The following is a 142,205-nucleotide window of genomic DNA, read 5'->3' on the forward strand; positions in this document are numbered from 1 at the left end:
ACAATGTCGTTCGTCGCGCAAAGTGATACGGTTTTTAAAATGAAAATAACTCATCTACCATTTTCTCAATGTCTTTCTCTACTCTTTCCTCTCCTCTCTCTTTCCCTCTCCCCAAATCCCACCATTTCTCTCACACTCACTCCTCTCACTTAATCTCTCATCATCTTTCTCTTCACTATCTCTCACTCTCACTCACTCTCTCATCTCTCTTTTCACTATCTCTCTCTCTCTCTCTCTCACTCACTCTCTCATCTCTCTATCACTATCTTCTCTAATTCTCTCACACTCATTTCTCTCTCTCATTCTTACTCACTCTCAATCTTACCAAAAGGTAGATTCTCTCCAAATTTTAATTTTTTTTCATTAATATGTGTTTTTGGAGTTAGTTTTGAGTTTGTGTGGGGTTTGTGGTTGAGTAAAGGGGAGGGATTGGAATTTGGGTTGGATTTGTGGTATAACAATTTTAGGGGAGATTATCCATTTTTTTTTATTGTACTTTGTTAATTTATGTGTACATTTTGAATATCGTATATATATATATTTATTGGATAATTTGATCACTATTTTTCATATGTAATTTTATTTTGAATATGTCAATTTAAATTAAAGTAATTAAATTAAATTTAAAAAGTAAACATTTGAATAAATTAATATAATTAAATTAATATCAATTTAAATTAAAGTAACGAAAAAAATCATACAATTAAATTAAATTTAAAAATTAAAAATTCGAAATAATTAATATAATTAAATTAATATTAAAGAAATAATAAAACAAAAAGTCAAAAAGTTTCGTCGCGCAAATATTTGCGCGACATTAATATTCGTCGCGCAAAACTCTAAAAATTTGGGCGGGTACCAAAAATGGAACGCGGGAATTTTTCTTTTAAATAAATTTTTCGTCCCGCAAAGTTTTGCGCGACCAATATTTTTCGTCGCAAAGTCGCTTATGCGACCAATATGTTTCGCGCAAAGTCACTTTGCGCGACCAATATGTTTCGTCGCGCAAAGTCACTTTGAGCGACCAATATTACAAATCGTCGCAAAGTCTTTCTCCACGATCTTTGCGCGACGGAATCTAACGCGACGGTTTCGCGCTAAAATTTGTGCGACTATAATGTATTTTGCGCGACTAAATTCTCTTCACGCAAAGTGAAAATGTAGTAGTGTATGTGTATTTGTGTATTTGAGATACACAAACGCACATACACATTAACATCCAAAAATTGCATCTGAAATTTGACGGCGACCTCAGATTTGCAATCGAGAGACAATTTGAAGTGAATGATGCGTGTGCGTTTGTGTATCTACACAAACGCACACACACATTCACATCCAAACAATTACCTCCTAAAACTTCACGACGGCAGCCACAGATTTGCAATCAGCGAGACAATTTATTGAAAATTGGTGATTTGCAATCAGATTTGCAATCAGCCACAGATAACCAACATTCAAACAATTGCCTCCCAAGAGATGAGGTGAGACAGAGAAAGGGGCAAGAAGAAGTTGAAACCCTAATCGAATACTAAAACTGAAAGAACCCGTGGAAAAAAACCCTATTTATAATTAAAAAACCAAATCCACGTCGGTTATATTACACATAACGACGTTTAACAAAAATAATCCTCGTCGGTAACAAATACATTACGCGTTTCTTCTTACTTAAGATTTACAAGAAACAACGACGGTATAACAAAAACAGTCGTTGTTTTATATTTTTATTTGATTTAAATCAGTCACCTAGAAAAGAAACTTTATATATTCTAGAACATTAATTTCCTCGGGAAAAAAAACTATATGTATAAGGCACTGTTTTTGAAAAATAAACTATAAGAGAAAGGAGAAAAAAATTATATTTATAATAAAAAAATAAAATCCACGTCGGTTATATTACACATAACGACGTGTAAAAACGAATCCACGTCGTGAAAAAAATAATACGTCGTTTTAGTTTAGTGTTATCCACGTCCGGTATATTACAATAAAACGACGTATATTATAAAAATAAACGTCGTAAATTTAAAACAACCGTCGTGTTAAATATTTCTACCATGACGCGAGATATTGAGTTATCGACTTTTATTTAGGAGTTTACTACGGCGGTACCTACAACACTACTGTCGTATTATGTACCACGTCATAAGTTCAAATTAACGTCGTAGTTTGTCTATTAATACGTCGTCGTTATATGTAAACCGCCGTCTTATTACTATGAAACGGTTTGTATACATATACAACTTTTCGTCTACCTGACTTACACATGCACTGTTTCCAAACCCGAGAAAAATTTCAATCTCCCAGAAAACTTTTCGTCTTTTTCCTTGTCGAGCACTCAGAGTATCTCATCGCCTTCCTCTTGTCTTCGTCGTCGCCTCTGAACTTAAACACCAAAATCCGAGAGAAAGCTTTCATTGCACGCAAAAGGTAAGCTTTCATTTCTCACTATTTTTGTTGCTATTTTGCATGCTCATACTGTTTTTGTTTTGAAAATCTTTTTACCTTTTTTCTGGCGAAAATCATTTTTACTCTTTCAAGTTTGATAAAATACACAGAAAGAGAGGGAAAGTTTCAACTTTGAACACAACTAATTCAACTAAATAAGACGACGGTAGCTTTGTATTTGCATGGTTAAATATGTAGACCACGACGGTTCGTCAGTCGTCCTAGCGTCGTCTTAAAATTGATCTAAGTTGTTTTTAAACAGACGGTCAAATTTTTATTTGCTTGTTTAGTTGCAGGTTTGATTTCTCTGAACCATGGTTTTCGTTTTTCCTAATTTGATAAAATACAGAGAGAAAGAAAGTAGGGTTTGGTATCTTATATAGACGACGGTATCTTATTATTGACGCCGTGTGAATGTTCATACCACGACGTTGTTTTAAGATACCGTCGTCTATAAAAAGATGCCAAAGCTTTTTTTCTTTGTATTTTATCAAATTAGGAAAAACAAAAACCATGTTTCAGAGAAATTAAACCTGCAATCAAACATTCACAGAGAAAGAAAAATGTTTTTGGTTTCTTATAAATACGACGGTAGCTTATTATTCACGTCGTGTGAATATCCATAACACGACGGTATATTAATATTTACGTCGTGTTAATATGAATATCACGACGTCGTGTAAATATCGCCGTAATAAGTTCTTATTACGTCTTATTTAATATTGTTTCGTCGTTGTTTAAACATTTGTATTGTTTCTTCTTTAAACATTTATTACGTCTGATGTTATGTTATTACGTCGTGTAAAATCTTATCATACGTCGTAGTTTATAAATAACCGTCGTTTGTGTTCTAATTTTTTCTCGAAATATTTTCACTTGCAGGTTTGTTTATTCTGTAACCATGGTTTCTCAAGACCAAAGTAAGTACTCTGGCTCCAAAAAAAATGGAGGTAAGGAGCTTGGAATGGTAACTCCTCAAGACAAGCCCTTGAAGAAGATGAAGTTTGTTTCATCCAGACAGAACCAAGCAGCCCGACAACAATTTCGAGGATTCAAAGTCAGGTCGAGGTATGAGCACAATGCCTCGTGTTGTGAAGAGAAAATTGCAGAAAATCAAGCCAGTTGTTGAGTACAATAAAAGGGGGAAAGGATGTGGCCCTGCACATACTGAGATGCAGTCCTACATTGGTGTGTTGGCACGCTCCAGAGTCCCACTTGTGGACAAGAAATGGGCTGAAATCCCCAATGATATAAAGGAGCAGATTTGGGAAGCCGTTGACATGACTTTTGTGGTAGGTCAAGGGGGCAAGAGCTCGGTGTTATCTTCTGCTGCCAAGAAATGGAAGGATTTCAAGTCTACACTGACGAGGCATTATATCCTTCAATACATCAAGGAGAGGGAGAAATTAAGCCAACCCCCTGAAGTATATAAATTCATAGAGAAAGCGAATGGGATGCCTTTGTAGCTTCAAGGTTATCCAAAGAATTTGAGTCCAGGTGCATTCTCAACATTCAGATTAGGGAGAAACTTGAGTACAATCATCGATTGTCTCGAAAAGGATATGCTGGTTTGGAGGATCAATTGGAGGAAACCATGCCTGGGGTAGAAATTGATCGATCTACCTTATGGAAGAAAGCTAGACAGACAAACATGGTAACATCCTGCATCCAAAGGTGGCAGAGAAAGCAAAATTAATTGTAAGCCTACACACTGCTTTTAAAATTTTATTAAACTGTATATATAATTCTTATTACGTCTAATGTTATATTTTTTCGTCGTGTCAATGATTTTACTACGTCGAAATATTTTAAAAAACGCCGTGAAAGATCTAAAACTGGAATCACAACTCGTTTTCTGTAAGTATAGATAAGACGTCGGTGGTTAATTTTTTCGTCATTTTAATGTTATTACTACGTCGAAATGTTTTCAAAACGCCGTGAAAGATCTAAATCTGAATCACAACTCTGTTTCGTAATTACGAAAAAGACGCGGTGGTTTATTTATTGCGTCGTTTTAAACATCTAACCACGTCGGTTTTAATTAACGTCGTTATAAATATATTATAACGTCGAGTTCTATTTTGGTGCGTCGTGTGAAATTATATACTGCGCGTTTGTTTATAAATAACCGTCGTGTGTTTTCTTGTGCTGACTTTTTTGTATGTCTTTGTTTTAGGATGAATTGCAAAAACAAGTGGTGAAGGCAGAGTGTAATCGCAGAATGATGTCTTGACCTTGGCTTTGGGTCCCGAGCATCCAGGGAGAGTAAGAGGGGTAGGTGCTGGGATTTCCCCTAGGCAATTCTTCAATTTACCTAGACCACAGAGGGTAAAGTTTGCTGATCAATTGAAGGAAAGTGTAAGACTTGTCCTTCAAGAGGAGACTAAGAAGATGGAAGCTAGAACCAAACAATTAGTAGAGGCTGAGAGGGAACATTTACTAAGTCAGCTTTCCCACCTCATCCCCAATTTTGATCCAAGCATGCTTAAACCGAAAACTAGCCCCTCTCAAAACCAAGGTCTACAAAGCAAAGTCCCATAAATCCAATGTCCGATAAAGCAAGCTTTCTGGGGCTGAAGGGAGATCCCAACATTTAGAGGATGATATTGCCAAAAATGGGGAGCAGCAGGAAGAAACGGTAACATAACTGAACTTTGAATTCTCTGTTTTTTTTTTACATTAGACGTCGTTATTATGAATAAACCCGCTGCGTTTTAAAACCATACCACGACGATTTTATAAATAACCCGTCGTGTTTATTTAAATATCACGTCGTATTTAGTTTACTTGTTTTACACGCCACTAGACGTCGTACTTTGTGGTTTTAGACGACGGTTTTAGTCCTTAACGACGTAATATACAATTACCACGACGTTTATTATTTACCATCGTTTAATAATTTTAAGACGCCCATAATTCTTACATACCGTCCTTAGGTTATGCCTTACCACGACGTTTTGGTTTAATTTTTTACTCTCTGTACAATCTGTCTTATATATATATATATTTCTTTATTATTTAAAACAGAAATCTGGGGCTTTAGATAATCAAGATGAAGAGAAGAAAGGAGAAAACAAAGATGAAGGGAAGAAGGAAGAAAAAAAGAGAAAAAGATGAAGGACAAAAGGAAGAAACAAATGATGAAGAGAAGAAAGAAGAAAAACAAGAAGAAGAAAAGCATGACGAGGAGGTATATTCTCATAACTTTGCCTTTTAATTTGTTTTTCACATTTCAGACGTCGATATTTTTCTTTAAACCGTCGTTTGTTTTCACATTAGACGTCGGAATTTATTTTCTACGACGTCGATAGTTATATAAAACGACGGTATTTAATTATCGTCGTTTAAATTATAATAAGACGACGTTTTTTAATTTAAACCGTCGTTTTTAATGAATTACCACGTCATTTTATTTTGCTTTATTTCTTTAAATGAAGTAGTTAATTATTCGAATGTGGAGGTGCCATCTTCCTTACAGTCCCTTTGTCGTTATGTGGAAACGACACTAAAGCCTCAGGAGAAGATCATGACCTTCAACATTGAGAAGGAGGTGTTTGGTGCAGATCGAAGTACCTTCGTCTTGCATGAAGATATTACACAGTTTGCAGGCATGGAAGAAATTGGGGCTACTGTGGTTGCAGTATATATGAGGTTTGTCCTAATCAAATATCAAACATTATATCATAAGACGTCGGTTGTTTAATTATTACGTCGTTTTAAACCACTAACCACGTCGTTCTTTTTCTACCGTCGTGATAAATTAGTTATCACGCTCGTTTCTATCTCATTTCGTCGTGAAATTGTATAATACGTCGTTTGTGTATAAATAACCGTCGTTTGTTTTATATATTTAGGTGCTTATATGATATTTAGGTGCTTTATCGACCCTGCTCAAGTTAGTGCCAACGCTGGGTCACTAATCGATGATCACGAATTGTAGCCGACTTCAAAAAACAGATGGTGAACAGATTTTCATGATGCCTTACAATCCAGGGTTAGTCTCCTTAAAAGGATTTTGTTTGTATGATTTTCACTAATTGACCACTTATAAAACTGTTTAACTAATTGTGTCGTTTGAAACATCTAACCACGTCGGTTATTTATTTATTGAGTCGCTTGAAACAACTAACCACGTCGGTAGTTAATTATCGTCGTGATAAATTTATAATGACGTCCGATGATTAAGTTATTACGCCGTGTGAAACTATATAATACGTCCGGTTTTTATATTAACCGTTTTATTTTATTTTTGTGCAGCCGTCATTGGGTCTTGCGATTGTGAGGGCAAAGAGGGAAACCGTCTATTTTCTGGATCCTCTGCTGGAAATCGTGTGGTTGATGAGGAGGGCAAAAACATCGTGAACAGTGCTTTAAAAATTTATAATTCCTACATAGGCGACCAGTGCCGTAAAGCACCAATCTGGAAAACTCTGCCAGGGCACACCAAAGCAACCCAGCAGATGTCGAATGCGGGTATTATGTGATGCGCTTCATGAGGGACATCATCATGGATCCTTCCTTGGAGTTTGAGAAGAAGGTAAGAATAAAATTTTCAGAAACATTTTTTGTGGTTTTTTGTATTATCAACGACGGTCATTTAAAATTACCGTCGTTGAATCGATATACTACGTCGGTTATGAAAAAATGTCTGTGTCTGAATTTCTTTTTATTTTGTAAAGCTTAATAATCATTGTTTATGGATTGCAGTTTGCCAAGGGAAAAGATCAAGCGCCATACCCCCAAGCAGCCATTGATGAAGTCAGGAAAGAATGGGCAGAGTTTGTTTGCCTTCATATGGATTAGATGATTGTTGGAACACTTGATATTTTTATATAATATATAATTTTTTCTATAATATATAATGTCCAAATTTTGTTTATAATATACATCCTTTTTTTCCCTGAAAATTTGTTGAGGTTTTCATAATATAAAAGAAAAAACAAATTGCGTAACCGACGTGTAATAACTTTCCAACGACATAATTATGTAAAAACCGACGTAAAATGATATTTAGACGTGATGGGGCGTACATAAGACGTCGTTTTGATGACAATTTCGCCATGGTTTCGCTTTTAAACGACGTGCTTTTGAACAAGTAAGTCGTTTATTAGGGTTTAGGTTAATACCTTATAACGACGGTGATTAGGTCGTTGAATATGTATTTTACGTCTGATGGTGAAACATCCGCCATGGTTTCTCTTTTCAACGACGTCCTTTTTACATGTGAGTCGTTTATTATTATTTACAACGTCGTGGTTTGTTGTTGATATAAGAATATTTTATTATTTTTAATTCAAAATTTTAAAAATAAATTTAAAATAAATTCAAAAAATTCAACTTCAACTCCTATGAAGTCATTGATATATTTTCTTCCCCTAAAACCCAAAAAATGCAGTTTGTGTAATAAAAGATTAAAATGTCCAACCTAAATAAAATTGTTTTGATGAGTCATAGCATCATTTACATAGTTTGATGGTTTAGGTCTAGGGTTTGGGGATTAGGTTGTTATTTATTAGGCTTATGGTTAAAGTATAATTTTTGGGGTTTAGGTTTATGTTTGTTATTTCTTAGGATGTAAAACCATAAACAATTTTATAAAATTAAATTTTACAAATATATAATTTAGGGTTTTAAAGTTTAGGTATTACTTTTAACGACGGTGATTGAGTCGTGGAATATGGAGTTTACGTCCGTATGGTGAAAAATCCGACGTCGTTTCTCTTTTAAACGACGCTTTTGTTTACACGTGATTCGTTTATTATTGTTTACAACGTCGGTAGTTAATTAACCCGCCGTGGTTTGTTGTTGACATAAGAATATTTTATTATTTTTAATTCAAAATTTTAAAACAAATTTAAAATAAATTCAAAATTCAACTTCAACTCCTATGAAGTCATTGATATATTTTCTTCCCCCTAAAACCCAAAAAAATGCAGTTTGTGTAATAAAAGATTAAAATGTCCAACCTAAATAAAATTGTTTTGATGAGTCATAGCATCACTTACATAGTTTGATGGTTTAGGGTCTAGGTTTGGGGATTAGGTTGTTATTTATTAGGTTTATGGTTAAAGTATAATTTTTGGGGTTTAGGGTTTATGTTTGTTATTTCTCTAGGATTTAAAACCATAAACAATTTTATAAAATTAAATTTTACAAATATATAATTTAGGGTTTTAAAGTTTAGGGTATTACTTTTAACGACGGTGATTGAGTCGTGGAATATGGAGTTTACGTCGTATGGTGAAAAATCCGACGTCGTTTCTCTTTTAAACGACGTTTTGTTTACACGTGAGTCGTTTATTATTGTTTACAACGTCGGTAGTTAATTAACCCCGCCGTGGTTTTTCATAGTTTTAACGCCTTTTTTGATTTTGCGTGGTACATAGTTTTACCACGACGTCCTTAATGTAATTAGCGTCATGTTTAATGTTAAATTTTAACGACGCGTGTTTTTTCGGTCGATGTTTTAAAAAGCGCGCTTTCTTAAAATATTCATGGGACCTAAAATTTTCAGATTTGGCTCTTATTTTTATACTTCTAACCCCAACCCTAAAATTGTCAGATTTCGCGCAACATAACATTTCGCTCTCTCACTTCATCTCTAATTCAAAGTTGGGCCAGGTGTGTCAAATCCAATTTGGTCATAATCATGAGCTCTGCCAACACTGTAAGTACATACCCTCTCTCCCTTGTAAATTCATTGAATGATATATTACGTTGTTTTGTTAAAGGGTTTTAGGTATATGTTTTATACATCTGTTAATAATGTTGTTAAAGGGTTCATGGATTTTCTATTTAATGTTTTCTTGATCACTCTCTGTTATGTTGAATTAGGGAATGGATTTCATTTTGTCGGATCTTTTAATCACTCTGTTATGTTGAATTGAGAATGGATTTATTGTTTTCATGCTTAGTATATGTTGGTTTCACGTATATGTTAGTTTCTTGCTTGGTTTCATGTCTATGTTGTGTTCTTAATAGGGTTTTCGGATCTTGAAAATAAACTGGATATCGGCGCGTTTAGATAATGACGGTTTTTACTTTAAACCGTCGTTTTTATTACTTATACACGAGCGGTGTTATGTAACTACCGTCGTGTTATAATTAGACGACGTAAAATCAAGTAAATCTATATATATCAAATACGCTGTTTTTGTTTAAAAACCGTCTATGTTGTATATTATTTGCTATTAGACTTTATATAATCTGCTATAGTGATGGTCATTGCTTTCCTTTTCACTTTATTATATATAATAGGGTATAGTGTCCGGAGATGGATAAGTCATGGATGCACTCGGATAGAAGATCGAAGGCATATGAGTTAGGGTGGAAGCATTTTGAACTTTTCAGAAAATGTTCTAACTACCACACATATCCGTTGTCCATGTGTTAAATGTGTTAATTTGAAATTGTTTGGGGTTGGAATTATAAGGGATCACTTATACTTTAATGGAGTTGACCAAAGCTATAAGAATTGGACATTTCACTGAGAACCTTGGGAAGCAGGAAGCGACTACTAATGCTAGTAGAAATGTTGAAGAAGATGATGACCATAGTAGGTACAGTTTTGTATGCGAAGAAATAGAGATAGATGATAATGATTTTGGTGATTTTGGATCTGAGTCCTTATGAGTTTGCCAATGTGATTGGGATGGAGATCAACCATTGTACCGGTTGTAGAAAGTACACGAAGTTATCGGCATTAGTGAAGTTATATAATTTGAAGGTAAAATATGGGATGAGTGATGGCTGTTTACAGAATTATTGATACTTCAAGGCGATTTGCTTCCAGAAGGAAATACAATACCGGCCTCTATGTATGAGGCAAAAAAGACTTTGTGTGCATTGGGGCTGAGTTATGAGAAAATGCACGCATGCCCCAATGATTGCATATTGTATAGGAAGGAGTATGAGGATTTAACTCATTGTCCTAATTGTGGTATCTCAAGGTGGAAGGAATGCAAAGATTCAATCTTGAAAGAGGGTGTGCCAGTGAAGGTGGTGTGGTATTTTCCTCCAATTCCAAGGTTTAAAAGGATGTTTCGATCACATGAGACTGCTAAGAGTTTGACTTGGCATGCTGCTAGAAAATCAATTGTGGTTATATGTCTCATCCAGTGGATTCCCGTCTTGGAAACTTCTTGATGATAAATGGCGAGTTTGGTAATGAGTAGAAACTTGAGATTGACTCACATCCGATGGATTCAATCCCACGATTCTCTAAGTAGCGATATAGTTGGCGATTATCTTAGTTACATATAATCTCCCTCCATGGCTGTGCATGAAACGAAAGTTCATGATGTTGACCTTATTGATTTCGGTCCTAAACAGCCCGGAAATGATATAAACGTCTACTTGGAGCCTTTGATTGATGATTTAAAATCTTTGTGGGATGGGATTGGAGGTGTATGATGCACATAATGGAGAATACTTTACACTCAGAGCTGCATTAATGTGGACAATTAATGATTTCCCACCTATGGAAACTTATCAGTTGTGTTGTTAAAGGATATAAAGCTTGTCAATATGCGGCGATGATACACCTAGTCACAGGTTGAAAAATGGCCACAAAATTTGTTACATTGGGCATAGAAAATGGTTACCGATCAATCATCCATATAGGAGGCAGCGTGCAGCTTTTAATGGGAAACTGAATATGGCATGCCTCTGAGCCATTAACCGGAGAAGAAGTGCTGCATATGGTTGAAGATGGTGACAGAGTTTGTTGGAAGAAGAAATCAATATTCTTTGATCTCAGTATTGGAAATACCTTCCTGTGAGGCATGTCCTAGATGTTATGCACATTGAGAAGAATGTTTGCGATAGTATCATTGGTACATTCTGGAGATCCTGGAAAAAATAAAGATGGGATTGTCGCTCGATTAGATTTATTGAACATGGGGGTCAAAACTGATTTGCAACCCAAGTATGGAGAAAGACGTACTCGTTTGCCTCCCGGGCCTTGGAATTTGTCAAGAGCAGAGAAGAGAGAGGTTTGCAATTCTTTCTATGGTATGAAGGTCCCTGAAGGTTATTCTTCAAATATAAAAAATCTTGTATCTTTACAAGATTCAAGACTTCTTGGCCTTAAATCACATGATTGTCATACCTTAATGCAACAATTGCTCCCTGTGGCAATTCGTTCTTTTGGAGAAGCACTGCAAGGTATGCAATAACTTCGTTTGTGCTTCTTCTTCAATGCTATATGTGCAAAGATTTGATGTTTCCAAGCTAGATAAGTTGGAAGAAGATGTAGTAGTTACTTTGTGTTTGCTTGAGAAGTACTTTCCCCCTTCATTCTTTGATATCATGGTTCATCTAGTAGTACATATTGTCGGAGAAGTTAAATGCATGTGGGCGTATATTTTAGATGGATGTATCCGTTTGAAAGATATATGAAAGTGCTAAAGGGGTATGTTCGAAATCGTATCGTCCCGAAGGTTGCATTGCTGAGCGGTATATAGTGAAGAAGTGTAGAGTTTTGTACCGAGCATTTATCGATGTTAGTACAGTTGGAGTGCCTTCAAGCCAAAAGATGGGAGTTTCAAAGCCATTATCAGGTTACAAAGTGAGCGTAGTTGATCGGGACTGTTGAACCAAGCACATCTATATGTCTTGGAGAATACGGAGGAAGTCCTACCTTATATCGAGTACGTATGAGTTTTATTCTTTAAGTTTCCATTTTAAATTATTTCTTATGTTTATCTTATATGTTTGGGACCGTAATACTTGAATTTTGTGTGTCATGTAGGCAACATATGATTCACATCCAGACCACTTATCCAAAATTTAGAAAGAGAACAAAGTGGCTGCAGGATAAGCACAATAGCACTTTCATTCAATGGCTACGCTTCAAGGTATATGTTATTGAATAACATATTGGACTTTTAATTTTCTTCTTTCTATGTTAGATTGAATGAAGTTATATGATTAATTTGCAGGTTCAAAGTGAACTTAATGAGGAAGACAATCATGGCGTATCAGAAAATTTAAGGTGGCTAGCAGCTGGTCCAAACATGGCAGTGCCATTATATAGGAGCTATCTCATTAAAGGTATTAAATTCAACATCAAGGCACAAGATGATGTGCGGACAACTCAAAATAGTGGAGTTTATTTACTTGCACATACTATGCAAGTTGCTAGTGCCAAGGATAAAAACCCAATTCTCTCAAATATGGGTTTCTATGGTGTCATTCAAAAAATTTGGGACCTTGACTACCAAAAGTTTACAATCCCAGTCTTTAGGTGTGATTGGATTGATAATACTTCTGGTCTTGTAGTGGACGAACTTGGATTTACCCTTGTAGATTTGAGTAAAATTGGACATAGGAATGACCAATTTGTTTTGGCTTCTCAAGTCAAACAAGTATTTTTTGTTGACGACCCGATGCATCGTGGTTGGTCGGTAGTGTTATCAATGCCTAATAGAGAATATAATGATGTTATTGGTGATGATGTCTTAGGTGATGTGAGAATTGAGTGTGAGCCATTTACTAGGGGGATGCCAAATGTTGACACATTTGATGAAGTGGTGGTTGAGTTAGGGAGTCAAAATATTCGAGATGGGTGTGAAGATATATGGGTTGAATGATGCTTTTAATTGGCAGTGTATGACATTAATTTTGTAATATATTGTAATGTGATTTCTTCACTTTCATTATACAGGTTTTGGCCACAAAACAATCAGAACAAAAATTACTGGTTCCAGATTACAAAACACGGCGGTTTTGATAAAAATGTAATAAAACGACGTCTGTTCTAATAAATAACGACGTTTTGGAGCATTCAACGACCGCAATATATTTACCGACGTCTTAAAGCAAAGTAACAATGAAGAACCACGACGCTATTGTGAAACAGTAATCCAGGATAACACGTCGGAACAAGCATAAAGAACCGCCATGTAATTCAAAATAACACGACTCAATCCCATAATACCGGCGTCTAAAGATGAGAATTTTAACCTGAACGTTACAAAAGACGACGTCGTCATGAATTTACCACGTCGTAAGTTCTTTAATAAACGAAGTGGAAAAGGATGAATTCACGACGGTATTTGAAGTCCATTAAATTCGTCGACGTTAAGATGAATTAGACGGCGTTAATTTTTTAATGAAGGCGTATAAATTATTAAACACGACGGTCTTTTCATGGTACCGACGTTGTATATAGACGACAACGTCGTCCTTATAAATCTTGTCGTAATTAATGACCCCATCATTTTTCCACGTCGTTTATTTTCAAAATATGACGTATAAATTCTGTAATACGGCTCTCATTTATTTGCAACCGACGTTGTTTATTCATTTCAACGTCGTCTAAGTAAATACATACGTCGTAATTAATGAACCTGACATCTATTTCCACGTCATAATTCATAAAAAATCGTAGTGGAAAATTTATTTTACGACGGTTGTGGGAAATGTTGTGACGTAGTAGGTGTCAATAACGTCGTCTATTATGATTGTAAAGACGTCGTATTTATATTTGTCATATGTTTCCTTTTTAACGACGTGTTTTTTGTTGGAGTTGGTCGTCTATTCTCATCCTCATTTTTTATGTCTTTTTGCAGCACAAAGCGTTGGTTTTATTTTTGATGACGCGTTTTTGTTTTAACAACGACGGTTATTCACCGTCGTGGTTTTGTTATGGAAAAGATGTCGGTGGATTCCACGACGATTTGAAAGCAGAATCTGCGACGTGAATTCCCGTCGTGGTTTTCCTTTTTTGTAGTAGTGATAACAACTTTGGTTTTGTTTTCTTTCCCTATGCACTGATCAAACGATTGTGTGATGATAAATTCTTAGAATATATAGTGTGAAGTTATCATCACAAAATATAAGTTATAACAAAAAAAATGAAAAAGGTGCACGCGACAAGCTCAGCACGCGACAAAGAGCTTGTAGCTCAAAATATCACTTGTATAAAACAAAAAATAATGTACATGATTCACTTCGAGGTTTTGTGGGCTTCATAAAAGAAAAATTGGGAGAATTCTAATTTAATTTGGATAATATATCTGTATAATCCTTGTTGGTTTGTTTTTTTGCAATCTGCAAGCTCCTCGTTCATTAAGAAGTAATTTGGTTAATTTCTACGTCGTTTTTTTGCACTTTGTTCCTCAATTCATTACTACAAAAAGTCCTATGCTAGTTGCAACTTGTCGTGTGAAATTATTCTCAACCCAAGTTCGATCAGACTTGCATCACGTCTAAATATATAAAATATTAAATCATTGGAAAATTTAGTGCGTTGTGTCGTAAATACCTTTCAACCCAGGTTGGGGAGGATAAGCCATCTTGGTTGGATCAGTTGGTCAAGGCATTGGAGGTAAAAATCTCACCGTCTCACACTTCAACCCAGAAAAGCCAACCCATTTATTTTTATATCTTTTGGAACTAGTTAGTAAATTCGTGTATTATACACATATATATGTATCTTTAAAAAATACTATTATCTCACATATACTTCAAAAAAATATTATGAAAAATATATATTTTTGGATGCGAATATTATATATACACATATTTTTCATGAATATTACATATTTTTTAAAGAATATTATTGAAAAAAGAATGCAAATAACATAATTAAATGAATACATTTTAATTTTTCTATAATGACGGTCATACAATTTTTTAAAAAGAAAATTGACAAATACATGTACGTATTTTAGAACGTATTATGTACGTTCCTTGTGCATTTTTGTACTCGATTTTACTGCAACATCCACTCAAGGACAAAGCCAAACCCCAAATAAACCCAGCATTGACAACACGCTTGCAGAGAAGCCGCAAAATGGGGAAGAAGGAGGAGCAGCTAGCAGAGTTACTGGGAACCCTAGGAGACTTTACAAGCAAAGAGAATTGGGACAAGTTCTTCACCATCCGAGGCACCGACGACGCCTTCGAGTGGTACGCCGAGTGGTCTGAGCTCAGAAACCCTTTGCTCTCCCACCTCCCTCCGCAACCCCAAATTCTCGTTCCCGGCTGCGGCAGCTCCCGCCTCTCCGAGCACCTATACGACGCCGGTTTCAATTCCATCACCAACATTGACTTCTCCAAGGTCGCCATTTCCGACTGCCTCCGCCGCAATGTTCGCCATAGGCCCGATATGCGCTGGCGCGTCATGGACATGACCGCCATGCAGGTACACTTCCCACGATTTTAACTCTTTAACTGAACAATCATAAAATGTTTTTATAAAAAGAAATTTTGTCTCGTGTTTACGAAATTTACAGTTTGAGGACGAGGCATTTGATGTTGTTGTTGATAAAGGTGGATTGGATGCTTTGATGGAGCCAGAGCTTGGCCCTAAGCTTGGGACTCAGTATTTATCAGAGGTGTTCTTTTTTTTTTTTTTTTTTGCCTCAAAAAACATGTTGTGAATAATTATGTTTCGGTGGTAATGGAATGTGGGAATTGTTTGTTCAGTGGAATTGTATTTGAATTTTTCAGGTGAGAAGAGTTTTGAAGTCTGCGGGAAAATTTATTTGCCTTACATTGGCAGAGTCACATGTTCTTGGTACTGTTTTTACTTGCTATTGCTTGCTGTTCAGCTTTAGTTCCATTTAAGAAAAATATTAACTCTTAATTATCTTGGTTATTGTAATTCCAGCTTTGATTTTCTCTAAGTTTCGGTTTGGGTGGAAAATGGGTATTCATGCCATACCTCAGAAACCGTCTAGGAAGCCAAGCCTTCAAGCATTTATGGTGGTTGCTGAGAAACAGGTTTCCAGTGTGTTGCAGGAGATCACATCATCCTTCAATGATTCTTCCCTTGCTTTAAAGGGAAGTCAGGTGAGATATCTGGAGGGCATGTCTTTGTTGAAGCAAAATGCCTTCTTTCAGCAATAATATATTTTATTTACTTAGAGTTCTTCCACAATAAAAGGTTACAGTTGAATAACTAGTTGTGGAGGAATAGTGTTTAGTGTTTAGCCTTTCAACCATATGGGAAGTAGGAAGTGCATGTTGAAGAATGTAAAAAAACCACATAGGGAAATTGAAAAAATAATGTGCAATATATATTTGAGTGGTTCCATTACTAAGAACACTGAAGTCTTTTGTGATAAAACCCCACACCTTCTGCGCTATGCATGTGGTTAGGTTGGGGACTCTATCGGTGTTAGTAGTAGTAGGCTGCTGGTTTGTGTCTCTGCGATATTATCAGTGCATACTTTTTACAACCTTTCTTGTATGATGTAAGCTCGGTTATGTAGACCTTGGGAAACTAGTTTCTCAAAAGATTGACTGAAGCTACTGGTTGTGGATTTAGGCTTGTGGACTTCTTGAAGCGGTTGAAAAGGAGAATCAAATTCGTAGAGATTACTCCACTGGTTCAGATGTATTATACTCTCTTGAAGAATTGCAACTTGGAGCCAGAGGGGATTTGACTAAGCTTTGCCCAGGTCATCGTTTTCAGCTTACTTTGGGTGGTGATTCCCGTTTCAGTTACAGAGCTGTAGTTCTTGATGCCCAGGAATCATCTGGTCCATTTGCATATCATTGTGGGGTTTTTATTGTGCCTAAGGTTTGTCTTAGTGAACTTCTCTGATCAATGCACTGCATGGTACCGTAAGTGTGCACACACATAAAGCTAATGGAAATTTTGATCCAAAGTAGAGTTATTTTGACTATGTTTTACCTCTCTTCTGCATCCATGTTGATTGAAATTGAAAAATTGAAGCATTTCTTATAACTGGTCAAATTATATCCTACCAAAGAAAAGAAGAAAAGAAATTGGCTGACTTTTATGAAATTGGTTCATCTCATAAAACCATAGTTGATACTAATGCTTACAGTTGTATGCTTCTTATTCTGGAAATGCATCATGCTTTCAATTGGCTGTAGCATCTTGCCATTCAACATCAGGTTCAACCTAGTTTGATCTTTTATCTTGCCAACATCAGCAATATCCTCCATGGAAAACATCTATCTATCTCTCTCTCTCTCTCTCTCTCTCTAAATATTGTAGGATATTACATTATGTGCATATATGGTTGTATAATGTAGGATATTACATTATGTGCATATATGGTTGTTTGTACATTGGGATTTCTATATGGAGTTTCACCATATTTTGCGCAAATGTGTAGTGCTACGGTTGAAACACGCTTTTACTTATAGGTGACATGGTTGTCTTATGGAAGAAAGTGAAAAAGAAAAAGAAAAAAGAGGAGTTGTCAACAAACCAAATTATTATTATTTTCTTACTTTATTTCTTCTGCTCCTTTGGTTTTTTATTTATATGCATGGAGGGCTCAAATGTATGAGAAAATCATAACATTTTATGATTGTATTTTTCCTGATGCATCTGTCATAAACTATTTTCTCTGTATTCCCAACTTGTCCATTAGTTCTTGTTAATAAGTAAATAAATTTTTTATTTCAGACTCGGGCTTATGAATGGCTCTTCTCCTCAGAAGAAGGACAATGGATGGTAGTAGAAAGCTCGAAGGCAGCTCGTCTAGTAATGGTACCTTTCAATTACAATCTTAAGATCTCTGTGATCCTTATTTTCAGGGGTTATTCTTTTTGTTGGTTTCCTAAATGAAATCGTATGTGCTAAATTAAGGTATTATTAGATGCCAGCCATGTTAGTGCCAGCATGGATGATATTCAGGTAATGTTTCTTTGTCCTAATCATTTTATGAGGAATTCTCAGTTATGACAATTTAACCCTATTAATTTTGGTTATTTAATATCTTTTCTTGGTCTTCTCTTCAGAAGGATTTATCCCCCTTGGTTAAACAATTGGCACCTGGGAAAGATGACAGTGGTGCTCAGATTCCGTATGTACTTGCATCACTTTTCGTTTTGTACTCCAGCACATCCTGCTGTGATTTTGTCCTCTGCATGTCTATCAATCAATACCCTCCAAATTAGTTTTTGAAGCAATGGGCGTAAGGCAAAAGTCTAACGGTGCTAATACTATACTTTGAAGCACGTTATGGAACTTTCTTGGTTCCTTGATGTTTTCCAAGAATTAATGATACAAAACTCATTTCCAGTTGGACATAATTTCTTAGATTATTATATATATATATATATATGTGGGTCACAACTGCATAAGTACTTAAGTTTTTGGTTCTAAACTGCAATGCTTAAAATTTGCAATTGTATGGAGCCAATTAATATGCAACTTATTTGGCTCGTTGACTTTATCATAGTGTACCATGCTTATACAAGATCATTATTAGCCCCATGCCATAATTATGTTTTGAATATTTTGATTAGGCACAAAACTAAGAAGACAATTGGTCAAGCCTGTATGAACTCAATGTCTACAAGTAGTGTTGACAGTTGCTTGTCTGATACACCTTTCAAGTTTATATAACTAATTTCTTTTATGTTTTCAATGCCCTCTTGTGGTATTGCAATACAAAAGTTTAAGAAAATATATTTTTTATTCCATGACGCTTTTTTAATTACTCTATATGGCTCAAAGCATTTATCTTATACGTTTATATTGGCTGGTTGCTTTTGCAGGTTCATGATGGCAAGTGATGGGATCAAGCAAAGAAACATTGTTCACCAGGTTCTTTTTCTTTTCCTTTTTAAATGTTATAGCATTTTCATTGTGTGTATGAGTACTTTGTATGAACTATTAGGACATTGATTTTACTTGTTTACAATTGGAAAGAGGTCGTGGAAATTATTAAGCAAATTCCATTACTTTTACGTCTGTTCTCAATGCAAATGGAATGAATAAATGATATGTGGATACCATTTGAAGTGTTTCTAAATTTAATATCTAAGTAAAGGTTAACAGAATTTGACATATTTTCAGTAGTTATTATTAGCATTTAATCATTTCACGAGCTCATCAATAACCTACACCTAACAAGGTCATTTGTAAAGCACCTTTAGCCTTAGTGGTGGTGACTGTTCCCCAGATAGCAAGCTAGCTATTCATGTATATGTTGTAGCTTTGGACTCTGAAGTAAATGAAAACATGCTCTGCATTTTTATTGTCCTCTCTTGCATGCATATGCAGGTCACATCTACAATAACTGGACCAGTTATAGTTGAGGATGTGATTTATGAAAATGTTGATGGTGATATCAGTCGCATTCTACCATCCAGAGATTTGACATTTCGTCGCCTTGTTTTCCAAAGAAGTGAGGGTCTGGTTCAGTCTGAAGCTCTCCTATCTGAGGAAGGATCCAACAATAAAGTTGGTGAGACTGAGAGGAAAAAGACAAACTCATCTTCTAAATCTAAAAGAAGAGGAATCCAGAGAAGAAGTGGTGGTATTGATCTCTGTCTTTGCCATTATAGTTTAAATTGTGTTTCTTTCCTTCTCGATAGTTTTGTTCCATGCATGATATAATTTTAATGTCTTGTCAGTTGTCTATTGACGGAACATGAAAATCTCTTTAGATCAAAACATCTCCACCTTCTCTAAATTTTTTTTCAATTTCTGTTAAAATAAATTTGTAGCTCTTGAGATTTGAGCCCGTGGACTTGCAGTTGACAATTTGAGGCTGTTACCATTATACATACAATGGTAAAACTATATATGTAAAAAGTACTTATTGCGATCATGAGTATAATGAAATAAAGTACTGTGGGGTGCGAAAGCAAATTTCAAAAGATAAGAAATAGTTTTTCCCTTATCCCATTTATGCAAAAATTGGCAAGTCCGAGAAGTGGGTGGTAAGGCAATTCACTTCACTAATACCCCGGTATTCATATTTGAAATCTTTGATGTAATCAAATTTATGCAGCGTAAACAAACTCTTCTGAAAAATGCTTCTGGAATTTTCCTTTTCAGTTCATACTAAAAGTTCAAACTAATATAGCACAGTGAATATACATGCATTTTGAGAACCTTTAAATTTTCATTGAACCTGGTGTACTGGTGTACTTGATTTTGAGTAGTAAATGTATCTTTATGTGTAGCAGTACAGATTTTGGCTTCTCGCATGAGGTGGATGCTGTCACGGTCAGAATGAAAAGAATTTATGATGGCATAACTTGAACACTCCCAACAGTAATACTATTCACTTATGGTCAAAATTTAAGGTCTTGTGAAAACCAAATACAAATTCTTAAATGAACATTTTAGTGCTAAACACTGTCCTGATATACTTGTAATTTTCTGTTTTCTATTTTTATTGTTTACTTCGCTGTAGATTTGTAACTCTTTATCATGTTCCATCAGTGTAGTAGAAGAATATCATTGTTTAAAATTTGGGTTAAGTTGATCCTTTGTGTTATTGCGTTGATTCTTATTTTTTGTGTTATTTTTTATTTTATAGAAACGAGCCACCAGCTGAAGGTCTATCATGGGTATTTGGCTAGTTCTTATCATACAGGGATTCTTTCTGGGTTAATGTTGATTTCATCTTATTTGGAAAGCATGGCGTCAACTCAAAAATCGGTAAGCACTATAAATTCTGACTAGCATTCAGCCAAGGCCTTGCTTGGTGGTAAAAGGAATGGATCAGCTTCTAGTAGCTTTATGCTCCAAATTTGAATAAAATGAAACAAGAACTAAACTTTTAGTTTCAATTGTAGTTTCCTCCTTAGCTCTTTCTTACTTCTAAGAATTAAACATTTAGAAGAAATCTAAAAATAGGGGGGAACTCATAGAGTTTGCTAGTTTGTTGTATCGGATTACGAATACTTCTGAATGTTCCATGCGGTCTGCCAAAAGAGTTAGTCTAGTCATGCCACATGATCCTGTTTTTGTTTCTTATAATAAAATTTTTAGGATTGTTGTACCTATTTAAGTTCAAATTCTCACTAGTGGCTTGTGGTAAAATGAATCAAAAGGTCCTATATTCCTTTTCTCCTAGTTGGTGCGCACAGTTAATGTTTAGGGTAGATTGGCTTAGAAAATTATTTTACACTGTTCATCTCATTTGTGAGTGGACAATTGCTTGTTTTTTATGTGGAGTGGGTTGCTCCAAGAAAGTGCTATTTCTTGTTGTGTGAGGTCTTCCTAGGCGTTAGAACAAGAGGTTACCCGTTTGCAATTGTGCAGTTTTGGCTTCTATTTGGACCCTGTAGAATTCTTGTCTAATCTGTTTAGGGGATTTCTTTTTGTTCTTCTTCTTCTTGTTATTGTGTTTGTAGTTGGCCTGAATAAAAAATATCAATCATGTTCTGACTGTAAAAATGTTTATATACGGTGTTGGGCTTTATTTATGAGGGGAACTTTTTATGTGGGAAAAATTGACCTGTCCAAGCTCAGCTGTCCAATTTCCCTGTTCATCTATTAATGGCTGCATATTCATTTGTCTGCACTAATGTAAAATATTTGAATTTTCTTGTCATTCCTTTTGTGACATTGATGGTTCTTTTGTTTCACACGGCTAATGCTTCCTCAGGTCAAAGCAGTTGTAATTGGTCTTGGAGCAGGTTTACTCCCTATGTTCCTTCATAGATGTATGCCCTTTATGCACACTGAGGTAATTTTAGGCTTAAGCCATCTCCCAGAAAAAAGAAAAGAAATAAAAGAAGATGAGTTTTCTTAATAAAATCATTTAGTGGAATGTGGTACTTAATCATTATATTTACAGGTGGTGGAGTTGGATCCTGTAGTCCTCAAACTTGCAAAAGAATACTTCAGTTTTGTTGAAGATGATCACTTGCAGGTAGTTCACTATACTTCATGTTTGCTTCTTTTCATACTATAAAATTATGTAAACAGAAATTCCAAGTTCTTCATTCCTACATAGCAAACTAGTGGCACCTCTAGCAAGAAACGTAATTTATCCCTTTGATTGCAGTAGGGCTGAGTGGAGTTGAGTATGGTTCTTTGGCTACAATTATAATCTCTTAAGAAAAAGAACACATGCAACTCTGTGTTCCAAGTTGCCAAAAAACTTGAGTAAAGAAGCACAAAGTGTCTTAGTATACTCAGTTATTATGTGTCAGTGTCTATTGATGTGGTATGATTTTTTCTTTGTCCCTTGTCTCTGCCTGGTTAATGTGCTTTAGTCTACTAGTTGGCAGTTGGCATTGCAATTTTCATGTTAACCTCATATACCAAATCCTTCATTTCTTCCACTTGCATTTTCTAGTTATATGCAAATATCTTCTCACTCTGTAGCCCTAAGATACCACCTTTAAATTAGGGGCTACAATGGCATTGCGAAAAATGATATTTTACTTTCCCGTCTTTGTTAGGTTGAAGGATAACTTTATAAAGTTTTGATCTGATAATTTACTAGAGTGGTTTACTTTCCTTCGTTGGTCATGGAAACAGAGGCTGAATTTAGTGGTTTTTGTTTGTTTGTTTTGGAGTGCACGTTGAAAAGGACCTTAGATGTAAACAAAGCTCCTGGATATAAACATAAGCTATAAATGAGATTGTACTTACCTTGAGATCCTTCTCATCCTGAAGTTGTAATGTATTCAATATTTATCACATTTTAGATTTGTTTTGGTGTATCAGGTGCACATTGCTGATGGTATTCAGTTTGTTAGAAATGTTGCAAATTCTGCTGCAGCTGATGAAATTTCTGCAGTTCAAGAGAAGGAAGGTGCTCACTGCTATACAGAGCCCACTTCTTCCAATAGGAGCTGCTTAGAATCACATGTTGAAGGCAAGGTGCCTTCGAAGGTTGACATAGTTATTATTGATGTGGATTCTGCAGACTCAAGGTGAATGCAGACTGCACCTAGTTTACAAGTATATTGATCAATATAAGAAGCAATACAGATTTTAAAGACTGGGCCCTCATATTCTAATAAGTTATTTGTTTATTTTTGTATACAGCTCTGGGATGACCTGTCCTGCAGCAGATTTTGTGCAGGAGACATTTCTTCAGACTGTAAAGGATGCACTTTCTGGGAAAGGTCTATTTATTATTAATTTGGTGTCACGGTCACAAGCCATTAAAGACACTGTTATTTCAAGGATGAAAGTGGTGAGAATAGGAAATTAATGTTCATTATTGTTCATATATAAATTCTGTTATATGTTATCTCCAGGATATTTGTCTAACAGACCCATCTATGCTTTAAATCTCCTTTTTACAGTCACTTGAATGAAAAATGTGCAGTATGTGGGATTAGGATGGTGGTAAAAAGGATGGGTGCTGTTGTTAGTCTTGAGTAGGTTTTTTTTGGTCATTAGTCATATGTTGCTAAGCTGCACTTTGTTTACCTTTCAGTGACTGGTATTCAAATACCATATTGGCAAGTCCATTCACACAATTGCAGCAATATATAAATGCACATGTACTCACACATGTGCATACAATTTGGAAATAAAATCGAGACTTTGCTTTCACAATTATCAGTTTAGAATTGTCTACTAGAGTGTGACAAGTTAATGCAGCGTGTGAAGACATGTAATATTCTCATATGTCCTCTGCTAAAAAATTTGGTTGGAATGCTCTGTTAGTAAATTTTGTTTTTCCTTCTGTCCTGTTAGATTGTTTGCATAGTATTGTGCTTGGTACTCTTGCACACCCGTATGGAAAATCATATGGCAGTAGTTCTGATTTGCAATTTAATCTCTCTTCAGGTGTTTAGCCATCTTTTCTGCCTACAGCTTGAAGAAGACGTCAATGAAGTTATTTTTGGTCTTTGTTCAGCTTCTTGTATCAAGGAGGATAGCTTCCTGAAGCCGCTCTTCAACTTGAGAAACTGTTAAAATTGGAACACCCAGAGATAAGCCAAAGCATTATAAATACGACAAAGAAGTTGAGACAGTTGAAGTGACTCCGGTTGATTGAAGTAGTGTCCCTTTGAAATCTTTTTTGAGAGGTGATGCCCTATTTATCTGTGAGAGCAGCCTTCAGATACAATCATACAAGTGATGGGCACATGCAACACAACCACTTTTCAGAAAGGTGCTCAAGTGCATATTTGCTAGAATGTCATCTGGATCTGTGGATAGTTTCTCTTCTTCAGCTATTTGAATGCTTGTTCGGGTTACTTTGCCCTCAAGATCTTACCGAGAAGGCCGTGTATGCCTTTATGAAAGTTGCAAACCTATATAGAAAATCTGGTTATAAAGACACGACTGGTTCAATGAAATCTGCCCTATACTTATCTCGAACTACTCGATTTGTAACATGTAGGATTAGTTTTAATGAGTCCTAAAGATCGCACCATTGTGGCTACATATTTGTTTTTATTCCCTTAATTTAAAGCCTGTATACAGTGTAATCTTATTTTTGATACATCCTATAACAGATTTGGAGAAATAGTCTTCATTCTTGTGGTCTCAAGTTTCTTTACATACAAACTTTGATCTCTTCTCATACCCCTGCACTTTTTGTTATGCCCCTCTTAGGCACAATCAATTTCCATACTGTGAAAGAACTTCAATTTCTTAACTGACTAATACCAATATACAAAATTGTAAAGTGATTCTTAGGTGGTGGACAAGGAATAACTAAATTGGCACTTTCCCATTAATAAACTATTCTTTTGAAAATAGAAAACCAACATGAAATAGCTAGCTAGAAGTTTGAGACATACTTTGACAGCTAGTTGTTATCGTGAAAAACTTTTGTGTTTCTTACCCAGTTTTAAAGCATGCAGTTAAAGTATAATTAAGAAAAATAAAGAAGTGTGTTTTGTCGATGCCAGCGTCAACATGTTTTGTTCTCCGAGGATTTGATAGGACAAAAGAATGACTTGAGGGAGAAGAAAAATAGGTTAAATTAACCAGAATGGCGATGGAGTAGTAATCCAGTACAGTGCTTGATCCGCTACACTTTCCAAGATTGTGAAGCTTTCTTGTATTTTCTTTGACTATTCTTTTCTAGTGACAACGTAAATAAAGGGCAAAGAATTGAAGACGAAATAAGTATCTTAAGCAAATTTTGATTTGGTATTTATCCTTTTTTATTTATTTATTACACTTTATATATAGCAGTATATATATGCTGCCTAACTAGAGAAGAGAGAGCGCCCAACCATGGCTTCATATGAGGAAGTAGATAGCTTGTTCGAAAATGCCATGAAAGGCCAGTGGGGAAAGGTGGTGGAGGCCTACAGAAATTGTTCCAAGGCTCGAGAGGCCAACATAACCAAATCAAAAGAGACTGCCCTACACATAGCAATTGCAGATGGCCAAACAGAAACCGCACTGGACTTGTTGAACATCATTGCCAATGGAGAAAATGCCATTAACATAATGAAAATAAGAAATGAGAAAGGCAACACAGCTCTCCATCTAGCTGCTAGGCTTGGCTATGCCCAAGTGTGTCAAAGCATGGTTACCAAAGATGGCAGCCTTGTCTCCCTTCGCAACGTCGACGGTGAGACCCCTCTCTTCTTGGCAGCTCGTAATGGCCAGACTAAGGCTTTCCTTTGCCTTCACTCTCACTGCCAAGAAAAGTACCATTCCTTTAGAGACAATCATGGTGATACCATTCTCCATGCTGCTATCTCTGGTGAATACTTCAGTAAGTGCAGGCTATCTATCTTCTTCTTCTTCTTTTTTATTTTTTATTTTTTTGGTTTTAATTTCCCCACGTAATTAGTACATAATTTTAGATTAATGAAAATAATGCCACTTTTAATTCCTTATTTTTATTTTGGTTAGGTTTGGCATTTCAGATTATTCGGTTGTACCCGGAACTTGTTAACTCTATGAATGAAAATGGTTTCTCTCCCCTGCATATTCTGGCCAGTAAGTCTAGTGCATTCAAAAGCAGTAGTCGCCTTGGACTGACTGGTCATATTATATACCATTGTAAGAATTTCTACCTCACCAATTTGATTTTATACTCAATTCAAATGTCTACATGTTCAACTGATGATTCAACACATGCATTTGCAGTTTCATGTTCACAAATAACTAAAGAACACATAAAAGTGTAGCCATCATATTTATATGTTGCATTTTTACTATTACTAGGTATTATAAGAAGAAATTACTCCATCTTTTTTGTTCATCATTTTCAATTCTCAGATTTAACAAGAACTTTTCAATTTTGTTTTGTCAGGTTTGATTGTTGAAGAGCTCAAAGAGGAATCATATGAATACGAAGCTTGTCTGCACAACGAAGGAGCACAAAACAATTCTAAATATCCAGAAAACTATGAAACGTGCATGAGCTTCGCTCGAGTTCTGAGGAGTTTCATTCAAGTGTTAAGTAAGTGAATCTTGTGAAATTTATATGTTGTATTTTCTTCCCCAAACCTTTGTACCACAAGTCTAATTTAGTTTCTTGATTTCCAGCAAACACACGGGGAAACCAGAATTGGAAGCTTTGCTCACTCCTTCGAGCTAATGGAGGAAATAAAACTGGCAAAAATGCTGCTGATGACGAAGAGAATCCCCAACAACGGAGCAGCTCAGTGATAAGTAATCCTCATAACCTTTTATGGGAAATATTTAGTTGAAATATCACTTATCAGATTCCATTGTGGAAGACACAATTTTTTATGCAGGTGATAAATTAATCACTGAGTCTTGCCTTGGCGACGTTCCCTAAAAAAAAATAAGTAAATTAATTTTTAACATGAAAGAAAGAAAAACCAACCTGATGATGAAGTTGAACAGTTTGTACATTATAGTTGAAGTTTGAAGATGATTAAGTTAAAGATTCAGTTCATTAAATAGCCCAACTATTGCAGAGGCCAGTCCAGAAGCATCCTCTTCTGCAATGAGATTACAATCAAAAGAAGTATCAGACGCAAAGAGTTCAAGATCAACTGATGGTAAAATTCCCTACAATTAAAAGAAGTCAAAAAAGAAAAAGAAAAAGAAAAAAGATAGATAGATAAATAACCTTCATGACAAAGACTAACATTAACCTTACTAAATGTAAAAGACCTGTTTGTTTGGATTTAAAACTCAAGTCAAATGTGATATATTTCTGACTGGAGCTACTGCAGCAGGAGGCACTTCAGGATTATCTTCGTCAGTGAAGAAGTCGGAATCAAAAGGTGCCATGTAAATTTTTTTATTTCCAAACATTACGGCGAATTAATCTCTGAAATTGTATTATTTTGGGCAGAACAAATATTCCTTAATGAAGAAACATGGTCACTGTTAACTTGTTGAGGTAGTCAATATGTTTTAAGAATTTGTTGCTTCATAACTCCATGACATTTTCTTCTAGGACAATAAATCAAGAAAAAAAGGTCTTGCTAGTTCTGAACTTCTAGAGTTATGAATATAGGGGATTACTGTTCTTTTGTTTTTTGGTTTTTTAATTATTTTTATTATTATTATTATTTTATTTTTTATAATTTCATCATCTGATGACATTTTAGGCATCTCAATTGTTCTGAGTAGATTTTACTTTAGCATTATTTTTTTCTGCCTCTTTGCAGGTACAAACCAACCACATGAACAGGGGGGAAGAAATTATTCGTATCCGCCCAATTACGCCTCACTAATTCTATTGTTCAAGCTTATGATGAAGGCCATGCTAATTATTCTGGGAATTGGTCAGTACCAAACTTAATTCATAGCCCCCGATCAATAACTAGTACAGCTTGCGTCATCTAGCTAGACACGCAAGCTTGTTTAAAACCACATCACTTCCCCTTCCAAGAACCCTTCTAAGCGAAAAAATTTAATCTCTTGGACAACAGTTGCCTCATCTCCTAATGTTCTTCTGTTGAATGACATGTAGGCATTTGGAAGATAAAGAAAATCCAAGAAAGGAAAGAGCGACATATATGGGCTAATCAGGTCATGAATGAACTGGTTCAGCATACTTCTTTATACAAGTATCAAAATACTGGACAAAATCCCCATCAACCAAACAAAGATAAAGAAGAATGTGATGTTCCTAATCCTATCTTGTTAGACCAAGCCCCGTCTTCAACAGCCGATCATGTACCATCTAAAGGTGGAAATAAAAATGTTGAAACAAATCTGTCGTCCTCAAACCAAAACAAGTATCAGATAGAGAGTGATCAGAATCAACCAGGTAAACAAATTACACCTCTCTTTTATTTTGGCCTGGTAGTTACTCATCTTCTGTGTACTGCATGCTTCATTGACATTAACAAAAGTGGGAAGGTTAAAGGGAAGAAATCAGGTATTCCTAAATACCATTGAAGTCATTTATTTTAACCGAGAAGTTTGTGCTGTATTGAAAAACAGAACAGAAATTTATTGGAGATGGACAGTAGCCTACTTGTAGGCAACTGGGATGGGTAATTAGTATGAAAATAACTATGAAATATTGTGTTATCTTTTACAAGTTTTTCACCTTCAAACATGGCTTCGAAAACCTACAGCACATGATTACAAACTTGGACTCAAAAACGGTAAAGAGAGGAAGGACAACAAACCCTTGGGAGATAAGAAGAATGGAAATTGTGAAGCAGATAAAAAGCAGACACCAATATTAATTGCAGCAAAGATGGGAGTGACAGAAATGGTAGAAACAATCCTAGACAAGTTCCCAGTGGCCATCCAGGATGTGGACTCTGATAACAAGAATGTTGTACTGTTAGCAGTTGAGAACAGGCAACCCCATGTTTACAATCTCCTGCGGAAGAGAAAGATACTAAAAGAGAGCTTGTTACGTCAGTTGGACAACCAAGGTAACAGCGCTTTACATCTTGCCGCTAGATGTGGACAGTACCGGCCTTGGCTTATTCCAGGTGCTGCATTGCAAATGCAATGGGAAATCAAGTGGTATAAGGTATGAACTATTGTTGATCTCACACTATATCAGTTTCAGCTGCACTCTTCATGTTAGTCTTCAGCTTACAAACCTCTGGCTTTACCATTACTGGCCTTTTATTTATCTTTTCGAGTTAAATTTTGAAATCAAGGTTTTGAAGTGTTTGAACATAATCTTCTAAGAGTTACTGTTATGTTGACTGGATGCGCAGTTTGTCAAAAGCTCAATGCCACATGGTTTCTTTGTTCGCTACAACAAAAAAGGCCAGACCCCAAAGGAGATCTTCATAACTTCTCACCAAAATCTTATAAAAGAAGGCAGCAAATGGCTAACTAAAACCTCGGAGTCGTGCTCTGTGGTTGCAGCTCTCATTGCAACGGTTGCATTTGCAACATCAGCAACTGTCCCAGGTGGACTTAATCAGAATACAGGTGAACCAATTCTTAAAGACGAGTCAGCATTCGGTGCCTTCACCATCTCATCACTGACTGCTCTCTGCTTCTCAGTAACTTCCCTGGTCTTCTTTCTTTCAATTCTCACTTCTAGATACGAAGAAAGAGATTTTTCAATGGAGTTGCCTCGGAAACTTTTGCTGGGTCTAACATCACTCTTCGCATCAATAGCTTCCATGTTAGTCTCATTCTGCACAGGGCATATCTTTGTCCTCAAACATCAACTGAGATATGTGGCATATCCATTGTACGCAGCGACTTGCTTGCCGGTCACCTTTTTCGCTCTTGCACAGCTGCCCCTCTACTTTGATCTCATGAGGGCCATCATCAGAAAGGTACCACAGCGGAGCTATAAGGTCTCTCCACACTAGTTCTTCATCTGTTATGGTAACTAGGTCTAATGGGTTATGCAGTTGAAGTGATCACTTGAGTGTTAAAATTTGCTTTGTTATGTTTTGTTTTGCTTTGAGAGTGAGGTTTAATCATGTGGAATTTATTGTATGTGATCGTTGTCAGTGCGACATTAGTCTTAAGGACCCTTGAATAATGCCTTGTGACAAGGAAGTTAACTTCAATCAGAATCATAACTTGGTTAGAATTTAAATGTGAGTAACTCAAAAGCACGGGAAATTAAACTAGAATTCCAAAAACAACAGAAAGTAACTTTGAAAATGAAATCAAGCAGAGCCTAAACAATGCATCGAAACAGAAAGCAAGATGGTTGCAGAATGATTCTGCTCTGACCTTCCACAATGCAACTTGGTGAGGGTTGTAGGTGAAAATGTCAAGTCTCATACCCCTTTGGGATATTAGCTCTAACACGGAGAGCGCTTCCTCAATCCGTCTCTCCTTGCAAAAAGCTTCTATTACAGTGTTATAGGTTACAACATCTGGTGCAATTCCTTCATCCAGCATTCTATTGCACAATCTTGTGGCCTCTTTCCATTGCGCAGAATGGCAGTGTCTATTAATTAAGGAGTTGTAGGTGACGAGATCAGGCTTTACACCTCTTAAGGAGCATTTTTTCCACAAGTTTAAGTGTCTCCGCTGTTTTCCCATCTTTGCATAAAGCATCCAACACAGAATTGAATGTAACAATATTAGGCAAGGCTCCACAATCAATCAAGTTTCTAAATAGCCGCACAGTTTCTTCCCATTTTCCAGACTTGCATGCGGCAGAAATTAAGGAAGTAAAAGTGACAACATCAGGATTTATGCCATTCTCATTCATTATTTCAAACAGAGCAAGTGCTCGATTCCAAAGACCCATGTTGCTCCATAAATTAATGAATTGTAACTGACGATATCTGGCACAACACTTCTATTGATCATATCTCAAAATAGGATCACGGCCTGGTCTACGGGTCTTTCTTTGCATAATTTGTCAATGATTGGATTATAGCATTGATTTGAGGATTGGGCTTAAGCCTCCCATCTTCATAGATGTGCTCGAGTATCTCAAGTGCAATATGTTGATGCTCTTTTTCGGAGAGGGTCAACTTAGAGATAGGGGGTTGTCCTTAGCAAGAGAAGGGCCTGGGCCTTCGGTAGAGGGCTAGCCTGCAAAAGACAGAGATAGGAAAAGCAATCGTTAAGCTTCGGACACTGGTGTGGTGCCGGCCGAAGGCTCTCCGATGCCTGAGTCAGCTAGGGGTGGTGACTATTGCAAAGTAGCAGTAATAGTGAGAGAGAGAAGTTACCCTTTTTCTTGGTTACTGTTCCCCATTTATAGGGAAGTAAAAGTAGGAGGTTTGCACAAAGTTCCGATGTGGGACTTTGTGCAAGTTGCTGTGATGATGACACGTGTCTCCTGTGTTTTAGGTTTGGCAGTTCGAGCTCGGCAGGTGGTTGTCCCTTCGGAAGAGCATCTCCCTTTGGCAGGGAGGAAGACATGTCTACCTTGGTGTTCAATCACGCTTGGTTAATTATGGTGTAAACAGTAGTCCCCCAAGTTGTCAATCAAGAAGTGGCTTCTGGTTTGGGAACTTGTGAAGAGGTTGTGTATTTCAACCAAGCGTGTCAGCGTGGCGGGTGCCGAAGGTAGTCCCCTAGTCCCCAAGTTTGAAAACTAGAAGACACCTCTTCTCTTTTTTTTTTTTTTTTTTTACGCATAGGGTGCCAAGGTGGCTGCCAAGATAGCCTTCGAGGTAAGGTATGACGCGTCACGGTACCTTCCGGAAGGTGTGGCGTCATCATGCCTTCGAAGGGAAGGTGTGACGTCATCGCGTGTCGCGAGGTGTCCTTCAAGCCGGAAGGGCCTTCGGAAGGTGTGACGTCATCATGCCTTCCGAAGGAAGGTGTGACGTCACCTCAAGGTCTCCTTCCAAGCTTCGGAAGGAGTCTTCCGAAGGAAGGTGTGACGTCATCATGCCTTCCGAAGGGAAGGTGTGACGCCATCGCGTGTCGCGAGGTGTCCTTCCAAGCTTCGGAAGGCTAAGGGAGCCTTCCGAAGGAAGGTGTGACATCATCATGCCTTCCGGGGAAGGTGACGTCACCTCAAGGTCTCCTTCCAAGCTTCGGAAGGGAGCCTTCCGAAGGGAAGGTGTGACGTCATCATACCTTCCGAAGGGAAGGTGTGACGTCATCGCGTGTCGCGAGGTGTCCTTCCAAGCGGAAGGAGCCTTCGAAGGGAAGGTGTGACGTCATCATGCCTTCCGAGGGAAGGTGTGACGTCACCTCAAGGTCTCCTTCCAAGCTTGGAAGGAGCCTTCCAAAGGAAGGTGTGACGTCATCATGCCTTCGAAGGAAGGTGTGACGTCACCTCAAGGTCTCCTTCCAAGCTTCGGAAGGAGCCTTCGAAGGGAAGGTGTGACGTCACCGCGAGGTCTTCTTCCAAGCCGGAAGGAGCCTTAGAAGGGAAGGTGTGACAGTGGTATAGAAACGTTTGAGCGTGGAAATCGAGGCGTCCCAACGGTATGATGAGTTATTGCTTGGAGCAAGAATCGAAGGGTCCCTCGTATGCCTTTAAAAGGTTGTGGAAGGCTGAAGGAATGAGCACTTGAGTTTTTCGAAAGATTTTAGTAGACGAGCAAGGGCGATTTCCGAGAGATTTCAAGGACGGAGGAGCGATTTCCGGCGAGGCTTGAGAAGGTACCCTCGTGAGCCAAGGCGATTTCCGGCAACCGTGGACGGTGGAGATAACAAGGTATGCCTTGTGCGCATTCTCTCCTTCTGGATTGAAATGCCTCTTTTGTTTGAGTTTTGCATGAATGTGATATGAACGTAGATGAACTGTCATGAACATATCAAGAACATGCCTAGGCTCCTGTTTTCAATCCTCGCATGCCCCTTAGTTTCCCTTTTTGTGTTTGTAGATGTCTGATCATTCTGAAAGAGAAAGTCAAAGCTCCCGAAGTCCCCATGCCTTGGTGGGAAGAGTTTGAGAGTGGTAGCCTTAATGAAGACTTGGAGTGCGATGGGGAAAGTACTGAGTCTGAACGTGTGGTGGAAGGGCTGATAGTGGAGGGAAATAGGGTTGGGGAGAAGAGCAGTCAAGGAGTTCTGGGGGGGAAGCTTATAGGGAGATGCAAAGGAACTATGTGGCCCTAGAAGCTTGTGCAAACCGGGTGTTGGGGATAACCCAGGCACCAGAGGCTAGTGGAAGTGGCGGGCTGGGCCGTCGGGGTGTGGTACGGTGGTAGTAGCATCTGCTGATGTGGGTGTCCCAATAGGGGTGCCACTACCGAAGAAAAATATGATGAGTTTGTATGATCTAGAGTCAGAAGGCAGACTATGCGATACCTGATTGTGTGGGGCTGAGGTTGCCCATACCTACTGAAGCGGCTAGGTACCCTCCCGAGGGTTGCGTTATGGTGTTCTCAGCTATGTACAAATATGGGTTGAGGTTACCATTGCATCCTTGGGTGCAAATGATGCTTTCAGATTGGGCTGCCCCTGGCGATATAATCCCAACCGGTGTATCTTGCACGGGTGTACATAGCATGGTGGTTGGCGAAACGAGGAGCCCACCTTGAGCGATTCATGCATCACACTCAGTGTCCAGCAACAGGGCAATTTTGGCTGGGTGCAGGTCAACTGCCGAAAGGCGAAGGAGAGAGGATACTTTATAGGGCAACCACCATCGTCGCAGAAGACGTGGCGAAATCGATGGTTCTTTGCCTTTGGTGATTGGGAGTGCTGGCCTGGGACGACTGTCAGCAAACATGTGCCTACCCATTTTCAATCTATAGGTCTTTGGTCATCACTCATGTCTTTGTGTTTGAATGTGTTGGTATGAATATGTATTGTTGTCTGAGGCTTGTGAGAACTAACGCCCTTTGTCCATGTGCAGGTTCTGTGAAGTGTAGGCCAGTGTCTAGGGAGGAGGAGGAAGAGATAGAGCTGGTGAGGAGACAGGTGCCCGGAGGCGCGTGAGTGAAGAATATTGTGACCCCAACCCTTCTTCTACAGATCGGGGTTGCTTCAAGGAAGTAAGTATTAGCCCATTCCTCCTTGTTATGTGTATGTTGTTGTATAGCTTCTCACCTTTGCTTCGGTGTAACTGACGATATCTGGCACAAAACTTCTATTGATCATATCTCAAAATAGGATCACGGCCTGGTCTACGGGTCTTTCTTTGCATAATCTGTCAATGATTGGATTATAGCATTGATTTGAGGATTGGGCTTAAGCCTCCCATCTTCATAGATGTGCTCGAGTATCTCAAGTGCAATACATGTTTTCCCAGCTCTGGCATAACAAATTAATTATATGAGCATAAGTGACTTCACTGCATGCTAATCCTTTCTCCTATATTTTCCGGAACAACTGCATTGCCTCAGAGATCGACCTATACTTGCAAACTCCATGAAGCAAAGCAGTCAAAGTTTAAGCATTGTGCTGAAGACCATGTTTAAGGGTAGTTGCTAAAGCAGAGAAACCCAAGTCCACTTGACATCGGCGTGTAAGCCAATACAACCCAGCATCTGTTTATACATAGAAACTACAGCGGAACACTGATTCATCTTGGAGAGCGCCCCAAACAAATGATTAATAGCCTAAATAGAGGGAATGGGTTTCATTTGAATTATGGATTTGAAGTGACCCATTGCTTCATCTAACCCAAGATTACCAGATTTACAACGAATTTCTACCAATTTCTCCAAATCAATGGTTTCCTTAGGGTTAGGATCCTATAATTGTTTGAAACCACTTCTATTCACTAATATTGCTTGGTCATACAAGTTTAGAATGCAATGACATAATTAGCAGTTAACGATTTAACAGGAATGTAACTAGTTCTAGCGGTCTCATGGGGAGCTATTCTGCAGATACAACATGCCTTTTAGGACGCAAACCTCTCAAAGCTTTTAGGGTTTCCACATCAGGCGTCACTCCTTCTTCGATCATTTCCTCAACAAGCCTCAAAGCTTCACCTATCCTTTTAGCTTGCATATAACCGTTGACCAAGGCTTTAAGAAGCAATATCAGGGACATGATGTTTTATCACCATTAAATCAATTACCTTCTTTGCCTTATTGATTTTGCCACGAAAACAATAACCATCAATTAGCATACTGCAAGTTATTTTGCTCAGCTCCATACCATATTTAACTCTGGTCTCAAGTACTTTATGAGCCTCTTCTGGCATCCTGCCTTGGAAGAGAGCATCCAAAAGTATTCTCAAAGTAATGATATCGGGTAAGACTCCCTGACCTACCATTTCGTCAAACAACCTTGTGGTTTCATCCCATTGATCTGTAAGGCACATGCCATAAATTAGAGAGTTGTAAGTGACAATGCCAAGCCTCATACCTCTGTGGGACATTAGCTCCAACACAGAGAGCGCTTCCTTGGTCCGTCTCTCCTTGCAAAGAGCATCTATTACAGTGTTAAAGGTTACAACATCTGGTGCAATTCCTTCATCCAGCATTCTATTGCACAACCTTGTGGCTTCTTTCCATTGCACGGAATGGCAGAGGCTATTAATTAAGGAGTTGTAGGTGACGAGATCAGGCTTTACACCTCTAAGGAACATTTCTTCCACAAGGTTTAAGTGCTTCTTCCCACTTACCAGACTTGCATGCTGCAGAAATTAAGGAAGTAAAAGTGACAACATCAGGCTTTATGCCTTTCTAATTCATATCTTGAAATAAGGTCCTGGCCTCATCTATTCGTCTTTCTTTGCATAAGCTGTCAATGATTGGACTATAGCATTGAAGGTCGGGCTTAAACCTTCCATCTTCATACATGTGCTCGAGTATCTCAAGTGCAATACATGTTTTCCCAGCTTTGCATAACCCATTAATTATAGTAGCGTAAGTGATTTCAGAGCATGCTAATCCTTTCTCTTCTATTTTACGGAACAACTGCATTGCCTCAGAGATCGACCTATACTTGCAAACCCATTAAGCGAAGCATTTAGAGCATAAGCATTTGCCTGAAGACCATGTTCAAGGGTAGTTGCTAAAACAGAGAAACCCAAGTCCACCCGATTCATACGGCACAAGCAATTGATAACAATATTCAGTGTACCGACTTCGGGGTGTAAGCCAACACAAGCCAGCATCTGTTTACACATAGAAACCACAGCGGAACACTGATTCATCTTGGAGAGTGTCCCAAACAAATGATTGATAGCCCAAATCGAGGGAATGGGTTTCATTTGAATTACGGAATTGAAGTGACCCAGTGCTTCATCTAACCCAAGATTACCAGATTTACAACGCATTTCTACCAATTTCTCCAAATCAATGTTTTCCTTAGGGTTAGGACCAATAACACTAACAACAGTATGACAACGATGGATAGCCAAAGAGCAAAACTGGGTTCTGACAATGACGAGCCCAAACAGAGACTAATAGAGAGAAGATGGCTTACCCTTGTGGAGAATTATCAGAGCTGGAGCTCTCTTAGCGATCTTCATCGTCGTCCAACTCAAGGCTGCAATTCAAATACCGTCTTCTCAGAAACTAAGCCTATTGCTTGGCGGGCAAAATAAAAAATTTTACCTTATGGAGTAATGAAATGAGTACGGAGACCACGTCTAAAATCATACTATCTATTTCGCAAGCATTTCCACAAATTTTCCATGACAAACGTGAATAGTGCTAGTTTTTTTTTTTTTTTTTTTTGGGACGAAGAATAGTGCTAGTCTTTGCAAAATGTAAGTTGTGTTTCCACCTTTAGTAATGGATAATTACTATTCATTTTAATTAGGCTTTATCACAACGCTTGGTTTGCAAAAATATCGCATTTCGTCCTAACATTTTTGTGACTAATGGTCCTGGGTTCCTTGCACACATTAAAATGGTCGCCGTTGCTTACGTCAAATTTTCTGCTAAGTAGCTGACGTGGCACGTGTGTGGAGCCCACACATCCAATAGTATTCATCCACGTGGTTCTAAATAAAATATATTATATTTTAAACATTTTAAAACTTCAAATCCAAAAAAAAAAAAACCTATACCATCTGCGTTCTCCCTCTGCCAGCTCCTCCAACCCTCGCAGACCCACTCTTTGCCTCTCTCTCCCTCCTCTTCCTCCCTCCTCTCTCCCTCTCTCCCTCATCTTCCTTGGTTGTGGGTTCATTGATTTGTAGGTTTTGGTCAAACAAAAAAGGACCCAAGTGTGCTGCAACTATGCCAAGCCCGCTGCAGAGACAGGTTCTGGGTAAAAACGAGTGCATAAATTCAACAAAAATGATTAGCTTTTATTTTAAAAACCGAAGCAAATGATCTTCCTTGGTTGTGGGTTTCATTGATTTGCAGGTTTTGGTCAAACAAAAAGGACCCAAGCGTTTATTTCATCAGGCTATGGCAGACGCAAAAACTTCCTAATGCAGAAACTACATCAAGTTATAGTAGATCAGCTTGTAAAAATCAAGGAAGATGAGAGAGAGAGAGAAAGAGAAGGGAGGAAAAGGAGGGAGAGAAAGGCAGAGTGGGTCTGCGAGGGTGGGTAGGAGGCGCCGGCAGAGGAAGATACTGGTTTTTTTTTTTTTTTTGTTTTTGTTTGGATTTTAAGTTTTAAAATATTTAAAATATAATATAATTTATTTAAAGCCACGTGGATGTATACTATTGGATGTGTGGGCTCCACACACGTGCCACGTCAGCTATATAACAGAAAATTTGATGGAAGCTAATAGCAGGGACTATTTTGATGTGTGAAGGGTAACTTTAGAACCATTCGTGTCACAAAAAAGTTAGGACGAAATGTGATAATTTTGCAAACCTATGGGACCATTTGTGATAAAAAGCCTTTAAATTATTTTCTAAAATACTTAAAAGATAACTATAAAGAAACCCATTTCTAGTTATAGAATCATAGAAATACCCTACATGAAATTGACTTCATAAATACACCTTAACTCACATTAAATAGATTTTATAAACACACCCTACTATTGCCAATTGTTTCTTTTTTTTTTAAAGTTTACTTAATATACAGATTTCCTGATTTACCCTTAGTGTGAAATTCATATAAAAAAAACTCAAAACTGGATTAGTACTCACCTGATTTACCCTTTAGTGTGTTTAAGACCCTGGACCTTCATGTCCGGGTTCAAATCTCTAGGGTTCGTACGGATTTACAAGGTTTTGTATATACAGGCACCTAGTGCATATTATGCAGCTTAGATTCTCAGCTTTTTAAATTGTATAATATAATCACTGGCTGGTTGAAGATTAGATCAAATTGATAAGAGCAGAAAATCACACTCCATGTTCTGTCAATATCTTAAGCATCGGGTGTATATATATATATATATATATATCTCTCTCTCACCGGTTATTACTCAATTGCAGCCAGATATGGAGAAACCAAATGTATAATCCACGCCAACGTAGTGAAAGAGAAGAAGCCTCACGAAGCACTCTGGTGCAGACGCAGACATATTTCATTGAAAAGCACAAAGCAACACAGCGCCAGAAATAGCAGCCTCGATTTGATGAGTTGTTGCAGATGACAATGGATTTCTCGATAAAAATTAAAATGGGTGAATTTTCATTTCCGATTGTTTATGCTTAATTTTTTTATTTTCCTATGAATTATTAATCGTATTTTATTTTTGTAAATTTTTGAGGTTGAGCAGAGATCGAGTTCTTTATCATTGGGCGAGTGGATTTGTGTGGCATTTATATTGTTTGGTTAAAAGGATTGGTTATTGACGAGATATAAATCTGTTGAGCTTCTTAAAGGCTCTCTTTTCGTTTATATAATTATGTGATTGTAAATTTGATAATAGATCAATGAAGGTCTTTCTTCTTCATGCAGATTGTTGATTCTTTCTCTTTCTCTTTCTTTTTTCCCTGCAACAATCACAGTGCATTTTCCCTCTCGTAAGATCTCTGTCTGTACCATTTGCCAGTTATCCTTCTCATAAGATCTCTCTCTGTAGTTGTGTAAGTTTGGATGTTGTTTTACTGGGTTGTAATCAGAGCTTGTGGAGAATTTAGTACTCACGACATCTTTATGACGTAGTATTAACAGTGTGCTTCTATGACATAATATCAACAGTGTACATAGAGGTATTTCCTTTTGCCTTTGCGATTGTATGTGGTGAAACTATGGATAATTGGAGGTGGTTTCTGCAAAAGATATCTGATGTCTTGCTGGGCTTTTTTGGCTATTTTAAAATTTTTTGTACGAAATAGTATTAACAATGTACTTCTATGACATGGTATTAATAGTGTATTTCTATGAAATGATATTAACAATGTACTTCTTTGACATGGTATTAACAGTGTACGGAGGTTCGGTGGAGAAGGGTCGTAAGGACAACTCCTTGATTTTTTTTATTATATTTTTTTTAAGTTTGGGTTTTTAAAAAAAAAAATTGGGCTAGGCTTGTTTTGGGTCTTTTTTGAGTTTTTTGTGTTGGGCTTGTTTTAAGTTAATCAATGGTAGATATGTAATTTATAGGAACTTCAACACTCATTTCTTATGTATTAAATAGTTTTTGGGTATATTTCTAAAGTGCATTCCATGCATGTTTTTTTATTTAAAATTTCAGTCCCTATTTTGGGTATATTACTAAAGCTCCCAAAGATTAATTTGGATAAAATTTTCGAATAAGATTTTCGGTTGCCACCTATCAATATTTATTATAAAATTCATATCTCATATTTCAGATAAAATTTTCAAATAAGATTTTTGGTTGCCACGTGTTCATATTCATAATAAAATTCAAAATTCAGATAAAATTTTCAAATAAGATTTTCGGTTGTCACATGTCGATATTTATTATAAAATAAAAATCTCGATTTCATATAAGATTTTCACCCTCTAAAATTGCGTCACGTGTCATCTCTATCTTCTAAATCCCTCTATAAAACCATAGCCTTAGCTCAGACCTCTCACACCATATCCTCTCAATCCTTTCATTTCTCAAATTTTAGAAAACACGTTCGTTGCTCTCAATGTCTTACATGAGGAGGTTGTTGGAATGGCAAGAGCGAGAAAAGGAAGAAAGAAGGCACAAACGAGCAGAAGAAGAAAGGGAGGAGGAAAAATATGATGATCAAGTTGCCATGATAGTGGGTATGCTCCATTAATCAAGCCAAGGCCACAGCGGTTCACACAAATGAAATTTGAAATGTGAAGAAAATTTGGAAATTTGGAAAGTGAAGAAAATTTGGTGTGGAAAGTGAATAATATTGGAAGGAGAAGAAAATGTATGAAGATTTGATGTGAAAAGTGAATAATATTGGTAGGTATTTATAAATAAATAAAATTCAGAATTTTTTCGGTTTTTCAATTTTTTTTAACACAAAAATTGATAGCCATTGGATTGGAAGAAAAATTAAGATCGGAGACACCAGAACTCGACACGTGGCTTGTAGCCGTTGTTGGAAAGTAGGGCTGACGCTAGGATGGGGTCAGCGCACGGGATTTTGAATCGCTGGCACCGACGCCACCTAGAGTCAATGTTGACGTCACCAACCCTCGGGCACAAGTTCAGGCTCGATCGCCTTTGGGCTTGCCCAGTTTTATGGCCCCGCAATAAAAACAAAGAGGCAAAGTAGAACAGCAATCGAAACAAACACAAGGAGGAGACATTTGTATCTCCCAATTCTCACTTCCCCTCAACATTAGTTCAAAACCTAAGTAAATTTCTATGTAAATCAAATTCCAAGTGAAAAAGCATCCATGGAATTTCAGAAAACCCAGTATTGCTCTGCAAAGGCATCAAAAGACCCACACCATAAATTGAATTTCCAATTTTTCATATATTTTTAACGTTCACAGTAAAGATGTTGAAGCTTTTCTCTTTCTTATCATGCCTCCATGCCCGAGTCAACATGGGACCTCCACGCTCTCCTTGGAATTTCTCCTAGTTCTTAGTTTGGGTTCGTCGGTAATTCTGCCCACACATTCAATTATGAAAAATGGTTGAACCAAATTCCAAGTGGAAAAAGCATCCATGAATTTGAGATGTAATTTGAATTTTTGGGATTTTCAACTAGTGTTGAGTATTAGAGATTCTTGGTAGTTAGTGGCGGACTCATGTATTTTTCAGTAGATGTGCAAGTTTTAAAGGATTAAGCTTAAAAAAATAGATAGGCAACTAAATATCATTATAATTTAAACAATTCTAATGTCATTCATAATTCATTGAAAAAATAAGATTACAATTAACTTACAATTGTGACCGATGAGGTTTCATATCATGAAAACGTGGTATTTTTAATTACTAATAGAAGGAAAAACATCGTTCTCAATGTAAACAACGAAGCTATCACTCAACTATTAATTCTCCATTTTGTTACGCAATGGTGTTTTCCTAATATTCATAGATAAAATTACCAACATAACCGATGAGTTTGTAATACTAATTGAAACCTAGGTTCCTATTAGATAAAAGTGTAATTTTTTACTAATTAAGTTATATTAATTCACTACATATTCAAATGATATTTCTTCAAGACTGATATTAAAGAAAGAAAAAAAACAATAGAGGGAGAGAGAGAGAGAGAGAGAGAGAGAGAGAGAGAGAGAGATTCATCTAAATGATGAAGTCATTGTCTTTATTAATTAAGAGTTCAATTTTCCTGTGCCTCCCTATTACCTTTCTAATTGTTGAGGCCTAAAAATCCAAGAGGCTAAGCCCAAATTAACCCTTAGCCAAATATGAGTGATTGGATGCAAAATAAGCTCAATCGGGATAAAAGAAAATTTATAAGAGCCGCCAACACAAGCTACAAGCAACAAATCGTGCTAAACAAGCACGTGCAAAAGGAGCCAAGGACATACCGATATTACTAAATCACGCTCACATGCTCATTCGGCGCTACTTGGCCCGACTATAGCCTATCATGGCATAATAAAACCCCAAGCACAAGCATAGAAATCATGCGCATTCTAATACCAAGCTACGTCACAAGCTTAAGTGGGCCCAAGCCACAAAATTAACCGGGGCTTCTTGAGAAGGTTGTGGTATGGAGGGAAACAAGCAATCACGGGGCCCATTGAGGGTTCAAGGAACGTAGGTTTCAAAGCCACTTGGGGGCTTTGGAACTCAAGCCCGTTCCTAGAACCCAAGCATATGGGTTAGCATGAGAGAGAGGAGAAAAAATTGACCCATGCTCTAGGAAGACACCAAAGAACCTACCAAGATATTTAGCCCAGCCCACATCAATAGAATTAGAGGGAAAGCCTTTCCAGCAGCTTGACAAAAGCCTGTCAAACGATAGAAGCAACGGCCAGAGGACCCAATACCATATGTACAAGCCCAAGCCCAGCAACTTGCAAAAATCTGGCGTCGAGCCCTATTCCCGTTTGAATTCCAAACAATGGTCATAAGGGAGCCACGGCAAGAGCAGAGGAAATCCATGGGGGTGAGAGAAGTGTCCATCGGACAAAAGGCTCCATCTCTCCCTTTTCCTCTGTAAGCTCTACTGGGAGAAAACATAAGGAAAGTAGGTGGCGCCTTCCCCTCTATGGGAAAGCCCAGCTGCGTCAAACCATTGGAACCATGAAGGGTTCCTTACCCATGCCCCTTGGATGGAGAAATTCATCACAATAGGGCTAAGTAGGAGCTGCCAAGGAAAAAGGAAGAGGAAAACCAGACGAAATTAGAGCTCCTAACGCCTATAAAAGGAGACTTTTGCTACCCAGAAAAGACATCCACAACTCAACGACCCAGAGCTTGACCAAGCTTTGTCAAGCAATCTGGAATTTACTCAAGCCACCCAATCCCCTTTCTCCGTTGTTTTCTTCTTCCCCTGAGATAAAACCTTGCTAAGTTTTCCTTCGTTCTCAGTTTAGATTTGATCCTCTATAAGAAATTCATGCTTTTCTCTCTCTCTCTCAAACTGCTAAACTCATGAAAGCTTAGCTCTCATGCCACATACTCCTCAGTCTGAGCCATTTCGAAATCCTCATGCTTATTTGGGTGTTAGTGAAGTGATCCTGAGAGTGTTCTTTTAAAATCTCATTAGATTTTCTAAAAACTCTCTTGGGAGCTTGTTTTTCGAACTCAAGCATTTGGGGGATTTTGCTCGTTGTCTTCCTACAGAGCCTGTGCCTATTCACAGCTGGAACAAAACCCCTACATAAATTGGCGACTCTGGGGAACAAGTTGCCATTTTACTGATGCCTCCAAGAAAGAAAACCATGAGCAATACCATGGCCTCCCAAGATGGGCCCGACCATGGTGATTCTGAATCAAGGCAAAATGCTTCCTCTAGAGGACAAGAACATGCAAGTGAGGAAGCCTTCACCCTCACTGATCTCATCACAGCTATGCAGGCCATGGGGAAAACCCAGAAGGAGATGATGGACACTATCAAAGAATTAAAAAATGCTGCTTCCAAGCCAAGCGAAGAGGATAGACGTCCGCAAGAAGAATCTGCCGCTGGAAAGGGTCTCGAACAAAGGGACCGCTTTTGTCACACAGGAGGATGTCGTTGCATGTCTTTGAAAGGAGCTTAGTCAAGTCGGGAGGATTGAAGTACATTCCTCAGCCACCGTACCCAGCAAGTTTACTCCAGCAGCCCTATCCCAAAGGTTACGAAACACCAACCTTTGTTCTCTTCGATGGGAGGAAAGGAAGCCCGAAGGAACATGTCAACCGATTCCTTGATGCTTTGGGGCCACACGCTGGTGATTATAATCTGCGACTCCGAGAATTCTCAAAGAGCCTCACCGATCGGGCTTATACATGGTACACCACATTGGCACCAGGCTCTATGCGTTCTTGGGACGATTTGACAAGCAGGTTTTGTAAAAAATATTTTCAGCACGAGGAGAGGGTCACCACCACGCAGCTCAACAACACTCGCCGAAGCAAGGGGAGGATCCCGTGGACTTCGTGAGAAGATTCCGGGACTTGGCTCTCGATTGCTATGACGAAAAAGATGAGGAGGCACTTGTTGAGATTTGCATCAGCAACATTGTGGCGGACTATAGAGTATACTTGGAAAATATCGGCATCAGCCAATTTTCCTGGCTGGAAGCGGTAAGAAAGACAAGCATGTCTGTCAAACCGACTGGACAAAGGGGCTGGAGGAGTGAGAAGAAGGAATCACATCAGGTGTTAGCCACGGATGAGAAGCCATCTAACGACTACAGCTCACGCAAACGAAAAGATAGGGAGACGTACCCGCCATTGCCTTGCAAAGATGAAGAGTTTCATGCCATCCTCGACACAATGATTGCTGACGGCGCGATCAAACCTCTCAGGCCCTACAAGGTCCCCACCAGGGAAGAAAAAAGTGATCCCAGATACTGTCGCTACCACCAGTTTGTAGGACATCCGACCACCGCTTGTCAGAGTTTAAGGAGGATCTTACATGGCAAAATACATGAGGGAGTTCTTGAGCTTCCCTCTAGGAAGCAGGCTATTGATGAGGACCCTTTGCCAAAACGGAGGGGGAAAGAAATGGCTGCTGTTATTACGTGTTCAGATGATTTGCTCGACGATGACGAATTGTGCCACCCATGGAGGAATGATCCAAAGCCACCAGAGGCTATTTGGGAGCCTTGTGGAAACATGGATAAAGCTTACTGGTGCAAATACTCGAAACCGTCAAGCTACGACACGCCATGGCCACTCGCTGATAGATGGGATGGCTGTGCAGACAATGGGGTGTTCATGTTGGACATGCCGAAAGAACAACGCCATAGAGCTCGTCCGACAGCAGAAGCGTCTGTGACATTTCACACCCTTACAGGTGAGGCAACTGTAATGGAGCAATATCTAGGCTCGAAGCAAGGACCCACAGCTTCACAAGTCCTCCAGAGAAATCCTAGAGTTAAGTCACTCTTCGACCAACTTGGTTTCGGGCCCTCAAGCGAGGGAAGTAGCTGCTGTAGCCCTCATGAATATTTCTGCAGGAACCAACCCCCATTGCTTCACTGCTCAACCTCAAAGGTCATTCTTGGAAAATGACAATGCTATTGTTTTCACAGACGAGGACATGGAAGTTCCATACCCGGATCATAGGAGGCCGCTTTACCTGGAGGGACAAATCAATGATGTGTTCATACGGAGGGCTCTGGTAGACACGGGTTCTTCTGTTAACATCTTGCCTCTGTCTGTACTTACAGCAGCTGGTATTCCACTATCCAAGATTGTGCAGTCCCAAACGAGCATTAGCGGTTTTGGGAATCAAAGTGAGGTTACGGTTGGATATATGCAAGTAAATTTGAAGGTAGGGCCCGTCCGGTCACTTACCAAGTTCTATGTGGTGGACGTAGATGTGGCTTATCATGCTTTGTTGGGAAGGCCATGGCTTAACAAATATAAACTTGTGGTCTCTACGTACCATCAATGTGTAAAAGGAAGAATTGGGCTAAGACCACTCCGCATACCAGGAAATCAAGCGCCGTTCAATCAAAGCGAAGCACACTACTCCGAGGCAGAATTCTACACCGAGTGCACAGCGCCGGAAGCAACCCATCCAAGAATTCAGGGACTTACCGCCATCGTGGACCGAGATTCGGGATCCGAGCAACGAGGAGCTCATAACCATCGTTGATCGAAAGAAAAAGGCACTCGGAGGCCAACAACCATGCCTACGATCATCCTCAATGCTCAAAGGTTACGCGGATGGGCGTATATCGCTTATGACGGATTGGGGCTTGACCGTATCCTACGGGAAAGCCCCAGTATGGTGGAGAAGCTATGTAAGCGCATAGCCGCGGAGTCTAAATGGCAAGGCACCCTTTGCCTTGTCCTTTCCAAGAACCAATGACAGCGCCCAAGCACATGCAAGATGGCTCAACGGCAAAGTAGCCGAGCGGTTGAAACAATTAATTTAAGTGATGACCCTCTGTCCCAAGACCCATCTCTCAGTGTTCATTTAACGGGGGAAGAAAGGGAAGCTTTGGTGTCGTTATTGAAAGAATTTCGAGATGTGTTTGCTTGGAGTTATGAAGAGATGCCCGGCCTTAATCCAAACTTGGTAAGTCATACGCTGAATATTGAGCTCGGTGCAAAACCTGTTGTACAACCACGAAGGAATTTTCATCCTGAAATTGAGAAGCAAATCAAGGTGGAAGTTGAAAAGCTGCTAGCCGCTGGATTCATCAAGCCAATCAAACACCCGACATGGCTAGCAAATATTGTACCCGTGAAGAAGAAAACTGGGGTAATCAGAATATGCACAGACTACCGTGATCTCAATCGAGCTTGCCCAAAAGATGAATTCCCGCTGCCCAACATGGATATCTTGATTGATTCAACCTCGGGTCAAGGCATGCTATCCTTCATGGACGGATTTAGTGGCTATAATCAAATCAAGATGTCTCCCAAGGATGCCGAAAAAACAGCTTTCCGAACACCCTATGGAAATTTCTACTACACGGTCATGCCATTTGGTCTTAAGAATGCCGGTGCTACCTACCAACGGGCCATGACGGCAGTGTTTCATGATATGATGGGAAAAGAGGTGGAAGACTATGTGGATGACCTCGTAGTAAAATCCAAAACCAGAGAAAGTCATCAGGGAGTTCTGAGGCGGGTGCTGGAAAGGTGCCGGCTGTATAGGTTAAAAATGAACCCAAAGAAATGCGCATTCGGAGTCTCATCTAGCAAGTTCCTGGGCTTTCAGGTACACCAGCGTGGTATAGATGTGGATTCTGAGAAAACCAAAGCCATATGCTCTCTTGCACCGCCTAAGAATCCAAAGGAGTTGAAAAGTTTTATGGGAAGATTGTCATACATTCGGCGTTTTATTCCAGGCCTTGCTGCAATGATGAGTGTTTTCACTCCTCTCCTTAAGAAAGGGAAGCCATATATATGGAGCCAGGGATGCCAAGAAGCTTACCAGCGGGTACAACAATTGATCACAAAGCTGCCCACGATGAGGGCACCTATTCCAGGACTTCCACTTAAGCTTTACTTGGCTGCGACAAGTGCTGCGGTTGGAGCTTTGCTTGCGCGAGGATGGCCGTGGGGAGGAAAGGTACCAAAAACGGCTTTATTATGTAAGCCGACAAGCGAGAGGAGCTGAGGCAAGGTACCCAAAAACGGAACTCTTATGCCTTGCTCTCGTCTATGCTGCACAGCGCTTGCGACACTACTTCCTTGCTCACAAGTTACAACTCATAGTAAAGTCCGATCCCGTAAGATATCTGCTCACAAGGCCGGTATTATCCGGTCGTCTCGCACGTTGGTTATTGCAGCTTTCCGAATTTGATATCATATGCACAACTCCTAAGGCCATCAAGGGACAAGCCGTGATTGACATGCTAGCTCTGTTTCGGCAGAAGGATCAACCCTTTCCAAGGAAGTCCTCGGGAGAGCTGCCGGAAATGGTTGCTACTGTTACAGAGGAGGAACCATGGACCCTCTACTTTGATGGGTCTTCCACATCGAAAGGTGGAGGGGCAGGTGTCATGCTCATTAATCCCAATGGGCAAGCTACGGCTCTCTCATTCAAGCTAGACTTTCCATGCACGAATAACGTGGCGGAATACGAAGCTTTTATTGTAGGATTGTCCACAGCAAGAGAAATGGGCGCAGAAAAGGTGAAGATCATCGGCGATTCGAACCTAGTACTAAGTCAATTGCAAGGAAGCTTTGCGGTGAAGGAAGCAACCTTGGCACCATATCGGACAGCTGCTGAAAGGCTCATTAATTCCTTCAAGCAAATCGTGATGAAGCACATTCCAGGAGCCACCAATAGGGCGCTGATGCTTTGGCCACATTGGGATCCAAGCTCTCATTTGTGCAAGAGCAGCCCAACATCACCGTGATAAGGAGAAGCACACCAGTGGTCGAAGCAATGGCCCAGGGGGACTTGCTGGAAGAGGATGATTGGAGAAAGCCACTGAAGAAAAAATTAGGTGAAGATAGCAGCATTAAAGACTTGAAAGACTATGTGACTATCTTCAGGGAACTTTACAGACGTCTTCCGGGAGGTGTTCTAACCCGATGTGTTGGGATGGCAGAAGCAAGAAGGAGGTTGCAAGAGGTACACGATGCCACTTGCGGCTTGGAACCAGAATCAGCCTGTACAGGGCTTGCAACGCAAAGGTTATTATTGGCCAGAGATGAAGAAGCAAGCAGCTGAACTACAATCCGATTGTCCCACCTGTTCTCACGATACCCTCTACGGAGGAGTCATTCACTGTTTCATTTGTAGAAGATTGGCGGACTCCATACTTGGCATTCTTTGTTGGAGGAACTCAGCCGACCAACCCCAAGCTTGCCTATAAGCTCAAAAAGACCATAAAGAGGTACTTTGTTGATGGGTCAACTCTCTATCGGAAGGGGTTTAATGGTGAGCCATTAAAGTGCTTGGGAGAATCAGAAGCGCGTCAAGCCATGCAAGAGATACATGCTGGAGAGTGCGGAGAGCACCAAGGAATGAAGAAGCTTCACCGGCAGCTACTAAGCATTGGGTATTATTGGCCTACCATGAAGAAGGATGCACATGACTTTGTTAAGAAATGCCACACCTGCCAAATCCATGCTAATCTAAGCCACAAACCTCCCACATTGCTGCAAGACATGCGCACTCCCTGGCCTTTCCATACTTGGGGGCTTGATTTAATTGGGACAATCCATCCCCCTTCCGATGGCTACATATGGATCCTCACCGCTACGGAGTATTTCACGAAATGGGTTGAGGCAATTCCCCTTCGAAAGGCCACAGGAGCTGCTGTCTCGAATTTCATTCGGGAATACATTGTGTGTAGGTTCGGAATCCCATACAAGATGATCACCGACAATGGCACACCTTTTGTTAACAAGCAAGTAGGTTCAACCCTTAGTGGGTACGGTATCAAGCATCGTCGCGCTACGCCTTATTACCCGCAGGGAAACGGTCAAGCGGAAGCTACCAATAAGACGATATTGAGGATTCTAAGCAAGATGGTATATGAGTATCAAGGAGGCTGGAGTGTTCACCTGCCGGATGCTTTGTGGGCTTATCGCACCTCACCAAGGAGCGCTACAGGTTTTTCACCTTACTCACTTGTGTACGGATCTGAGGCTATTTCACCCGTGGAAATCACCATCCCGACAGCCAGGATAGCAGCTGTCAATGATCTTGAATGGGATGCAAAGACATGCTCAGATTGACGTTTGCTAGATCTCGAAGCAGTTGATGAGAAAAGGATGGAAGCTGAAAGAAGGATGGCACTCTACAACAAGACTGTTGCCCAAGCCTATAACAGGACCGTTAAGCCTCAAGCCTTCAAGCAAGGAGATCTCGTGCTAAAAGTCGTTGAACATGTGAGAAGGCAAATGTCAGGACCTTCCAAATTTGCCCCACAATGGGAGGGTCCATTCGCAGTCAAAGAGGTACATAGCAGCGGTTATTATCGCTTGATCTCTGTCAAGGAAGGCATGCTAACGGACCCCATCAATGGAAAATGGCTCAAGCCCTACTATTGCTAAGTAGGCATAACATCTTATTTTCATGTTATTGCATTTCCTTTTATCTAAAAAATGTTGTCTCCTTCTATATGCTCTTTGTTTTGAAAAGCTTTTGTATCATCATGGTAGCATGGGGTTTGAAATGAAAATGAAGGAGTATTTTGAAAAAAAAAATTGTCCCTAAAAGTTTGCCCTTCTTTGTACCTCGAATTTCTTTTTGAACATGCATTTACAATTACATATAAATATACGGCGGATATCCAAAAAAAAATGGAGGAAAATATTACTTAGCAAAAGACATGCCAAGCAAAGCCATTTGAATGGGATCCTAGGTCTGTAGCAGCTTTCACGCTTGGGCAAAATGAAAAGGAACAAGCCAAGCTAAGCACCCACAAAAGGAAGCTAGCATGCTCATAAGGTCCGAGAACCTTCAAAGAAAATAGGCAGTGTCAAAGGGCCATCCTAACAAAACTTTGGCAACAACCACCATGCTTCAAAAGGATACCCGATCTAAAATTCAAGCAAAGGATTCTACCAACCAGGCATTTTATACATGTCGAATAAGAGCTACAATGTGTTTCTGGCAAAAGAAAAAAAAAAGGGGAACATAGGTTCCGGCAGCTGGAACACAACAAAGACTAAAATGCCAAGCTGCCACAGTACAAGTTTTACAACATAAGTCAAAATCAAGCTATACATGCTAAAAAGTAATGTGCGCTTCAATCTTGAACGAAACTCTAGAATGTGTCAAGCTAGTCAATCCTACACCAAGCAAAATGCGACCTGCAAAACAGAACAAAAAAAAAAGGGAATGTCAGGAGAAATCAGAGTAACATTGAACATATGTAGAATGAGGAAACATGAGGGAAGGACGAAAAGTCACGAGCCTCAAAGTACCACCAAGGATGGCTAGAAGGGAACGGAGGAGGCCCCGTGAGAAGATCTTGTCACTGCCTCCATCACGCAGTCAGCACTGTCGGAAGAGACACCTTGGGCAGAAAGGAGGCCATGCACCCTCGCACTGTTTTCCAGGCCGCTTGAAGACCAAAGCCTCTGCCGCTGCCCTTATTTCATTGGGGCTGGATTTGACTTCATGTTATGAACAGCCTGCGGCCCCAAATGTAGCATCGTGCCAAACCTTCACTGAGTTCAAGAGACTCGCCAAAGCCCGTGAGTCATAGCTCGCAAACTGATCCCGCCAGCAGTGGAGCATGTGATCAAGTAATGTCCAGCAGCTGCACGGTATCCATCCCATGGAGCACCAAGCCGAGGGCCCGGAAAGCAGCACAACGCGAGAATGAAGAAGTAATACCAGTCATGTCCATGAAATCCCCGTACTTGTCCAGAAATTTCTTCAAAGCCGCTGATCGTCTCGGGATAAATAAGAATTCCCCGGAAGAGTGCGTAACCATTAAACCGATGGTAGAGCGGCAGGAGTTCATCTATGGATCGAAGGACTCGAGCGCATTGCCAAAGAAAGCCATGAAGGCAGAATGATTCCTCCCACTCCAGCCAAGACATGTCGCGAGGGTGTTCTGCAGATTCTTGAACGTAATGATAGCTCGCGCTTCAGAAGGTCGCATTGTCACATTGAATCCGCTGAAGAAGTGCTAGGACTAGGCCCCGCCCCGAGAAGTGGTTGAACGAGATGGAATGGCAGGTGGCTGTATGGACGACAAAGGTGTTGTTCAAAGGCGCGGAAAGGTCGGCGAAAGGGCGGATCAAGGTCCTCCGAGAAAATGCCGGAAGATAGGTGGTAAAGGGTTTGTAACTTGGATCGAAGCATTTCATCCCGAGAACTGCAGGTCATGGTTGAGAGGATCTCGCGTGGGCTGCCTCGACCGTTGTATCAATGTGTTGAAGGAAGAAGGTACTACGGCACAATTTCCAAATTTGAAGTAGATGCTCAAACCGCAAAAAGAAAGGGGTATGCAAGGATTAGTACGTGATAATTGATGGTGTAATGGGTATTGGCAGATGAGTAGGAGAAGAAGGTAAATAGAATATTATCGATGTACGGATACCTCAAGAGGGTCCGAGCAGATCAGAATGGCCGCAGCAGGTTTGGGTCCTCATCAATGTCAATAACCTATGGATGAGCACGCTGGCGAGTGTCAGATTATGGTGTGAGGAAGGAGAGGGGGACAAAACTTAAAACGCCGGGCTTACATCCGCCTCGCTAAACGGGCGTGGCATCGCTACTAGCGGACTCGAAAAACATCCGAACCACCTTGTCCTCCCGGATAGTCGAATAAGCAAATGCATCCTCACCGCAACCCTCATTGAAGTCCCCGCCGAATCTTCACTAGCATCGTCAACGCTCTCTTGCTCGAACATTGGCCTCGGATTCGGTGGTGTCACTATCATCACTATCATCGCCAATCACACTGGGGGTTCAGCACTTCAATCGTGCGTGTTCCAGAAAATCTTATGCGGTAGAATGCGCACGCTTCAACGCTTAGGGTCACCAAGAGATACCGGGGTGTTACTTCTCTTCTCTTTGGGTTGTACCCATTTTCCTGAAAAAAATATATATATATGTATATAATAAATAAGTATCTACCTACATATCATGCACGCAAAGCAAAAAGAGGGGCATGAAGAAGTACGGAAGTCAAGAACACTTACGGCGGAGAGGTAGTTTCAGCACCTTGCCGCATTTCGACTCGGCCCTGATGCAAAGAGGTCAAGACTGGCTGTTCCGGGAGTTGCTTTGGTTCTGAGGCCACTGGGCTACCTTCGAATGAACCTTTGGGCTTTACTGCACCGCTTCACTCACATTTCGCCTCTTCTCGCTTTTTTGCTCGACACAGACTTTTTCCGGCCGCCAGACTCAGACTCCGGCCGGCTTCGTCTTTAGGAAATTCCCAACGATGTCACCACTCTTGGAAATGAAGGGTGTTGCGTTTTTGGCTAAGAGGGATGGCTTTCTTCCAAACCAAGCCCACAAGACGAGCCGTAGGAGGCAGTCTGTCCCGGAAAGGATTGAACTCACTAAGGAAAAGAGACAATGGTTCCAGAAACTTGGTAGCCTCGAAAGCCACCAACCTCGCTTTGCTCGCTAAACGATAGGCCTGTGAATCGGCTGGTATGTGGTCATTGCTCCAAAAGATCTGTGTAGTGCAAAGGGGTCACCATGGTTGGGACTACTGGAACCCCTTGGTCAAGCCCGAACTGCCGCCTGACTCGTTGTGGAGAGTAGGTCACGGAAATCTCTGTGCGATTATCCCAAGAATAGGCAAGGGATGGGAGCAATATTCAACAAAGCATACTCGGATTGGTCACTCATGATACGGCTGCTGGAATCTCAATCGATCACCGACGGGATAGAAGGGCACGAAAGTGAAGGTCTCAGGAGGTGCAGAAGGACGAAAGACAAAATTCTCGACATTGTCTAGCAGCTTTAAGAAATTCTGGCCTTTCCTCTGCATTCTCTTGAACCACCTGCAAACTAATGGAAGATTGTTTGGCATAAAGGAACCATTGCCCCAGTCAGCCAACTTTATAGCATGCGAATGAGGGAGTGAATGCACATCCAACCCTTTGAGACGCTCCCACAAGAACACCTGCAAGAAACCAGAATTTAGGAGGGTCTCCACGCCCATGGTTCCTGATGCACTCTTTTCCAGAAGTTGGGTTCGATTAAGTAGATGGTATAGATGTCCCAGGAACATGGGGCTAAGGGGATGGTATCGCTTAGGCTATGGCCAAAGCCAAGGGAAATACACGCTCATAAAGGCGATCCGAGAAAAGTCACAGAGCACGAACCGCCCAAGCCACAGAGCTATAAAGGCAGCCAAACGGCAGGGACTTTGTCCGCTTGCATCCCCAAAATATTGTATCCAGTTGCTAAATCGGAGTGAAGTGCTGGGAGAGGTGGAGCGCCTCTTCGCAAGACTGCAAGGTTATCTATTTCTTCTGGAGTGAGGGCGATGCCGAAAGGACTACGGTCGCCACAGACAGGAAGGCGAGAGATATTCGCCACATCTTCAAGGGTAGGGGTAAATTCCCCCCATGAGCACACAAAGGTGTGAGTAGCGGTGCTCCACCTCCGGACCACGTGACGAAGCATCTTCGCTTCGATATGGATGTCCCACAATTTGGAAAGGAAGATGGCATCAAGGACTTGTGCTCTGCGCAGGATGTTGCATGTGGATGGATCCCGCAGCTTCACGGTCGACCCATTCTGACCAACCTTTACTGATGCCGCAAGGATATTGGAAGAATAGGGGAACGGCTGGAAAGAGGCCCTTTTCAATGCAGCATCTGGATATGGAGGCAGGATAAATTACAGGAGCAGTCTCGGGGGATGGCTCATCACCAACAACGGGATTTTTACGGGCATCTTCAAGCAACAGGAGCGGCCCTTCTGCTTTAAGATTGTCATCCATGGAGTAGAGATGGTCTAGCATGATCGGCGGAAGGTCAGTGGACGCCATGGCAGGCCTACTAAGTCACAGACACCTGCAAAAAAAAAGAGAGGAAGAAAGAACAAAATGCATAAGTTCCAGCACCTTCACGAATTGTTGAACGCACGCACATCTCTGTAATATCATGCCAAGACCATATCAAGAAAGAAAAAAGGAGACCAATTCAATATCATCATGAAAATCTTTCCTATGAGAGGGGAAAAGATTATCTGGTGCTAAAAGAAAAAGAGGAGAAAATGAATCACAGGGATAAAATATGCGAAGGAAGCTATGGAGTGGCTGTTCCTGTTCTTTCCACCATGCTTCGACACCATCTAGAGGTTTTGTGGTTAATCAAGGTAAGATATCGCCTCAAGCACGCTTAAAATCCCAAATCAGTGGTCTATGCCCGAAATTCGAGCCTAGGGCTTGGGAAATTAGATGAAACCCAGACCGAGAAAAGTGCCCTGTTCATGAGGAATTCTCAAAAAAATATAAAGGGTGCCTCCACATGTACATATATGCGTATGTATATGTGTATGTGTATAGATGCATGTGCCCGGAGTAACGAGATGTAGAAAAAAAGAAAAAAAACAGGGGAACGATGCTTACCACTACTATTGCTGGAATTCTTCCAGAACTTGTCAAGTCGAAAGGGGGAACTGCCTTGCGATTACACAGTAGAAATTGCTCCACACTTCGCCAAGTGACTTTGCTAAGCTTGGTTTTGGACGGATTGAAGAGCGAATCGAAGAAATTTGAAGGATTTTAAAGAAGAATCGTGGCTTTTCCCGGATGATTGCGAGCGGTTTCACGTGAACTAACCAGCGGTTGTGGTTGAGGCCTCACTGTGATTTCTTGTTTCCCAAGGGTTCTCTAGACCTGTATAAAAGAAACCAGCAAAACGAAAGGGAAACTAGTTTTAGGGCTCATGGCGTAAGAGAGGAGTCAGAGACTAAAAGACAAAAACAAGAGAAGAAAAGGAAAAATAAAATAAAATAAAATAAAACAAGATTGATGGAAGCGTACTTGGGGAATGCAAGAGACCGCTGGAAAATAATCATGGCAAGACACACGCTGAAACGAAGGTCACGCCAGCAGCCTGGTTTGATTTTTCTTTTGGGCCAGGTTTGATTATTTGACCCATCTCAAAGCTATTCATGGCCCCAATAATCAAGGGGGCTAATGTTGAGGCCCAAAAATCCAAGGGGCTAAGCCCAAATTAACCCTTAGCCCAATATGAGTGATTGGATGCAAAATAAGCTCAATCGGGATAAAAGAAAATTTATAAGAGCCGCCAACACAAGCTACAAGCGACAAATCGTGCTAAACAAGCACGTGCAAAAGGAGCCAAGGACATACCGATATTACTAAATCACGCTCACATGCTCATTCGGCGCTACTTGGCCCGACTATAGCCTATCATGGCATAATAAAACCCCAAGCACAAGCATAGAAATCATGCGATTCTAATACCAAGCTACGTCACAAGCTTAAGTGGGCCCAAGCCACAAAATTAACCGGGCCATCGAGAAGGTTGTGGTATGGAGGGAAACAAGCAATCACGGGGCCCATTGAGGGTTCAAGGAACGTAGGTTTCAAAGCCACTTGGGGCTTTGGAACTCGCCCGCTCCTAGAACCCAAGCATATGGGTTAGCATGAGAGAGAGGAAAAAAATTGACCCATGCTCTAGGAAGACACCAAAGAACCTACCAAGATATTTAGCCCAGCCCACATCAATAGAATTAGAGGGAAAGCCTTTTTCCAGCAGCTTGACAAAAGCTGTCAAAACGATAGAAGCAACGGCCGTGAGGACCCAATACCATATGTACAAGCCCAAGCCCAAAGAACTTGCAAAATCAAGGGTGAGCCCTATTCCCGCTTGAATTCCAAACAATGGTCATAAGGAGCCACGGCAAGAGTAGAGGAATCCATGGGGTGAGAGAAGTGTCCATCGAACAAAAGGCTCCATCTCTCCCTTTTCCTCCCCTGAGCTCTGCACAGGAGAAACATATGAAAGTAGGTGGCGCTTTCCTCTATGGGAAAGCCCAGCTGCGTCAAACCATTGGAACCATGAAGGGTTCCTTACCCATGCCCCTTGGATGGAGAAATTCATCACAATAGGGCTAAGTAGGAGCTGCCAAGGAAAAAGAAGAGGAAAACCAGACGAAATTAGAGCTCCTAACGCCTATAAAAGGAGACTTTTGCTACCCAGAAAAGACATCCACAACTCAACGACCCAGAGCTTGACCAAGCTTTGTCAAGCAATCTGGAATTTACTCAAGCCACCCAATCCCCTTTCTCCGTTGTTTTCTTCTTCCCCTGAGATAAAACCTTGCTAAGTTTTCCTTCGTTCTCAGTTTAGATTTGATCCTCTGTAAGAAATTCATGCTGTTCTCTCTCTCTCTCAAACTGCTAAACTCATGAAAGCTTAGCTCTCATGCCACATACTCCTCAGGTGAGCCATTAGCGAAATCCTCATGCTTATTTGGGTGTTAGTGAAGTGATCCTAAGAGTGTTCTTTTAAAATCTCATTAGATTTTCTAAAAACTCTCTTGGGAGCTTGTTTTCGAACTCAAGCATTTGGGGGATTTTGCTCGTTGTCTTCCTACAGCAGCCCAGGCCTATTCGTCAGTTTCTGGAACAAAAAACCCCCTACACTAATTTATTGACACTTGTCTTTATATTGAACTTCTAGCATAACAGTGTTAACTCTTTTAATAAAAATAAAACAAAAACTAAGCTAATTATTAAATAAAAAACAAAAAACAACAGCCACTACAGCCCCATCGACCCACCCAACCTCAGCCAACCTCCACTCATCCAACCTGGTTAGCCACCCCATCTAGTCGGTGGCAACCCCTCTCCTCCTTGCCACCAGAAACCTTATTATCTCAATATCTCTTTTCTCTATCTTTCTTTTTTCTACTTTACCATTTTCTTCCCCAAACTCAAAACCCTAACAACATAGTCAATCTCATCTGTTAAAACCTCAAACAAGAATGACACTAAAGGGCTACAAAATTGTAGGATATTTTGTGCAATCAACCGTAGTGTGTTGTGGCCTCAACATCCCAAAATAAAGTAAAAAAATGATAAAATAACATTATAAAAATAAAAAAATAAAAACCCTATATCGCCTTTATCTTTTCCTTATTTCCGACCCACCCCCACCGTGAGGCCCTATTCTCTACCGCCACCCCTTCGCTAAGAAACATTAGACATGCATAAGGCCATGAAACCAAGCTAAAACCCACAAAAAATACGCCTCGTAAAAGTAATTGAATAGTATAACCTCTAAAACCCAACTTTGAGTCGAAGTTGTTCATGGAGTCTGAGCCATTTGTGATTGGCTATAACTTTTGTTTACTGAATTGGGGCTGGGATTTTCACACGAAGAACCAAAAAATGGACTGACCCAACTTGAAAATTTGGGCTGAAAAATTTGCCTTTGCTATGTCAGTCGATTTTAGGCCAATATTTGCGGTCGACTAGATACACTTGGTTGTCAAAGCAATTATGGGTATCCAAAACTGCCAGTTTACCGAACCGAACTACTATAAAAAATCTCAGATGATCTGGACCTTCCAATAGTAATGGACTTACCCTAGTCTCTCTCTATTCTCCTCATTTTTGCAATGCCTCCACTCCATCTCTCTCTCTCTCTCTCTCTCTCTCTCTCTCTCTCTCTCTCTCTCTCTCTCAGTTGACTCGACTCAACAACGACATCACCACCATGCCACCTCCAACTCGCCGTTGTCAACAATAACCCCAACCATAATAGATCTATCTCTCCTCTTCTTTGTTCCTTTCACTATCTGTCTCTCGCTATATGTCTATCTCTCTCTCTCTCTCTCTCTCTCTCTCTCTCTCTCTCTCACCCACTCAGCATCTATTTGCAACAAACACTAGACAAGATAGGTAATTTTGGGTTTGATTTTGAGTTTTTATCTAGGAATTTTGAATTAGGGTTTTTTATTTTTAGGTTTGGGGCTTTCAAGTTCGAGGTTGTAAATTGCAATTGGGGTTTCAAATCAAGATGTATTGTGATTCTAACTATTTTTCTTTCATTGATTGACATACATTAGAAAAAAGATAGTTGCTGATATGGTTGTTGCTTTGCTAGGGTGCTTTGAGCCAAGTGTTGAATATGTTAAATTGTTTTAGAAAATGTTTTGGTGTGTTTTAGGTTTTTTTTAACTTGTTTATAATTTGTTTTAGGTTGCTTTCAGTATTTGAAAATATGTTTTGATGTTTTTGTCTCTCTTTTAGGTTTTTAAAGTTGTTTAGAATCTATTTTCATGTGTTTGGCTATGTTTTAGATTCTTTTATGTATGTTTAAGATATGAAATATTATAGTTGGCTATTGATTAGGGTTTTAAAGTTGCATTTGCTTTGTTTGAAGTTGTTTGGAATGTTTAAAATTATGTTATACCTAGTTGATTGGTTAGGAGTTTGTTTGATTTATTGTGTATGATAGGAAAATGGAGTCTAGCCAATCAAACACACTTTTTGCCTCAATTGGTGCACCTTCGACTCAACCCCAACCACAACCCCAAGGGCAATCCCAAACACAAGGCTAAGAAGAAGAAGTAGTGTCATCTCATTTGGGAGGGAAGAGGAAGCTGAGTAAGAGTATGGTGTGGAATCACTGCACAAAAATTAGAAAGAAGGATGATATGGGGGCTTAGGGCAATCAAATTTAACTTATACAAAGAACCAACGGATGAGGAAATTGTTTTTTATAAGGAACTTGAAGAAATTCAAGCAAGTAAGTATTTCAATTATTTATCTTTAGATTTTATTGATGCTTTGATGGTTTAATGCTTCTACTAATATGTATATATATATATATATTTTTCATGTAGTGGCCGCTAAGGCTCAATGTGGTAATCCTCAAGTTTCTACTTCAACAAGCATTTTACCTCCTCCAGCTTCATCACATTTCTAATGCTCAAGTCAATTGCCTACTTTTGTTTGGGTTGTAAACTAATTAAAACTTCTACTTTGTTTTTGGGTTGTAAACTAATTCAAACTTCTTCTTTTGTTGGGTTGTAACTTAAGTTTAACTATGTCATACTTTGGATTTGGATGTTTAGTTTTAGGCTTCAATTTATGTTTCGAGCGTGTTTAATTATAGTTTTAGCTTTTAGGCTTCAATTTCTCATTTTATCAGGTTTGCCCAAGTACAACTGTCCAAAAATATTACCCAACAAAACTGGGTTTAAAAAATGAATTCAAACCCAAAAAAAATGTGAAGTGGGCTAAAAAAATTTGGTCAAAAAAACCCAATCTATTTGTTTCAATAGGCCCACCACCGAACTGGCCCTACCGCTACTTGTGCTATTATCGACAATTGGAGAACCGACTGCAAATTGGTCGGCTGCGGTTTCAATTTTGGGTAAACCGACTACCCTCAGTTGGTCATCGGTACTGGCCCATCAGTTTAGTTACTAAACCGATTCCACCCCTAGAATTGGGTATTGGATTGAAAGTTCCCTTTTCTCCCTGGCAAACGACTTTGGTCCATCTCAATTGGGTGTTGGGTTCCACCAACTTGTAACCAAGAAACGTTGCTGCAAATTGATAAGGTCGAGGATATGGGTTGAATAACCTCGATCATTCTTGGCTTGGATTCGGTGTAATTAAGCCATGGCCGATAAATTTGAAATTCAAGATTGGTTGAGGATGCATATTAGATTCATATGTCGATTTAGTTTTGCTAGTTTGATTTTTATTTTTGTATTGCTCTAGGAGAATGGTGGTTAGAGCTACTGTGGCTATAGAAAATAACCTCACGGTGGGGTTGGGTCTTGAAGGTGGAAAGATAAAGGACATATAAGTTTTTTAAAAAAATAAAAAATGCTATTTAATAATTATTTTTACTTTATTTCTGAATTTTAAATATTTTAAAAGTAAATATTTTTAACTATGGTTACATCTAGGGTTCGTCATTGGGCTGGGTCGGGCTTTACGTGCTTTTTTTAGTTTTCAAGTCGAGCCAAGGTTTCAAGTTTTGAGATAGATGATGAGGATTAGGGTTCGTCATCGGGCTAAGCTAGTCTAGCTCGACTTGAAAATTTTGGATTCGGTGGGGCTTTAGCGGTTTTTTATTATTATATAGTTTTTGGTCCAGACCAAGGTTCCAAAAGACTTGGGTTCAAGCAACCCAAAAAATGATCGAATTGAGGTTGAGTTGGGTTCAAGCAGGTTAAGTTGACCAAGCTCGAGTTGCACTCCTATCATGCATGAGCTATTGGCGTAACTTCTGGACCATTGACTTTCTTTCCTTACACACCAAGGATTCCCATTATAATTTTATTTGATTTATTTTCATTCATGATTTCCTACTGTAAATACAAATAGGAATTTATTATTTACTCGGCCAATAAGGCTCTATTGTATTGTAAATATGACCTCCTACAAGGAGAGGAATACAAAGAAAATTCCCATAAACAAATGTTCTCTCATAGTTCTCATATTTTAGCCATGGTATCAGAGCGGCAATCTTGGAATTGCTGACTCTAGTTTCAAACCCCCGTTGCAACTATGGGGGTTGATGATTTTTTCAACCCTCATGGAGGTAGCACCATCAACTCTTTCTTTCCTTCTCAACCAATCATAGCCGAGTTGAGTGCCTAGGTGGCTCAGCTCCTATAGATGCAAACTTCGACCCATAACCCGATTCTGAATCAGGATCCTATTTTGATGACCTTGACCTTGACCTCAACCTTGACCACAACTCTATGACGACCTCGACCGTGAGTATGTCTCTGATTCAGACCAGATCCCGACTTCGACTCCGACTTTGACCCTGACTCAGGCTTAGATCCTGATCTAGATTCCTACTAAACATGTATCCTATGCATCTTCCGCTACGTAGATTATGACTTCCCGACTAACACCCTCGGCACATGGACAAGATTGCGCATACTGTGGTGATTCGAGACATACTTGTGAGACTTGTTTTAAATTGCATGGCTACCTTGAATGGTGAGCTACTCTCAAAGATCAATGTGATACGTCCAGTAATGATACTGGTTATGGATTCCAAACTTCGAATAAGAGTAATTCCACGAGCTAAATATTTGATTTTGGTGCAATTGATCATATGACATTTGCTCTTGATTATTTTCTTACTACTACCAAAACTTGACGAACTTGTATTGCTAACGCCAATGGAGTTACTTATCCTATGACAAGGGTTGGCACTGTTGCATTATCATCCTTTCTCTCACTGTCTAATACTTTACTTGTTCCATCTTTATCTAATAAATTGATGTCCATTAGTCAGCTTACTGAACAATTGAATTGTTGTGTACTCATTTACCCGAGTTTTTGTTTACTTTGGGTTATTCATACTAAGGATATTCTTGGTCGTGGTACTAAAAGAAGGGGGCTCAATTATGTAGATGACTTCAGTCCCCACATGGATAACAGTGTGATGCATCCTTCTGATTGCAAACATAAGAAAATTTGGCTGTGGCACCGTCGATTGGGACATCTGTCTTTTAGTTATCTAAAGCATCTACACCAGATTTATTCTCAGGTTTCAAGGACTCCAACTTTAAATGTGATACTTGTATTTTGGCCAAGAGTCATCGTGTGCCTTATCCGTTGAGTACGAACAAGTGTACTACTCCGTTTATGTTAATTCACTCTAATGTATGGGGACCTTCACTTATCATTACTCATTTTGGCATTCGGTAGTTTGTAACATTCGTCGATGCTTGGACATGGATGACATGACTTTATTTGCTGAAGAATAAAAATGAAGTGTTTTCCGTTTTCAATTTTTCTACAAACAGATGACAACTCAGTTCAATTCTCAAAAACAGATTCTTTGCTCAGACAATGGTGAAGAATTTGTTAATCATGAGTTTGAGGCTTACTTCTAAACAACATGAAATTATCCATGAGACTACTTGTCCTCAGACACCAAAACAAAATGGTGTTATTGAACGAAAGATCAACATCTTCTTGAAACAACCCAAGCATTTTTGATTGGCGCTCATCTTCCTCACCATCACTGGGATAACGCTATTGTCACAATAGTTCATCTGATCAACCGCATGCTTTCTAATGTCTTGAACTTTAAAACTCCCTTACAAGTGCTTGCGCAACATGGGCCCCTGTCCTCTGTTTTAGTACTCATACCCCGAATCTTTGGATGCTTGGCCTTCGTTCATCCCCACAAGAATCAACGTAGCAAACCTGATCCCTATGCGCTTCATTGTGTTTTTTTTGGGTTATGCCACTCATAAGAAAGACTACCTCTTTTATCACCCTCCTACCTGATGTACTTATGTCACTTTAGATGTGACTTTTCTAGAATGTGAGATGTTCTTCCATGACCCAGCATCCAATTATACGCTTCAGGGACAAATACATAATGAAGCGTAGAATTGGAGCAACTTGGAAAACGAAGAAATTCACCTCTGTACAAAAGCGACAGATCGTCCAACCTTTGACGATTGATCACCCCAAGGTTTGGAGCACTAAATTGCTCTCGACCAAGAAATGATCGATCGTCCAAACCCTTCAATCAATATCCCTAAGTCTAGAGCAAGAGATTGCTCTCTACCGAAAAATCAATCGCTAATTCACAGCGATCGATCGCTTGACCTGATCCTTGCAAAGATGTTTCTGATCCAAGTCCTACACCTACAGATAATACGGAACAACGAGTTGAAGACCCACCCTTTAACTCAATAGTGCCAACGGATATATATCTTGAGAATATCCTTGAGGTAACTATTCTTACTACACTTGTAAATTTAAAGGATAAATCTATTGGATACCAATTACCTTTCATGTAGAATCGTGGGAAGCTACTAAACCATTATTCACCTTATATTGGCAAGACATCAAAGTATCCAATTGCGAATCATGTATCCTTTGAGAAGTTGTATGAACCACTCAAGGCCTTTGTGCATTAGTTGTCTACTATTCATATCCCAACTAAGGTTGTTGAAGCATTGAAAGATCCTAAGTGGGTTCAAGCTATCAAGGAAAAGATGAAAGCTCTTGAGAAGAATCAGACTTGGACACTGGAAACTTTTCCACAAGGCGGATATGGATGGGTGTTTACAATAAAACACAATGCTGATGGATCTATCGAGTGATACAAGGCAAGACTTGTGGTGAAAGGGTATAGACAGACTTATGGTGTAGATTATGAAGAAACCTTCGCACCATTTGCAAAATTGAACACAGTCAGAGTTTTACCACTATACCAGTTTGATGTAAATAATGTTTTCCCATATGTATAACTCATGGAGTAGGTGTGTATGGACATTCCTTCTGGATATAATACTACTTAGACTTGAACAATATGCAAATTACGAAAGGCGTTGTATGGACTGAAACAGTCACCACGTGCATGATTTGGGCGATTCATCATGCCAATGAAGAACAATGGTTTCAGATAGAGTAACTCAAATCATACTTTTTTTCTTTCTTGAAACATCATAAAAAGAAGGTAGCAGCTTTAATAATCTATGTTGACAATATGATGATTAGTGGGAATGATAAACATGAAATATCTAAGCTACAAGACTATTTGGCTATTGAATTTTATATGAAAAATTGAGGTGAACTCAGTTATTTCTTGGGGATTGAGGTGGCCAAATCAACAAGGCATATTTCTCTCTAAAGAAAAATATGTCTTGGACTTGTTAATAGACACAGGAATGCTAGATTTCAAACCTATAGACACTCCTATTATTCAAAATCATCATCTTGGAGAATACTTGGATCAAGTTCCAACTAACAACGAAAGATACCAAAGGTTAGTGGGAAGATTGATCTACTTGTCTTATACTCGACTAGACATTGCTTATGAGATGAGCGTCGTCAGTCAATTTATGCATTCTCTAAGTGAAGACCACATGAATGTAGTTTTTCGAATACATAGATATTTGAAGTTTGCACCCGGAAAAGGACTTATGTTCTCAAAATAAGGTCATTTAAATATTGATGGTTATTCGGATGTAGATTGGGGAGGCAATGTAGCAGATAGAAGATCCACTATCGGGTTACTTCATATTCGTGGGAGGTAATGTGGTGACATGGAGGAGCCAGAAACATAATGTAGTAGCTTTATCCAGTGCAGAAGCTGAGTTTAGAGGCACGACTAAAGGAATTTGTGAGCTCCTTTGGTTAAAGAAGTTGCTTATTGAATTTGGGTATAAACCCACGTCTACAATGATTCTCTTTTGTGACAACAAGGTTGCTATAGCTATTACACAAAATTCGGTTCAACATGATCGTATTAACATGTTGAGGTGGATCGACAATTCATCAAACAGAAGCTTAAGGCTAAAGTGATCCAGTTTCCTTTCGTGAGGTCTAAGGATTAATTGGCAGATATTTTGACAAAAGCAATTTTCAGTAGAGCGTTCCACAATTCACTGGATCAGCTAAGCATTAGCGACATCTATGCACCAACATGAGGGGGAGTGTTGGTGTGACTTGTAGATCATTGACTTTCTTTCCTTACATTCTAAGAATTCCCATTATAATTGTATTAGATTTACTATAATTCATGATTTCCTACTATAAATAGAAATAGGAATTTAGTATTTACTTGACTACTAAGGCTCCGTTGTATTATAAATATGACCTCCTACAAGGAGATGAATATGTAGAAAATTCCCACAAACAAATATTCTCTCATAGTTCTCATATTTTAGCACGAGTTTCTATAATGAGGGAGTTTATGTTGAGAGGGTGTGTGTGAATTTCAGTCCTTACAACTTTTTAAAAACTCTAAAATCTTTTATTTTTAATTTTATACAAACCATTAAATTAAAGAAATATAATTTAAGGTTAGGGAACAACATTCCTTTTTCTTGTTGCTATTTGTTGTGTACTAGGCATATGTACTCAATTTGGCTTGAAACTTTATTTGTTTGTTTGTATTTTTGGCTTATTTACTATAGTGCTCCCTGAAACTATGGTCAAACCTCACTTTATCGCCTGAAAGTTAAAGTGAGCCACAGTGTCTGCTTAACCAAGATTTGGTGGTTCACTTTGCTGCTCATTGTTAACACAGTTAAAAATTCTATTAAAAATGATGACATGACACACGAACGAGATCCACTTTTTTGCTGAAATGTGTACCACAAATGCTCCACGTTTGAAAAATAAAAAAATAAATATTTCTTTTCAATTGGTGGGTGTATTCTCAAGGAGGTGGTTGTTTGTTTGCTTGCTGTATTACTTAAGAGGCTATCCTACAAATTTTATGTAGAGAGTAAGACAGTGTGCAAGTGGTGTTTTTCATGTGTATACATGAGTGAGTTCAGCAAGTAGAGTTGGTTCTCTTGAAGTCATCCTCTATTGATTTAGAGAGATTAATGCTTGTAATCCCATTTTCATTAATGGAAGAAATTTCAAAGTTTCTCCCATGGTTTTTTCCTTCACATTGAAGGGTTTTCCACATTAAATCTTGTGTCTCTAAGCTAGAGGTGTCAACGGAGGCCAGACGGCGGTGCAATACGAGCCTAGCCCATTTAAATGAGGCACGGCGCAATGCGACGAGCACGAATATTAGCGGTAGCGTGCGCACGACACGAAAATCTTGGGCGGGCAGGGATCGAAAAATGAGGTCAATGGACCGGTGGCCCATGGCTGACATGGGCTGAGCTTGGCCCGAGCACGCTTCAAGCAGCAGCACGAGCCCAAGCATGAGCCCAAACATTGCCGCGGCCCAAGCACGGCCCACTTAACATTTTTCTTTCTCAAAAGTCAAAATGCAATAATTTGACATCTAATGTCATTATTTATATGTTTTTAATCATAAATATATATTTGATGTCTTTCATTTTAGGGAAATTACTTGGGTCCTTAATTAATTAAACATATTAACTACAAATTAATTAAACAATATTGGACTTGATATCTAATCAGTACATATGACATATATGCTTATCTTATAATCAAAGCAAGACATTATTTCACATATAAAATAATAAGTTGTTTAAAGATGAAAAGTTGAAGTGGACTTTGTAGAGTTTGACACTTTTTGCCCTCTGCCATTTTCATATTGTTTGGATGTTTGATTGATTAATGTTTTCAAATAGTTCATCATTTCTTGCCTCTAATTATATTTTAAATGTTTATAATTTGAATTATCTAGTGAAAAAAAAAATGAAGTGAAAAAAATTCAAATTAAATGGATTGGTTCTTGAGCCCGAGTATGGCACGAGCACGAGCACGAGCACGGGCACGCACGAGCCCGGCCCTGGTCCGTTTCAATATGGACATGAGCTTTGGGCCGGGCGGAATCAATAATTTTATTAAATGGGCGGCACGCCGCGGCCCGATAAATTAAATGGGCTGGCCGCCCGACACGAAGCGTTAAAAATACGAGTTTAAATGGGATGAGCGGCCGCGTGCGGCCCGTTTGACACTTCTACTCTAAGCTCTCTATTTTTCTTATTGTATTTGCACTCAAGCTTCTACAGTTTTTGGTTCGAACCCATATTTACAATTGTTTCTGCTGCACTTGCTCAACACTAATGATTTAGTCGGTTTCTCGGTATGATGGTTTAAATTTCCAAATCTAGTTTAGAATATCACTTTGTCATAAAATAAAGAATAAAAAATAAATCTGGCCCAATAAAAAAATAGAAAAGTTGATATATATCCAAATTCTTATTGAGGAGTTGGGTTTAGTCCTCGAATTTAGTGTCTTTGATCCAAATCTTTTGACTTTTATGCCACGTAGAATTACATTCCTTTTTTAATGTCTTATGATATAATCTTTTTATTATTTTATTTTTAAAATTATTTTGTATTCCAATGTTACTCCTTATGACTTGAATTGGGTAATAGTCATTTATGTCATATTGCCTATTGCATAGGTATATATATGTTTTTCATATTTTTGATAATGTGTAATAGTACTTTTATGTACCTTTTTTTAAAATTTATTTATAGGTAACATACAATTTTATCTTGTCTATTTTTGTATCTCACTCGGGTAGTCTTCTAATTTATGTTCCTAATTTATAGGTAACACGGTTTTTCACTAAGTATTTTTCGTTGCTAATAATAACACTATTTACCATGTATGTTAGGTACATAATTTAATGTAGGTGCTTGTTTGATCAATTGGTATAATATGTGGGTCTTTACTTTTTATTGATTAAATTGTATTTTATCAATATATTAGGAATATTATAAGGAAAGAATTCAAAATTTAAATTTTGAAATTCAATTTTAAGAAAATAATGCATTAAATTTAAATTTTCAATGTGTTTTTCTTATTTACCTCAAAAGTTAAAATTGATACAACAAAAAAATAATAAATATCAAATGACCTACATCTAAAACAAAAAAAGCGAGGACTAAACCCAATGACAACTAATTGTTTTGGACTTAGATTTAAAAAGCCCATAAAAAAACAAACAGCAGGCAAAAATGAATGAACGGAAAATGAACGTTCTTCCCTAAAATTGAAGCAACTAAACCCTCTCACTCACTACTCACTGCGCTCAACGATGTAAATCTCCGAGAGAGCTCAGCTCGTGAATTGCTTACTCTGCCTTGGAGTAGGTCGATGATGACGAAAATTATGGCCAAAACAGCTCCAGGGCTCAAGCTTCTCCAAAAGGGTAAACCTTCTTCTCTCTATTCTCTGTTTGGGCTCGTGATTTTCAGAACCCAGTTTTGTTTTTTTTTTTTTTCTGTCAATCGTTGTCATACTGTTAGCGTTATGGGTTCTAAGAGAACCACTGATTTGAAGAATTTGGTAAAAACGCGTTGTAAATCTAGTAATCTTATGTTAGATGAAGCAGTGGGTTACTTCAATTCCCTAATTCAAATGAAACCCCTTCCCTCTATTCGGGCTATCACTTATTTGTTGGGAGCACTTTCCAAGATGAATCAGTGTTCAGCTGTTGTTTCTATGTATAAACAGATGCTCGGTTGTGTTGGGTTACGTCCTGAAGTCGATACACTGAATGTTGTTATCAATTGCTTGTGCCGTATGAATCGGGTGGATTTGGGTTTCTCTGTTTTAGCAACTACCCTTAAATATGGTCTTCAGCCCGATGCTTATACTCTAAATACTTTGCTTCATGGGATTTGCAAGTACAGGTCGCTCTCTGAGGCAATGGAGTTGTTCCAGAAAATAGAAGAGAAAGGATTAGCATGCTGTGAAATCACTTACGCTACTATCATTAATGGGTTGTGCAGAGCTGGGAAAACATGTATGGCGCTTGAGATAATCGAGCATATGTATGAAGATGGAAGGCTTAAGCCCCACCCTCAATGCTATAATCCAATCATTGACAGCTTATGCAAGGAAAGATGAATAGATGAGGCTCTGACCCTATTTCGAGATATGATCAACAAAAGTGTTGTGCCGGATATCGTCAGTTACACTTCATTAATTTATGGATTATGCAACATGGGTCATTGGGCACGAGCACTTGCTCTGTATGAAATAATGAATAAGAAAGGCATAAACCCTGATGTTGTCACTTTTAATTCTTTAATTTCTGTTGCATGCAAGTGTGGTAAGTGGGAAGAAGCTGTGCGGCTGTTTAGAAACATGCTTGATTGTGGAGCCTTGCCTAATATTGTAATATTCAATGCCGTGTTGGATGCTTTATGCAAAGATGGGAAGACGGCAGAGTCACTTAACCTTGTGGACGAAATGCTCCTTAGAGGTGCAAAGCCTGATCTTGTCACCTACAACTCCTTAATTAATAGCCTCTGCCATTCTGCGCAATGGAAAGAAGCCACAAGGTTGTTCAATAGAATGCTGGATGAAGGAATTGCACCAGATGTTGTAACCTTTAACACTGTAATAGATGCTCTTTGCAAGGAGAGACGGACCGAGGAAGCGCTCTCCGTGTTAGAGCTAATGTCTCAACGAGGTATGAGGCTTAACATTGTCACTTACAACTCTCTAATTTATGGCATGTGCCTTACAGATCAATGGGATGAAACCACAAGGTTGTTTGATGAAATGGTAGGTCAGGGAGTCTTACCTAATATCATTACTTTGAGAATACTTTTGGATGCTCTCTGCAAAGGAGGGATGACAGAAGAGGCTCATAAAATGCTTGAGGCCAGAGTTAAATATGGTATGGAGCTTAGCACATTAACTTGCAGTATGTTAATTGATGATTATTGTTTTCATGGCAAAATGGATATGGCAAAGAAGGTCATTGATTTAATGGTGATAAAAGATCCTGCCCCTGATATTGCTGACAATTTAGAGTCTTTCTGAAAAGTGTCTCTATTCATCGAGAATTGCCCATTATATGGACAGAATACAAGTTAATTAGGAAAGAACACAGGCTGATATTCAGCCCCTGAAAACAGCTCACCTACCACATATACATGTATCTAATTATAGCTAACCTACCACATATACATGTATCTAATACATGTATCTAATTACAGCTAACCTACCACATATACATGTATCTAATTAATGAAAGAATCTGCTGGCATTTAAATCTGATTTCCTTTGACAATTGCTTCTTGCTATAAAGCCTTGGTCAACGGCTGTATGCAAGCTAAAAGGATAGGTGAAGCTTTGAGGTTCGTTGAGGAAATGATCGAACAAGGGGTGATGCCTGATGTGGAAACCCTAAAAGCTTTGAGGGGTTTGCGTCCAAAAAGGCATGTTGCATCCAGAATAGTTCCCCATGAGACCGCTAGAACTAGTTACAATCCTGTTAAATCTTTTAACTGCTAATTATGTCATTGCATTCTAAAACTTCTAATGACCAAACTATATTAGTGAATGAAAATAGTTTAATGATGATTGTATCACAGACTAGAGTTGCCACTTCTTAGCACAACCCACATCATTCCCAACAATTGGAGCAACCTAAGAGAATTTGCGAAGTGACTCACCAATGGATCCTTTTCACAGGTACTGATTTTCCCATGAGCTTTCGAACCACATCCAAATGTTTACACTTTTCTCAAGAGTTTTCATTATGTTTGATTTTTAATGTCTTTTATATGTTCAATGCACATCTGTTAAGATATTTCATATTGTATTCACCCGAGTTATGTCATAGAGAGCTAGCTGATAGACAACTTAATTCATGTATTTTGAAGACCAAGCTATAGAGCTAAAGTGATTAGCCTGCATAGTTTTATTTTTCTGTTAAAAGCTGCAATGGATTTACCATGCCATTTGTTATGTATAACATTGTGCTATATAATAATACAATATTATCCTTTGAGTTACTAACAGTGTATGAACTTACTATACCAAGTTATTGTCAATGTACTTGTAAATAGAGCTACATTAAAGTATTTTGGTTCATGTTTTTATAAAAATGTGATTAACCGCAAACAGTTTCGTTTCTTGTAGTTTGGTCTATACTTTTTTTTTTTGGTCTATAGTTTATACTAGCTGTTGATGCTCTTTTTCGGAGAGGGTCAACTTAGAGATAGGGGGTTGTCCTTAGCAGCAGAGAAGGGCTGGGCCTTGATGAGAGGCTAGCCTGCAAAAACGAGAGATAGGAAAAGCAATCGTTAAGCTTCGGACATCGGTGTGGTGCCGGCCGAAGGCTCTCCGATGCTGAGTCAGCTAGGGGTGGTGACTATTGCAAAGTAAGCATAATAGTGAGAGAGAAGTTACCCTTTTCTTGGTTACTGTTCCCCATTTATAGGGAAGTAAAAGTAGGAGGTTTGCACAAAGTTCCGATGTGGGACTTTGTGCAAGTTGCTGTGATGATGACACGTGTCTCCTGTGTTTTAGGTTTGGCGATTGAGCTTCGGCAGGTGGTTGTTCCTTCGGAAGAGCATCTCCCTTTGGCAGGGAGGAAGACATGTCTACCTTGGTGTTCAATCACGCTTGGTTAATTATGGTGTAAACACTAGCAACATTATGGAGGGAAATTCAAACACAAGATGTGAACGACTAAACACTCTTAATTACTTGAGCTACATTAGTGAAGAATTGTTTAGTTAATTTTTTAAATAAGCAAATTGTTATAACCATTCCAAAGTAGTTCAAAATAGTCATCATGAGGACCGTCACTCCTTTAAAATTTTCTTTTTCATTAAGAAATGCGTAAAGATTATTTTGGAGTGTTGATAGCAACCTCCTTCAGTAAAGCCAAATTATGAACTTTTTTGTCCAGGCTTGTTGAGAAATGAATGATATCTAAGCCTGATTTAGGATCGACCGAAGTTGTGCGAGATTTTATCTCAAGAGGCTTAAGTGCTATTTCTAGTAGATCACCCAACTTACACATAGTAAATGGTTGAGCCATTTTTTAATTTTAGTCCTCCAACTTGAATATTGGTCTCAGTTCTATTTCACTTCCTCTCATACTGTGGGTCCCGTTGCCTCCAATGAATAACAAAACGAAGGTCTCAATACCCAACACTGCAAATCTGTTGGCGGAACAATATAAAATATGAATTTAGATTATAATAATTCTCAAGAAAATTGTAACCATCAAATATACAACAAATTTACATGAAATTGATGTAAATCAACACACAAATGTCCTAAAGATAGATTTCGCCCCTACTATTGTGCTCGTAGTTCTATAGGCGTCTATCTCATAGGATTCAACAATCGAAAATCCTAAATTGAAGCACTTCAATTTAAGACTCTGACGAACCAATTATATATTTGTACTCTTGAGACAAAACTAAAAGAATTTAACAATATAGTATCGGGGATGCTCTTTGTTTTTCACGGATAAGAACTCTCTTCATTCTATATTTCAAGTAGGTGAAGGTGTTTGGTTTATATAAAACTCATTACACCTCTTGTTGAAACATAAGAAGCTTTTCATTTGAAAAGTTACAAACACAACTCTACGGAAACAAGACCACTTGATCATTTGAATCTCATCTTTAATAATTAATAACTACACTTTAAAGGATAACCAAATGCAAAACAAATACTAAGACACACAACACTTATTTTTCATTCACTATAGAAATTAAATATTATTAAATAATATAAAATTTCCAACAGCAACCACTCCCCTTTCTCCTCCATCGTCAAACTTTATCCATATAGATACCCCTTCGGTTCTGAAAACTAGTTTTGGTTGGGAAAAAGAAGGGGAAGGTGGCTTGTCGTTCGGTTAGTTCTCTCGGTTGATGCTTATTATTGAATCATATTCACAATTGTCAATGGTAGGGAAGCTAGTGGGAAGTAAAAACTACATAAAATGACTGTTTATGAAAATTATGACGATTGGACCAATGAAGCGAGAAAGTGGAGTTGACTACGGGAGCTAATATTCAAGTTGGAGGACCAAAATGTAAATTGATTATAAATTCAAGGATCATTGCTCCAAAACTGTAGGAATTAAACTTAAAATGACCATTGTGCCCCTAAATTGTATAGAAAATGTAATGCATGACCAACAATGCTAACTAAAGTGGAGTTGAGGTACTACAACAACTATTTTTTAAGTTCAAAGACCAAATGCAAATCGGGCATAAGTTCAAAAATTATGATAGGTCACAAAGCGGTTGGGTTTGAGAGGAGTTCAACCCATTTGGATAGTGAACTTCGAAAGAAACAATTTGAATTTGACAACAATGCTACACTTGCTTAAAAAACAAGAGCCACATTAAATTGAATTGAATGTATTTGAAATAATTAGATGTAGTATGTTTGAATTGGACAGAGATGAGCTTAGTCACTCTGATGAAGGTAAGTTGAGCGGGTGGTTTCACTTAATACATACAGTTAAAAGTCTGTAAGGGATGTTCTTAGAAAGATAAGTGCCTTCAATGTATTGGGGGTGATAATAAAATTCTCCAGTTAGGTTTTCATATGTGAGGAATGACAAAGTGGGTGCTCTTGGCCAGTAGGGTATAGCTTAGTTGGTTAAGCCCTTCCACATCCACTCATGTGAACAGAGGTTCGAAATCCCCAAGCACCATGTGAATATTTGTATAAACCCTCCCTCCAATCTTTTGTACTTAAAAGATTACATATTATGTAGAACAATAATATCAAGTAGGAAATTATTAGACTTTAAACCGTTGCAATTTTAGGCTATCAAGTTACTCAATAAATTCTATATCACTGAAGACGAGTTCTTGATACAATCAATAGGTGTTGCTCCACAGCTCTTTCAACACAAAAGAAGCACTGCTCCGACCCACCTCAGCAAGAATCTTACAACCCTTACTGTTCAAACTAGCACTGACTTGCAAAGCTCCCCAGCTTATCATTTGAAATTTGGTACTGCTTCCACTGCTTCAATCTGTGAAATGACTCAATGAATACAATATGAAATGTCTAGATATATGTGCATTGAATATACAACACAATTCGTGAGGCATTTCTCAAAAAGCTTCAAAACTTTTAGATCCCTGTCGCAGGCTCATGACATTTTACTGAAGCCAACTCTTCTCAGCTAGAGCCGTCGCTGGTTAGATACACGCCATCAAGCTATGACAATTTGATGCAATCATGTTTGAAGTGAAATGTATTATCAAGTTTACCAGTAGCAACATTGTTTGGCCATTAGAATTCAAAAATTAATAACACAAGTAACAGCTAAAGATGTCACATGAGAGTTACTAGTTCTCTCTCTCGCGGGCCATTACTCTGCAAATGCGACATGCCACTTAGCATGGAAACTTCTCAAGGTGTTTTGCATTTCCAGATCAGGAAACAATTCCCTTTGGGTCATTTCCTAAGCAAGCCTCAAAGCTTTATGTATTCTTTTAACTTTTATATAACCATCGACCAATGTTTTGTAGCAAGCAGTATCACGCACATGACCCTTAACCACCATTAAATTAAAGACCTTCAAACAGAATCTATTGATCAACATACTGTAAGTCATTGTGCTAAGCTCCATACTATATTGAATCTTTGCCTCAAATACTTCGAAAGCCTCTTTTGTCTCCCTCCTTTGCAGAGAGCATCCAAAAGTATTGTCAAAGTTACAATGTTAGGTAAGACTCCGTGACCTACCATTTCATCAAACGACCATGTGGCTCCATCCCATTGATCTGTAAGGCACATGCCTTTAATTAGAGAGTTGTAGGTGAAAATGTCAAGTCTCATACCCCTTTGGGACATTAGCTCTAACACAGAGAGGGCTTCCTCGGTCTGTCTCTCCTGCAAAGAGCTTCTATTACAGTGTTATAGGTTACAACATCTGGTGCAATTCCTTCATCCAGCATTCTATTGCACAACCTTGTGGCCTCTTTCCATTGCGCAGAATGGCACAATCTATTAATTAAGGAGTTGTAGGTGACGAGATCAGGCTTTAAACCTCTAAGGAGCATTTCTTCCACAAGTTTTAGTGTCTCTGCTGTCTTCCCATCTTTGCATAAAGGATCCAACACAGAATTGAATGTTGTTATTAGGCAAGGCTCCACAATCAATCAAATTTCTAAATAGCCGCACAGTTTCTTCCCATTTTCCAGACTTGCATGCGGCAGAAATTAAGGAAGTAAAAGTGACAACATCTGGAATTATGCCTTTCTCATTCATTATTTCAAACAGAGCAAGTGCTCGCTTCCAAAGACCCATGTTGCATAATCCATAAATTAATGAATTGTAACTGACGATATCTGGCACAACACTTCTATTGATCATATCTCAAAATGTCTTTCTTTGCATAAGCTGTCAATGATTGGATTATAGCATTGAGGGTTGGGCTTAAGCCTCCAATCTTCATAGATGTGCTCGAGTATCTCAAGTGCAATACATGTTTTCCCAGCTCGGGCACAACAAATTAATTATACGAGCGTAAGTGACTTCACTGCATACTAATCCTTTCTCCTATATTTTCTGGGACAACTGCATTGCCTCAGAGATCGACCTATACTTTCAAACTCCATGAAGCAAAGCAGTCAAAGAATAAGCATTGGGCTGAAGACCATGTTTAAGGGTAGTTGTTAAAACAGAGAAACCCAAGTCCACTCGATTCACAGGGCACAAGAAATTGATAACAATACTCAGTGTACTGACTTTGGGGTGTAAGCCAATACAACCCAGCATCTGTTTATACATAGAAACTACAGCGGAACACTGATTCATCTTGGAGAGCGCCCCAAAAAAATGATTTATAGCCTAAATAGAGGGAATGGGTTTCATTTGAATTATGGATTTGAAGTGATCCAGTGCTTCATCTAACCCAAGATTACCAGATTTACAACGCATTTCTACCAATTTATCCAAATCAATGGTTTCCTTAGGGTTAGGATCCTATAATTGTTTGAAACCACTTCCATTCACTAATATTGCTTGGTCATACAAGTTTAGAATGCAATGACATAATTAGCAGTTAAAGATTTAACAGGACTGTAACTAGTTCTAGCAGTCTCATGGGCAACTATTCTGCAGATACAACATGCCTTATAGGACGCAAACCTCTCAAAGCTTTTAGGGTTTCCACATCAGGCATCACTCCTTGTTCGATCATTTCCTCAACGAGCCTCAAAGCTTCACCTGTCCTTTTAGCTTGCATATAGCCGTTGACCAAGGCTTTATAACAAGAAGCAAAATCAGGGACATGATATTTTGTCACCATTAAATCAATGACCTTCTTTGCCTTATCCATTTTGCCATGAAAACAATAACCATCAACTAGCATACTGCAAGTTATTTTGCTCAGCTCCATACCATATTTAACTCTGGCCTCAAGCATTTTATGGGCCTCTTCTGTCATCCCTCCTTTGCAGAGAGCATCCAAAAGTATTCTCAAAGTAGTGATATTAGGTAAGACTCCCTGACCTACCATTTCATCAAACAACCTTGTGGCTTCATCCCATTGATCTGTAAGGCACATGCCAAAAATTAGAGAGTTGTAAGTGACAATGTTAAGCCTCATACCTCGTTGAGACATTAGCTCTAACACGGAGAACGCTTCCTCGGTCCGTCTCTCCTTGTAAAGAGCATGTATTACAGTGTTAAAGGTTACAACATTTGGTGCAATTCCTTCATCCAGCATTCTATTAAACAACCTTGTGGCTTCTTTCCATTGCGAGGAATGGCAGAGGCTATTAATTAAGGAGTTGTAGGTGACGATATCAGGCTTTACACCTCTAAGGAACATTTCTTCCACAAGGTTAAGTGCCTCTGCTGTCTTCCCTTCCTTGCACAAAGCATCCAACACAGAACTGAATGTAACAATATTAGGGAAGGCGCCACAATCAATCATGTTTCTAAATAGCCGCACAGCTTCTTCCCACTTACCAGACTTGCATGCTGCAGAAATGAAGGAAGTAAAAGTGAAAACATCAGGCCTTATGCCTTTCTTATTCATATCTCGAAATAGGGTCCTGGCCTCATCTATTCGTCTTTCTTTGCATAAGCAGTCAATGATTGGAGTATAGCATTGAGGGTAGTGCTTAAACCTTGCATCTTCATACATGTGCTCGAGTATCTCAAGTGCAACACATGTTTTCCCAGCCTTGCATAACCCATTAATTATAGTAGCGTAAGTGATTTCAGAGCATCCTAATCCTTTCTCTTCTATTTTCCGGAACAACTCCATTGCCTCAGAGATCGATCTATACTTGCAAACCCCATTAAGCAAAGCAGTTAGAGTATAACCATTGGGCTGAAGACCATGTTTAAGGGTAGTTGCTAAAACAGAGAAACCCAAGTCCACCCGATTCATACGGCACAAGCAATTGATAACAATACTCAGTGTACAGACTTCGGGCTGTAAGCCAACACAAGCCAGCATCTGTTTATACATAGAAACTACAGCGGAACACTGATTCATCTTGGAGAGTGCCCCAAACAAATGATTGATAGCCGAAATCGAGGGAATGGGATTCATTTGAATTACGGAATTGAAGTGACCCAGTGCCAAAGAGCAAAACTGGGTTCTCACAATGACACGCCCAAACAGAGAATAATAGAGAGAAGATGGATTACCCTTGTGGAGAAGTGTCAGAGCTGGAGCTCTCTTAGCGATCGTCATCGTCGTCCAACTCAAGACTGCAATTCAAATACCGTCTTCTCCTCCTGCCAAAATTTTCCTATACCATGGTCCATGGATCATACTCGTGAAAAAATAGCAGCTGCTTCAACAGAAGTGAGTGAGAGCAAACAAATATCTTCACAAGTATGCATGTTGAAATCAGTCTCTGTATGTGGAGAGTAACAAATATCTTTACAAGTATCTCTTTTCTTTTCTTTTTTGGTTACATTGGGAGGAGAGAAACCCCTTGGGGTTTCGAACCTTGGTGCTAAGCAGGGGGAAGGGGAAGCCACCACTGTGGTATCTGCTCTCGACTACAAGTATCTCTTTTGAATTATTGATCCAGTGCAGTTGCAGTTGTGACCGCAATGTTATATTGATAGATCCACCCATGAACATAGAATAGCTAAAGTTGTTTATGGGCCGGGTCGAATCCCAACTATGTAACCCATCTGTTTACAGCGACATAAAAAATTAAATTCAAAATATATAAATAAGAAGTTATTAAGAGAAAAAAAAATTACAAATTTAGCTTGTTTGACAATATTGACATTGAATTCAAGGAAAAGCCGAAGGGTTAAAACAAGAAAGGCACCTCTAAGCCTGACAAACTCAAAAGCATCCTCAGCCACAAGGTTTGCAATGCGTGATTGGGAATTTTAATTTATTTTTGGTTAAAAAAAAGTTCAGAGTGAGCGGAGGTTATCCCATTACAGGCTAAGGCATACCAAAACCTTTTCAAGCACTTACAAAGGGTTTCAACACATGAGATTTGGTAAATATTCCTAACTACTGGAGCTACAAACTCATTGGCTTAGAGCAAGTCCAGCGCTCACCCAAACTGGGCAAAAGGCCCCCACAGCGCCAACTCCTCGGTAAGGCGTAGAAAGAGCTCGCAATGGTGGGTCCCACCACTGGCAGGGCCCAAGGGCAACTTCGCATGAGGGCCAGGCAGGCGTGACGTCGTGCAGTGTTATCTTGACGTCAGTGGCGAAGATGTTATCTTGACGTCGACAAAAAATTCAAAAAAATTATAAAAAATTCAATTTTAAAAAAAATAAAACCAAAAAATTATGGATATTTTCCCTATAAATACATAACAATTTTATTCACTTTCCCTATAAATACATAACAATTTTATATTTTGTTGCATATATATTTTTTTTTCTTGCCCTTGACTTGCCTTAGACTTTGCCCTCATGGGTGGAACCACAAATGCAAAGGCTGACACTATTCACGTGAATAGTTGCAACCCTTGCTTGCCCTTGCCTTAGACTTAGCCCTTGTGGGTGGAGATGCTCTTAATGATCTCAACATCTCGGGCATACAACATGCAGATTCCATAGGATGGTTTTCTACTTAAATGAATGTAAATTGGGTCTCGGGGGAAAGTAGTGCCTATTGTAAAAGTTTTAGATCCAGGTCTTCTACTTAAACCTAGAGGTGTCAAATGGGACGAACCGGCCAGACAAACCTGAGCCAGCCCATTTAAATGAGGCACAGGCCGCCTGCACGCAGAATATTAATGGGCAGGCAGATAAAAATGAGATCTAATGGATCGGGTGGCCCATGGGCCAACATGGCGCGTGAGGCTTGCAAACATGCTTCAAGCACGCGACACGAGCCCAAGCACGGCCCACTTAACATTTTTTTCTTTCTCAAAAGTCAAAATGCAATAATTTGACATCTAATGTCATTGTTTATATATATATATATATACATATATATATTTTTAATCAAAAATATATATTTGATGTCTTTCATTTTAGGAAAATTACTTGGGTCCTTAATTAATTAAACATATCAACTACAAATTAATTAAACAACATTGGACTTGATATCTAATCAGTACATATGACTTCTCTTATAATCAAAACAAGACATTTTTTCACATATAAAATATTAAGTTGTTTAAAGATGAAAAGTTGAAGTGGACTGTGTGGAGTTGGATATTTTTTGTCATTCGCCATTTCATATTGTTTGGATGTTTGATTGATTAATGTTTTCAAATAGTTCATCATTTCTTGCCTCTAATTATATTTTTAATTTGAATTATCTAGTGGAAGAAAAATCAAGTGAAAAAAATTCAAATTAAATGAATTGGTTCTTGGGCTCGAGTATGGCACGAGGACGAGGACGGGCCAGGCATGAGCCCAGCCCGGCCCGGCTCGTTTCAATATGGACATGGGCTTTGGGCTGGGCCGAGATCAATGATTTTATTAAATGGGCTGGTGCACGACCTGACCGATAAATTAAATGGGCCGACCCAACACAAAAGTTAAAAACATGAGTTTAAATGGGATGGCCAGCCCGACGTGCCCGTTTGACACCTCTTAAAACCTCACCAGTAACTAGAGAGTTCTCTTGAGACTAGACTAAATGGGATGGGCGGCCCGTACATGCCGTTTGACACCTCTACTTAAACCTCACCAGCGAGGCTGGAAGAGTTCTCTTCAAACTATACTGAATTAATTAGGAGAAGACTAGACTAGATTTCCCACTTCTGCGAGTTAGCTAATTCGTCTAAACGAATTTTTCACCAAATTGTTTGCTCGTTTTGATGTAGGTTGCTTATATGGGCAATATTGATTTTGTTACACTAGTATTGTAGTAAAAACATGGAAGCACAATGTTCATAAAAGGCCTCGGTAGTTGAGCAGCAGCATCGGCATTGGAATAACAGTGTTGAAAACTAATGCTCATTTGTCATCTAGACTATTCTAGAAGAATCATGAATAAAGCACGAGCCTAGAATTCTGGAGTAGCACACCAACAATGTCGGCACACATGCAGAGGCGGCCCATGGGGTGTGTGAGGTGTGCGACTGCACAGGGCCTCCAAATTTTTCCAAGTCAACCCATTAAATTAACTAAAACATGAAAATAAAAATGAAATATTAAATATCACCCCACAACACCACATGCAAGGCACCAAAACCAAAATTGAATTGAATATTAATTATCAACAAATTCTACGACTTAGAGAGTAGAGGCCCTAATTTAATTCATTTTCCTCTTCTCAACTCTCAAGCTGCAAAACCATTCTAATATTCTTTTCTCTTTCAGTAAGTCTTTCTCACTCTCCTCCATCAAAATAAAGTCATTTCTCTTCAGGACCAGTGTACCACCCTCTTCCATCAAATTTTGGATTGTAAAAACCTAAGCTTTAGCCTTTCCCCAAAATCACAATTCTTTTCTCCCTCCCTTATTCACATGAGAATTCTCTAAGCATTGAAATTGGAAAATCAATTTATCAGCTCTGTGATTTGGAAGGGTGACTAAAGAAATTTTTCTGGGAAACTTTTTCCGAATGTGTTTTCCCGTGTCAGAAATTTTTGTTTCTATATGGATTTTTTTTTTTCCTACTTGTATATATAGGGCCACACATCCATATTTGCACAAGGCCTCCAAAATCAATGGACTGGCTCTGCACACATGAAGGAATATGCAAGATTATTCTAGAGAGTGACAAGTTAATGGCTAGAGTATGGCGGTGGAAGAACTCTCTAGAGCAAGACTACAACTTGTGGCTTGAATGAATATGCCAAGTCGGTGACAATGGCGGCAACACCTTGCCTATAAATAGGCATGCAATGCAATATAGCAAGGTGGAGCAAAATATAGCTACCTAACCTAAGCTAGTAAGCTAGCAATCTAAACTAGCTAGCTATCTAGCTAATCGACCTAAGGTGGTGAGGATTAGCCAAGTGGTATCAGAGCATCACACACCTCTAAAATCCAACAAACAGAATGGAGGCAACCTATCCTATACAGAGAATCCTATTCAGATTTTTGAACCTGTAATGAGGCTACTCGAACTTTTTTTTCTTTTTTTTCTTTTTCGCCGATGATTCTTGCCAGAAGGTAGGAATGTTTATATGACATGAGAGAAAAGGAAAATAGGTTTAGGATCTTTTACAACTTCTTCAGGCTTTACTTTTTCTCTTTTACAACTTCTTCAAGCTGGAACACAACTCATGTAAAATAAAATTTTAATATCTAAATAAGAAGTAAAACTGAAAGACATCCTCAGCCAAAAAGCTTGGTGATGGAGAGGCCGAAGGTTTAAAACAAGAAAGACATTCCTAAGCCTAACAAACTCAAAAGCATCCTCAGCCACAAAGCTTGCAACAGCTCAAATAAAAACAAAATTTGAATTTGAGCTTGAGCTTGAGCTTGCAACAACTCAAAGCAAAGGGCTTGATCTACAAAGCCCTCTGCTTTATGATCTCAGCATCTTCGCCATACAACAGACAGACCCCACACTTCTCCGGAATGGGTCTGTAGGCGGAATATTTGTCTATGCTGAAGTCAACATAGACCTCGGTAACAAGTTTGTAAAATGCAGTGGGGATTTGAGCTGCCTCTACAACTTCAAAGACATTATACCACCATACAAACACCTCATGAGAATCTTGGAAACTGCTTCCAAACAGATACGGATTATACAAACTATTTTTTATTTCATGGCTTTCCCCGTTACTAGCTTTGAAGCTGTACTTCCATCTAATCTTCATATACAAAGGAGCATATGCAACGACAAGAGATAGAATGAAACCCAAGAAATCTGTGCTAAACCAATCAGGAGGAAGCTGAATCTTTACTGAAGATCCCTCACTTTGATGGCTGAACCAATTTGGAATGTCATACCCTGGACATTTAATGGCAACTAAACATCTCCCACAAAAACTTTCCTGTACCACAGATATGGACACCATAGTTATTAAACTCGTGAAATAAATAGCAGCTGCTTCAACAGAAGTGAGTGAGACAGACAGAGTGTGTGTGTGAGGTAGAGAGAAAGAGAGATGAAGAAAGAAAGAGATAGAGAGACCTGAATCACATCATGCATAAAAAATTCATCATCTGAATCATATGATGCTCGTTCAATTTTTTCTTCTTTAAACTTTGATGATGCAGTTGCCATTCGCATAATTCTAAGCTGTGCATCAGCCATTATGTTGCTTCGTGCATTCGGATCCAAATTTGGGCAACTAGAAAATATATGTTTCTCATGAAGCCTTCGAGAAAATATATATTCGTCCCAACATTGTATGAGTGCAGTGCTTGAACTTGACACTGTCTTCAGTGACGTGCAACCACCTGCTTCAAGACGTTGTAGCAATGGGGGGAGCTCTGGTAAAGATTCAAGGTTCTTGCAATCGCTTAGGCACAGGCAAGACAACTCAGCTGCTTGTTTGATGCTTCCAGGTATGCTCTTAATTTTGGCATTGTTCAGATTTAACTCTTGTAATGAGGTTAAGCAAACGAGACCATCAGGGATTTCTTGTATACTGCAATAACTGAGGTTTAGTGCTTCCAAAGAGAGCAAACCGACTAAGTCTACTGAGACAGGAGGCAATTTCTTCAGTTCCGAACATCCATCAAACCTGAGAGTTTTAAGGTTGCTTAAATTGTAGATGCTGTTTGGGACAACCTCAAGGTTCTTGCACATGTGGAGGTCTAATTTTCGAAGGGCAACTAGATTTCCAATTGATGGGGGTAGTTCTTTAACCGCTGTACCTGATAAATTTAGAAACTCCAGATGTTCCACGGGCTCCGAGACTTCTGGGAAGTATTGAAATTTGGAGCAGCGACTGAGATCAAGGCTCTCAAGGGATTTCAACCCCCAAATGTTCGTTGGGAGACTCACAAGGCTTTTGCAAGCTTCCAGTTTAATTGTAGTGAGACTAGAGACAAACTCAATTGATGAGGGCAATTCTTTTATTGTTGTGCCCCTCAAATCTAGCACTGTTGTATTCCTGGGAAGCTCTGAAAACTCGCAAAGAGATACGCAACCCTCTAGACTAAAAGTACCCAAGACATTCAGCTTACAACTGCGGCCTGGAAGTTTCTCAAGGAATTTACAATTTGTAATATCAAAGTAAGTAATTTTTTTGTGAGACCAAACTGTTGATGGCAATTCCTTTATTGCTGTCTTAGACAAATCTAAGAATTCAACATTACATGGAATTTCGGGAAGATTTTTGAGATTTGTGCAGCCCCCAAGTTCAAGATAAGTAAGCTTGTCAAGTGTTTGAAAATACGAAGGAATTTCAACCAAACTTACACAACCACGAAGATCTATATGTACAATTTTTAGACTCCGAGAGAGATTTGGAACTTCAGTTAGATATTCGCAGAAACGAAGACTGATCACTTTTAAGTTGATAAGCTTCTGTAACAAATGAAAGAGGGTTGACAATAATTAATAACTTATCTTGCACGTTATACAAAAACTAAGATAAGCATATATACCTGCTCTTCATTCCAAAGTTGCGACCCAGTAACTTGGCTGTACGGCAGACGAAGCTCAACAAGATTTACAGGAGAAAATTTGGATGGCAAGGATTGCAAAGGATATCTCTCCCAGTTAAGATAACTAAGATAATTGGGAAGATCAAGAGAACCAATTAATGTGTGGTGTTCAAGAAACCAAGAATAACCAACATGTAGCCATCTCAGTTGATACATCTTTTTGAAGTCTGCATCATTCAAGTTTAGCTTTTCAATCTCAGACCAGTCAAGGGATATGGCTTGAACAGTTGCAGCTCTCTGAAAATCAAGTGCAAAGTATAAAAAGTGAACTAATATACAAAAAGTTTAGTCAAATGTGCATATAACATAATTAAATTACCTGGTTATTCAATAATTGATAGACATCCCTTGCTGTGAACAACCTACTGCGTTCTTCAATACGTTGTTCACAAACAATTGCCCTACCCATTTCTTGCACCAAATCATGCATCTCTATTCGTCCTTTTGAAATTGATATGAGAGACCTATCAATGAGAACTTTGATTCCGACTTCCCCACAGAAACCACGTCCATCTAATGACTCTTTTACATAATTCCTGCTATAGCCTTTATGAAAACATGCTATATCAAGAAATATCTCCTTCTCATTTTCTTCTAATCCATCGTAACTTACTCTCAATGCTTTCTTGATTTCTTCGCTTGGAAATCGTTTCAATTTATTCAGTTGATCTTCCCACTCTTGTTTGCTCTTGCAACCAAGGAATAAGGACCCCATAACTTTAAGAGCTAATGGAATGCCTTCAATATAATCTACCACCTTTCTTGACAACTCAGTGTAATCTGTTGTTAGAGACTTATTTCTGAAAGCATGCGAATGAAAGAGCTGAAGAGCTTCTTCGGAACTTAATCCCTCAACCTTGTATATCTTATCATGGTCAACTTTTTGCTCAAGTAGGCCCTTATCTCTAGCAGTTATAATGATTCGACTTCCTTGGCAAAACTGATCATGATGACCAACAAGAAATTCTAGTTGGCTTGGAGCGTTCACATCATCAAGAACAATGAGCGCCTTTGTGCTGCTGAGCCTATATCGAGTAATAGGTGGTATAGAAGGAGTGTCGATATTTAGATCTTTTTCTTTTAATATCTCACCAAGAAGTTTATTTCGCAACTGATTCAGTCCATCCGTTTGTTCTGATTTCTCCCTAACATTTGCATGAAAACAATGAGCTTCAAATTTAGGGGTCAACCTTAGAAATATAGCATCCGCAAGGGTGGTCTTGCCAATACCACCCATTCCCCAAATACCTACACAGCGAACACATGGTGAATCCAAGCACAATAACGACTCAATTTTCTCAATTTTCCTTTCAATTCCTACCAGGCCCCTTAAATCAATTGACGATTCCCGGTGCAATTTGGCCCAAATATCTTGGACAACTCTTTTAACTAAATTGGCCTCCAACCTGGCATATATAAATATAAAGGACAAACAAACAAATTGTCAGTAAGTATACCAGCCTAATTAAATAGTCACAAGTAGAACTCAAAATATAAGTTACAGAACTAATTACTCTGTTTTTTCTGAATCATCAAACCCAGATAGACTGGCTGCTTCTGTCAATGCAGCCCTCCACTTGTGCACCTTGTCGTTACTATCCCTGAAACATTTTTCAAGATGACGAAATGCAAGCGCATAACTTCCCTGTTGTTTCCGTACATTTGATGGATTGATGTCGTAAAAAATGGGTATAACCAACTGGCCATTTTTTTGCTTGCATTCTAGTATATGCACAAGTTCATCCAGACACCAAGTAGAAGAAGCATAGTTTTCTGAGAAAATGATTACCGAAATTGCTGATCTCTTGATTGCTTCGACGAGGGCAGGCACAATTTCATCTCCTCTCACAAGCCTGTAATCTATGTAGGTTTCGATTTTCTTCCCACATAAAGCATGATAGAGATGGCTGGTAAAAGTACGGCGGGTATCCTTACCTCTAAAACTAATAAACACATCATACTTTTCTTGAAGAGGAGGGATATCAATATCAGCAGCAGCAACAGAAGAAGTAGAAGAAGAAGAAGAAGAAGAAGATGTAAATGATCTGAAACCCGTGTAGAACAGAGTCATGATGATGATGATGAAAACTAGAAAGCACCCAATGAACTCCATATCCCTCTCTTTCGTATGTTTATGAGTATTTAGTTATAGAAGAAAGAGAATCTGGTATTGGAGATGGAAGGGGTTAATTAAGTTGCACCCGAGGACCCGTTTAAGCAAGAGACAAAGAGAGCTAGAAATAAGTTGCCACTGGCAGCTTGAGAGATTTGTGGCCTTTTGTTGTTTAGAAAGAAAGGGAATATAAAAGCAGTTGCTGAGACTAGCTAGATCAGATTTTAGTTTAGCAATTGTTTGACTTGGCTATATGCACAAAGCTACAAAACGATCCAGGAAAATCATCAGCCATGGAAAAAGAAAAGTAAAATTACCTCTGAAGAATGGTACATGGGAGTGGCAACGCAATGACCCCCTCTTACACTCTTAGCAAAGGATTTTCCCCTTGTAAATTAGTGCATATAATCAAGTGTTGAGTGACTTGTGACTTTCCTTACATACCAAGAATTCCTCTTACAGATTTTTCTTTACAAAATATGTGGGAATGGCTCACGGAAGAAGTGTTTAAGTTGGAATGATAATGAGAGGATGAAAGATGCTTCAAGACGCATAGGATATGCTATCCTTCATACTTCATTTGCCCACACAACTTGTGTGGATATAATCAAATACAAAGTGATGTAGAACATATGGCGAGTTGATCGAAACAGCTGGAACAGGCCATGCGTGCCTTAGCCTCAGAATCTAGCGCATGACCTATCGTTTCGGAGACAACGGCGTGAAAAATGCAACACACTGCTTTGCAGTGATGTATGAGGCTATTTTAGCCAAAGTCTATAGTTTACTTTGACTTTTCAGTGTTTAAAGTTTTTAGACTATTTTGGGAGACTTTTATTATTTTCCTTTTTCTTTTCTAATTAGCTTTCTTAGCAAGTCTAGGGTTTCTCATTGGCTTTCCAAGCAAGTCTATGGTTTCTCTTGTATAAAAGGAATGCATTGGAGCATCATGAGATTATTCATCCTATTTTTAATCAATATATTTGAGGTTTACTCAATTTCTCTGGTGGATTCCGTCATTATTATCATTCGATCTCCCTATTCTTTATATCTCGCTGCATCAGTCGGTATCATAGTAGATTTTTGCCTGACTTGAAGTCCCTCCAATGGCTCGTCTAGACGGAGAAGAGAGGACCCGTGGAGATGGGGAACCAATCACTCGTGATGAATTAAATACAGCAATCAAGGGTCTATGTCAGATGATCCTGACCTTAGGAAACCAAGCACGACCAAACGAAAACAGAGAGAGAAGACCCAACGTAGCGAACTACGTCCCCCATGGCACCCTCGTCAAGAAGATAGTGATGAGGAGTCGGAGGAAGAAATTCATGACAATCATGTCCAACCCAATAACCAACGCCAAGAAGACTATCGTATGAAGACTGAAATCCCATATTTCAATGGGCACATACAAGTTGAAGATTTATTGGATTGGCTTGTTGAAGTGGAGAGGTTTTTTGAACTTATAGAGGTTCCCAAGGTGAAGATGGTGAAGCTAATGGCTAGTTTTTCATCTCAAAAGAAGTGTTGCAGTATGGTGGAATCAATTACAGAGAGATGCACAAAAGGTAAGGCAAATCTCCGAAGCAATTAATGACTCAATGATTCCTCCCGGACTTTAAGCAATATTTGTACCATACTACCACAATTGCATCCGAGGCCATAGAACGATGGCAAAGTATACATCTGAATTTTTAGCCTGCAAAGCATAATAACCTTGATGAAACCGATAGTCAACAAGTGCTAGGTATATGAATGGCTTAAACCTTCCATCCAAGATCGAATTGGATTGTAGACTTTTGAACCGTGCAAGCAGGCCAATAGCATGGCCCTCAAGGCGGTGAGCTTATGGAGAACGAGAAACGATCGAGTTCTAGCAAGTTTCGAAGAAATCTGCCAATTCACCTATCCCTGCAAAGACAAAGGTAAAGAAGCTGCACAAGTTCCAGGAATAATAATACTAACAAATGGCAAGGCACAAAGGGAAAGTGCAGAAGGCGTAGTAGTCACCGAGGATAAGTCCAGAGATTGAATCCATATGCAAAACCTTATGGAGATCACTATTATCGTTGCGGCAAACTAGGCCACAAATCCAACAATTGTCCCAATCGTCGGCAAGTTAACTTGGTTGAAGCGAATGAGGATCATGGTGCTAATGAAAAGTATGAAGGAGGTGATTTCGTCTATAAGGAAGGCAACAAATTAATTAACCTAGTCTTGCAATGGTTGTTACTCGCACCAAGACAAGAGGAAGTGCAGCGGCATAAGATCTTTCAATCTTTTTGTACCGACAACAACAAGGTGAGTAGTTTAATTATCAATGGTGGCAGTTGTGAGAATCTCACATCCAAAAAAGTTTTGGATTATTTAAAGTTGCCAACGGAGAAGCATGAATCACCTTATTCCTTGAGATGGGTGAAGAGAGGCCCTTCAATTCAAGTCACAGGAGTTTGTAAGATACCGTTGTCCATTGGTAAGCATTGCAAGTTCACTGTTAGTCTGAGGTTCTTTGTGATATTATTGATATGGATGCTAATCACATTTCGTTGGTAGACCTAGGCAAATTTGATATGTATGCCACTTATATGACGCTGATAACGGTATTTTTCTAATTAAGGCTCCTAAATTGTTATGTCTCCCTTTGGAACGACTTTGGCAAACCTAAGAAAATACCACCATGAATCTCCAGCTTTCAATGAGCATTAGTAAATGAACGTGGATGCTTAGAAGTCATAGAAGATCCTAAAACAATTTATCATTGCCAGATGAGGGCATGAGAATGGATTCTGACTCGAAAGCTGGAACCCAACAAGAAGTAAAGAAAATTTTTGGGCATTTAAGAGTTGATTGTCGACGACCTACCCAACCAAGGTACTCTCCTATGAGGGATATCCAAGACTGATTGATTTGGTGTCCGGAGTGTCTCCTAATCTACCACATTAAGCATGTCGAATGGAGAATGACATCTATGAGAGAGAGGATAAAAGAGTTACACAAAAAGGTTATCCGTGAGAGCATTGAGTCCCCAGTAGTCCTAGTATTCCGGGTGCCTAAGAAAGACAAAACATGTATGATAGCATGTTGATAGTAGGCGACCAACAAAATTACTATCAAATGGTTGCAAGGTAATACTTAATGCCAAAGACAATCGGATGGGTTAGAGTGTTCTAAGGTGTTTTCAAGATGGACCTTCAAAGTTGCTACCATTGATTCGATCAAGCCATGTGATGAGGAAAATTGCATTCAAAAGCAAGGATGGCTTGTAAAGTGGATAGTGATGTCTTTTGTTTATCAAATGCGCCAAGCACTTTTTATGTGCCTTATGAACTAGGTCCTTCGAGTTTTGGAGGAAAAACCAACTTTTATCAACCGAAAAATCACTGAATTTTTTCACCAATAAATTACTCTTTTCTAGGTTAAGTTATTGGTGATGATGGCATTCAGGTGGATGATGAGAATGCTAGCTATGAAGGATAGTGATTAAACTAGGCCTACCCAAGAATAGTAAGTGAGTTGAGAAGCTTGCATGGTTGGCTACCTTTTATTGAAGGCCTTTGTTTGTGATTTTAGCACCATTATCGCACCATCACTGGGAGTGTTTAAAAGTAAGGAAAGTTTTGTAGGGTATCGCCTTTCATTAAGCATTTCAAGTCGCATAATCGCTACGGTGGGCCCCAGCACTTCCTAACTTTAAGAAGATATTCGAGGTTGAATGTGATGCAAGTGGGGTGGGAGTAAGTGCAGTTTTGTCTCAAGAGAAGAAACTAGTGACCTTTTTTAGTGAGAAACTTAGTGAAGCTCACCAAAAATGGAGTCCTTACGAGGAAGAATTTTATGAGTAGTTCGTTCGCTTTGAAACAAAGGGGGAGCACTACTTGGTACAACGAGAATTTGTACTTTATACAGATCACTGTGCCCTGAAGTTCCTCAACACTGTCAGAAATCCATGAGCAAGATGCATATAGGTGGAGTACTTCCGCAGAAATTCCTTTGTGATTAAACATAAATCGTACTTAATCGTGTGGCAGATGCTTTGAGTCAGTCTCAAAATACTAGTTTTTACACGCCTTTGCCTATGCTTAATGATATTTGGTAGGACCTTTCAATGGACTTCGTGTTGGGACTCCCTCGTACACAAAGGAGAGTAGATTCTAGTTTTGTTATTGTTGACAGATTCTCCAAGATGGCGTACTTCATCACGTGCAAGAAAACGAATGATGCTGCTAGCATAACCAAATTGTTTTTCAGGGAGGTTGTTCGTTTTCATGGCATGCCCAAATTCATCACCTCTGATCGTGACACAAAGTTCCTTAGTCACTCCTGGGTTACTTTATGGAAGATGTTTGAAACCGCCCTTAATCGCATCAATACCGCACATCCCCAAATTGATGGCCGACATGAAGTTACTAACAGAACTTTGGGTAACATGATCCATAGCATCTGTGAAGACAAACCCAAACAGTGGGATAATGCACTACCACAAGTGGAGTTTGCCTATAACAGCGATGTTCACAGTGCCACAGAAAAATCACATTTTGCTTTGATTTACACTTCAGTTCCTAACCATGTGATTGATTTAGTGAAGCTACCCAAGGCCCATGGAGTAAGTACCACAGCTGAGCATATGGCAAAAAACGTCCAAGCGGTGAACAATGAGGTCAGGGAGAGGTTGGAGAAAACCAATGCTAAATACAAAGTTGTCGTAGACAAACATAAATGAGTCAAGGTGTTCAATAAAGACGACTCCATCATGGTCTATTTGAAGAAGGAGAGGTTTCTAGTGGGTACTCATCGCAAGTTATATCTTTGCAAATATGGTCCTTACAAGATTCTAAAGAAGATCTACGACATTGCTTATGTTGTGGACGTGCCCCCATCCATGAAGATTTCAAGCACTTTTAATGTTATTGACCTATATGCATTCCATAACGATGATCCTCTCTATCCTGAAGATAACTCAGGGTTGAGTTCTTCCGAAGTGGAAGGGACGGATGTAGAACATATGGCCTAGTTGATCGAAGAACAGCTGGACAAGCGTGCATGTCGTCCACGCCAAAAAGCCCAATATGTGCAAGTATGGGCCCCGAGCTCAGAATCGGGCTCATGACCTACCATTTCAAAGAGAACTGTGTGACAAATGCAACTCATTGCTATTCAGGTGAAGTATGAGCTATTTTAACCAAATTCTATCATTTACTTTGACTTTTCAGTGTTTAAAGTTTTTAGAATATTTTGGGAAACTTTTATTATTTTCCTTTTTGTTTTCTAATTAGCTTTTTTAGCAAGTCTAGGGTTTCTCATTGGCTTTCCAAGAAAGTCTAGGGTTTCTCATTGGCTTTCCAAAAAAGTCTAGGGTTTCTCTTGTATAAAAGGAATGCATTGGAGCATCATGAGATTATTCATCTTATTTTCAATCAATATATTTGAGGTTTACTCAATTTCTCTAGTGGATTCTAGTTTGGTGTTCGATTATGGCATTGTTACTTGTAGGGTTATCATTTTATCTCCCTATCCCTTATATCTCGCTGCGTCAGAAAGTCTGATTGATCAGTCTCTGCATGCAATTGCGCCTAAAAATTAAGACAATCTCTCTCTTGCTTAAATTACATTATGATTGTTGAGGTGCAACTTAATCCCTTCTTAGTTGTATTGTTTCTCACTTAGCAATTAGTCTCTCCGCAACTTCACTTACCATAGTATACTAGAGCTTAGAATTGATGAAACAAGGAACTTAAGAATTTGAGAATAAGGAATCGGAATCCCCTAGTTGATCTGATTCTTAGTTTTGAGGGTATCCGATTAAGAATTTTACAATGGAATTCCCATGATTTTTTTATTCCATATGTGTAAGTTTTATGCATGGGAAGTAAGGAATTAGAATCATTCCAATACACCTGTGCTTAGAAGGAATTGGAATGATTTCAATGAAATCATATACAAGCATGCAATTGGGCTGCTAGAAAAATTAAAGAAATTTAAACACAAAAATAATACGGATCATAGCGATATCCAACATGATCAACATACAAAAGCAGAACTTTGTATGAAAAACGCCTATAAGGGAGCCTATTGTGTAATGTGTTGTCACTCGCACTAGAATTGAATTCCCTCCATCAGGTAGGAATTGTTGGAATTTTAAAAAGGTTTTAAAAATTTAACCCTTTTGATTTATTTAATTATTTTGGTTGTTTTATTTTATTTATTGTGAGGGTTATAAATATTTAATTTTTATGTTTTATTTCTACATTGAATGCCTTGATTCTCTAGTTTAATGTGGTGAAGGTTACATGTTATTAGATGCCTATAAAAGGTCACTTCTCCTTCACATTTCAACAACCACAATACACCATCAGAATATCGCATACCACAATCACCACCACAATCTGATTCTCTCCTCTTATACTTTTTATACTTTCTTTACTTATATTATTATTTTGGGCAATAGTTCTTTGACTTGGATACCTATATCCGTCTATGAACGTGCTCATAATAGATCTTGAGCTTGTGTACAAGAGGTCATATCTTGGAGTCTTGTAAACTGCTAGTACATGCACGTAGGGAGGCTACAAAGGCTTTAGGACAACGTCTTTAACATGTTTCACCGTACCAATGTCACCTTCTTATTTATAATTTATTTTGCTTTTACTTACCTATCAATTTATTTTTCGTCAGTTTCATTGTACCTTAAAAGCTTTCCAATTTGTTTATATGTCATTTATAATATAAAGGTTTTTGTATTTGGCATTACGGAAAAAGAAAACTATATTTTTTATAACAATAGGAACTCCTACATTCCTGCCAATGATAGTTTGACAGCTAAACAACCTCTATAAGTAGGGACTCCTAAGGCTATGGCATAAATGACTAGGACATGTACATCTTTTGGTTACACACTCTAGTGATAGAATTTGTTTGTATCATAGGAAATATGTGTTGGATTTGTTGACATTAACAAGCATGCTAAGGTGTGCACCTGCAAACACTTCTATTGTACAGAATCATCATCTAGCCATTTACCCTGACCAAGTACCAACAAACCAAGAAAGATATCATAGACTAGTAGGAAAACTAATTTATTTGTCGCATACTCGTCCTGATCTTGCCTATGCAATTAGTGTTGTTAGTCAGTTTATGCATTCACTCAGTGAAGAACATCAGGCAGTGGTGATGCGTTATTTGAAGGGAGTTCCAGGAAAAGGTTAGATATTCAAGAGACAAGGTCATTTGAATATCAAAGGATTTACAGATGCAAATTGGGCTATAGTAATATTACAGACAGACGTTCTACGTCAGGCTACTTCACCTTTGTGGGAGGTAACCTGATTACATGGCGTAGTAAGAAGCAAAATGTAGTGGCACAATCTGCAACTTAGCCCAAGTATAGGGGTGTGACCCAGGGATTTGTGAGCTTCTCTAGTTTAGAAATTTAATCACTGAAATTGGATTTCCACCGCAGGAAAGGAAATTATGAATCTCTATTATGATAATTAGGCAACTCGAGAAATTTCAAACAATCCAATTGAACATGATAGAACTAAACATGTTGAAATGGATCGACACTTTATTAAGGAAGAACTTGTTGGGAAGTTGATTGATATCCCATTTTTGAAATCTGAAAGAACAGTTGGCAAATGTTTTGTTGCACACAGTATTAGCAAAGGTGTTTTATGACTCAATTGTCAAGTTGGGCATAAGAGATATCTACACAAAAACTTGAGGGAGAGTATTGGCGTGAGTCAAGGGACAATTAGAGTAGGAAATATATTTCTTATTTAATAGGGAATCCTATTTTAGGATGTATTTATTTTATTCCTGGTATGATAAGTCAACTTGTACATCTTTATATTCACCTCCACAAAGAGAAGAATACAATACAAACAATTCAATCCCAAATTTTCCATTGAACTAGAGACACATCATACTTTTCTTTAAGGGGGACAGCAAAAGGAAGAGAAGAAGAAGAACCTGCAAATTCCTACAAGTCAAAACATGCATATATGTATATATATTCATAAATATGCAAATAACACTAGGTCCAAATTAGCTGTATATGAGAATGAGAAATGACGGACCAAAGGATCTCAACAAATAACGACCTTTTGAAAACATATATAATCATAAGAGAGAGCTAATAAGTTAGAGACAGTACCTCCAGATCAAGAAAGAAGCTGCGTCGTATTAATCGTCTTATCAGCAAATTTAATATTAAGAAGGAAATAATAGTATGATTATGAAGACCTACGCTGCACCTCAGGATCGATTCAAGGATGAGATCTAGAAAGGTCTGGTAGAGATTATAGCTATATCATGTTTTGGCAATTGTGGTTGACTCTGTATGCATAAGCAGAACGGAAAAACAGTGGAAATTACAAACAGATCAAACAAAATAGGAAAAAGAAGAAGTAGCGAGTAATTTGCCAAGCCATCCAACTCTGACTAAGAAAAACTGTACTACCAGCAAAAGCACCTCAGTCTGTCTTAACCACTTAATCTACAAGCCCGTCTTTTTTTAGACAAAAGGAAAAAATCGAAACTTAAGTTTGGGTGGAGTGCAATTATCGCTGGAGTCTTTGTGCGGTTAATCACCTTAAATAAAGTCTTTGTGTATGATGGTAACAGATTTGCATAAAAGGGCTTATTAGGCTTTTATTAATGAGATATTTAGTCATATACTCATTCTTAGCACTAATAATATTGATAAATCTTATACCATTTAATTTCTATAAACGAACCCAAAAAATGATAGCTGACCCTATTAAATTTAATTTTGATTATTAAATTACTTTGATACCATATTGAGCATTTTGAGTTTTTTATAAGATTTTAGAGTTGGGCTTATTTTAAGAAATTGATAGCAGTTCTGTAATTTATAAGAAGTTAAAAGCCTCTTTGATATTTTGTAAATGGACTTTGGATGTGTTTCTAAAGTTCATTTCATATAGGGTATTTTGTTTAAATATTTATTTGCCTTCAAGTAAATTAGGACTACTTTGCACCCATTAATGCAACAGAGTCCAACTTAAAATTCTAATGCATGTGATGTGAGGATGAAATGTTTGCTTGGAGACACAAATTTTTATTTTGGAGTACAAGTCATCAAATTTTGTATTTTATTATATAATAACTTCACAAAATAACATTCAATAATAATGAACAAGAATAGTGGAGGGTTGGAATTCTTCTCTCTCTCTCTCTCTCTCTCTTCAAATTTCAACCTCTTGTTTGGTTTGTGGTGTGGCTGTTGGAAAGAAAGTCTTCAACGTATTTGACGGAGGCAAAATGAAGAAATATATAGAACGTATTTGACGGAGCCAAAATGAAGAAATATATAGAACGTATTTGACGGAGCCAAAATGAAGAAATTCCAAATTTATTTAATTTTTGGTTGGAGGAGACTCAACCTTTTGTCTTTTTTTTGTCTTTTTTTTTTTTTTTTTTTTATTCCTTTGGTTTTGGTTTGCACAAATATGTATTTTGAAATTAGTCTGAGTAGGTGCAGTCGAGTTTGCAATTTTCTGCTGATCGATCGGCCCATGAACATAGAATGGCTAAAGGTGTTTGTAGGCCGGGTCGAATCCCAACTTTGTAACCCATCTTTGTGCAGCCAGTTATAAAATATATTCAAAATATATAAATAAGAAGTGAGAAAAAATAATACTTTCAAATTGAATTCAGTGGAGCACATTACATGGTTTACATGGGGGAGGAAAAGCCCAAGGGTTAAAACAAGAAAGACACCTCTAAGCCTTACAAACTCAAAAGCATCCTTAGCCACACAAGGCTTGCAATAGCTTATATAAATCGGTGATAGGAGATAAGCTCAGGTACATATTCCTAACTTTCAAGTTGATAAGATTCTGTAACAAATTAAAGAGAAATGACAAAGATTTCATTCTAAAGTTGTGCCCCGGTAACTTGGCAGAAGGGCATATGAAGCACTACAAGATTTTGGGCAGAAAAGTTTGATGGCAGAGATTTCATAGGATATTTCAGCCAGTAAAGGTCGTAACTAAGTTTTCTATTCCTTGTATAATTGTATTAAAGCCATATGTCATATATTGGGCACTTTGGAGCTGGGTTATTGTACCGTGAGAAAGTTAAGGCATCAAATTGGGTTTGAGTCAAGGGTGAGAGAAAAGAGAGTTAAGAGTTTGTGAGAGATCAAAGGGGGTTCTTCATTATAACCAAAAGGATACTTTCATATTAGTGAATTTCTTGGGAATCACCAAGAGGACGTAGACACAACACCGAACCTCTATAAATTCTTATGTTCTTTGTGTGCGTATTTACTTTTGGGTTTATGTGTGCTTTATCTTTGCGTGACTTGTGTGTGATAGTTGCGTAATCCATCAACGACAAAATCTTGAAATGTTTCACACAACACTTGTTGCTTTTGTACATAGTACCATTTTGTCCCCCCCAAAAAAAAAAGGTTATTTGACATAAAAAAATTTAAAATAGTTACATGACTGACAAAACGTACTTTTATCTTCTGCAAAACAATTTTAGATGGATGCAATTCAAGTCCAAATTACAGTTGCAACTAAGTAGATATTCAACGTGCAAGAATAATTGCATGTATTAAACAACCAAATGACTAAGTAATTCAAGATGATGATTGCATATATATATATATATATATATATAATTTTGAAAAAAAAGGATATGCAACCAAGTTGACATTGAAAGAAATCTAGAATATTCTCAAAACATTCTCTCTGTCTTTTCGCTTCTAATTCTTTGTTAACATTAAGAAGACGCGTTGCACCTCAGGATCGAATAATAATATGATGAATAAACGAACCAGGAAAACCACCAGACATTAAAAAAAAAATGTCAATTAAAATTAGAAAGCACATTGGAAAGACAATAGAAATTACAATATATAATAGAAAATGGAAAGTAGAGAGAGGAATTTTCCAAGCATTGAAACTTTCAAGCCATCCAGCTCTCTCTCTCTCTCTGACTAACATTAACATACGCCAATGCCGTTGCCAAAAATGAGATGTGACCACGTGGCCATCTTCTTTTTTTAAGAGAGAGGAATTTTCTTTATTATTTCTGTCAAGATGATATGATTGCATGTATTAAACAACCAAGTAGACTTTGAAGCACAGACTCACGCAGCTAACTAGGCTCTGCTTTCTTCATCTCCAGTTCTCTGTCCCTCCAAAATTGGCTTGTTTTCCCTGATGGCTTTTAACAATTTAATACATTGAATGCAACGTAGAAATTTTCATGGCTTACATGGGGAGGAGAGGGCAGATTAAAATTATCTTGCACCTCACAAAAAGAAAATTAAAATTTTCTTCTTCTACATTTTTGTGTTTTGAACAAGCGATATTGGTGAAGGAGAATTTAAACACGTGATCTCAGTTAAAAGGATAAATGCCACAAATTCCTTTGCTTGATGATCTCAGCATCTTGGGCATACAACAGGCAGATTCCACACTTTACCACCTCCAACTCCGGAAAGGGTTTGCGGCGGTCTTGTTTCAGTGAGAAGTCAACAGAGGCCTCAGTGACTAGTTCGTAGAAGGCCGTGGGGATTTCAGCTCCCCCTACAACTTGAAAGACATTATTATACCACCACACAAACAACTCATGGGAATCAACTGAAGTCCTTACATACGGATAGGGACTATAAAAAGGATGGTTGATTTCGTGGCTTTCACCATTGCTAGTTTTGAAGTTGTACTTGCATCCAATGTCGAAGGTGTACTTGTATCCACAGTCCAACCATCCAGCATTATTGTTGCTGTATACAACAACAGAAAGAGCGAAGCCCAAGAAATCTGTACGAAACCAATCGGGAGGAAGCTTGATGTTTATTGAAGATCCCTCATTTTGATGGCTGAACCAATTTGGAATGTCATACCCCGAACAGTTAATGGCAACAAAAGATCCCCAATAAAAATGTTCCTGTACCATGGATGGTGATCATAGTTATTAAACTCATGAAAAAAAATGTGAAAAAAAAAACAGCTGCTTCAACAGAAGTGAGAGTGACAGAGAGTGTGTGCGTGAGGTAGAGAGAGAGACCTTCTTTAATTCATTTCTATTATCTGGTTCATATTCATCATAGGAATCATCTGAATCATATGATGCTTCTTCTTTAAACTTTGATGACGCAGTTGCCATTCGCATAATTCTGAGCTGTGCATCAGCCATTATGTTGCTTCTTGCATTCTCATCCAACTTCGGGCATCCAGAAAATATACGTTTCTCCTCAAGCCGTGGAGGAGAAAATACGTCCCAACCTTGTGTGAGTGCAGTCCTTGAACTTGACACTTTCTTCAGTGACGTGCAACGACCTGCTTCAAGACATTGCAGCAATGGGGGGAGCTCTGGTAAAGATTCAAGGCTCCGGCAATAGGTTAGGCACAGGGAAGACAGCTGAGCAGCTTGTTTGATGCTTGCAGGTATGCTCTTAATTTCGGTATCTTCCAAATCTAAGGAACATAATGAGGTTAAGCAAACGAGAGCATCAGGGATTTCTTTGATACTGCACTCAGCGAGGATTAGTTCTCTCAAAGAGAGCAATCTGACTTGGTCTACTGAGACAGGAGGCAATTTCCCAAGGCTCCTGCAGCCATGAAAGTTTAGAGTTTCAAGATTACTTAGATTGTAGATACTGTTTGAGACAACCTCAAGCTGCCAGCAGTCATGGAGATCTAATTTTCGAAGCCCAATTAGATTTCCTATCGATGAGGGTAAAACTTTAACCGCTGTACTTGATAAACTAAGAGACGTCAAATGTTCCATAGGCTCCAGTATTTCTGGGAAGTATTGGAATTCAGAGCATAATTGAAGATCAAGACTCTCAAGATATTTTAACTTGTGAATGCTCGTTGAGAGACTCAGAAGGCTGCCACAAGCAAAGAGACGAATTGTAGTGAGACCGAAGAGAGACTCCAATGATGACGGCAATTCTTTTATTGCTGTCTCACTCAAATCTAGGTCACTTGTATACCTGGGAAGCTCCGAAAACTCGCCAAGAGATTCGCAGCCGTTTAGACTAAAAGTACCGGAGACTTTCAGATTACAACTGTTGCTCGGAAGTTTCTCAAGGGCTTTACAATGAGTAACATTCAAGGAACAAAGTTTTTCTAGAGACCAAACTGATGAAGGCAATTCCTTTATTGCAGTCTTAGATAAATCTAAGGATTCAATGTTGACAGGCATCTCAGGAAGATAGTTGATATTCAGGCAGCCTCCCAGATCAAGATAAGTAAGTTTGTGAAACTTTTGAAAATAAGAAGGAATCTGAACCAAACTTGTACATTCACAAAGATCTATATGCTCAAGGTTTGAACTCCCAGACAGATCAGGAACTTCAGTCAGATGCTTGCAGTAACTAAGATCGATCACTTTTAAGTTCCCAAGTTTCTGTGACAAATTAAAGAGAAATGTTCTGAATCATTAAATTCACCACAAAACTTTCCACAACTTATACAAGAACTAAAATAAGCATATAATTTATATATATGTACCTGGCCTTTATTCCAAATTTGCCCAACAACCTTGCTGCAAGGCATTCGAAGTTCAACAAGATTTTTCGTTGAAAATTTCGTAGGCAGAGATTTCAAAGGGTATGCCAGCCAGTGAAGATACCGAAGAGCATCAGGAAGAGACTCTAGACCTTGGGAGAGATCGAAGTTGTTGAACATTAATGACAATGACAATTGGAAGGAGAGTCCATAATCCTTTAGCATTCTATTGATGTAATTGAACTCTATATCCATACGCTGGAAGTCACGTTTGGAGCTTAGATGAGGATCAAAAATCTTTAGCAATCTTAGATTATACATATTTTGGAAGGCTGCTGCACCACTCAGTTTTGTAGTCGCAGTGGGGTGAAAGGATATGGATCGAACTGTTGCAGTTCCCTGACAATCAAATAGCAAAGTATAAATGAGAATAAAACATATAACAAAAGTTGACATGTTTATCAAAAATGAGTTTTCTATGGTGTCTTTTCATAGAAAGCTCATGATATTTTTCTTTTCTAAGAAATGCTTTGGCTCTTACTGTATTATTTTCCAGCACATGACAGACATCCTCAGCATCCCACAACCTATCGCGTTTTCCAGGCTCTTCGATACATTGTTCACGAACAATTGCCCAACCCATTTCTTGTAGCATATCATGCATCTCAAGGCAGTTACTTGTTGAAATCGATATGAGGGACTTAGCAATGAGAACTTTAATCCCCACCGCATAGAAACCATGAAGATGTATCATTTTTATCACAAAATCCATATCCATCCCTTTATAGAAACATGCTATATCAAGAAATATCTCCTTCTCATTCTTTTCTAATCCATTGTAACTATGTCTCAACACACTCAGAATTTCTTCGTTAGGGAATTTTTTCAATTTGCTCAATTCTTCTTCCCAGTCTTCTATTCTCTTGTGCGGAAGGAATAAGGGACCCAAAGTTTTAAGAGCTAATGGAATGCCTTTAACATAATGTACCACCTTTCTTGACAACTCAGAAAAATCTGCTTTTGGAGACTTATTTTTGAAAGCATGCGACTGAAAGAGCTGAAGAGCTTCACTGGGACTTAATCTCTCAACCTCGTATATCTTATCATCATCAACCCTTTCCTCAAGTAGGCTCCTATCTCTAGTTGTTATAATGATTAGACTTCCGCGGCAATACTGATCATGGTCACCAACAAGAAATTCTAGTTGGCTTGAAGCATTCACATCATCAAGAACAATGAGGGCCTTTGTACGGCTGATCCTTTCTCGAGTAAAAGTTGATCCAATAGACGGAGTGTCGATATTTAGATCTTTGTCCTTTAATATCTCACGAAGAAGTTTATTTCGCAATTGATTTAGTCCATGTTTTTCTGATTCCTCCCTAACATTTGCAAGAAAACAAGCAGCTTCAAATTCAGAGGAAAGCCTGTGAAATACAACATCAGCAAGGGTGGTCTTGCCAATCCCACCCATGCCCCAAATACCTACATAGCAAACACCTGGTAAATCAAAGCATAATAACGACTCGATTTGCTCAATTTTCCATTTAATTCCAACGAGTCCCTTTAAATCGCTTGACGATTCGCGATTCAATTTGGTCCAAATATCTTGGACAACTTTCTTAACTAAACTGGCCTCGGACCTGGCATATATAATTATAAGGGACAAACAAACAAATGGTTAGTAGCTATGCCAGCATAATGAAATAGTCACAAGAGAAATCAATATAAGTTAGAGAATTAGTTACTCTGTCTTGTCTGAATGATCAAAACCAGATAGATTGGCTGCTTGTGTCAAAGCTGCCTCCACTTGTGCACCTTGTCAATATTGTCCTCGAAGCGTTTTTCAAGCTGACGAAATGCAAGTGCATAACTCCCTTGTTGTTTTCGTACATCTGATGGACTGATGTCGAAAAAAATGGGTATGACCAACTGGCCATTTTTGTCCTTGCATTCTAATATATGCACAAGTTCCTCCAGACACCAAGTGGAAGAAGCATAGTTTTTTGAGAAAATGATTACTGAAAGCGTTGATCTCTCAATTGCTTCGAGGAGGGCCGGTGCAATTTCCCATCCTCTCACAAGCCTGTAATCTATGTACGTTTCGATTTTCTTCCGGCATAAAGCATCATAAAGATGGCTGGTAAAAGTTAGACGGGTGTCCTCACCTCTGAAACTAATAAACACATCATACTTTTCTTGAAAACACGTGATATTAGTATCAGCAGCAGCAGCAACAGAAGAAGAAGAAGAAGAAGAAGAAGAAGAAGAAGAAGTAGAAGAAGTAGAAGAAGAATATCTCAATGATCTGGAGCACATGTACAACAGAATCATGATGATGATGATGATGAAAGAATCTTGAAAGAAGCCAATGGACTCCATATCTTTCTCCCTTTCTCTGAATGCACCAGAGGAATAATTAGTAGCCTTATATGTTTGTGACTATTTAGATATAGAAGAAAGAGAATCTGATATTGGAGATGGAAGGGGTTACTTAAGTTGCACTTGAAGATCCAATTAAGCAAGAGACAGAGAGAGCTAGAAATAAGTTGCCATTGCCAACTAGAGAGATTTCTTGCCTTTGTTGTTTAGAAAGAAAGAGAATAGCTAGGTGAGATTTTATTAGTTTAGGTGTTGTAGTAGTTGACTTGACTATGTGCACAAAATTACAAAACGAAGCTGGGAAAAAAGAAAGGCAGAGGGAGAGCTTGAGACAGGGGAGAGAGGAAGAAGAAGGAAAAAATGGAAAAAGAAGAAGACGGAGACAGCGGGAAGAAGAAGGAAGAGAAGAGAAAAAAGAGAGAGATATGGGAGATGACGCAAAAGAGGGAGAAGAGGAAAAAATTGCAGAGACTGACAGAGGAAGGAGGAGGAAAGAAAGAAAGAGAGAGAGAGAGAGAGAGAGAGAGAAGAAGAAGAAGAAGAAAAAAAATAAATAAAAAGAGAGAGAGGAAGAGATGGAAAGTGACGAAGGAAGAAGAAGACGGGAAAAAAATAATAATTGATGGCGTTGGGAGAGATGAGATATGGGGAGAAGAAAAAGAATTAAAAAATACAAATTAAAGAAAAAGAGCGTTGGTTTCGGCGCATCTTCAGATGCACATGCATGCTCACACGTTTTTTTATAATATTTATTATTCGGAGTAACTAATTATATACTGGCTCCAGTGGAACGCGAGAATGATTCTTAGATGCAGGTGTCAAGTTCGAACCCTTTGATGAAAAAATATTTTTTGGTAATATTTGGCTTGTCAACAGTGGAATTGTTATAAGTTAGATTCGCTGAAGCCTTGTTCATGGGTCGAGTCGGGTCCAAACACCGAGTGAAAATCCTAATCCTTTATTTTCGTTTTGATTTTGTTGTTTTTAGTAGAGTGGAGGTGCATATTAATCCAGTTGACTCCCTTCTTAGTTTTCTTCCATTTGGGGCCTAACTTATCATTCTAAGAGCAAGTTTGACATGAAAAAGAAAGATAAATAGATCACTACAAAAAAAAAGAGCAACAGTCACCATTATTTGGTAGCATTTGATAACATTTGCTGAGATGACTAAGAAAGGTAAAAAGCCTAATTCATCATATGTAAGTTGAAGAATGAAGAGAGATCAAGAATTGCCCCATTATTTATGTTCAGGCATAATGTTATGATTTATGCCCAAGTTCAAAATTGAGCCCCTTCAAAGTTGTATGTGTTTTTCAGGAACATAGCCACACCAAAAACGCACTTGAATAGACCCAAATACCATCAAAATTAAAATACTAATAAACTTCAAAACCAAAACCAAGTAAGCCTTTTCCCGTTGCATGGGAGAACTTGAAATGAAACCAAGAATATCAATGTGCAAACTCTCTACTGTAGAGATCCTTACCTTCCAAGCCAAAACAAATAGGCAGTTTGAATGTTGACAAAAATCCTCATCCAGAAGCCCGTGGGATTCCCAAATTTCTGTCTAATAGGGTTTTTTAGGTTGACTTGATTTTTAATTTTTTGAGGGTAATTAGGTATGTTGAAGTGAGAATTTTAATATATTTGAAATTTTATACACATGAAATTAGGGACTAGATTTTAGACCAACAAAAACTCAAAATAAAATGAGATTTCGAGTCAGGAACTTATCTTTGTTTTAACCGTCAATCCATCACTAAGAGCACTTCCAGCGGAAGGCCTTTTGCCCGGGCAGGAGAGGGCCTAGCCCCACGAGACAGCTCCAGAGCGCAAGGGCAAACCTAGGCAAGGCGTGGGGCTCACCAACCTGGGCAAGCCCACAGGCAGAATCAGCCCGTGTTGTTGCCTCGGCAAGTATTAATGATGACATCATTATGATGTCAATAGCCAATTTAAATAACCAAAAAAGGGAAAAAAATCACACTTTTTTTTTAAATAAATAAATACCTAGTCATATTCTTTACTTCCCACACCAAAACTCTATACAAATTCCTCTCCTCATATCTCATGTGAATAGTGGTTGTCCTTAGATTGCTATGACAATAGGTGAAAACATAACAAGCCTTTTGCAAGAGATGCCACTATTCACATGAATAGTAACAGCCCTTACCTCCTCTTACCTTTTGCCATGACAAATGTGTGAAAGTGCTCTAAATAATGTGTTATCGAGTTATCTACGTTTGCTCTGACCTCACAATAAGTTAGGATTCAAAGTTTCAGACCAAAATTGGATGAGTTAAAACTTAAAACTGCAGGAGTCATAATGAACTTGCTCCTTTAAAAAAAACATAAATAAAACTTAATTATACAGTGCCCCCCTAAAACTAAAAATCCCACATTGATCTCCGAAAGTTACGACTACCCACCTTGCCCTCTGACTTAACCAAAATTTTGTCTTGCTTTGCCCCCCTATTCCTGTCAATAACTCCGTCAAAATTGACGATGTGTCACCTGCATTACCCTTCTCATTTTAGGCGTCTTAGGAGCCATGTTAGCATTTTGATGGAGATATTCAGGAAATTGACAGTGGGGGCAAAGTATAAACATCGGTCAAATAGGGCAAAGTGTAATTATAACTTCCAGGGGCTAATGTGAAATTTGACCTTAATTTTACAGGAATTGCAGCAATTAAGCCAAAAGAAAAGCAAAAACAAAGCTGTTAATAAGTAATTTGGCATGGCTGAAGCGAATGTTCATATGACTCCATGACGTACCATTATCCAACGCAACATTCTACATGGAAAGTAAACCTAAAGTATTTACTCAAAAAATATATATATCACCTAAAGATTATTTGTATTGTGGGGGAAGCTTGCCTTTTTCTAATATGTACATATTTACATGGCAGCATGTGATAGAAAACCATAACAAAATTATGGTCCATAGAGTAACTCAGTCCCACCCGGTAAGTTTTTTTATTTGGCCAGGTTGCTTCTCTTATTTACACATCTTCAAATCATCTAATTAGCATAATGCCAACATCTATACAAGCATAAGAACTAGAGAATCTTTTTTTTTTATTGGTCTGAACAAGAACTGCAGAATCGGATCAAACTAATTCCATGAAAAGAAGCACGCTGGAAAGTGATGGAGTTAACAGTGCAGCATGCTACCTCAGAATATGGACATGTTCGGATGAAAAGATTCCCAGCCGATTTGTTGGCCATATAGTTACAAAGGTGGACCTCTCCATTCCTCACAGTGAGCTGCTTGTTAATGACTCAGAACTGAGAAAAACCAGCATTTGGTAAAGACCTGCATCTTGCCTCAACTGCCAGCGTCTTAGTAACGCCTCGGCATGGGTCAGATCCAAATATAAGGTTTGATATCCCAATTGAACACCTATTCTTTCCCAGACAACCCTGCAAAAAGGTAATATTATCAAAATAGGAGTAACAAACTAAAAAGGCACGAAACAAGAAACAAAATAACATGTCAACAAAGTGGATTCAAGCAACGCCACTGAACGTTCCTCATGTCTTATCTATCAGGCCATAGGTATTTAAGGTTACAATCGTTTGAAATTGTTACCAGACCATGGCATTGTCATTGACTAGTGACATCATTCAGTGGAACTTCCATCACTTTTTTCAGAAACAACTGAATCTGTTAGTGAGTCCCTTGCTTTATTTCTTAACAGTGTCAAATTACAGTCCAAAACTGTACAATGAAGAGAATCTCGCAATCTTTGACCATAGGAATAGTTTCTATTTGAACAAGTGAATGACCTATCCAATTAAACGGCATTTTAATATAGAGAACATACATTTGAGTGACGATAACGAGATATGAGAAAAGAAGAACAAGTTGTCCAACTAAGAAAAGGGACCAACCAAATTCTTACAGCAAAAACCATTACAGTTAAATAATAACTCCCAGCCAATCTATGAAAATCAAACAAAAGGTAGCTCCAGTGGCCTCCTTTGTACCAAAAAAGAAGAAACAAAAATCAAACAGTGAATGCCCCTAAAATGCTTAGATAAAACAAAGCCCACAAAGACACCAAAAACCTGCTCCGATCCCAAAGGAAATCCACATCTTCCCTCTTATCTTAAAAATTTCTTGTGTTTCTTAAAAAAGAAATTAAAAAAAACAAATAACCATTTAGACTGCAGAACATAAAAGAGTGAACAGCTTGTTCACAGCACATTGCATCGAACAACATGATTTGCTCCTCTCCAGTCATGCACATAAAAAAGGGGTTGGAATGTTTGAAGGTAAAAAGACAGTATTAAGGCCTACCAGCATGCAGTTTTTCTGGTGATCACCAAATTAATCTTATAGATAAATTTACTACAGCTCTGCAAGCAAACTTGTGTCCCTTTTAGAGGTAATTACTAATTATCCAAAGCGTAGTAATCACATTAGTTCAACACCCAGGCCACAAAGTACGTGAAATGTTCAAGTGAAACTCAAGTTCAATGACCATTGTGAAGCAGATACCACGTTTATATGAATTTACCGGAGATGATCTAAAACATCATTACCTCAGAGACTATGGACAATGAATTGGCTGCATGACAATTGCCTCTAGCAAAGCTCTGGCAGCTACCTTGAGGAGTTCCATAGCTAGCAAATTCTATGGAAGTGATCATCATCCCATCTTGACACTGCAAATGCATTTCTGGTCTCAGATCATTTACTGCAATTTTTCCATCAATAAAGTCTGGATCGAACCACTTCTGGACAGGTGGGTAGTGAGACTCTGACACTTGAGCACAGATTACCCGGGTTGCACGCAACTTGATTGAAATCTCAAATGGATTCCCTCCAGTTTCCTCCAAGATAACAAGTAAATTACTGGAAGCCTGTAACCATGACCGTGGTATGTGGTACCTGGAGAATAACCAATTCTGGCTATGTTAAACAACTAAACTTATTTCCTATTTATTCAAGTATAAATTACAAAGGTAGACTCCTAAAGTAAAGGGAAACATTTGAATGCATGGGTTGCAATAAATTTTTAATAGGGAACTACATTTCTTCAGCCAGATAAAACAATGGTTTCAGCTAGTTTTAATTATTTCATATATTTCCACATAGAAATTTACCAGGTTTGAGTAGGCTTCCCGCAATTGGTTGAGCACTTATTGGAGTTGTATGCCCCACGATAATCACAGATTTCTTGGCATCCATCCTTTGGAGCAACAAGTGTCCAATATCTTCCTATATGGTGGCCGTTGACCCAAGCCTGGCCCTTTCCCATGCTTCCTAAATCAAGAGCAACTGGATCTGTGCCAGCAGGGTTGTCGAAGTATGTCTGCTTTATTTGAAAAGAGGAGTACTCTTAAATAAATTATATCTTAAGAAATAAACGAGTGATATACTATGCACTACATCTTGAAGAGACCAACTTCTGATAGTTATTTCAATTTCCAACACCACCCTAATTGGGTTTCAAAAACCTAACTTGTTTACTAGGCCCATTAGATGATCAAAATAAACATAGGCCCATTAGAAAACTAAGCATCTAAAACAATTGCAAAACATAACCCATTTGGTCTATGCGAAGGCCGTCAAGAGATCTGGTCTATATGTGGGTTGAGATGGGGATTCAAGATCTCAACTCAGATATCAATCCATCGGGCAAACCAAGCTACTTCATTTCCAAAGCCATTAAAAACATGAAGAATTCATCTCAACTCTTGATAATGCACATAAAATTAAGAATTCTGATGATAAATGAAGAAAATACCAGAAAAAGACTAACAATAGACAATTTGTAGCAGGCACTGACAATTTTGAACCTTTTTCCACTCAAAAAGTAGCAACACCTAAGCATAGTGCTCAGGTGAAATGAAGTTGTGTTCCCTCCCTATCAACTAGGGTCCATTTGAATAAGGAGCCACGTTATATTAAAGGTATTTTAGAGCCAAGAAAAGATCAGCGGAAAACATGGATAATCCCTAATCATTACAAAAGCAAAGGAATGGATGCTTCACATATAAGTTTTCAGAATGTAACTTTTCTGAAGAATTGATTTACCTTGTACCAGGTAAACGTGGATGGATAAGCATCTAGTGACAGCTCAGCCCAACCTGCCTTCTCATTTTCTTCTATGGTGTATATTTTCAAGAACTCACCCTTAAGCCCAACCTATAATCAAAACAAATTAACGTCCACCTGACAACTTTAATACTTTTGACAGATAAGAGCTTGCAAAAAAAATTTATTTCACAAAAGACGAGATCAAGGTAGTCGATGCAATAGCCATGTTATAAGAATGGTAAACAGAATTTAATTTTGGAAGCAGTGACAAAAACGAGAAAAGGAATCTGTATTCTTATGAGCTTCAAACCATTTCCAATTTTGTAAAAGGCAAATTCAAATGCCTATTTGGCATTGAAAATTGTTCCATACAGTTACTAAAACTCTTAATGCAGACAATAAATCCCTTCTGTATTCTGTTAAGAAACCATGGGTAGAACTTGCCCCTAAAAACCGGCTTGTATGGAAAGGGTGCCCATGAGTTTTTAAACCACTCTAGGATATGCTATTTTTCCAATGTGGGATCATGAGTCCTACCATATTCCATGCAAAAGTATTCACTAATTGAGTGAACCAGGTCCTGATCAAGACTTTAACATTTCCTAACTTTGTCATACATGAGCTTAAGATTGCATGTTGTAGATTTAAAATAATGAAGATGAGGAAAGATTTTTTCTCACATTATTAACTCAAAACAAGTGCCACAAACAAATGAATGACACAAAATTTTCCCATCTTCAAATTTGAGTTTGCTGGAGCTACAGATCTATAATGCGGGAGTAATCACCCAGGTGAATTAGTAAATATTTTCAGGAATTCACATTTGTATGAATAGTGATTACCATTGCAATGCATATTAGAAGCTGATATTGCCCCCAATTCTATTATACTAAAGAACACAACTTTAATATACAAATATCCAAATTTCAAGGATTAGATCATGGACACTCTCGATTTAGGTCCATATGCCTGATAAATGTTTAAATGAGATTTCGATAAAGTGCTGATATGTTGTGCCTGAAAATCGGCAATTTGATACCCACATTGAGATCTATTTAATAAATGGGCAAAGGTACAGATAGAACTTATAAGTTGGCAGCATGTAATCAGTATAACCAAGCAAATAACCATTTAACCTAGAAGGATAGTTTGGAAAGGGGAAAAAAGATAGAAGACGAAAACTCACAATGGAATTCACTACTACATCACATACCTGGTAAGTCCATAACAACTTTGTGAGGTCAACATCCCCATTTTTAAAGCCGGTTAGTTTAACCTGTCCTCTGAATCCAGCCCCATCTCTCTCCAATAAAGCACCATAGTTCTGTATAATAATTATCAAATCATACGACACGAATGGAATCAGTAACACCATCCCTTGGGGGCATGTAGATCCAAAGGAATAAAGACAAACAGCTTATGTAGATTTTTTTTTTTCTCTAAGGAAAAGAGAGAGGATATTAAGAAGAGAAGGGGATGCAATGAAAGTGGACCAGAGGTGCAAATGAAACAACCCGCCACATACAACAGACAGAAACACCAAGTCCAAAGAAAATTACAAAACAACACCAACCAGGCAGAAACAGAAAACAAACCAGCCAACCTACAATCAAAATCCTCAGAAATATCAACTCCCCAATCCATATTCAGAAGGAAATGAACGCAGTCAAAAAACCAAGAACAAACTGAGGCCCAAAGCAAGGCCCAGAATCTGGCCTTCTCCTACAGGAAGTCCACTCTCCTCGGCTTTACCCTTGGAAAACTCTCAATAAATAGAGTAGCAAGAAGAAGGCAGCACCAAATCAATCTAGCTACATGAAAAAGCTTATACCACACTCTCACGGCATGAAATTTAAGGCCAGAAATGTAAATGACTGCTTTGAAACCAAAGCAAGGCGCAAGCTACAAATTCCTAATTCAAGGACAGATTGGGTACGTTAATTAGTTCATGATAGTATAGGTACCACCCTTAGGACTTCACTAGGAAGTAGGTTTATTCAAGTGAGATGGTAGCTCACTTCTTTTCCAGGCTACTACCTCAGAAAGTTACTCCTTCACTTAGCAGTTAGCACCCACAGAAGAATAAACAACCTCATTCATTAAGACCTGCAAACCATTCCAACTTGTCTTTTAAGAAAGGAAATGCATATATTCTTACATTTCTGTGAGTTCCATCTTACAAGCACTTTCAGTGAGATCTAACAAACATCAGTGAGACTCTTCCTGTGCTAAGTAAGGTGCAATATGTCTCTCTTCTATCCTTTGAAATATAGGCCAAACCATGTCCCAGTTTTAGACTTGATCCTCACTAACCAGATTCTACCCTCCTGATACAAACTAATTAAAAAATCAACCCACCCACAGCGTAGCTATTTAAAATTCGTTTACCTGTAATAAGAAGTTCCTCATATATATAAAATTCCTAGATCTCTCTCTCTCTCTGTACATATATATACAGTTATTCTGTTATCCGGATGTCCGCACGTTATTATTGTGCGGATGCTATTGTAAACAGGCAGGAAAGCAGGGAGGGGTAGTACAATATACATGGCTTCTGCACGATAATAACTTCCGGATGTCCGCATAGGAGAATTTTTGTGTGTATATATATATATATATATATATATATAGAGAGAGAGAGAGAGAGAGAGAGAGAGAGAGAGAGAGAGAGAGAGGAATCAATTTCTTTTAGGGTTTCATCTCATCTCTCACCACTTGTCCCCCTTTACTTCCACCAATTACTTTACATCCAAAGGCTTCGTGAGAACACATAACATTGGCTCTGAACATGCTAAACTTTTTACCTGCAATCCCACTGTCTGAGATAACAACACCAAATCATTGTATCCCTTGAGAAACTTAACAGGTTGCTCCACCTTGACCCAATGACCGATGACACTGCCTTCAATAAAGAGTGCAATAACACATATATTAGACAAACCAATATACAATAACGGTTAGAGAGCATATGAAGGAATAATATGCACTGCCACATTGAAGAAATCATATATCTGCAGTAGTTTGTTAGTATGAATGTCCCAGAAGAAGTAGATTAACTTGAGTCAATTAAGCATCTTCATGGTGCCAAGAAAACAACCGCAATGATATTCATAGGAATATAAAACACTGATGTATTCAAAAGGAATAGTTACTCAGATCCGTTAGTATATGAATGAATATCAACAATCATAAGAGCTAAGTCCTATAACCATAACAGCAAGGTTATAGCTTCTTGAGACTCCTAACAAACAACTACAATTACCTATTATTAGGTGTGAACTTAGAACATATATTATTATGACGAGACTCACTCACCACATCAACACAATACCCCAAAACGATTATTCACTAAGGTCTTCCCATAATCGCTCCAATGACCCAGATCAACAGGGCACATATTGTAGGGCTTGGCATATTTTTTCCTTGTCTCATGACTCTAGTGCTTTAAATTGACTACTAATATCCTCTTTTCTGGATGTTCATGAAAACTGGTGGGGTCACGATGATAAATAAGTATCAGCAGGAACAGCCCTTTCAAATGATTCAACAAAGCCATATATCTCTCAATAATTCTTTTACATATCTTCCCTAGCTCATTCCACTTCTTTCTTAATGAGCCACATATTTATACAAATCTTTCCATTTTCCAGATCATAATTGCTCTAGTGAATAACTTAGGAAAATAGACAGATGCTCGTTCATCAATGGATAAACCTATATTTTTACAAGATGCATTATAGTCAGAACTACCATCACCTGTAAGCTGACCATTAACAAATACGCGTGAACACATCACGCATGCTATCAATTGCAACTGCTGGACTAATCTTGCTTTCCTCCCAAAAGGAGATGTCATCATCTGAAACAAAGATTCTGCATTCCACAAGTGAATTAATAGGTATTGACAAATATCAAAGAGTTTTGAACAAGAATAGTTAACTTGCTCAAAATAAAATTTGACATGAGTTGATTTAAGAACTGAAGGTACATTAAACCCTAGCAATCTCCATCAGAGGCATGAAAATCAAGATAATGAATTTTGAAACATGCACTATCATTATGCAACACATGAAATTCCAACCATATAATTGGAAATCAAATATTGGTTACAAATTACAGTTGACAACTACTAGATGCCAAAACGCAGTTACTAAGAATGTTTCTTTATTTTCAATGACTGAAAGGATAAAGGATGTAAAATCCCAAATGACTGGGTAGCTACAACCCAGTTATCACTTTGTTCCGTCATAGAACAGTATTTTTTTTATGCCAATCAGAAAATGTTAATGAAATCAAATAAGTGGTGAAAGGCCACAAGGTGGAAGGCAAGGAGTAAGAAGTCACAATTTGATACGTTATGCCAAGCAGGAAATGTTAATGTTTGTTATGTTATGCCACATAATACTCATCCTATCCAACAAATCTGATCCACTTGTAGAGCTGTATTCAATAATATAGATGTACCTGGTTATATGCCAGAGATAATCAGAAAGGTCTTTCGTCACATTTAAATGCTCCAATATTCCTTGAACTGTAAAATTATTCTCACTCCAAACACTGATTGGCTCTTTTACAGTCATCCACGATTTGGTGATAAACAAATCTTCATTGTTGGTAATGAGTTGTTGTCGTGTAGATATACCTGAGTAAAGAGGCAAATCAAACTCTACACTTTGATGGTAGTTTGTGCCCCAACCTGCCCAAACATTGGAAATTAAAATAAATAAAAAAACCAAAAAGACTCAGAGAAAACCACTTAAAAGCTTGTTATAGGCTAACATAAGCACAACTGTGATATTATCTTCATTTAAGCACTTCTTAATTGACAAGGATCATTCTAGATGAATTTACCCACAAATTATTTAGAGATACTATGAACTAAACTTCATTGAAGTACCTAACTGATGAAGGGAGACATGCAACTGACCGCATCAATATAATTTCTATGCTAAAAATTATCACTGGAACCATTAGGCAAGACTGTTTATGGTTTCATACAGAATCAAAACATCCTATTCTTTCTATTTCACTGGGGTTTGGAGGAATTTCCATGTATGGTCACTCCAAGCAGGTTGGTAAATATTCAATTCAGCTCATCACAACAGCTTGGCTGTTCAGCTCAAGTTAGAATATCAACAAATTATTAATAGCTTCAATTAAAATTTCATTCAGAACGCAGTACATCACTGAAATTTCAATGCAGGTCATATGATGTGATATACGCTGCCAACAGGTGCTTAATGTTCCATTCATCAACAAGTGCAATGTCGAATAATGCAACCATACCTTGGCAGTGTTGAACACCACGTTCCGGCAGTCTGGCAAAATACTGACTGACCATGGCGGTAGGTTATACTTTTGACCAAGAAATGTTACAGAAGCTGCTTTATGTTGATCGATGTTTGCGAGGAATGCGGAGCAACTGATTTGAGTTCCATACCAAGTAAAGTTCAGGCCTTCATGGTGAGCTTTCATACGGTATACATGTGCCTGAATCCAAAACAGAAATTATCTTGAAGGTAGGACTACCAAAACTCCAAAACGACCCACAGAAAAATGATACCAACGGAACATTACTGTTTCTGACATCAGTCACATGTAAAAGACCTGAGGATGGAACAGTAAAATATTGGGAAACTTCTCTAGTGCAGTTCTAGATGTCTAACAGAACGTGTTTTTTTTTTCCTTTCATGGAGCTGTTTAACTCTAGAATGACAAATTCTCCCCCATGGGGAAAATTTTGAAAGAGTGAAAGAAACTTTTAACAGACAATATATCTCAAACTACTTATTTCATTTCAATTAGGAAAGCAAGTTCTCTAAGAAGATCCACCGTTTACATGAGACTACAATGACAAAGTAAATTATTTAAAATCATAAACATTTTTTAAAATAAAAAAAAAACACGGAATGGTTTATTCTTTTGTGTGTGTGTGTGTGTGTGTGAATTTAGGGACACTTGCAAATATAAGCAGTTAAGAACTGGATCATCAGATCACTAGTTTCTCTTTACAACTACCTCTATGAGGTCCTGATAAAAAGTCTAAGAAGAAATACATGCTATGGAGAACATGACAGGTGACAAATCACGACGACTACCACTCAAAAAAAGAAGATGCATATATTGATTATAATTTATATCAAATTATCAAGACCAGACAACTATGTAGATAAGCGCACTTATTACAGCAAGAACACATAACTCAAGGTTTGGCTGAAACCTCTTGGTTTGGTCCCAATTTTATATAATGCGGTGAATCAGCAGCAACAAGAGCAGGTTCACAGAGCTTTATAGCAGCATGTAGATCCTTCAAATGTCCCCATTTAGGGTCACTCAGCAGACCTAGTTAATAAATCAGTACATTTATTGGATTCAGTAATGTAGCAATTATGCTAACTTTTCATTATAATATAATCCACAGGAAACTCATTATGACTCAAACGGAAGGGCTTGCACATGCACTGAGAGAAAATGAAGCACCCAGAGGATTAAAATGTAGTCATTTTGACCCAGTTTAACCTACCATATTCATCAATTGGAGCATCATAATCATAACTGGTAATATAAAAGGGGCCCCCAGAAGTCCGTCCAAAGTTTGTTCCACCAAAATACTGCAGCCACACAGCAGGGTTGTCAAGATACAGCATTCTCATATAGTTAATAGGAGCATAAATAAGACATAACTCAATGACATGTAATTTGACAGCAAACAAAGTAGGGAAATCAGTCCATATTTCAGCTGTAGGTATTACCTTTATTGCCAAAAAGTAATAACTTCTGAACCATACCTAGCTCATGTAGATGTTTGACTATTGTCCCATCCCATGATGGTACTAGTTGGTCCCTATCCATCTAGCTATAGAAACCTTAACTTTGTACTTCTTTCACTAACATTAAAAGCACTGAAGAAGGCAATTAAGGAATCAATTTTGGCCCCTTTCGGTCACAGCAAAAAAATGCAAAATAAAGTTTAGCAGCATAATGAAACCACCCAAGACATGTCAAACAGATTTACATGTCAAACTTTTTATCTTGCATATGAGACATACAGTTTCCATGCACTTTTATCAGACTAAATCAGCAGTGCATATATGGGTTGTCCTTGTACCATATAATAATTCTGAAAGCTCCCTCCGCGTTGGTAAAAGCGTGCTACTGCAAATGCAAGATCTTCAACAGGCCTGTGAGGTAATCTTCCACCCCATGACGCATACCTTTAAAAAATGAATGCAAAAAGGTTAGACAACCACTGCAAGAAGCAAAACGTGTAAAACCCAAAGGGGAGGACAGAATTCATTTTGGGAGGATGTGTGTTTTTGGAATTCTTCATTGAGTACCATTTCTTCCTGTCTTTATAGGATTTTCCCGGTCTCATAATGTGTCCAAGCTGGCAAGAAAGTGATGACTTTTTGGTAGGTGTTTTTGGCCTCTTTTGGAGATTTATTGGAAAAATAAGAGATTCTTTGAGGGCAAGGAGGAAGTAGCAGAGTTGCATTGGGATAGAAGTTAGAAATAAAGTTTAGCTGCTCTATGGGCTTCTTCGCAAAGAAACTGAAGAACATTCGTTTCTGTGTGATTCTTCTGGACTGGGGAGAGTGTTGTATTCAATATAATTTGTGTTTTTTTGAGGTCGCTTATATATTTTTTGAGGGACTTATCAACCATCTTTTTTGTACTATCTTTTTAGCAACACAACATGTGACCTTATTATATTATAAAAATAAATGATTCAAAGTTGGAGGCGTAATACAAATACATATATTTAAAGAAAGTAAGGCCAGCAAATTCATGGGATATCAGCATACCATCCATCCCAATCTTCTGTCCACAGTGTTGGTTTGTTATAGGAATTTGGCCTGTAACCATCGCAATAATATCCATTGCATGCATCTATCTGTGAAAAACAAAAACTATTTATACATAGATTACAGCCATGCAGAAATTTCCGAACATTACAGGCTTCCACAAAACAAAGTGCATTTAATTACTTGTCCTATCCATCACATCTTGTTGAATTTTAATACTTGTCATTTTTCATTTTTCAGTGCAAAATAACATTCATAAGCATTGGTGATAAATGGACACACAACACAAGGTAGAGGCCTTACAACACTTCCTGGAGCATCAACTTGCTTGCACATGACCCATGGAACCCCAGCACCGAGACCTAGAGCCATCTCAGCGGCCCACTTAACATATTCTTTCCCTTTCTGGCCAAATGAGCTTTCAATATTTCCATATTCATTTTCAATCTGATAAAAATTTCATTGCAGCCTCATTAAAAGCATATATGAGTAAAGCCATTTGAAATAATGAAAACATAGAAATAAATCTGATCACGAATGAGCTTGTTTAAAGAAAAAGCTCATCTGCATTCATCCTGAGCAAGCAGGAATGGAGAAAGAACAGATTTAAATATCTGAATGGGAATGGAAATATGTACTCAGTGTGTGTGTCACCGTGGGAAATATTGTGTGAAACAAAACCCCACGCATCCAAGTCATGGTTACAGAATGGCCTTCACACCAGACATAGGTATGACCCCAACTGAGAATAATGCATGATGGACAGAATATGATATCCACAACTTATAACAATCCCATTCCTTCTATTATTCTGCTTTCAACTTGCAAATCTCACAATCCAAACAGGGCCCTAAGATCTCATGTAGATAAATAAGCTCAAACAGCCAATCTATATAATGTTCCAATTGAACTTCAAAATTGTCTTACAACCTGCAGCATAATAATTGGACCACCTTGCCAAGAAAATAGTTTTTCCTCTCGCATCAGATCCACCATCTTTTTAACAAAACGCTGCATTTCCTCCTAGAGAAAAAACAAAGCAACATAAGATGTCAAAACCACCACTACAAACTGCAATCTACAGACTGATCAATTCAATGTGTAAATTAAACTAGTCAATAGAGGTCAATTGTAATTCTACATGAATCCTAACAACACCAGAACAACTCACAACAACTTCTCAGGAAACATTATGTAAAACTTCCCACGTTAAAATACTAGTTATATGGGATTGACCAAACCTGTATAACTCAGAAGTAGATAGTGGATTAGAATTTTTTATTATAAAAAATTAGCATATATAATAATTTTTTTTTTAAAAGAAACGATTTTTATTAACAAAGAAACAAAGGATGTACAAAAGCGGGAACAAGAACCACTAAGACCTATGAAGCTACAGGCACCCACAGTGAAACAAAAACAATGAAGCTACAAATTCCAACAAACGAAACAAAAACAGAAAGAGATACAAAAAGCATATATAATATATACATAATATCAATTATCAATTAGGGGATGTAAATAGAAATCTAGAGATAGTCCTATCATTTGTGTTCTTTTTGCTTGAAGTGGCTGAATAGAGTTTTGGATGCATAGGACAGTATGAAATGTTCAATTAAAATAAAAACAAAATAAAAACAAAACAAAAAAGTACTGCAAAAGCACAAGTAATATGTATGTGCAAGTGCAGAAAACTTAGGTGCACTAAACCTTAAAAGGTGCATTGTCTGTTCGAAACTCTATTCCAGGGATGTCACGCAACCACACTGGGAAGCCTCTGCAATATAGTCAGTTCAAATAAGATAAAAATTTTCAAATAAATTATATACAGGTACCAAATTAATAGTTTTAACAATATCTTATAAATAAAAAAACATTTTATTTTAACTTCGACTACAACTTGTTACGACATTTTATTTTCCCAAGCAATTATTGATACCACAAAAGGTAGAAGGCTTCTTCTGTGGAAAGAACCTATAACACACTAAATGTACAATAAGAAGTTAAGCACCGTATATCATGCAACATACAAATAGAGACATGATTAAAGGGCATCATTTTCTTTAAATGGTGTATGAGTAGGAAGGGAACTTGTAAAAAGTTGACAACAGAATGGGAAAGAAGTAGAGACCCAAAATTCCACTTAGCAGTTCCTTTATATAAATTCTTTGACACCTATCTCTTTGATTTATTAATAATTACCCAATGAAATACATGAATGACTCTTCAATCACCTAGAAGTGTCTAGGAATTTTGAACAGTTTTGCATCATTTTCTTACTGAAGTAATTTAGGAATTATTTACTTCAAATGTACTGTGGACTGAGTTGCAGATGCTAACTTTTAGAAGTGTTTATATATAAATATTTCAACACCTATTCCCTTCACTTCATGCGAGTACATTGTTCTATCTTATACAATTTAACACCAACATAATTCATTACCTTGTACTCTTGAATTTCAAATTTACCATAAACATGGTAGACAGCATTCAGTTACAGAAACCAACCACTATCTCATGTGCAAAGAACCTAGCAGACACTAAAGTACAATAAGAACTATTGTATATCATGCAACACATAAATAGAGAGAACAACAAGGCACCATTTTTCCTAAAAGGTGTTGTAAGTAGGAAGGTAACTTGTAAAAAAAAAAAGGGGAAAGAAGTTGAGACCCAAAATTCCACTCAGCGCAGACATAAGGGCCTATGCGTAGATGGAGATAAAGTCCACTGGCTCCCACTAAATTTGCAAACTTGACGATGTCATATCTCCCCTCAAAGTTGTACTGAACAAGTTATTCAGAAAATTTTCAGCAAAAATAAATGCATCCTATTTAAGACAACTATAAGGGTATCACCCCAGACTAGCTGTAGAAAAAGTTATGGCACCTGTCCTCTCTTGGGCTCATGGCCACTCCAAAATGCATAAGTTTGGATCACATCTGCCCCACCTTCCTTACTCTTTGCAATCAGATCAGGCCACATCTGAATTCATGTTTAAGGCTTAAGATTTGTTCAAAACAAAAAGTAACATGTTTGTATCATCTGTGAAAGGTAGTAAATGTATCGCAAAAAACAAAAACAAAACAAAATACAAAAAACAAATATTGATACAGAACCCTCTAATCAGGCTCTTCAGCAGCCCTCTACATAACGACCATACACTTATGAAAAATATGCAACAAAAACAACGAGCAATTCTATTGGGACCCATCAATTCGCTAACTAGGCCCAAAACTCGCTCTACATCACATTTCACGTTAACAAAGTAGTGTTGGGTCTAGTTAGCAAATTTATGAAAAATATGACTGATTTAGTAGATTTTATGTTTTTTCACTTCAAGTGTCCCAAGAACTACTTAGAACCCAATCCTCAACAAGCTTGATACAGAAAAAACAAACAAACAAACAAACAAACAAATGAATATTGAATTTGTTTGTCAAACCATAACATGTAGAAGCAGAAAAGCTATGGCGGAATTTTTGAGGGAGTGAAGTACCTCGGGAGTGGCGCGAGGGTAGTGGATGCCAGCAGATATGAGCATGCGGCGCTTTCCATCGATGATCAGAGCTCTGTGGTCGTAGCTCACGTTGAATGGCTTGAAGAACGTATCGGCGGCGGCGAACAAAGCAAACTGAATTGCCAGGCAGAGTAACAACACACATCGAATCCAAAGCCTGCCTCTTTGGGCAACCATTTCCTTTCCTCTCTCCGCCTCCGCTTATCAGTGAGTGTGTGTGTGAGAGTCACCGTCGGATCACTAAGGCCGACTTTCGTCCCTGCTCGACGGGTGGGTCTCGCAGTCAAGCTTCCTTCTGCCTTTGCACTCGAGGGCCAATCAAGAAGACTGATGGTGAGGTCTGGGAAGGAAACTAGCGGAGCAAGCAAAGAAGTGGATGTACCATCTTCTTCCCTTACCTAATATGTCGACACCTGTCACTACGGCAGAAAAAGAAAAGAATTCAATTTTACTTAGACTCCTTCAGGTTTGGCATAATTACAGCAAGACGCCACAAATTTGATTATTACAAGTAAACTTGTTGATTTTCTACTCAAAATTTAATGCTGTCATTGAAAAAAAAAATTAGGGAAATTATAGTAAATTTGAAATCAACTTCAAATGACTGTATGCAATAAATCATTTAAAATTTATCTATTTTCGTCCTTTCTTTCTCTTGTCATGTATCCCAAATTTTGGCATACATAATTGTCTATACAAACAATTTTACCTTATAATGTCATCTAAATTCGTAGATTCGTAATCCTTCCATTCAAAAACTCATATGTGAATCCAACATCTCGGCTAAATTGCAAAATAATAATTTTAAAAAAAAACTACATGAAACAATTAGGAGGGTGTATTCAATTTAGATTTTAAATAATTTTAAAAGAGTTATAAAATTGATGGAGTTTAATTGAATTTAATTGAGTTTGACTGAATTCTACAAACTCTCCGTAGATTTTGACTAAATCCCTATATAGATTTTAACTCAAATGTTAGAGTTTTATCATTGATTTTAATAGATTTTAGGGGTGATGATGGTGGTGATGGCAATGGCGGTGGCGATAGTGGTTTGTGGGTGCTGGTGAGAGAGGTAGTGATGGAGGAGGTGGGGTTTGTAGTGGTGGTGGCGGTGGGAATGAGGTGGTGGTGTTGGAAGTGGGAGTGGTAGTGGCAGCGACAGCAGTTGTGGTGATGTTTGGCGGTGGTTGTGGTAGTGGTGACAATGGGGTGATGATGGGGTTGATAGTGGGGTGGTTGTGGTGGTGGCAAAGGTGGGAGTAAGGGTGGTGGTGGGGCTGGTAATGAGGGCAGTGGTGGGAGGTGATGGCACTAGTAATGGGGGCGGCGGTGGGTGGTGGTGGTTCTTAGGGTGGTGATGGCGGCGATGATGACGATGACTTTGGTTGTGGCGGCGGCAGTTGTGGTGATAGCCAAGATAAGATGGTAGTGAAATTGAGAATAAAAATAATATATCTATTAAAATCTTTTTGGGGAAGCAAAGATTTGTCACGCCCTAAAATGTGTATTCAATTGGGATTTTAAAAGATTATTTATGGATAAATGAGTCCAATGAATTTTAAAAGACTATTTAGGAATGTAATGACTTATAAGATTTTATTTAAGGATTTTTATAATCATGATTTTTTACTTTTGGATTTTAAAAGATTTATATCGTAAGAATTTATAAGATTTGAAAGGATCACATGGATTTTTTACTTTTATAATGCTAACCAACCAACTTTTAGGCAGATGATAAGCAATGATTGTCTAGTCAATTGCCTGTACAGACACCAGCTTTCCAATACTTGCTAGAAGTTGTCCTTCGAAATAGTTGTTTGAAAGGTTGGGAGTACTAAGTTTGCTAGAAGTTGTCCTTCCAAAAGGTTGTATGACAAGCATTTCTTCGACACAAATAAATCTTGTATCCTCGAAAAATGTTTTTTCTCTAAGAATTGTGCATAACTTCCGGAATACATCTAGATACATTCTATTAACTTGTCAGAAGATTGCAGGATCATTGTTCAATGCTTGATGTATATAATTATATCCAATGCTAGTAATTCACCATTGAGTTAATGGACGTTCAATATGTTCACCACACACCATAATTAAAACTGATTTAGCACATGCATTATTGCAAAAATTGCCATTACTGATGTGTAAATGGCTTCATAAAATTCTTCATCTATTTCTTCGTCATCAATATCTTCTTCCTCTATGTCATTATCTTCATACATGCTTGGTTGTGACATTATACGTATATATATATATATAATATATGAGGCTGCAAAACAATAAAAAGAAGAAAATAATACCGTGTAGATGAACTGATATGCATGCCAACTATTCTCTACTCAAGTTAAGTCATATAGATACACATTACAATATAATAACTGCATAAAAAAAACTAAAAGCTGTCCATGTGCAGTAGGTTGTAAAAAAATTTACCAACAATATAATATGTATATGAAACTGTTTTCTTTCTCTTACTACATTTTGCTTGCCAAGTGACCCATTAGCATCACACAATCCACTGTTGATAACATCCACCAAGAGGTGCAACAACTCATTGGTATCGTCCATGGTCCAAGATTCATAGTTCTCTTTCTCTTTGCCCTTTCCTTTGTTATTCCCTTGTTGTGATTCCCTCATTTAAATTACCACTACAACACATGTAATAAATTTATTAGTTATTTCACAAGATCCGTATCATACCAAACAAGAAAATAAAATAAAATAATTTCATTCATTTTTCCTATTTTCTTTCTAACTTTGGCACAAAAATAAGGATATTAGCACAATAAATAAAAGAAGCCAAAGAAATTATCAAACGCTATAGGAGACATGAAATTCTATTCAATGAATCACAAAGTATAAAATAACTAGGAAACTACCCAATAAAGCGATTTGTAATTGATTGTACTTACAAACTGCAATGATAGTATGTGATCCTGAGTAGGCTCCAACAAGTAATATGAGGTTCCCCAAGTCTCTGCCATTGAAACAGTAAAGGAGATGATCATCAGCCCATGGTGCTTGATAAAATAGTTTTTAAAACCCCATTCAAAGAACAATTGGTGTATATATATATATATATATATATATATATATATATATGTGTATTTTTTTTAAAGGCACCTTGCAAACCCATTAACAGGAAAAACGAAAAACAAAACCACCCGCCCTGTAATTAAAAAAGAACTCATCTCTGACTCTAATCACAAAAATTCAGAAACTTCATATTCACAATAAAGTTAGAAGCTTAAAAGAATAATCAAATGTCTTGTGTAGATAAACATTAGGGTGACTTAACAGATAGAGCACAAAATAATGTCTTTTCAAATTTCAACCAGAACACTTTTTTTCTAACAAAAACGTGCGAAAAGAATAGAAAAATACATGACAATATAATTGGGTTGATAATTGGTTGGGAAAGAATAAAAACAATATATATGGCGTCATTTTTGGTTTTCTTTGGGTTTTGGTCAAGTCCAAGGTCTTTGATAGACCCGGCAATATTGGACACGACCGTTAACACGACACGAATTCGCACGAAAATAACAGTATTTGGGTCGAGCTTAATGGGTCGGGTTGAAAACGGGTGGACCCGTTACTCACCCGTTAAGCTAACGGGTCGTGTCAGTATTATTCGCGAATCACCCGTTAACCCGTTAAGAGGAAGGGCATTTTTGTAATTTTCGTTATAAAATTAACCTAGACTGAATTGTATCATCTGTTTCGCATCGCTACCCTTCTTCCTTCTCATCTCACGCCGCTCTCACTCTGCTGTCTCTTTCTCTCAAGAAAAACAAACACTCTCTCACGTTCTCTCTCTACATCCAAACCAAACCATCAACAACATCAACTACCTATCTTTCCTCTTCTCCACTAGAGTCTTTCAAGCATCGGGTTGATAACATTTCCGTAAAAGTTGAAAAGGTAATCGAAAGTTCTCTCCTTTTGTTTGATCTGTTTATATAGGATGTTCCTGCTTTCTAGTTTCAGACATAGTTAATTTGGTTACTGAAATGTTTCGGGAGAGAAAACAAAGGAAAAAAGAAAGGTTGAGAACTTGTGATTGGTGTATCTTCTTCTGGAACATTAGCACTTCAGCTAAGTTGGACAGTTGTATTAGGTTTGTACTTCGCTTCCAAATTCTTGCAATTAAAAAATCTAATACCACTTTCTATTGATACTTGAAACGAACTAGAGCTTGTCATAGGAAAATTGCAATTGAGTCGCAGAACCCATTAAATGCTAGTGGGGAGCATGGTCTCTGTTCTCCACCCAGTTGTTGAGTTTGGTGGTTCGGAATAGGAGTCTGATAGTATCAGTTTTAAGAACTTTTTATGGGTTTCACTTTACTCTATCCTTAATGGATCATGCTTTTACAAACCGTTGTGGGTGTGGCAACGGAGATGGCATGCCACGTATTTGTACTGTCATTATCCTCATGTATCATGGGGAAATTTCATTAACTCACATGGCACTGCCGTATAAGCCGCCAAATTACTTTATGTGGTAGCTTGTGAAATGCTTTGTACCTCTTGCATCACTTAGCTTATCATCTTTGTTAGTTTATTATCTTTGTTAGTCATGTGGTTGGATTTCTCATCTTTGTTAGTCTGTAACATAGATCAGTAGTGTCTGAGCCATGTTTAATTAAACACTTTATGATACTTTCACATTTATGCATGGTTTGCATAGTATGATCTGTTTATATAGGGCAAGGAGAGGAGCCGATTCAGTCCTTAATTGTTTAGTGGCTTCTGCCTATTTTATCAACTTGCTGCACTATGTTCTTTGTTTGATTTATTTACTGGTTTAGATGAAGACTTGCTAATTAAAAAAAACTAATTAACAATTGCTGCACTATGTTCTTTGTTTGATATTGAATTTATGTCCTTTTTTTTTTCTTTTGAAGCTCATGGATGTTACAGAGAGTACTGAAGGTATGAGACTCACAGATGAGGAGTCTATTGATGTTTCAATGGGTGGGGATACAAGTGCTGTAAATGCAGAAGATAAAGAGTCAAGCCCTAGAAGCAAAAAGCCTAGAGGCATCACTATTGGTAAGAGAAAATTGAGATCTTCTGCTTGGGAAACATTTGATTTATTGCCTCTTGGAGAAGATAAAAAAAGGCGTGCTAAATGTAGAAATTGTGAGACAATTTATGTGTGTGATAGTAGGTGTGGGACTGGAAATTTGTTGAATCATGCTAAAAATTGCCTTAAGAAACCACATGGAGATGTGAAAAATTACTTATGTCATCATCTGGATTGCGTTCCCCTAAATTTGATCATATCAGATTTCGTAACTTGTTAATAGAGGCAATCATAAAACATAACTTGCCTTTTAGCTTTGTTGAATATGAGGGAGTTAGGGCTTTGTTTGCTTATGTCTCGCCGGATATTAAGTTGCCTTGTAGAAATACTGTTAAGGCATGTGTGTTGAGGATGTTTAAAAGTGAAAGACAAAAACTTCAGAGTTTGTTAAGCTCAGTTCAGGGAAGAATTTGTTTAACATCAGATTTATGGACCTCTCTATGCACTGATGGTTATCTTGCTCTTACTGCCCACTTTGTTGATAAAGATTGGAGATTACAGAAAAGAATTATCAACTTTTGTCATATGCCTCCTCCACATTCTGGTGTTGCATTATCTGAAAAAATCAATACATTGTTAACTGAGTGGGGGATTGAGAAGAAGTTGTTTTCTATTACTCTTGATAATGCTTCTGCAAATACTGCTTTTATTGATATTTTGACGAATCAATTGAACTTTAGATCTCTTCTATTGATGGGTGGTAAGTTTTTTCATGTGCGTTGTTGTGCCCACATTTTAAACTTGATAGTCCAAGATGGACTTAAAGAAATTGATTCTTCAGTGACAAAGATTCGGGAATGTGTCAAGTATATAAAGGGATCCGAGGCAAGGAAACAAAAATTCTACGATTGTGTTGCACAAGTAGGGATTGTGGGTAGTAAGAGAGGATTGAGACAAGATGTCCCTACTAGATGGAATTCAACTTATACCATGCTTGATAGTGCACTTTTCTATCATCGTGCATTTATTAATTTAGGGTTGATTGATTCCAATTTTAGTAGTTGCCCTTCTCCCCAAGAGTGGATTAAAGTAGAGAAGATTTCCAAGTTTTTGGGGTATTTTTATGAAGTGACATGCTTATTTTCTGGAACAAAGTACCCCACATCAAATTTATTCTTCCCTAAGATCTTCATAATCCAACACCAAATCAAGGCAGCCATTGAAGATGATGATATTTTCATGAATAAGATAGGAACTAATATGAGGATGAAGTTTGAGAAGTATTGGTCAGAATACAGTTTAATTCTTGCAATTGCAATTATCTTGGATCCTCGTTATAAGTTGCATTTTGTAGAGTGGGCTTATACTAAGCTTCATGGTAAGGATTCTCGAGAATTCAAGAGTGTTACAGACACATTGACTTCCCTTTTTCATGTGTACACGGAAACTTTATCTCCTCTTCTTAATGCAAGTTTTCCAACGAATGAGACAACTAGTCACAATGAAGGTGGAGACACCATTCTTGAGGTAAATTCAAATTATTTCTTATTGTTTTATTTATGTATTGTTTCATATTGTATATTTGCATGTAACTAATAATTGTTTTTTGATTTTGTATGGTGTAGGATTTTGATAATAGGTACAAAAATGGTTCAAGTTCATGTAAGAAAAATGAATTGCATAAGTATTTGGATGAGGAAAGACTAGATAGAAAGCAAGATATATATGTTCTTTCTTGGTGGCAAATGGAGCATTTTCATTATCCAATACTTTCACATTTAGCTCGGAATGTGTTAACAATTCCCATTTCTACCGTTGCATCGGAATCGGCTTTTAGTATTGGCGGAAGAGTATTAGATCAATATCGTAGTTCATTATTACCTCAAACTGTTCAAGCTTTGTTGTGCACTCGAGATTGGCTTTTTGGAAATGGAGGTAATATTTATATAGCTTAATACTAGTAGCTATTTTTTTTTTCTTTTATGTTTTTCCATTATGTGAATTCTTTGTAATTTTTATTTTTTCAATGCTTAGCAATAGATGAAGGAAGTGCCGAAGTGGAAAGTCTTACTGAAGATATTTTCAATCTTACTTGTGAAGAGACTATATCAGGACAATGTTCCAATAGTATTTCCCTTGAAGATTGATGAAAGGTAACAATAAATAATTGATATTTTATTCATATTGTATCCCTCCATAATTTTATTTTTTTCTCATATTTGGCTGTTGTGTTTTTTGTTTCCTTACAGTGAGATTGCATATTGGTGAAAGTTGCAATTTTGAGATCATGGAGTCATGGACACGGAGGACCTTCAAGTTTTGAGATTAGGTTCATGGTGGAGGCTCTAAATTTGTTCCTTTTCTCCTTAACATTTTATTTAAAACTTGTTTGAATTGAGATTAATTTGAAACTCACATTGTCTAAGAGTTGTTTTATTTGCCAATGTGTAATGTGTAAGACTTATTTAAAGGATTTCAGCTTTATTTTTATTATATCTCTAATTTGAGGTGTTTTTATTTAATAATTGTTAAAAAATATTGTTATTTTTTAAATGGGTGAAACGGGTTAAGCGGGTGAAACGGGTGAAAAACGACCCATTAGCCATAACGGGTCGTGTCGTGTTATTCGCGAATTTGTGCGGGTCGTGTTTGGGTCCAGTGTTTCTGACCCGTTAAGCGAATCGTGTTCGTGTCAACCCGTTAAGATAACGGTTGACACGAACACGACCCGTAACCCGCAAAAACGACCCATTTGCCAGCTCTAGTCTTTGATAAATATTTGGCAGAGTTGCTTATAGTAGGAGAGGGATATGAAGTGAAGAGTCATAGACAGACTATATACAAACCACTGTTGCAAAGGGCCACTGAGAGAAGATAGCATGAGAAGGACCATATACGCAAGAAGACAAACAATATACAAACATGGTATATAGCAAATAGACAGACCATATACGCAAGAAGACACAGCATAAGAAGGAAGCAACCTGGTTCATGAAGAGCTGTTCATCTTCCTTAGCAGATAAAAAAATCTCACGTAAAAAGTATGATGGGTTATGGTAAGATTTGAAATAGGGTTTGGTATTTATACCTTCCACTAAAAAGTCACACAAGTTTCACATTTTAAAAAAATCCTTCGAAATAAAAGACTTTTTGTTACTTGTTTAAAGTCTTGATTGAATACCACTAGATTTGGACACTCTTTTTAAAAAATCCTAATAGTTTTAATGGAATACCTCAAGACTTATTTATCCCAAAATAATATTTTAAAATACCAATTGAATACACCACTTTTTGTGTTTCCTTTAAAATCAATAAGTTTTTTAATACACTCAAATTTTTCCCAAATTTTTATGAAGTCTTTTAAAGTCGTGATTGAGTACATTCAATTTTGACTGGAGGTTAAAAAATTTGAATTAAATACACCCATAATTGTATAGACTTATATAAAATCGTGATTGAATACACCTCAACTTTAAAACTTCTTTAAATTATTTTAAAATCTAAATTAAATACACCCCTTTAGTATGATCCTCATTAGTGATGATTCAAGTTTTTTTATTTAAGTAATACGTATATATTTTTTTCTTGTTTAATATATTGCTAAATATAGCACTTTTTAATAAATATAGACTAAATAATAATATTGTAAGAAAAATAAAAACTATACTCGAAATAACATTTCCTGAGACGGAATGTGATTACTAAAATAAATAAAACCTTTTATATAATTGCAAAAGTCGTAATTCACTTTTAAAAGAAAGAAAGAAAATATACAGCTATCGGGTCACTGGCCCGGTTCACACTCACCGACCACGGACTCGATTGATTACTTGACCCATGAGTTTGACTATTTCTTAAATTGCGAGTCCACGTACTCGAAATGCTGGAGGAGACCCCAACAACAAACAAAGACAGAGAGAAAGCCACTGAGACTCGAATTCATACAAAACAAAAAATTGTATGGAAACAAAATTGGAATTGAATTTCCAGGAAGTCGCATAACAAAAAGGGCGATTCTACGAGAACCCAAAAGAGATTTTCTGATTTTCTCTCTCTCTCTCTCAATCAGTAGCGAAAACTTGGAAAGAAAAGAAAGACGGAAAAGGAAAAGAGAAAGATACATCGAACTTTCTACGCATCCTTGTCCCCCTCACCGTTCTTATCTTTTTCTGCTTCTCTCTGTCTATAAATTGATTGATTGCCATAATATAATTTCTGTTCAACCCATTTTGTGCTTTGCATCAAAACACCTGTTCTTGATTCTCTCGCTCCGGGTCTGACTCTAAAGGTACGTTGTTTTTGCCTTTTTGACGTATGTTCTTGTGTTGAATCTTGTTCTTCTTGATGGATAACTTCTGGGTTTTTGATTTTTTTCATCGTTTGATTCGTGGGTATTTGTTTGCCAGTTGCATCTTTGGTTACATAGAACGTACATGTAGTTGGAGATTATATCATTATTGTTTGATCGATTAAGAAGGACCCCAATTGATTAGATTAATGAAATAATAAGGGGTTAATTTTATTTTTTGGTGGCACTCGGGGCCTATTATTGACTTTAAGATTGTGACTATGAGATTTTGTTTGCGTAGAAGAGTTCTGTTGGGTTGTTTAGGTGTCTTTCAAAAATTTGTGTTTGATTTGGATCAAATTGGACTTGGTAGCAACTTTGAATACCTTTTTGAAACCATAGGGGGATGATCACTTAATAGGTTTATGTTTCCCCATATATAAAGGAAAACATTACGCATATTAGAACATTTTTACAGGATCGTTTTACTTCATGATGAGGCTGCTTACATGACTCGTCAAACGTTTTGTTCACACCCATCAGTGTATGTGTACGCCGCTGCGTGGGGCTCTGATGTCATGGCATAGGGCTGCTGTGCCACTGAGTAAAACATTTAGGAAAAAAAGTTTAATAATGAACTGCTTATGTACTATATATTTGTTTTGTCCTACTTGAGTTTTTTCCTATTTCCAAACAAAAGGAAAAGAGTTCTCCTTTGGAATTAGCCTTTTTTTCCTTCCAAGTTGCCAACTAAATGACCCTGCAGATCTTGTATATTATTTTTTTATTGGAGATGCTGCAGATCTTGTAGTTGTTTGGTATACTTGTCATGCCTGCATTTTGGTTTATTTGATCAATGCTTTTGGTTTTTAAAGATTTGAAGTTCTTTAAAGTAGAGCATGTAGATTTCCTTTGTTAACAACCAGTATTCTGCTTCTTTCTGGATGTATAGGATTTTGACCTTTTCACAGTAGCATGGCCTCACACTCATTAGGGCAATTTACGGAAGGGAAAGTGTGGAATTCTCAAAGGGGGAAGATGCCACTAACTGTGGACCTCAACTATCCAGCTCCTTGTGAGGACATGGTTCTAAATGCCAGATTTACTTGGGACAATAGTCAACAAGGTCAAGATGAAGCACATAGTCGGTCAGAACCACAAGCTTCACATGATTGTGAGGTCATTGATGATGAAGTTGTCATAATTTCCCCAAGGATATATGCCCAAGTAAGTGATTTTAGATTTTATTTTATGATTCATTTTTTAATCTTTCATTGTTTTCGTATAAGCATACTTATTGATTCTTCTTCCTGCTGTCAGGCCAAGAATAACTCCAGTAGAAACCTGGAGGTGCGGGATGTGCCTCCTACAAATACAGAACAGCATAATGGCCTTTCAGGTTTTCTTGCATAGTTCTTTTTCTTTTATTCTTAAACCGTGCTTTTGTTTGATTTGATTTGTTTACACATTTTATAAGATCCCTTCTTCTGTAAGTGATTGCCATATTGTTCATAAACAAAAATGGTTGTGCTTGAAACCATTTTTAAAATTTTATTGTCTCAAAAAACCGTGATGCCTGCTATTTCTTGGCAGCCTAATTTCATTCGAATTATTTCTTTTAGTTCCTCTAAACTACAGTTTGTCTTTGTTTTTTTATTATTTATTTATTTATTTATTTTAAAGTGGAGGACCCTAGGATCCCATTGAATTCAGTTCAGGAGAAATTATAGTTATCTAAACTTATTGTGGCTCAAGTTTAAAAGTTTTAGGTAGATATTTCTTCAGTTATGGCTGGCAGTTTTTATATGCGTAGCAAGCTCTTTAAGATCTATTATTCTGCCAGTATTCTTTGTGTAAGCCATTGTCTGTCGAGAATTGCTATCCACAGCGACTGTGAGGACCGTCGCCAGTTTACTCCTATTAAATAATACACATGTATCTCACTTGTCAAAGAAATAAATGAGTTTTTGTTATGAACTGAATTTTCATTTTACCCCCCTTCTCCTAAACCCAACGATAGCCATAGAAAACCCAACAGCCACTTCATTTTTCTTTCTATAAAAAACAAAATCTCCTTTTTGATTCTGGGAGACTTGGTTCCCCCTCCAGTATTTGGTTTTTGTAAGTTGTCTTGCTTCGCTTGTACTTATGGGCTGCTGCACCATGTTTCAATGAAGTTTCACCATTTTGACTGAAAAAACCCCCCCAAAAAATCTCTTGCATGGACTTCAAAGCACAGAAACAACACCTCTGAAATCTCTATTTCTTCATGTCCATAACCCGTAACCCATAAATCTGATCTCTTTTTCTACATCTCTTGAAATAATTGATTAATGAATAAGCAGAGAACAAAACTTATTTTAATTCTTTGGAAAGAGAGATGCATGTGTAATCCTTTGAAGGTGGAAGTGAGGGAGACTCTGTGTGCAGTCGCTTTTGAGCGACTGTGAATACCAGTGCTCTTTTTAGTCATCTACACCTTATTTAGCATTTTGATGCTTTAGGTTCTTATTTTTGAAGAGCCTTTAGTCTGACATCATTCATTCATTTCCCTCTAGGAAAGGATAAATAACTTGGCATTCCCTTTCATTCTTTTTTCCTAGAAAGAACTTCGTGATTACTTTATGGTTAATCGTTTTGCGAAGGAATGGGGTAAACACAGATAGAATTTTGTATTAATACCACATAGAAAGTATTCAAACTTGGTTCTGCAGTTTTTGGGACTACTGGTTCACCCTTTTACACATGTTCTATTTACTCTTGGTGAATATTGCAATTTAAGTAACTATTTCAAAGTGAACTTAGTTATAAATGCTTCAAGTTCTTATTGAAGCTAACAGTTGAGGTTGCCAAGTCAATTTATTGTGGTCACTTCTCTGGTATAAGAAGCTTCTTACATCTTTCGTTTATCTTCAGATGTGGCTGCTCAAACACATCTAATTCCTCTTCATTGCCACAAGCGTAGAAGAACTTTACGAAATCAAGCAGTTTTAAATTGGGAGCTTCACTTCAGCTCTGAAGACAGTGATGCAAACAAGGTGATATAACAATTTCTTGTCATGATATTTCCTTAAGTGTAATTTATGTCTGTAATTTGTCTCCACTCGCGGTGCCATCTTCCCTTATTTTTTTATTTTTATATTTGTATGCAAAGGTTTTTTCTTCAAGATATTGATGACGTAACAGATGTTTGGTCTAGAGCCCTTTCTTTTTTGTCTGGGTCAGAAGCTTGGTGCACTGAAATTATGGAACTGCAGCACTGAATGCAATCCTTATCTTTAATTCAGCTTTCAAGTAAATAGTATCTAGCAGGTGTTGGAAGGCCTCATGGTTGACTCTTTTTCCAAGTTCAGATTTCCCTACGACTGTCAGCAAATAATAAACTCATACATGGGCAACTAAAAAGAACTTATCACAGAACATTTTATTAAGTTGAAAATCAGAAAGGAGACTAGGAAATAACACATAACATTCTGAAGGTTAATAGTATCTATGTTCAATGTTCATTTCTCAAAATTTTATTAGGTTGGAATTCTACCTATATTTTCACTGCATGGATGGTCAAGAATATGACCTTGCATAAAAGAGTCAAGTTCTGTAGACATATGGTTTGTGTGAACACCTAGTCCATACCTAGCTTGGAGAGGCCTTCAATAATTTTAGTTACAAACTCTGGCTATGATAAGCTTCTCATTCTTAATCAATTGTTAATTGATTGTCAAAGTTTTAAGGCTAAACCTGTGGAGTTTTCTAATGCAGACAAAGGAAGTGCCTATTCCAGAACTTCCTCAGAGCACGCCACCTCCAGAGACACCCGCCTTCAGTTGCCCAATATGCCTGGGCCCGTTGAGTGAAGAGACATCAACGAAGTGTGGTCACATCTTCTGCAAGATGTGTATTGAAGCCTCAATAAAAGTTCAGCACAAATGCCCAACTTGTCGTAAAAGGCTTAGAATGAAAGACACTATAAGGGTCTACCTTCCTACCAAGTGATTGCAGAGTATATTTCTCTCTTTAATTGGGGTGATTGTGTTTATGACCTTTTATTTCGAGTTACTAATGCCAGGGACACCATATTTTTGTACCACATTTTAAAACCACATGATGTGGCAAGCAATGTATAAAACATCCAATGAGATAAAATTATTTATTCACATGGCATGTACACATCACTTGCTTCATCATCTGGTATTAAATGTGGTACAAAACTGTGGCCTCCCTGGTATTATTGTTTCGAGTAGATGATTTTGTTGTAAAATACTTGATGAACACTATTTTTCAAACTTAGGTTAGGGTTCTTTATAAGCATTTGAGTAAGTTAAGAAATCTATATATAAATGTCTTTCATGGCATCAAATGAGGCAAGCCCTCCCATGTTGGAAGATACCTGATCTTTGCTACTAATTACTCATTGAGTATGCTGATTGATACCATTTTATGATGCAGGCGGTTAGGTACCATCATGGGAAAAGAAAAATTTTGGTGAAGATTGCACGAGATCTATTGATTACCCTAGACCTTATTATGCTTGTAATAAGGGTCTTCATGCTGTATCGGGGCTGCTAGTTATTGAACTTATAGGTTAGCTAGCTCAGGCATTTGTAAAGTTCAGAATATCTCAGTTTCCCAAACATTCTAACAGTGGGCTTTGTCAAAATGGTTTCTTTATAACCCTCATTATGGCATTTTGGTGTTTCTATATTGTGCTAGTAAAATTCTTTGTTTCCTTCGAGGTTGAGGAATATTAGATCCTAATTGGACAATGTATTTTTTTAATAAAATTTATTGCATCTGTTTTGGCTTAGTAGACAGCAGGCAGCAGGCAGCAGTGTTTACTGAACCACAAAAGTAAGCAAATGCTTCCAACAACCTGTTACTGCCTCTTGTAACCTTGTAACCTTGTAACCTTGTTGCATTTCTGATAGAAAAATATACTTTGTATTTGTGTTGAACTATTAAAAGTTTCAGACTAGCAGTTAACTGTGATTATTCAGACTTCAGAGTGCACTGATTCATTCTGCAAGTGCTGATCATTGTACCTGAATTTTTGTTTTTGTTTTTGTTTTTGTCATTTATGAGATAAGAGGGAATTGTGGTGCAAAGTGATAACCTTGAGTTTTGGGGACTTCGATTTTGACCGTTCCACATTCCATATACCAGTAGAATTCAAGGATTTACCACCCAAAAAAAGTCAAAATATTACCAATGGGGTGTTAGTAGTGGTCCCGAATTCAGGTTCCCATAGTGCCTGCTTGTGTGTGAGTTTCCTATAGTGCTTGCGTGTATGTGAGTTTCTCATACACACACTCAAGATGCCATAGGAGTTCAAACTTGAGACCGGTTGTCTACAAGCAGTGGCGGATCCATGAATGTTGCAAGGAATGGGCAATATTTAAAAAATTAAAAACTCAACCGAAAAAAAAAACAAAAAACAATGCAAATGTCATTCGTAGTAAATTCAACTTTTAAAAAAGTTTCAAAAATCAAATGATTATATATAAACAAAATATACAATTATATATTCATATGCAAAGTCAGATTGCTTGGGTTTGGAGAGTCCCCTATTTGTCTAACTTCTAATCTGAGTGAAGAAATCCAGCGTGTATGGCTTAATTTCTTGTGTCATTGCCCAAATTATTCATAAGTAAAATTAAGATAAACAAAAGATGTTATTTTCAAGATAAAGAGTGTTTGTAAAATTAAAATAAAAAAATCTGAAGAGCCTATTTTTAGAGTGCTGATAAACAAACCCTAAAATTAACAAAGTACACCCTAATATTTTAATCAAAATGTAAAATTAAGTAAGTACACCCTATTTAACTAACAAAATCAAAAATGTAAAAAACCATTCAATTCTTAGTTTTTCTTGGATTTTAGACTTTCTTACGACTTTTCAGCAACCAAGTGGATTATAAACTTACAAAACATACAACAAACTGTGGAAGGGAAGACTTCAAGACATATTAAGCCTAGAAATTCAATTCCCGTAATTAGATTGCAGCCTCCAAAATGACATTCAAACCAAGGCACATGAAGCTACATCTCAATTATTGTACAAATTATCATCCTCTGTTACCAAAGTTACTTTCAATAACCACAAATTCATTTAAAATGACAATCAAACTCGAATCTTAAAAAGACCCAAAAGCTAATCATCTAAAGGCTCGTTTGGGAATGATTTTAGATAGGCCAATAATCACTTATATGGAAAATCAATTCTCCATGTAATCACTTTAAGTGATTTTCAGTGATTTTATGGAGAAGCACCTCTCATATGTTTCTCTCCAGAATCACTTGAAATCACTAAAGTGATTATATGGAGAAGCGGGGAGAAGCAAGTGGGAGATGCTTCTATCTAAACGTGATTCTAACCTATCCAAAATCACTCCTAAGCAAGCCCTAATTCTTAACACATACCTGACCGAGGTCTCTAGTTCAAGTCCAGAATGGCCCAGCTGTGCCAAGGAAAAGAGTAAAAAAAGCATTTGACTCCTACATACATGCTCCACTTAAAACCCAGAAGAATAAACATACAAAAGAAACCAAAAACATCTTCAAATCGTCCCCAATTTCCCAGATCTCCATAAACCAAGAAAGTCAAACATAACAAAAATTATTTCTTTAACAAAAGTCGAACATAACAAGTTTTCATACTTGAAATTAAAAATTAAATAGATCCTTTGGAGTTTGCCAAGATTTGAATAGTAGAGTGGGTGTGTTGGAATCGTAGCTATTCATGGAAGAATATAAATAAATAAACAAGGGAGAAAGAGCAAACTACTAACAATAAGATTCGCTGGATTTTGTTAGATAGATGGAAAACTTCGGGGATAAAGAGGTGGTGTTATTTTGGATAGAGACAGAACCATAAAATAAATAAATAAATAAATACATATATATATATATTTAACTTACCCTATTCTTTGTCTCTTGGCATCTCTTGGCGTGGAGTGTGTAAGAGCATCTCCAACCGATATGTCAAAAGTGTCACATAGACATTTAACGATTAGAAATAACATCTCATATCACTCCAACCGAATTCTCAAAGATGATGTGGAATGAAGGCTAGAGGTTCAGCTGTTATTTTTGACATCCCAAAAGCAAGATGTCAAATGAATATTTTATTATTTTTTAAAGGCAGCTGGTTGTAACTTTCATTTATTATTTTCATTTATTATTTATTTTTTCTTCTTTATCTTAAATGATTTGACTGTTACAATAATTATTTATTTGACATATCAGGTGGAGTAAAAAATTGTGTAAATGTCAAATTGCCGCATCAGCCATCAAATTTAAATTTGATATTTGGTATTTGACATCTCCCTTGGAGATGCTCTAATACATTATTATTAAGTTCTGTAATTAATATTGAGAGATTTGAAATAGGCTACTTCACAAGAGCACCAAAGTAGTGAAACTGAGACACAATCAAGGAACAATTCTTAGGATTGTGCAGTTTTGATACGACCAAGAACATTCTTGGTTGGTGATGAGTTCCAAACTAAATTCTTGATAATTATGTTAACTTTATTTTTCATTTTACTTTTTTAAATTATATTTAGTTATAGTGAATTAACGAAAATACCTTTACACGTTTAACAGAAATTTTAACGGAGTTAGACGTAGGTGGTGAATTGCAACACTTTCACAAAGTTTAGGTGGTTAAAAATAAAAATTAAAAGTTCAGGTGGTAATGATGCACATACCTAAAAGTTTAGATGGTATTTATGCAAAATTCCCAAAGAATTAAAATTTAATTAAATATGAAAACTTGTTTTGTTTTGGTAGAAGTGCTTCCATCTTGTGATGTCTTCATGAGGGTTTACAAGTTATCACCTGATATGGTGTTAGTATTGATTTTGTGAGTGGCATTTCCTAGAGACAAATTAGACTAAGTATAGATGGTAAATTAGTTGTGATGGTGACTGTCAAAATTCCAAGATATGCTCTGAAGGCTCATATATCAATCAACGATCACTAAGGTAAATTCTTCATTCAATCATGCATCTTGATTGTGGTATTTCAGGCATTATTTCAAAGTCACAATCTGTTTAACATTTTGATTAAGAAGACTTTTTATTTTAAGAAAGATTAAATTGCTTTCCTGTTCTGAACTTTAAAAAGTATTCTTTGATTGGAAATCAATTAGTCTGATTTTGGAAAATTAATATATTGATTAGGAAGTAATTGATTTTGTTTCTAGTTTTGAAAACCTTTATAAAAAGCAAGGCTAGGGTTTTCATTAAGATACAACTTTCAACAACCAGAGTATTTCTTGAGTTTTCATATACACAAAAGAAAGTTGTTGTGCTTTATTTTCCAGAAGGATAAATCATCAAGAGTAAGATTATCTTGGTGATTTATTTTTGTATTCATATTGCATTCATTTGCATGTTCGGTGACTCATACGGTTGAGGGCGCCAAGACCGTTGTGGCGGTTTTTCTCTGGTGAGCTTGAATCGATCGTGACCAGTATCGGATTCAACATAAGGAGAGTTGGAAGAACTCCGGCGAGCTTGAAGCAATAGTGATCAGTATTGCGTTCAACATAAGAAGTGTCGAAAGATCATCCCGCAAGAAGTTGAGTTACAAAGTAGTTGGTACGTTGTCTAGAATGTCTAGGACAAGTTTGTATACTTATTGTAATCATCGTTCTATAGTAGATTTGCCTTGGACTATCAGGTCCCGTGGATTTTCCCCATAGGTGGGGTTTTATCACGTAAAATAACTTCTGTGTTTTTATCTGTTTTTACGTTATGTACTGTAGAGGATTGATACATCGTATCAATCCCTTTGGCGTGTTTTTATATATTATTGTATTACTCTTGACTACTCAAAACGCAAACTTTACTCTTTTAGTGTTTTAAGCCATCCTATAGGTATTTTCAATTGGCATCACATCAGAGCAGGTTGCTGAACATTCTCAGTAGGATCCGACATACCTCATGATGGAGAGTGCCGCAGACTCAGTTGTGCATCTACCATATTTTGATGGGTACAACTATGGTGCTTGGAAAGCTAAAATGAAGTCTTTCTTATGGTCTCTGGATGAACGTGTCTGGAATACTGTGGTTCCTGGATTTTCTGAACCCACAAAAATAACTGGAAAAGGAGATGAAGAACGCACACTTCCTAAACCCAGAGAGGAATGGACAAATGCAGAAGTCACACACAGTACCAATAACTAAAAGGGGTTAAACGCTTTATTTACTGCAGTTTCTCCTGATAAATTTGAATACATCTCAGATTGTGATACATCTAAGGAAGCTTGAGATATTTTGCAGGTAACTCATGAAGGAACCGACATAGTAAAAGGCGCCAAGCTCCAATTATACAACCTACAGTTTGAAACACTGGTGATGGATGATAATGAAATGTTTTATGAGTTTTATGCTAAATTGTGTGTTATTGTGAATGCTTGTTCAAACTTAGGTGGAAAAATTTCAGAAGATAGAGTGGTGAAAAAGATTCTGAGATCGTTGTCTCAACGATTCCAACCGAAGGTCACAGCTATTGAAGAGATCCGTGACTTGAACACCTTGAAAGTTCAAGAACTCATAGGGTCCATACAAACCTATGAGATGAAACATCTAGCTCCTAAAAAGAGCAAAAGTGTTGCTTTTAAGGTTGTGAATGAAGAACATGATAGACATTCAAATGAAGATTGCAGTGATGAGGAATTAACGATTCACACAAGACGATTCATGAACTTTCTCAAGAATCAGGATCCAAGAAGTCGAGATTCAAAAGGTATAAATTCTAAAAATAGATTTGTTGACTATACTGATAGTGGGTTTAAATCTCGCAGGTCAAATGAACGAAAGAATCTAAGAGAAAAGGTCCAATGTTTCGAATGTGAAGGCTATGGACACATATCTTCAGAATGTGCCAACACTTTAAAGAAGCAAAAGGATGGGACGAATAAGGCCCTGCATACTACTTGGAGTGACAGTGATTCTGACACTGAAAATAATGAGAAGGCCATTGCACTTATCACGACCGTAAGCTTGGACGAAGCATCAAAGAAAAATGATGATGAAGGATTGGATATTGAATTTGTGCTGGAAAAATATGATGATTTACTAGCTGCCTCTCAGAAACTCAGCAAACAGAATGCGTAACTCGTCAAAACTGTTGCTGTGTTAAAACTAGACAAAAGCAGGATTGCTAATGAGCTGCCATCCTTTGATACTGCTCCCAGAATGGTAAGTACATGCATGAACGAAAAAATTTAATTTTTAGAGAAAAAATGCGCTGACCAACATATATTAATTGTCTCCTTGTCCACTGATAAACAAAACCTGGAACTTGAACTTAAAAATTCAAAAGAAAGGATTATTGCTTTGACTATTGGTGCAGAAAAAGTCGACAAAATGATTAGCATGGGAAGAAGAGATTGTGATAAACTTGGCTTGGGATTTGAACAAGTAATAAGTCTTCCGTCTAAAACAAAGTTTGTCAAATCCTCTTTACCTGTTGAGCCTTCTGCCGCTCATGAAATCAAGAAATTCATTCCAATTTGTCACTTTTGTGGAACTCGCAGGTACATAAGACCAATGCAATAAGCTTCGAAACGAATTTGTTCGTTCAAACTCTTATGTCATGGGTGGAAAAGTAAGCGTCCAACATAAGATTTCAAATCTTATGAAAGAGGTAAACCGCTTATCCAAACTATCTTATTTTCATTGTTTGTCATCAACTAAGACAAAGTTAGTTTGGAGGAAAAAGGAAAATCATAATTGTATGTTGGCCTCTACTAATGTTGTGCATGAACTTGTTGCTTTAGAAAATTTGGATCTTAAATGTCTTGTTGCAAAACCTGTGGATAATCTTCGATTTGACACTCTTAGAAAGTCTTTAGGTATTTGTTCTTTTGAATAATTTCTTGTATGCATGCCAAAAGACTCCAGCTATTCTCTTCTCTGTTTTTGAAATTGGATTAAAATTCTAAGTATTTCGTTCAGCACGTGCAAGGATTGATAAGTGATATTAATCCTATCGAGGTCTGGAAGCTTTTGCTGATCTTAGATTGGATTTTTGGCATTGGATCACTTAGGATAGATTAATATTGGGTTTATGTGAATGGTTCTCGACTGTCCTTGTTTTTAATAAAGTCAATTAAATGATCTTTATATTAAATCTCGTGTCTCACGTATAGCACATACACTCTAATCTTGCTTAATAATTTTGAATGAATCCTCACCTTGCCTTTGTCTTGATACTAGATTGACATTGTACTTTTTGCTGCTGAGCTCACAAACTTATAACTTCTTTTTAATTAAAAGTAAAATAAAATAAGTGCTTGATCATGGTGAAGTAACCGGGCCTCTTGTCTAACCAACGTCGAGGTTCGCGTCAAAAAGCTTTGATCTTGTACACATTGTTCTTCTTTGTAGCCTACATGACTCGGGTTTGTACATCCTAGGGGTGCTGTAACACCCGTTGTCTTAAAGTCAACTGACTTGAGCACATTGATTTAACACCCGTTACATGGGTCTTGTAGAAAGCTTGATAAAGTTAGCATTTAAATCAATAAATAAATAAAAAATTAAAAAAAAAAGGGTGAAAGTGGTGACCTCTGTATACATTTTGTATGTGCTTATTCTATGTTCTTGGCTTGCTCTTGGTTGGTTTTTTTCTTTGTTATTAAGCAAGTTTAGTCACATAACACGAGATATGGCTTTGATATTTACTCATTTGATGGACTTTATTTCTTACAAATACTTTTGATTCTCCATTTTATAATCCTTGTATTTGATTAAACCTTTGTGATTTGATGTGCCTTAAATCCTAAAAGGCTTTGCTTCAAATGCTTCTAGACATATATTGGTATTGGCTTTGTTTATCTATCCATATGCATAGCGTTGACACGCACTCATGAATTTTTTTTGACATGTATGAAGAAGGAGTCTTGGTATAATGTTGGCATAGTCATTGATGTTTAATTATGTTTCTTTTATTTTCTTGTTTAAGTTTATTCCCTTTATTTTTCGTCTTATTTTTCTTGGGTGCTATAATTGTTTTCATCCTTGGCATATCTTTAGGGGGATAGTTATTGTTCAAGTGCACAAGATGATATGATCATATTTACATTTCTTTTCAAACATAGTGTCGTTTTATGCTTCTTGTTTAATGGTGCAGCTAGACTTTGCTTCATGTTGCATCTTGATCTTTGCATGAATATCAGAATTACTAAGACAGATGCATGATAAACTGAATATGAGGATTGCAATGTCATTATCAATCCTGTCAATTGCAGACCTGTAGCACATCATGTTTACAAGAATATTTCTTTGGAAATATGTATCACAAACTGAAAAGCATAAGACACATAAACAAAGAGGTGAGCATCATATATTGTTTATACGATTGAAACTAGCATTGTGTGTGTTGTTCTTATAGGTGAAGATGGCTATGCACGATGAGACTGTTGCACCCTTTGAACATCTAAAATCCGACACACTGATCTTTTCAATCTGTCTCTCCTTTAGTGACGACAAGACAAAGTTCCTCAAGGACTTCAATGGTTAATCTTTCTTATTTTTGGTGATAATCATTCTCTCCTATTTTTGCCACTTTAATGCACACTACTGTTATCCCTCTTTTTTTGGATTCTGACATCTTGCTATTTCTTGGGCATTAAATTAGTGATTTCGTTATGATATTATATTTGCTCCCTTATGTTCTTTTCTTGCCCTTTGGATTTCCTGACAAAAAGGGAGAGAGATGATTTTGTGGAATTATGATAAAAAGTGGGAGAGATTGTGTTGTAGAATTATGGGGGAGTGATGTTGTAATTTTGTTTTGAATTACATTTCTTCTCCCACATGCTTCACTACTTTTGTTGTTTCATAAAGTGCAGGGATTCAGAGCTTGGAGTTTAGAGTAGGATTTCAATTGTTAAATCCCATGCAAATTTTTTTGAGTTGTAATAGGTGTTTTGTCTAGGAAATGCCAAATGGGGAGATTGTTAGTATTGATTTTGTGATTGGCATTTCCTAGAGACAAATTAGACTGAGTATAGATGGTAAATTAGTTGTAATGGTGACTGTCAAAATTCCAAGATATGCTCTGGAGGCTCATATATCAATCAACGATCACTAAGGTAAATTCTTCATTCAATCATGCAATCTTGATTGTGGTATTTCAGGCATTATTTCAAAGTCACAATATGTTTAACATTTTGATTAAGAAGACTTTTTATTTTAAGAAAGATTAAATTGCTTTCCTGTTCTGAACTTTAAAAAGTATTCTTTGATTGGAAATCAATTAGTCTGATTTTGGAAAATTAATATATTGATTAGGAAGTAATTGATTTTGTTTCTAGTTTTGAAAACCTTTATAAAAAGCAAGGCTAGGGTTTTCATTAAGATACAACTTTCAACAACCAGAGTATTTCTTGAGTTTTTATATACACAAAAGAAAGTTGATGTGCTTTATTTTCCAGAAGGATAAATCATCAAGAGTAAGATTATCTTGGTGATTTATTTTTGTATTCATATTGCATTCATTTGCATGTTCGGTGACTCATACGGTTGAGGGCACCAAGACCGTTGTGGCGGTTTTTCTCCGGTGAGCTTGAATCGATCGTGACCAGTATCGGATTCAACATAAGGAGAGCTGGAAGAACTCCGGCGAGCTTGAAGCAATCGTGATCAGTATTGTGTTCAACATAAGGAGTGTCGAAAGATCATCCCGCGAGAAGTTGAGTTACGAAGAAGTTGGTACGTTGTCTAGAGTGTCTAGGACAAGTTTGTATACTTCTTGTAATCATCGTTTTATAGTGGATTTGCCTTGGACTATCAGGTCCCGTGGATTTTCCCCATAGGTGGGGTTTTACCACGTAAAATAACTTCTGTGTTTTTATCTGTTTTTACGTTATGTACTGTAGAGGATTGATACATCGTATCAATCCCTTTGGCGTGTTTTTATATATTATTGTATTACTCTTGACTACTCAAAACGCAGACTTTACTCTTTTAGTGTTATAAGCTATCCTATAGGTATTTTCATATGGTTCTCGCAGAAACAAGTGTGATGTCTTCACTTCCACACTGCACATGGATAAGTTGGCTGAAAACATTATCAATGCCTAATAGTTGATAAAGAGCAGCATATATATAAACACCTTCATAAAAATGCAAGAGGATCGATGATGAAAAGTAATAACCATTCTCTGATTCTGTATTGTCTTGCAAGGTAATTCTTCTATTTAAATGGAAGTAATTAAGGGCCTATTTGGTATTTAACTTGAATTCAACTTTTTAAACTCAAAAATAGAATTTGAGTCCAAAACAAAGAAAACTTGTTTGGTAGCTCTATTTTTAAAAACTCGAAGTTAAGAACAACTAAAAAAACACCTCAATTATTAAAAACAAAAAAATATCTATTTTTTCAGTTTTTCTCTAACAACCTACAAGTTCTCAAAATTTTAAGATTTGAAAACAGTTTTCAAGTTGCATACCAAACAAGTTTTTGAATCTTAATAATAGATTTAAGAACTCCTCGTTTTTAAGAAAAATTGAAGTTTTTGAGTTCCCTATTTGAATAGAATACCAAACGCCCCCTAAACATTTGAAACTAATTGGTTTATGTGCTAGATTGGGATTGAAACTTTTCCTCAAGTTGTCCTCTTGGAGCTTATTGCTGCA

The 142,205-nt window shown here is 37.8% G+C and overlaps 10 protein-coding genes, 3 long non-coding RNA genes and 4 pseudogenes across 22 annotated transcripts; 6 read left to right on the top strand and 11 right to left on the bottom strand.

Moving 5' to 3' along the window:
- Positions 1 to 15,181: 15,181 nt before the first annotated feature.
- LOC103322683 (uncharacterized) lies at positions 15,182 to 24,624 on the top strand. The gene is given in 17 exon segments (XM_008224616.3): positions 15,182 to 15,595; positions 15,687 to 15,788; positions 15,904 to 15,970; positions 16,064 to 16,245; positions 16,724 to 16,978; positions 17,840 to 17,923; positions 18,023 to 18,070; positions 18,175 to 18,239; positions 18,937 to 18,985; positions 19,445 to 19,700; positions 20,712 to 20,833; positions 21,786 to 21,866; positions 21,978 to 22,052; positions 22,856 to 23,064; positions 23,180 to 23,330; positions 23,933 to 24,020; positions 24,023 to 24,624. Coding segments are annotated over 17 exon segments (2,292 nt in total). The 5' UTR covers positions 15,182 to 15,244; the 3' UTR covers positions 24,130 to 24,624.
- Positions 24,625 to 25,331: 707 nt separating this feature from the next.
- Positions 25,332 to 30,071, top strand: LOC103322744 (uncharacterized). 4 transcript variants are annotated; one of them, XM_089045381.1, is made up of 10 exons: positions 25,332 to 25,826; positions 25,967 to 26,116; positions 26,370 to 26,519; positions 26,606 to 26,731; positions 27,004 to 27,087; positions 27,265 to 27,315; positions 27,706 to 27,822; positions 28,011 to 28,310; positions 28,624 to 29,033; positions 29,227 to 30,071. In XM_089045381.1, exons 1-10 carry the CDS (start codon positions 25,337 to 25,339, stop codon positions 29,836 to 29,838), a joined length of 2,490 nt encoding a protein of 829 aa, XP_088901507.1. In that variant the 5' UTR covers positions 25,332 to 25,336; the 3' UTR covers positions 29,839 to 30,071. The 4 variants fall into 4 exon arrangements, with proteins under 4 accessions (XP_088901507.1, XP_088901508.1, XP_088901509.1 ...); XM_089045382.1 differs by having other exon boundaries at positions 27,268 to 27,315; XM_089045383.1 differs by lacking the exon at positions 27,004 to 27,087.
- A 26-nt stretch (positions 30,072 to 30,097) lies between these two features.
- Positions 30,098 to 34,669, bottom strand: LOC148920281 (uncharacterized; annotated as a pseudogene).
- Positions 34,607 to 36,462, bottom strand: LOC107880340 (uncharacterized; annotated as a pseudogene).
- A 403-nt stretch (positions 36,463 to 36,865) lies between these two features.
- On the top strand, positions 36,866 to 38,682 carry LOC148920282 (uncharacterized). The gene is made up of 4 exons (XR_016124438.1): positions 36,866 to 37,078; positions 37,177 to 37,395; positions 38,215 to 38,405; positions 38,502 to 38,682. It is a non-coding gene; the product is annotated as an uncharacterized LOC148920282 (long non-coding RNA).
- Positions 38,683 to 49,754: 11,072 nt separating this feature from the next.
- LOC148920283 (uncharacterized) lies at positions 49,755 to 50,251 on the bottom strand. Its single transcript, XR_016124639.1, has 2 exons — positions 50,126 to 50,251; positions 49,755 to 50,021 (listed from the first exon to the last, which is right to left on the bottom strand). It is a non-coding gene; the product is annotated as an uncharacterized LOC148920283 (long non-coding RNA).
- Positions 50,252 to 67,060: 16,809 nt separating this feature from the next.
- LOC103322742 (uncharacterized) lies at positions 67,061 to 69,871 on the top strand. 4 transcript variants are annotated; one of them, XM_089047425.1, is made up of 4 exons: positions 67,061 to 67,269; positions 67,754 to 68,748; positions 69,163 to 69,292; positions 69,449 to 69,871. In XM_089047425.1, exons 2-4 carry the CDS (start codon positions 68,001 to 68,003, stop codon positions 69,522 to 69,524), a joined length of 954 nt encoding a protein of 317 aa, XP_088903551.1. In that variant the 5' UTR covers positions 67,061 to 67,269; positions 67,754 to 68,000; the 3' UTR covers positions 69,525 to 69,871. The 4 variants fall into 4 exon arrangements, with proteins under 4 accessions (XP_088903551.1, XP_088903552.1, XP_088903554.1 ...); XM_089047426.1 differs by having other exon boundaries at positions 67,754 to 68,538; positions 68,638 to 68,748; positions 69,163 to 69,871; XM_089047428.1 differs by lacking the exon at positions 69,163 to 69,292 and having other exon boundaries at positions 67,062 to 67,269; positions 67,754 to 68,538; positions 68,638 to 68,748.
- A 2,784-nt stretch (positions 69,872 to 72,655) lies between these two features.
- LOC103322741 (uncharacterized) lies at positions 72,656 to 74,554 on the bottom strand (annotated as a pseudogene).
- Positions 74,555 to 74,840: 286 nt separating this feature from the next.
- Positions 74,841 to 76,804, bottom strand: LOC103322740 (uncharacterized). Its single transcript, XM_089047526.1, has one exon. The coding sequence runs from the start codon at positions 76,558 to 76,560 to the stop codon at positions 74,962 to 74,964; it is 1,599 nt and encodes a 532-aa protein (XP_088903652.1). The 5' UTR covers positions 76,561 to 76,804; the 3' UTR covers positions 74,841 to 74,961.
- A 3,606-nt stretch (positions 76,805 to 80,410) lies between these two features.
- Positions 80,411 to 85,356, bottom strand: LOC148920284 (disease resistance-like protein DSC1). The gene is made up of 5 exons (XM_089046350.1): positions 84,392 to 85,356; positions 83,197 to 84,283; positions 82,818 to 83,114; positions 81,394 to 82,737; positions 80,411 to 81,253 (listed from the first exon to the last, which is right to left on the bottom strand). Exons 1-5 carry the CDS (start codon positions 84,988 to 84,990, stop codon positions 80,765 to 80,767), a joined length of 3,816 nt encoding a protein of 1,271 aa, XP_088902476.1. The 5' UTR covers positions 84,991 to 85,356; the 3' UTR covers positions 80,411 to 80,764.
- Positions 85,357 to 92,754: 7,398 nt separating this feature from the next.
- On the bottom strand, positions 92,755 to 93,530 carry LOC148920285 (uncharacterized). The gene is made up of 2 exons (XR_016124243.1): positions 93,140 to 93,530; positions 92,755 to 92,955 (listed from the first exon to the last, which is right to left on the bottom strand). It is a non-coding gene; the product is annotated as an uncharacterized LOC148920285 (long non-coding RNA).
- Positions 93,531 to 96,059: 2,529 nt separating this feature from the next.
- LOC148920286 (disease resistance-like protein DSC1) lies at positions 96,060 to 100,114 on the bottom strand. The gene is made up of 4 exons (XM_089046351.1): positions 99,022 to 100,114; positions 98,484 to 98,879; positions 97,033 to 98,379; positions 96,060 to 96,912 (listed from the first exon to the last, which is right to left on the bottom strand). The coding sequence occupies exons 1-4, from the start codon at positions 99,949 to 99,951 to the stop codon at positions 96,367 to 96,369; spliced, it is 3,219 nt and encodes a 1,072-aa protein (XP_088902477.1). The 5' UTR covers positions 99,952 to 100,114; the 3' UTR covers positions 96,060 to 96,366.
- Positions 100,115 to 100,221: 107 nt separating this feature from the next.
- Positions 100,222 to 100,859, bottom strand: LOC148920287 (toll/interleukin-1 receptor-like protein pseudogene; annotated as a pseudogene).
- Positions 100,860 to 103,680: 2,821 nt separating this feature from the next.
- On the bottom strand, positions 103,681 to 106,128 carry LOC148920288 (beta-galactosidase 9-like). The gene is made up of 3 exons (XM_089046352.1): positions 105,974 to 106,128; positions 105,410 to 105,758; positions 103,681 to 104,284 (listed from the first exon to the last, which is right to left on the bottom strand). The coding sequence occupies exons 1-3, from the start codon at positions 106,126 to 106,128 to the stop codon at positions 104,144 to 104,146; spliced, it is 645 nt and encodes a 214-aa protein (XP_088902478.1). The 3' UTR covers positions 103,681 to 104,143.
- LOC148920289 (beta-galactosidase 9-like) lies at positions 103,681 to 118,594 on the bottom strand. 4 transcript variants are annotated; one of them, XM_089046357.1, is made up of 19 exons: positions 118,215 to 118,594; positions 117,605 to 117,700; positions 117,389 to 117,501; positions 116,426 to 116,492; positions 115,646 to 115,738; positions 115,019 to 115,162; positions 114,716 to 114,804; positions 114,019 to 114,124; positions 113,434 to 113,521; positions 113,131 to 113,252; positions 112,197 to 112,400; positions 111,375 to 111,552; positions 110,667 to 110,783; positions 109,715 to 109,812; positions 108,124 to 108,234; positions 106,908 to 107,018; positions 105,974 to 106,182; positions 105,410 to 105,758; positions 103,681 to 104,284 (listed from the first exon to the last, which is right to left on the bottom strand). In XM_089046357.1, the coding sequence occupies exons 1-12, from the start codon at positions 118,410 to 118,412 to the stop codon at positions 111,487 to 111,489; spliced, it is 1,386 nt and encodes a 461-aa protein (XP_088902483.1). In that variant the 5' UTR covers positions 118,413 to 118,594; the 3' UTR covers positions 103,681 to 104,284; positions 105,410 to 105,758; positions 105,974 to 106,182; positions 106,908 to 107,018; positions 108,124 to 108,234; positions 109,715 to 109,812; positions 110,667 to 110,783; positions 111,375 to 111,486. The 4 variants fall into 4 exon arrangements, with proteins under 4 accessions (XP_088902483.1, XP_088902486.1, XP_088902485.1 ...); XM_089046360.1 differs by having other exon boundaries at positions 109,715 to 109,808; positions 111,375 to 111,606; XM_089046359.1 differs by having other exon boundaries at positions 111,375 to 111,606.
- Positions 118,595 to 127,151: 8,557 nt separating this feature from the next.
- Positions 127,152 to 132,515, top strand: LOC103322679 (uncharacterized). The gene is made up of 6 exons (XM_008224612.2): positions 127,152 to 127,554; positions 128,507 to 128,781; positions 128,875 to 128,953; positions 130,471 to 130,592; positions 131,314 to 131,554; positions 132,001 to 132,515. The coding sequence occupies exons 2-5, from the start codon at positions 128,530 to 128,532 to the stop codon at positions 131,545 to 131,547; spliced, it is 687 nt and encodes a 228-aa protein (XP_008222834.1). The 5' UTR covers positions 127,152 to 127,554; positions 128,507 to 128,529; the 3' UTR covers positions 131,548 to 131,554; positions 132,001 to 132,515.
- A 3,987-nt stretch (positions 132,516 to 136,502) lies between these two features.
- Positions 136,503 to 140,085, top strand: LOC103322736 (uncharacterized). The gene is made up of 3 exons (XM_089044581.1): positions 136,503 to 136,718; positions 136,839 to 137,555; positions 139,957 to 140,085. The coding sequence occupies exons 1-3, from the start codon at positions 136,503 to 136,505 to the stop codon at positions 140,083 to 140,085; spliced, it is 1,062 nt and encodes a 353-aa protein (XP_088900707.1).
- The last annotated feature ends 2,120 nt before the right edge of the window (positions 140,086 to 142,205 follow it).

The sequence above is a fragment of the Prunus mume genome, linkage group LG2, assembly GCF_029339155.1.
Source record: "Prunus mume cultivar Tortuosa linkage group LG2, ASM2933915v1, whole genome shotgun sequence".
NCBI classification, from domain to species: Eukaryota; Viridiplantae; Streptophyta; class Magnoliopsida; order Rosales; family Rosaceae; genus Prunus; species Prunus mume.

Excerpts from the sequence above, each read along its gene's own strand:
- LOC103322740 (XM_089047526.1), bottom strand. The coding sequence starts at position 76,560 with ATGACGATCGCTAAGAGAGCTCCAGCTCTGACACTTCTCCACAAGGGT.
- LOC103322736 (XM_089044581.1), top strand. The coding sequence starts at position 136,503 with ATGGAGAGTGCCGCAGACTCAGTTGTGCATCTACCATATTTTGATGGG. Across the intron at positions 136,719-136,838 it reads AGGAATGGACAAATGCAGAA|GTAACTCATGAAGGAACCGA; the intron begins GTCACACACAGT and ends GATATTTTGCAG. Across the intron at positions 137,556-139,956 it reads CCATTGCACTTATCACGACC|GTGAAGATGGCTATGCACGA; the intron begins GTAAGCTTGGAC and ends TTGTTCTTATAG.
- LOC148920286 (XM_089046351.1), bottom strand. The coding sequence starts at position 99,951 with ATGGGTGGGATTGGCAAGACCACCCTTGCTGATGTTGTATTTCACAGG. Across the intron at positions 98,380-98,483 it reads AAATTTGGAATAAAGGCCAG|AAACTTGGGAACTTAAAAGT; the intron begins GTACATATATAT and ends AATTTGTCACAG. Across the intron at positions 96,913-97,032 it reads ATAGAAATGAATTAAAGAAG|GAACATTTTTATTGGGGATC; the intron begins GTCTCTCTCTCT and ends TCCATGGTACAG.
- LOC103322744 (XM_089045381.1), top strand. The coding sequence starts at position 25,337 with ATGGCTTCATATGAGGAAGTAGATAGCTTGTTCGAAAATGCCATGAAA. Across the intron at positions 26,520-26,605 it reads GAGTTTCATTCAAGTGTTAA|CAAACACACGGGGAAACCAG; the intron begins GTAAGTGAATCT and ends CTTGATTTCCAG. Across the intron at positions 26,732-27,003 it reads ACGGAGCAGCTCAGTGATAA|AGGCCAGTCCAGAAGCATCC; the intron begins GTAATCCTCATA and ends CAACTATTGCAG.
- LOC148920288 (XM_089046352.1), bottom strand. The coding sequence starts at position 106,128 with ATGGGAAAGGGCCAGGCTTGGGTCAACGGCCACCATATAGGAAGATAT. Across the intron at positions 105,759-105,973 it reads GGGAAGCCTACTCAAACCTG|GTACCACATACCACGGTCAT; the intron begins GTAAATTTCTAT and ends GTTATTCTCCAG. Across the intron at positions 104,285-105,409 it reads CATTGTCCATAGTCTCTGAG|GGTTGTCTGGGAAAGAATAG; the intron begins GTAATGATGTTT and ends ACCTTTTTGCAG.
- LOC148920284 (XM_089046350.1), bottom strand. The coding sequence starts at position 84,990 with ATGGAGTTCATTGGGTGCTTTCTAGTTTTCATCATCATCATCATGACT. Across the intron at positions 84,284-84,391 it reads GATGATTCAGAAAAAACAGA|GTTGGAGGCCAATTTAGTTA; the intron begins GTAATTAGTTCT and ends TATATATGCCAG. Across the intron at positions 83,115-83,196 it reads ATCAATTATTGAATAACCAG|AGAGCTGCAACTGTTCAAGC; the intron begins GTAATTTAATTA and ends CTTGATTTTCAG.
- LOC103322742 (XM_089047425.1), top strand. The coding sequence starts at position 68,001 with ATGATCAACAAAAGTGTTGTGCCGGATATCGTCAGTTACACTTCATTA. Across the intron at positions 68,749-69,162 it reads TGAGGCCAGAGTTAAATATG|CCTTGGTCAACGGCTGTATG; the intron begins GTATGGAGCTTA and ends CTTGCTATAAAG. Across the intron at positions 69,293-69,448 it reads AGGGGTTTGCGTCCAAAAAG|ACTAGAGTTGCCACTTCTTA; the intron begins GCATGTTGCATC and ends ATTGTATCACAG.
- LOC103322679 (XM_008224612.2), top strand. The coding sequence starts at position 128,530 with ATGGCCTCACACTCATTAGGGCAATTTACGGAAGGGAAAGTGTGGAAT. Across the intron at positions 128,782-128,874 it reads CCCCAAGGATATATGCCCAA|GCCAAGAATAACTCCAGTAG; the intron begins GTAAGTGATTTT and ends TCCTGCTGTCAG. Across the intron at positions 130,593-131,313 it reads AAGACAGTGATGCAAACAAG|ACAAAGGAAGTGCCTATTCC; the intron begins GTGATATAACAA and ends TTTCTAATGCAG.
- LOC148920289 (XM_089046357.1), bottom strand. The coding sequence starts at position 118,412 with ATGGTTGCCCAAAGAGGCAGGCTTTGGATTCGATGTGTGTTGTTACTC. Across the intron at positions 117,502-117,604 it reads ATGAGCCCAAGAGAGGACAG|TACAACTTTGAGGGGAGATA; the intron begins GTGCCATAACTT and ends TAACTTGTTCAG. Across the intron at positions 116,493-117,388 it reads TGCGCTGAGTGGAATTTTGG|AGGCTTCCCAGTGTGGTTGC; the intron begins GTCTCAACTTCT and ends ACTATATTGCAG.